This window comes from Pristiophorus japonicus, chromosome 5, assembly GCF_044704955.1.
Source record: "Pristiophorus japonicus isolate sPriJap1 chromosome 5, sPriJap1.hap1, whole genome shotgun sequence".
Taxonomy (NCBI): domain Eukaryota; kingdom Metazoa; phylum Chordata; class Chondrichthyes; family Pristiophoridae; genus Pristiophorus; species Pristiophorus japonicus.
In genome coordinates this window covers 46,137,964-46,282,142 of record NC_091981.1, presented here as the reverse complement: position 1 = coordinate 46,282,142, position 144,179 = coordinate 46,137,964, and the positions used below count along the sequence as shown (strand labels likewise).

At 46.8% G+C, this 144,179-nt stretch overlaps 2 long non-coding RNA genes across 4 annotated transcripts; one reads left to right on the top strand and one right to left on the bottom strand.

The window, feature by feature from the left end:
* Window positions 1-34,254: 34,254 nt before the first annotated feature.
* LOC139264316 (uncharacterized) lies at window positions 34,255-56,973 on the bottom strand. 3 transcript variants are annotated; one of them, XR_011593313.1, is made up of 4 exons: window positions 56,702-56,973; window positions 45,938-46,006; window positions 41,830-41,984; window positions 34,255-34,661 (listed from the first exon to the last, which is right to left on the bottom strand). It is a non-coding gene; the product is annotated as an uncharacterized lncRNA (long non-coding RNA). The 3 variants fall into 3 exon arrangements; XR_011593314.1 differs by having other exon boundaries at window positions 34,255-34,658; XR_011593315.1 differs by lacking the exon at window positions 41,830-41,984.
* On the top strand, window positions 56,890-101,147 carry LOC139264317 (uncharacterized). Its single transcript, XR_011593316.1, has 2 exons — window positions 56,890-57,154; window positions 100,286-101,147. It is a non-coding gene; the product is annotated as an uncharacterized lncRNA (long non-coding RNA).
* The last annotated feature ends 43,032 nt before the right edge of the window (window positions 101,148-144,179 follow it).

The window sequence follows — 144,179 nt, the reverse complement described above, 5'->3', positions numbered from 1 at the left end:
GCTCGTGGTCACACAATATTCTCCCTCGTCGCGAGGTGCAACAATGGTATGTCAATTCTCAGATCTTGACGGTACAGTTTACCGCCTGGGCGAACCCGCATTGATCTTTATTTCCCATACCGACCGGATGTGGACAGACAACCGTCGTACCACAAGTGTGACAACAACTTAAATTCACTCCTACTGCCTCGTTGCTCACGTTTGTAGCATACTGGTGAGATTGGAAGTGCCATATCAGGAATGCGTCCCGTACCACTCCCATGTTTTCTATGGCCCACAGAGGGGCTGGCTTCTGCCCGCCGAACTGGGGTACTACTAGTACTATCCCCAGTACTCCCGCTTGCGGATGATTGAATGCCACTTTTATATTATATACCTTGGTCGTGGCCCGCAAGGTGCAAGCTTCCATTTGGTTCTTGCTGTCTTCCCGATTCCCCCTGTCCGTGAGGTTTCGATTTGATATTCAATTTGGTACTTCCCTGTGGTTAATCTGCCTCAGGTTATTCCTGATATCCTCTACTAACCACATCGCGTACATGTTACATGTTGGAGTGCGGCCTTGTCGAACTGAGGCATTTTGTAATTGGTCAGTTACTTGATTTATGGCCCGGGCGTGTGCCTCTAAAACTGTCACCTGGTCTCCTAATAATCTCCCTATCTCTTCCCCTGTCTGAGCTGCACTCTGTTGTATCTCACTACTCTGTGTCCATAAGCCTCACAACCTGTCATCTAGATTATATTGGACCTCGGCAACATCAAAAGAATTAACAGTAGAGACCCCAGTGTTGTATCCTATTAGGGCATCGTTTATAATCCCCCTCCTAACCCTTGATTTCCCCTTGTTTCTTCCTTGCTTCTAATAGAACTCGCTTCTTCATAGCCTTATACATATTTCATATGTGGTCTGGGCACCAACCAAGTAATTCTAGCTTGGTCAGGTTTATTACTGCCTGCACTATTCGGTATGGTACATTAGAATACAGCTGTTTTCCCGTATTTCCCCCATGGCCCAATAAAAGTCAGGGTAACTGAAGTGCAATCCACATATATCTGCTCCCCCTTGGTTACACTCAAATACTCTTGTTTACACGGCGCATGTTTAGTCACGCAGTATATCAGTATCGGGTAACCGTCTGAGTCTATATTGGTACGTTTAACTTCTGCCTCTCCGTGGAGCATCGCGTGGGTTATGGCGAGTGTTAATATTTTTAAGGCGATCATCCTGTGGATATCAAAACACAGGTGAATCTGTTGATATTATTTAACGGTTAATTGCTGGGGTTACTGTTGCGTTGTTCACCAGGCCGCCATTGCACCATGGATCTTTCTGAAACAAAATCGTTAAGCAAGCTGCTGTTTGCCTTCCTGCTGGTTGAAACAGAAGGTGAGTCATAAGGTTTAACCTGAGACCAATGTTTCCATCGCTCTTTTCCCTGCATTTCTACACATACGCATGTATCACTAGTCATTATTACCTCGTATGGTCCCTGCCATCTAGGCGCTAACCCCGCACGGGCGGGTAGGATTTTTACCATTACCTGACTTTCTACCTCTCGTACCTCGATGTCTGGCTTTCTAGGTCCCGTATTATCTGCTGGTCTCTTACTTCCTTCCTAATTATTTATCGAGCCGAAACATTAACTCTGCTTTCTCTCCACAGATGCTGTCTGATCCGCTGAGATTTCCAACCTGTTCTGTTTTTATAATTGTTTACACAGTTCCGTAGCCCAGCCCTTCGCTGTTTCTGTTATTGCCTTAGCCACTGCCGTATTAAATGTTTAGTTCGTTCTTTCCACTATCTCAGAGCTCTGTGGGTGAAATGGGATGTGAAACTTCTGTTTTACTCCCAATAGGGCGCAAGCTTGTTTCAGGGTCATTGTCCATAGATGACTCAATTTACTCTGACCTTTCATATACCCCTTTCACTACACATCCCATATTTTGTACGGTCTCATTTTACTTGTTCTGATATGACTGCCTTAATCCATTCTAATGTGGCATCATGATAATTTAGATACTTTATTATTCTCTCAACATTTAAATATTTTTACACTCACCCTGCATTAAATATTATTCCCTTTTCTTCCTTACCCTTATTCTTGATGCCACACCATTCCCTTTGCCTGACTGGACTGTCGTTGGGACTCCAGCCTTTCTTTTTCATTTTCTCGATCAGTTTCTTATTCTTCTCCGCTATAAATTTAGTTATAGACCCATCTGGTCCCCAATCTTGCCCTCCTGTGGCCATGTCCTATTTCTCTGGCCTGTCTTTACAGTAATTTGGACCTTGCTGTTCCTTCCTCAGTCTATCGAGTCTAAAGCACCTCTCCCACCTTTCGCCAGTCCAAGGCTTGCTGTAGCACAACGAGCTCCACTGCGTACGCAGAATACCCTGGTCCTAATCTTCCAGTTCTTATTTTAACCCCCTTTTTATCAGCTAGGGCCCAACTAGCTTTGAATTCGCATCCCAGCCACCTTCTGGATCCATCTACAAACAAGGCTCTCATGTCTTCTCCCTCCAGCTCCACTTCCTGTTCCAATTGATTTATTCGTGCCTCCTTTAAATCCTGTATCTGTGTTTCTAACAGTGTCTGCGCCTTACTGGCTTCAGTGGTTTGTTTAGTGGCTTCTCCCAGACACTTGGCAGTGTATTCATAACACTGACACAAGATTATTTTGACGGCATCACCCTTGATGCTACCTTTCTTTAGCTGATCCCAAAAAGCTCTATGTTGGGAGGTGTCCAGTCCGAATCCCACCCCAACGTCTTCATTTTAGTCTCGGTCTTCTCATACTCTTTTCTTAGGGTCCTAATTAGACATTCGTCTCCCTTACCTTTACCCTTTTCTGCCATTTTGCCCTGCCGGTTTAACTCTACCGTGCCTGGTGCCTTTTTGCACCCAAGTAAGTGTGTCCACTTACTGCCTGAGTGACTGCCTTCCCCAAACGCTCTTATCCTATAATTTCCGTAGTGCGTCTGAACCACTCAGCTAGGCTCTAGTAAGTATTCAAAAATGACTACTTATCCCCAATGATCTGTCTGCTCAGGTCATCAGCTTGGAAATCCTGCTGACTACGCCATCTATTGAGGTAACACTTCAGAGACCGGACCTTGTCCGGGTGAAATGTGTCCGCGCTGTCTCAGTTGCTTTTCAACCGAGACCATCTCTGGTTCTTCTAATGAGCTGAGTTGGGTAGGTCTTAATTCAACATCAGGTCTTTATTTCTTGAGCATATGCACGGAGAGCCTCTCTCTCTCGAGCGCTCGAGGTGGAGTACTCTGCAGAATACAGAAATGGTTACATTCTGATATCTTTCTTAGTCCCTGTCCATGTGCTCCCGGGGGTGGCCCCCAGGGCGTGGTTCACATTCTTTCTCCTTGATTATACGATAGTTGCGTATCTATCGATTGTTGAAGGTGCTTGGCTTGCTTTTAATCCATTTATTACGTCTAGCTTATTTATCTTGTTTGCCCACCTGACTCCACATTCAGAAACAGCGACAATGGCAGTTTGTTAATTAGATCAATATCCTGTCTGCGTTCTGCAACTAGATCAGTATTACCCTGTCAACTTTCTTGATTGAATTTCCCTGATGCAGCAGTGCACGGCAAACTGTGAGATGTTGCTTATATGTCCAGCAATAGCCTGGAAGGAGCCAGATGCATAAAAGTTAAGAGCCATGGGGCTAGATTTTCCATTATTTTTGCATGCATAATGCCCACTTAACATCCATTTTAACGTTGAAATGATGTGTGATGCCCAGATAGCGCCCATTTAGTCACAAAGTAGAAACTGACGCTCATTTCTCGGTCACTTATCGGCGAGCGTTACTTTCCACATGTGCGTAACGCCGAGAAAAGATACGACCGCCTGTCCACTTTTTTTGGGCGGAATCATCAGAATGGGCGATCCCAACATCCATCATATCACCCAGTGTTACTTTCGGCACATAATTAACGGCAAGATTTAATAATATCGCCCGGCCACTGTTTTTTGCCATAAAGATCAAATTTGCCAAAACTAACGCCCAGGAGATCGCCCATCCTTACTTTCGGCACCACGCACACATCTTACCTACAATATCGCTCGCAGAAAAAAACGCGGGGAAAAAGTGGAACTAACCGGAACTACTCACAGCGGTATGGACGCCATGTTCTAAATCACATGTAGCATAATTTAAAAGGCTGCTCTGCTTCAACCTCGGGGGAGTTCAGATGTACTCTGGAGGTCTTTGGAGGTGATGTGAACATCTGAACAAACATCTTATCATACTGTGGCCGATTAGAATTGAATAGGTGTCTTAGTGGGGAGATTCATTCTTTGTGACCAATCGGTGGAAAACAAATAGCTATTGGAATGGGGCCTGTTCTTTCCTACCCTCTCTTGATGACCACTTACATGCTGCTGACTCAAGATGGCAGAAGGTACGCTCGACAGCATCATGTGCACAATGTAAGATGTGACAGACTGATGAGGAGGACCAGACGTTACAACCCCCCGCAAGTATAGGGAGAAGCAGTCTTACCTCAACTTGTCCGACACTACCTGCCTTTGGAGGCTGCGCTTCCACAAAGAGGTTATCACTGAGGTATGCCAGCTCATCAGGTGAGATCTGCAGCCTGCCAGCACCATCAGGACTGCACTGTCCGTCGAGGTCAAAGTGACCGCAACACTGTTGTTCTACGTGTCAGGTTCTTTTCAGGCCTCAGCTGGCGACATTCGCGGCGTGTCTTAGCGTGCCACACATTGCTGCATTAGACAGGTCACTGAAGCCCTGTACGCATGCAGGAGGGACTTGATCAGCTTCTCTATGACCAGGGAGGCTGGTCAGACTGAGAGGGCTTTAGGATTCTACCGAATTGCTAACTTCCCCAAGCAATAGACTGTACTAGAAACATAGAAACATAGAAAATAGGTGCAGGAGTAAGCCATCCGGCCCTTCGAGCCTGCACCACTATTCAATATGATCATGGCTGATCATGCACTTCAGTACCCCATTCCTGCTTTCTCTCCATACCCCTTGATCCCTTTAGCCGTAAGGGCCACATCTAACTCCTTTTTGAATATATCTAACGAACTGGCCTCAACAACTTTCTGTGGTAGAGAATTCCATATGCTCACAACTCTCTGAGTGAAGAAGTTTCTCCTCATCTCGGTCCTAAATGTTTACCCCTTATCCTTAGACTGTGACCCCTGGTTCTGGACTTCCCCAACATCGGGAACATTCTTCCTGCATCTAACCTGTCCAATCCCGTCAGAATTTTATATGTTTCTGTGAGATCCCCTCTCATTCTTCTAAATTCCATTGAATATAACCCTAGTCGATCCAGTCTTTCTTCATATGTCAGTCTTGTCATCCTGGGAATCAGTCTGGTGAACCTTCGCTGCACTCACTCAATAGCAAGAATGTCCTTCCTCAGATTAGGAGACCAAAACTGTACACAATATTCAAGGTGTGGCCTCACCAAGACCTTGTACAACTGTAGTAAGACCTCCCTGCTCCTATTCTCAAATACTCTCGCTATGAAGGCCAACATGCCATTTGCCTTCTTCACCGCCTGCTGTACCTATATATCAACTTTCAATGACTGATGTACCATGACACCAGGGTCTCGTTGCACCTCCCCTTTTACTAATCTGTCACCATTCAGATAATATTCTGCCTTCCTGTTTTTGCTACCAAAGTGGATAACCTCACATTTATCTACATTATACTGCATCTGCCATGCATTTGCCCACTCACCTAACCTGTCCAAGTCACTCTGCAGCCTCTTAGCATCCTCCTCACAGCTCACATTGCCACCCAGCTTAGTGTCATCTGCAAACTTGGAGATATTACGTTCAATTCCTTCGTCTAAATCATTAATGTATATTGTAAATAGCTGGGGTCCCAGCACTGAACTTTGCGGTACCCCACTAGTCACTGCCTGCCATTCTGAAAAGGACCCATTTAATCCTACTCTTTGCTTCCTGTCTGCCAATCAGTTCTCTATCCGCATCAGTACATTACCCCCAATACCAAGTGGTTTAATTTTGTACCCAATCTCTTGTGTGGGACCTTGTCAAAGCCTTTTGAAAGTCTAAATACACCACATCCACTGGCTGCCCCTTGTCCACTCTACTAGTTACATCCTTAAAAAATTCCCTTTCATAAATCCATGCTGTCTTGGACCGATCCTGTCACTGCTTTCCAAATGCACTGCTATTACATCTTTAATAATTGATTCAAACATTTTCACCACCATCGATGTCAGGCTGACCGGTCTATAATTCCTTGTTTTCTCTCTCCCTCCATTTTTAAAAAGTGGTGTTACATTCGCTACCCTCCAGTCCATAGGAACTGATCCAGAGTCTGTAGAATATTGGAAAATGCCCACCAATGCAGCCACTATTTCTAGGGCCACTTCCTTAATTACTCTGCGATGCAGACTGACAGGCTATGGGGGATTTATTTGCCTTCGATCCCATCAATTTTCCTAACACGATTTGCTGACTAATAAGGATTTCCTTTAGTTCCTCCTTCTCGCTAGACCCTCGGTCCCCTAGTATTTCCGGAAGGTTATTTGTGTCTTCCTTAGGGAAGACAGAACCAAAGTATTTGTTCAATTGGTCTGCCATTTCTTTATTCACCATTATAAATTCGCTTGATTCTGACTGTAAGGGACCTACATTTGTCTTCACTAATCTTTTTCTCTTCACATATCTGTAGAAGCTTTTGCAGTTAGTTTTTATGTTCCCTGCAAGCTTACTCTCATATTCTATTTTCCCCCTCCTAATTAAACCCTTTGTCCTCCTCTGTGGGCACCTTTTCAGCATGCAGAGGTTTTCAGGAACCGCAAGGGATTCCACTCCCTGAACTCGTTGAAGACCACCAGCAAATTATTATGGCAGTGAATGCTAAATTTCCGGTGGGCATCCATGATGCTCACATCCTACGTGAGAGCACTGTATCTGACTTGTTTAACAATCAGCCACAAGGTCAATGCTGGATGCTTGGTGACAAAGGATATGGCCTTGCCACCTGGCTGATGACTCCCCTGCGTGACACCCACACCGAAGCCTAGAGGCAATACAACAAGAGTCACAGAATAACTTGCAATATCGTGGAAAAAACCACTGGAGTGCTTAAGCAGCGCTTTCGATGCCTGGACCACTCAGGAGGCGAGCTCCAATACCGCCCTGAGCAGGTAGCTCAATTCATAGTGGTATGCTGCATGCTGCACAACTTGGCTAACAGGAGGGGACAAGAATTGCCAGACGGGTGTGACGGTCCACCTCAGGAGAGAGAGGAAGAGGCGGATGAGGAGATGGACGCTGACCTCGGGCCACACAATCAGGCTGACTCTGAAGCCATGCCCCTGCCCCCCTGTAAACCACAGGAAAGAGCCTGTGGTGGCATCATAGCTGCAAGACTCTTACGTCAGCAGCTCATAAATGAGTGCTTTGCCTGAAAGAACGTTGGTGGTATTTACAAAGCTGATACACTGCTGGGTGTGCAGGTCATACATCAATGGTGTGTATTACCTTGGTGACAGTTAAAGTTTAAGTTGATTGAAGTTAAGTGTAATTATACCCTTTGATATTAAGGAATCATCAGTGTGTAACCTTGCAGCTATCTGAGCCAATGCGCCACAAGGTTATGTTAAATAAAAAACATTTAAACCCACCATTTGTCTGAAATCATAAGTATATCTGTAAAAACCAACTCTCCCCCCCCCCCCCCCACCCCCGCCCACCTCCCCTGCTTTTCATCGCCACCTCTACCCGTTCCTCTTCCCCTCCTTACTCCAAGCCGCCTGGCTGAGGATTTCCTCAGGCGCTGCTTCATTGGCGGGGGCAGATGATGGCCGAACTGTTGCTTGGACGGATATGGGAGAGGACGGTCCCGAGGTGGGAACGTGCTCTGAGCCAGAAGTAAGATGTTGCTTCTGGCTCTCATGTGTCATTGGCAATGGGTGTGCGGCACCTTGGGGTGCAGTGCCGTGCTCTGGGACCACTGGGAGGTCTCTGCCACCATTGTTCCTGGCTACCAGGTGCAGGGCCTCCTCCATCCCTTCCATGTTATATATTATTTGTTGGACAAAAACTCGGTGCTAACTATGTTCTTGGTGCTTAGTAGGCTTTATGCTGCTGGTATATCTCCCTCGTGCCTCCCACAACAACCAAACAAGCACACACCACACCCACACACACTTTCAGTTCCTCTCTGCTCCCTCTTTCTCTGTCTCCTCTTCTGCACATGTAATGATGACCCCTGACCTCCTGAATTTGTGGGAACGAGCGTTACCATGCTGTTGCTAAGGACGGCGACACTTTACGGTGGAAGGTCAGAGAGATTTAACGCTAACGCCCATTTCATATCGCTCGTGGTAGTGCCCAATTTTTAAAATGGAGACTAGGGGCTTTGAAAATTGGTGATGAATCGGCAATCTGAAAACCCATTTTTACCGCCCATGCCGGAAATACCGCCCATTTTTTGGCGATCTGCCCAAAAATGTAAAATCTAGCCCATGGTCTCTTTGACAGCCACGGGCGCTACTGCCCTTGCTATGCCACAGTCACCTCCACAGCCACAGGCAATGCGGTCCTTGCACCGCTTTGTGATTGGAGTTGTGGCTACAGCAGATTTCAATTACAGCCTCTTTAGTGAAGCGAAGATATCTTAAGTATTGGTGCTCACTGAAATTCAGGTAAGAAAATTGCTGCCTAACGATCCCAGCAGATTTGTCCTCCTACTGGGAGCCCTTTCCCCCTTTCTCCTCCTCTCTCTTCTAGCAGCTTGTCCTGCTCTGTGTGGCCTCTCTTCATTCTCCCAGTCGTGTTCAATTCCCAGCGGAAGCTTTTCTAGTTCACCCATGCCTGGAAATAACTGGTTTCAGCACAAGCCTTTAAATCACCTAAAAAGTACTTCAGCATCAGCCAGACCACTTACTGTAAACTACTGCAACTTTAGCCAAGTGTAGGACAGCTCCAAAAATGCACAGAATTGCAGCAGCCACCAGAAGAAATAATCCAACAACTAATCTGTAAATAGTTCATGATCCCTTTAAGTAGTGCTGGTGGGGTCGTTCATGCTGTTTAACGTCGTGTTTAGGTATGTGAGGTGAAGAGAGACGTAGGCTGGAGCCTTTTCAAATATTGCGTCTGGCTCTTTTCCCGTTGTGTATGTGCATCGTGGACGCCATTTTTTAACTTTAGGGCTCCTTGTAGCGCCGCGTATACTTGGTTGATTTAAAATGTTGGCATTTTTACAAGTAATAAAATCAGCAATGAAATTCATAAAAAGAAGTAAAGGTGACACAAAAATAATGGGTCAATGGGTAAAGAAACATTTTCAGTGTTTCAGAAAAAGTTCCGTTCAATCAGTAACAAACCTACTTTGGATGACCTGCTAAACACATGTAATGCAAGAAGAAGTAAAGCCCATTCAACTTGCTTAGCTTGTGTTTTGCATAAGATGTACCAGATCATTGATATCTCCACCCAACATGGTGGATATTGTATACGATATGAATACTTTGCATGTCTACGTGAAATGTACATATTTCTATATGGAAAAAACAAATTTGCTCACATAAAAGGAACAATGCTGTTAATGATATTAGGGAAATTAACCATTTTAATCAAATTGATCTTGAAGTAAAGAAAACAAATAATTCAAACTTTGCTACAATCGCTCTTAACTCTCTATAAAGTCCCAGTCAGTCCAACTCTTGAATATTGTTTCCATATCTGGTGCAATACTTTTACATTCCTCTCATGCTCAGACAGGATATTAGAAAAAAATTATCAAATGATTTTTCACTCACCCCCAGTCTCCAAATGATCTCTCCATTCTGATCATTCTTGTCCCTTTATTGTATCAATTGTTCTTCTAAAGCTTCTTCCCTTATTTCTCCTAAGTTCCATATACACCAACCTATTTCTAGCATCCTCACTGTGTTGACATCAAGTCGCATTCCACCACCCTAGAATCGAACTCAACCTTCCCTAGGACCTCAAAGACCTGAAACCCCTTGCGTTTCTCAGACATCCCTTTTTTCTACAATCTGTTAAAACACGACTGTCGTGTCACCTAATCAGTACTTTCTGAATTCATCCCGTTCCTCTCCTTTTCAACCTTGATGTTGTTCTACACTTGCCCTTCACGTAGGGGGTTTCTCACCTTAAAAAACTTGTCCATCTATCTCAATCCTGTTATAATACCTCATGCGGAAACAATATTTCAGTGACCGAGCAGTCAATCTATGGTACAGGCTCCCTGGAGAGTATTGCTTTGGGAGGAACAAGTGACTTTGAACCTATAGTTTCCAAAGCTCTCCACCAGTGGAGTTTTCCTTGTGTCATATTTGGGTCTGTTGTAGACCAATTGATAAAGATTGATTGCTACGATCAGTCAACAACTCCATTATCTTTGTATCATGCGACTGACTACCAGGATAGTAGAAGGCAAACTAGATGGACCGTGGTCTTTAGTCGTTTAGCAATTCCTATGTTCCTATCTCAAAGTCAAAATGATACTGCACATGCAAAGTCCCCTGTGTGCCTTCATTTTAATGCCTGATTGCCATTTTAAAAATAGTAACTTACTGGAGCTGTTTTCTCCAATTTAGAAATGCCTGAGGTTTCTACATAATTTAGTAGGAAATTTACTGGTAATACAGAAAATTATAAACATTAAAAAAAAATTATCCACTGTGAATTATTTATGATGCAGGTGGAAATGATGAGTGTTTCCATTCTCATTGTTATGGCAACCTGGCATGTGTAAACAGTATGACTATGATACCCTTTGAGATAAGGTGTTCTTAGACTAACACTATATTTGGATTAAGTTCAGTGAAAGGATATTGCTCTCATTTTAAAAAGTCACATACATTATGCAGTTTACACCTACAGAGCAGTAATCTGTGACCTTTATCCATGAGCAAAAATAATTATTTGTTGTGATGCTGGAAATGAGATTTCATGCTGTTTGACTTTTTGTTGCTCCCTTTTAAGAAGCAGTGCCATTGTTTCATGTAATAGGGAGAGCAATAGCTGCAACTCAGTTAAGATGCAGTTCCGTAGTCATCACTCACCACCCGGTACCTCATTCAAGTGACTACTCCTCATGTTTTTTAAATTGTGGATGTGGGTGTCGCTGGCAAGGCCAGCATTTATTGCCTGTCCTTAAATGCCCTTGAGAAGGTAGTGGTGAGCCGCCTTCTTGAATCGCTGCAGTTCTTGTGGTCTTGGGGAACGTGTTCCAGGATTTTGACCCAGCGACGATGAAGGAACGACGATATACTTCAAAGTCAGGATGGTGTGTGACTTGGAGGGGAACTTATGCCTGCTGCCCTTGTCCTAGATGGTAGAGGTCGTGGATTTGGGAGCTGCTGCCGAAGAAGGCGTGGCGAGTTGCTGCAATACATCTTGTAGGTGGTACACACTGCAGCCACGGTACGCTGGTGGTGGAAGGAGTGAATGTTTAATGTGGGGGATGGGGTGCCAATTAAGCGGGCTGCTTTATCCTGGATGGTGTCGAGCTTCTTCAGTGTTGTTGGAGCTGCACTCTTCCAGGCAAGTGGAGAGTATTCCATCACACTCCTTGAAGATGGTGGTAGGGCTTTGGGGAGTCAGGAGGTGAGGCACTCACCGCAGAATACCCAGCCTCTGACCTGCTCTTGTAGTCTCAGTGTTTATGTGGCTGGCCCAGTTAAGTTTCTGGTCAATGGTAACCCCCAGGATGTTGATGGTGGGGGATTCAGCAATGGTAATGCCACTGAATTTCAAGGGGTGGTGGTTAGACTGTTGCTTGTTGGAGATAGTTATTGCCTGACACTTTTGTGGCGTGAATGTTACTTGCCACTAATCAGCCCCAGCTTGAATATCATCCAGGGCTTGCTGCATGCGGGCATGGACTGCTTCAGTTTTGAGGAGTTGCGAATGCAACTGAACACTGTGCAATCATCAGTGAACATTCCCACTTCTAACCTTATGATGGAGGGAAGGTCATTGATGAAGCAGTTGAAGACACTGCCCTGAGGATCTCGTGCAGCGATGCCCTAGGGCTGGGCTGATTGACCTTTAACCATCACAACCACCTTCCTTTGTGCCAGGTATGCCTCCAGTCAGTGGAAAGTTTTCCCCGATTCCCATTGACTTCAGTTTTACTTGGGCTCCTTGATGCCACACTCGGTCAAATGCTGCCTTGATGTCAAAGGCAGTCACTCTTACCTCACCTCTGGAATTTAGCGAGGTAAGTTTCTTTTTAAAGTTTTAAATTTTCCTTGTGGGCCAGGCTCCACAGGCAAACCCTGGGCCTCCTCTACCATGGGTTCCTCGCCCCCTACCCCACAATCCCTTGATGGATATTCCCTTGTGTTGGGGATTGTTCCCATGAGCCCCTGGCAGCAGCATCCTGCCACCCAAATTCCTGCTCCCACCCGCTGGCTGGGCAGTCACTTCTTTCAGGTTCGTGTGGGAGTCAGATCTTTCATATGTAAAAAAGGCTTGGGAGCTAAAATCTCCCTGTATGTGAGCTTGTCACTCGCCTTGGCATCCCTCCATGCATTGATCTCACCCCTCGAAGCTTCAGTGTTGGATGGTTGTGGTTTTGCGAAGCAAATTTTGATCATTATTAGTGACAGATAACTACAGGCAGTGATAAGTATGACAGGCTCCACCTGTACTGCCAAATAATGGGTAGTTTTGTGCGGTACTCCCACAGCCAGTGGGAACTTAGGCTGACATTGAGAAAAATTATTTCACTCTTAAAGTGCTTTTATATTAAGGAGCTGGTCTAATGGCAGAAGTGTAGTTCTCTGAATTAGACAAATAAACTTCCCAACCTGCCTTGAACTGGCAGTAAGTGGAGACCTAGGGGGCGATTTTCGGCAGCGTGTTCAAGCGCAAAAGATCCTCTGAGGTGGCCAAGATGGGGTCTTGAGCTGAAACGCCGATTTAGCTCCTGTTTAGCGCAAGACGCCATCATGGTAAAGGTGTTGACACGTGTGCTTGGAACAACCGCCTAGAGGATCGTTAACGGAATGATTGCTACTTAAATTGCCTGCCAGTGTTCATTAAGGAGACTGCACAGCATTTTGTGACTAGCGCTTGACCTAACGCCCTCTCCTAACAGCGAACAGCTATTGGGGAGTAAAAAAAGCATTGATGTGGATTTCAAGCACTACTTAAAGGGATACTCACCAGTTAAAGGGATGCTCACTTTTGTAAACGGCTGTCTTGCTCTTTTCGCTTCGTTGCTTTAAATGTTGAATTACACACACACTCAGCTGTAATAAAGGCAGGATCGGGTCTTTTATTTAAACGTTCATACTAAACAAACCAAGTATGAAAGTTACTGAGATACTTCACAAAGGCAGCTTGCTTCGATTTCCGTGGCTGCTTGTGACACAGCTTCCGAGATCCCAGTGTGTGTTGTCTAATGTCAAACTCTCATCTTTATACTGAAAAAGCCTTTGAACTCTTATTTCTTTGCATAGTACATTTAGACAATTTACATGCAGACAATGTAGAATAGTCCTGAAATCACGGCGAACTGCTTTCTGAATTATTATTCTGAACTGCAAACTGAGTTACCAGATCATTTCCTCGCATAGTAACAAATGTCACATTCAAATAATTAATATACAGATGATGTGGATTACTGTACATAAACCAGGTGGTCGGCATGCATAAATAGTATCGATGATACATACAAATAATTAACATACAGATGTCATCAAATCTTACCATCGTTTAGTCATGAATTATTATTATTCCCACTGTAGCAAGATACTCAAATACTTAACATCGTTTAGTTCCAAGGTACTCAAATAATTACATGTTATGAATTACTATTATACTTAACATCGTTTAGTTCCAAGATACGCAAACATTTAACATCCATACAATGACCAGTTACTCATTTCAATGGCTGAAAGGCACCACATTGTCTAGCAGTCTCTTTCGATCCAAACTTCCAATCTTCCTGTTTTTTAATCCTAACTTCAATCTTTCAACACTTTTGATCTCCAGACCGTGCGCTGATGCAAAGAGTTCAGAAATGCAGGCTTGCTCTCCCACAATCACCATTTCATGTTCACTTGCTGGAGCTGTGAAGAGGACCTCTGAAACACATCGGGAGAGTTTGTCAAGACTTCACCAATACTTCAGCAACATTTATTCTGCAAATTCTCTGAGGACTTCACCTAAAAAGAGTAAATGCTGTACTACTGGACTTTATTGGACACCTTTTAGGAGCCACTAGGGAAAAGGGAATGTATGGCCATTAGCATCTTGCTTGGGGTCTCCCTTGGTCCAGAGGAGGAATGGGAGGAGGACATGAAGCCAGGCAGAGCAGCACCAGTTGTAGCAGGAGGGAGGGATAGGACAAGGAGGGCGAGGTGGTTTCCTTCATCCACTGCGGGTACAGGACATCCCTCCTCCTTTGGACCTCCTCAACCAGGACCTCCAGTGCCACGTCCAAGAACCTGTGCGTCCGCTCCCTCGATCCCTAAGCCGTCCTGCAACATGTCACTGTGTGCTAGCTAGCGCACTCCACTCCTTCAGTGGAAGTGGGTGAAAGGAGCCCACATATGCTGCTTTACAAAAATTGCTTCTAATCAGCGCATGAGTGCTAAACCTGCAGCTGTCTGATTTAGCACCTTCCGGGCAAATTCAAATGATGTTAATCAATAATTAGGACTAAAATTGCGTGCTGAAACCAGACTTTTAAACAGGCGTGTCTTATTAGCAGAGCACCGATTTATCGCCTGTCTTTGGCCAAAATAATCCCTCTACTATTTTGTGGATCTAGAGAACTGCCACTGGAATTGCCAGCTCCGCTTCTGTCCAATGCCTGATGCAGAACTGTGCCAGGAGGAAATGTAATGGGGGGAGGGGAGTTGTTCCAGGACGTGAGTTATATTGGCAGTCTCCCAAAACTGCTGCATCAATGTAAAAAGAACCTTTATGGACACCAGGGGCGAAGAGCTGTTCATCCAATCAGTCTAAGCTGGATTCAAAGCCAGGTCCTACTGGACACTGCACTATCCAGCTCATCTGTTGCTGATTTAAGTGATTCAAATGCAAATTAAAATCAAGTAAATCAATCAGTTTAACAGTCTGCAGGCCAAAGGCTTTTGAAAATGAGTCTGGTGGTGTGCTAAAGGCAGGAAAATAGAAAGTGCAGGGGTGAAATTAAAAAGGAAATTAGGAAAGCAAAGAGAGGGCATGAAAAATATTGGCAAGTAAAATCAAGGGAAACCCAAACATGTTTTATAAATACATAAAGAGCAATAGAATAACTAAAAAAAGAGTAGGGCCTATTAGAGACCAAAAAGGTAACTTACGTGTGGAAGCAGAAGACGTGGGTTTGGCTCTTAATGAATACTTTGATGCTGTGAGATGGGCGATGTCACGGCTGTCATTCCAGCACAGGCGGAAGCGACCCAAGGTTTCAGTGCTGCAGTGGAAACGCAGACCGCTTTCCTGCAGTCTCAGCTTGCTGCCACCCAAGCTCAGACTGTTCTCATGCAGTCTCAGCTTGCTGCCACCCAAGCTCAGACTGTTCTCATGCAGTCTCAGCTTGCTGCCACCCAAGCTCAGACTGTTCTCATGCAGTCTCAGCTTGCTGCCACCCAAGCTCAGACTGTTGCCATTGTGGCTGGGTTTACCAGTGTCCAACGGGGATTGCAGGGGTGTTGCAGTAGCCCAGCAATCTGACATCCGACAGATTGCTAGGAATGCTGCAGTACCACCCCAGAGGAGTGGCAGTGAGTCTGTGGAGCAGGAACCTGCTGTCCTCTCTCTCTTGTTCCAGGGAGTGAAGGGTTATGGGGAGCAGGAAGGGAAGTGGAGCTGAGTCCATGATCAGATCAGCCATGATCTTATTAAATGGCGGAGCAGGCTCGAGGAGCCAAATGGTCTACTCCTGCTCCTATTTCTTATGTTCTTATGTTCAGCCGGGCGGCTGCGCTGCTGATGTGTGCACTCACTATCATTATGGAGATTATGCAGATCGTGACGTTAGTGAGTGTGCAATGCTCTCTTGATGCCCAATCTGCCATTTTGGAGTGCGCCACTCACCTTACCAGCTGGCCGAGTATTGACAAGCAGGGAGGAGGCTCCAGCAGTGGTATTTAAAGGGATCATCAGCAACAACTTGCAGCTGACATGTTTCTTCAGTTTGACTGACTCTGTGGAACTTTCTGCAATTCTAGCAGCTTTATAAACTTCTTTCAAGGTCCTAAGGTAACAGGGAGTTTTGGGACAAGTGAGGAACGCCATCATTCTTATTTAAAGGTTTCTGCTCACAACACTTACTCACAGTCATGGGGGCTTTACTGGCACTCCTCCTGGGCTTTGGGTATCTTCAGGAGAGGGAACGGAGGCAGCAAAGAAGAAGAGAGATTGCACTCAGAGGAAGGAGGAGCAGGGCCAGGAGGGCTCTCAACAGGAGGCCTTACCCACCTAGGGTCTTCCGAGCTGCACTTAAGCCAGGAGCCTTGTATTAGGAAGCTTTGCTTCACCAAGGTGAGTCATAGAACTCTGCCATTTCCTGCAACCAGATCTGCAGCCTCAGAGCAGGGCAACCACAGCTCTGCCAGTAGCCCTCAAGTTCACCGTGGCCCTCAATTTCTCGCCAGCGGATCCTTTCAGTCTCTGAGAGAAGAAAACATAGTCCCTTCTCCTTTGCGACCTCCCGGATGCAGCAATGAACAGCGAACTTGGCTATGTCTCCTGCTGCAGACTGAAAGGATCTGCTGGCGAAGAAATTGAGGGCCACATCTCCATCATACCATCCCCCTGTCATGGAATATCACAGCATCTTCTTGGGTACAGCTGAAATGAAAGCCACCACTAAACAAAGATTCCAAACAAAATTAATACATTTATCAATAATAAATTCACAAATACTATGGGCCCGAATTTGATGAAGGCCTCCGTCCGCCTAAGTACCTCCCAAAGGACTGCCGATGGCCACCGAGGTACCTGACGGTACTTTGAGCGGGGTTTTCATCGGAAAGGTCCCTGGAAGGTCACCGGGCGGCAAATGAGAGACTTACACCGTCAATCTGGGCGGCAGCCGGCAGGAACTCTCATTCTCGGCGGCAAAGGTGCTTGCTGCCCAAGTGGGACCTTCAGGGGACCCCATCCCTGTAAAGAAAAAAATTACAAAAAGTGTACTAACCTTTTTTCACCACCTTCCTACCTACCGTCGGGGACAGACCAACCTCCAGCCAGCGGTCCACCCCCGTTCTGCCGCCGACTCCCGCCCGCATCAATATCGCGGCTCGGCGGGGGGAGGTCAGTTGCGCAACTCGGCCGTCCACTGACATCGGCGGGCGGTTTCCGGCGGTTCTCTCCTCCCGCCCGCTGCAGGCCATGTCGAAAGTGGCACTGGGCAGATGTTGCAGAGGAATGTCGGTGGCAGTAGGCGGTAAGTTCTTCAATTTCAGGCCCAATTATCAATTTATCACCCTTGTGCAATCCCTCAATGCCTATTGTTCAGGTGCCCTTTGCTGCTCTTTTGCTCCTACGAGGTGTTCCCCCAATGGCTGCAGCATGACTAGTGGAAAACTGCTAAATTTCCGTGGGGGAGACTACAGATGACCTTGCAGGATGACCTCTCGCTCTTAACTTAGAAGGCCTGACTGGAGACGGCACCATCTTGGCATGGGTGGCAGAATACTGGGCTGGCTGGCTGACAGGCAGCAGCAAGGGCAATGGCAGAGTGGCAGTGGTCCAGAACATAAGAACATAAGTTAGAGCACATGGGATTGGGGGTAGTGTACTGACATGGATTGAGAACTGGTTGTCAGACAGGAAGCAAAGAGTAGGAGTAAATGGGTACTTTTCAGAATGGCAGGCAGTGACTAGTGGGGTACCGCAAGGTTCTGTGCTGGGGCCCCAGCTGTTTACACTGTACATTAATGATTTAGATGAGGGGATTAAATGTAGTATCTCCAAATTTGCGGATGACACTAAGTTGGGTGGCAGTGTGAGCTGCGAGGAGGATGCTGTGAGGCTGCAGAGCGACTTGGATAGGTTAGGTGAGTGGGCAAATGCATGGCAGATGAAGTATAATGTGGATAAATGTGAGGTTATCCACTTTGGTGGTAAAAACAGAGAGACAGACTATTATCTGAATGGTGACAGATTAGGAAAAGGGGAGGTGCAAAGAGACCTGGGTGTCATGGTACATCAGTCATTGAAGGTTGGCATGCAGGTGCAGCAGGCGGTTAAGAAAGCAAATGGCATGTTGGCCTTCATAGCAAGGGGATTTGAGTACAGGGGCAGGGAGGTGTTACTACAATTGTACAGGGCCTTGGTGAGGCCACACCTGGAGTATTGTGCACAGTTTTGGTCTCCTAACCTGAGGAAGGACATTCTTGCTATTGAGGGAGTGCAGCGAAGGTTCACCAGACTGATTCCCGGGATGGCGGGACTGACCTATCAAGAAAGACTGGATCAACTGGGCTTGTATTCACTGGAGTTCAGAAGAATGAGAGGGGACCTCATAGAAACATATAAAATTCTGACGGGGTTAGACAGGTTAGATGCAGGAAGAATGTTCCCAATGTTGGGGAAGTCCAGAACCAGGGGTCACAGTCTAAGGATAAGGGGTAAGCCATTTAGGACCGAGATGCGGAGGAACTTCTTCACCCAGAGAGTGGTGAACCTGTGGAATTCTCTACCACAGAAAGTTGTTGAGGCCAGTTCACTAAATATATTCAAAAAGGAGTTAGATGAGGTCCTTACTGCTAGGGGGATCAAGGGGTATGGCGAGAAAGCAGGAATGGGGTACTGAAGTTGAATGTTCAGCCATGAACTCATTGAATGGCGGTGCAGGCTAGAAGGGCCGAATGGCCTACTCCTGCACCTATTTTCTATGTTTCTATAAGAAATAGGAGCAGGAGTAGACCATTTGGCCCCTCGAGCCTGCTCCGCCATTTAATAAGATCATGGCTGATCTGGTCTTGGGCTCAGCTCCACTTCCCTACCCGCTCCCCATAACCCTTCACTCCCTGGAACAAGAGAGAGAGAGGACAGCAGGTTCCTGCTCCACAGACTCTCTGCCACTCCTCCGGGGTGGTGCCGCAGCATTCCCATCAATCTGTCGGATGTCAGATTGCTGGGCTGTTGCAATACCCTGCAATCCCCGTTCGACACTGGTAAACTCAGCCACAATGGCAACAATCTGAGCTTGCGTGGCAGCAAGCTGAGACTGCAGAAAAGCGGTCTGCGGTTCCACTGCAGCACTGAAACCTTGGGTAGCTTCTGCCTGTGTTGCAATGGCAGCCGTGACATCGCCCATCTCACACAGCATCATGTCTGGGTCGACACGGTCTCTTCTGGAGTTTTCCATTATTTCCAGCCTGGAAATCCTGGGCTCCAAGCTCTGCGCAAAGATCCGACCATGCTCCTTGACATTGCCAAGAGGCGATCTGGCAGGCTTGCCACTGCACCTAATGATTCATGTGTATGCCCATCACCCTTCCTCTGTCAGTGTGTGCAAGGTGTGAGATGTGGGTGTGAGTGTTGCAGCAGCTGTAAAGTTGTGAGGGCAAAGTGAAGCCATGATTGTGAGGTTATGAGTAGTAATCGGTAGAAATTGTTGGGGTGATGTGTGTGTGGTGCATTGAGCAGTTTGTGAGGCTTGTGTGCAGATGGTGGGATATGGCATTTGCTGAACCCTTCACTCACCTTGACCCTCTGTGTGAGGTCATTAAACTTCTTGCAGAATTGGATCCATGACTTTGGGACCAGGCTATTGGCCAACAGGTAAGCAGATATCTCCTGCCAGAGCCTTCTATATGTATGGGCCGATGTCTTCCAACCAGTTTGCGGGAAGAGGACAGCCCGCCTCCTCTCCATGGCCACCATCAGTGCCTCCAGAGCCTCATCTGAGAAGCGTGTAGCTCTCTCCATCTGCTGCCGCTCAGCCATCCCTTGCTACATCAGTTCTGCTTCCAAGTGGCGCTCCAAATGGAATGACAATGAGGTGTTGATGCATCAAAGAACCTCCCCTTTAAGTAGTGGAGAAAGCCTAGGCCAAACATGACTTGCAATTAAACTGCACCTGATATTGGCCCACCTGTTGCGCGATAAGCCAATGAGCAGCGGTTTTGGCGCTGAGATCAGCACTATAATCATGTAAATGAGCACTCAGCATGAATTTTGTGTGCTACCTGGACCCCTTTGGCCAGATGCAGCTAAAGAACGCTGGGCCATGACACTACCTTTTCCGGGCCATATCCAATTTCTCGGCTGTTATGTATGTAAACTTGTAAATACCATGTCTAACCACCAGAGGGCTTATCCCTTGGAGTCCCAAGGGATCCCACAATCCCTTGGGAGCACCTGTATATAAGGAGGTCTCACAGGCTAGAGAGGCACTCTGAGATCTGTAATAAAGGATTATGGTCACACCTTACTTTGAGCTTGCAGTATCTGGTCTGACTCTTTATTCAAGACTTAACAACTGGTGACATGATACAAATGACGAACCCCACTGCAATAATGCAGAGAAACGTGGGCATCCTGGAGAAATTTTCGGAGGGAGATGATTGGGAAACCTTTGTGGAGTGACTCGATCAATACTTTGTGGCCAATGAGCTGGAAGGAGAAGCAAACGCTGCCAAACGAAGGGCGATCCTCCTCACTGTTTGCAGGGCACCAACATATGGCCTCATGAAAAATCTGCTCACTCCAGCGAAACCCACAGACAAGTCGTACGATGAGTTGTGCACACTGGTCCGGGAGCATCTAAACCCAAAGGAAAGCATTCTGATGGCGAGGTATCGGTTCTACACGTACAAGAGGTCTGAAGGCCAGGAAGTGGCGAGCTACGTCGCCGAGCTAAGGCGCCTTGTAGGACATTGCGAATTTGAAGGACACTTGGAGCACATCCTCAGGGACTTCTTTTTACTTGGCATTGGCCACGAAGTAATACTTCACAAACTTTTGACTGTAGAGACCCCAAACTTGAGTAAAGCCATAGCGATAGCCCAGGCGTTTATCGCCACCAGTGACAATACCAAACAAATTTCTCAGCACACGAGTGCTGCTGCGAGTACTGTGAACAAAGTAACGTTGTTTTCGAATCGAAATGTACAGGGCAGGACTTACACGCCTGCAGCTGCACGTTCGCAGATGACTCAGAGTCCACCATCAAGGATGGTGAATACAAGGCCATTAACACCTTGTTGGTGCTGCGGTGGTGATCATCGTTTCCATTCATGCCGCTTCAAAGGATACGTTTGCAAGGGCTGTGGAACAATGGGACACCTCTAATGTATGTGCTGGCGAGCTGCAAGCCCTGCTAATCCTGCAAACCACCATGTTGCAGAGGAGGACAGATCCACGGTGGATCACAACGAACCAGAGCCTCAGACCGAGGAGGCAGAGGTATTTGGGGTGCACACATTTACCACAACGTGTCCCCCGATAATGCTGAAGGTTGAATTAAATGGACTCCTGGTGTCCATGGAGCTGGACACGGGCTCAAGCCAGTCCATAATATAAAAAACTTGATAAATTGTGGTGCAGCAAGGCCTCAAGGCCAGTCCTGACTCCCATTCGTACTAAACTGAGAACGTACACAAAGGAACTGATTCCCGTAATCGGCAGTGCTACCGTAAAGGTCTCCTACGATGGAGCGGTGCACGAGTTACCACTCTGGCTGGTACCGGGCTCTGGCCCCATGCTGTTCAGCAGGAGCTGGCTGGGAAAGATACGCTGGAACTGGGACGACGTCCGAGCACTTTTGTCCGTCGACAACAACTCATGTGCCCAGGTCCTAAGCAAGTTCCCCTCACTGTTTGAACCAGGCATCGGGAAGTTCCAAGGAGCAAAAGTTCCAAGGGGCACGACTCATCCATCACAAGGCGAGAACGGTACCTTACACGATGAGAGAGAGGGTGAAGATCAAACTGGACAGGCTGCAATGAGAAAGCATCATTTTGCCGATCGAATTCAATGAGTGGGCCAGTCCGATTGTTCCAGTCCGCAAGGGAGGCGACACCGTCAGAATCTGTGGTGATTATAAAGTAGCTATCAATCGTTTCTCATTGCAGGATCAATACCCACTACCGAAGGCAGACGACCTATTTGCGACACTGGCGGGAGAGAAAACATTCACGAAGCTGGACTTGACCTCGACCTACATGACGCAGGAGCTGGAGGAATCATCGAAAGGCCTCAACTGCATCAACATGCACAAAGGTCTCTTCATTTACAACAGATGCGCGTTTGGGATTTGATTGGCTGTGGCGATATTCCAGAGGAACATGGAAAGCTTGCTGAAGTCAGTCCCGTGCACCGTGGTCTTCCAGGACGGCATTTGGTTACAGGTCGGGACACCGGCGAGCACCTGCAGAACCTGGTGGAGGTTCTTAGTCGGCTTAATCGTGTGGGGCTTAGGCTAAAACGCTCGAAGTGCGTTTTCCTGGTGCCTGAAGTGGAGTTCCTGGGGAGAAGAATCTCGGTGGACGGCATCAGGCCCACCGATTCGAAGACGGAGGCAATCAAGAACGCACCGAGACCACAGAACGTGACGGAGCTGCGGTCGTTTCTAGGACTCCTGATCTATTTTGGTAACTTCTTACCGGGTCTTAGCACATTGTTAGAACCCCTACACTCTTTACTGCATAAAGGAGATGAATGGGTATGGGGTAAAAGCCAAGAAAATGCCTTTGAGAAAGCTAGGAAGCTGTTATGTTCAAACAAATTGCTTGTGTTGTACGATCCATGTAAACGTTTGGTACTATCATGTGATGTGTCGTTGTACGGGGTCGGGTGTGTATTGCAACAAGCTAATGAATTTGGGAAATTGCAACCGGTTGCTTTTGCATCCAGAAGTCTGTCTAAGGCTGAGAGGGTCTATAGTATGATTGAAAAAGAAGTGTTAGTGTTAGATCTCTTAATTTCCAATGAAATATGAATTCCGGTTGTAGTTTTAATGTAACTTTATTCTGGCAGTAGCAACAAGCTTCTGGCTTTAAACCAGGCTTTGTCCTTCTGAGACCACATGGCCAAAATGGCTGTACTTATATCTGGTTCAATTTACAGAAAAGAACTCGTATTCTTTGACCTTATTGGCTCAATTGATAGTGTGTTAACCTTTAATTGGCTCGCTACCCAAAGGTCCTAAAATGTCAAGTTGATTGATGACTTAATGCAATGTGGTCTGTGTTTTTTCAAAACTGCAGCCGGGCTGCAGAGCTTGAATTCTCTATCAATCCCCCCTTGGATTCTTTCACAAACTGAATCATAGAAACATAGAAACATAGAAAATAGGTGCAGGAGCAAGCTATTCAGCCCTTCTAGCCTGCACCGCCATTCAATGAGTTCATGGCTGAACATGAAACTTCAGTACCTCCTTCCTGCTTTCTCGCCATAACCCTTGATCCCCCGAGTAGTAAGGACTTCATCTAACTCCCTTTTGAATATATTTAGTGAATTGGCCTCAACTACTTTCTGTGGTAGAGAATTCCACAGGTTCACCACTCTCTGGGTGAAGAAGTTTCTCCTCATCTCGGTCCTAAATGGCTTACCCCTTATCCTCTGACTGTGACCCCTGGTTCTGGACTTCCCCAACATTGGGAACATTCTTCCTGCATCTAACCTGTCTAAACCCGTCAGAATTTTAAACGTTTCTATGAGGTCCCCTCTCATTCTTCTGAACTCCAGTGAATACAAGCCCAGTTGATCCAGTCTTTCTTGATAGGTCAGTCCCGCCATCCCGGGAATCAGTCTGGTGAATCTTCGCTGCACTCCCTCAATAGTAAGAATGTCCTTCCTCAAGTTAGGAGACCAAAACTGTACACAATACTCCAGGTGTGGCCTCACCAAGGCCCTGTACAACTGTAGTAACACCTCCCTGCCCCTGTACTCAAATCCCCTCGCTATGAAGGCCAACATGCCATTTGCTTTCTTAACCGCCTGCTGTACCTGCATGCTAACCTTCAATGACTGATGTACCATGACACCCAGGTCTCGTTGCACCTTCCCTTTTCCTAATCTGTCACCATTCAGATAATAGTCTGTCTCTCTGTTTTTACCACCAAAGTGGATAACCTCACATTTATCCACATTATACTTCATCTGCCATGCATTTGCCCACTCACCTAACCTATCCAAGTCACTCTGCAGCCTAATAGCATCCTCCTCGCAGCTCACACTGCCACCCAACTTAGTGTCATCCGCAAATTTGGAGATACTGCATTTAATCCCCTCGTCTAAATCATTAATGTACAATGTAAACAGCTGGGGCCCCAGCACAGAACCCTGCGGCACCCCACTAGTCACTGCCTGCCATTCTGAAAAGTACCCGTTTACTCCTACTCTTTGCTTCCTGTCTGACAACCAGTTCTCAATCCACGTCAGCACACTACCCCCAATCCCATGTGCTTGAACTTTGCACATTAATCTCTTGTGTGGGACCTTGTCGAAAGCCTTCTGAAAGTCCAAATATACCACATCAACTGGTTCTCGTTTGTCCACTTTACTGGAAACATCCTCAAAAAATTCCAGAAGATTTGTCAAGCATGATCTCCCTTTCACAAATCCATGCTGACTTGGACCTATCATGTCACCATTTTCCAGATGCACTGTTATGACATCCTTAATAATTGATTCCATCATTTTACCCACTACTGAGGTCAGGCTGACCGGTCTATAATTCCCTGTTTTCTCTCTCCCTCCTTTTTTAAAAAGTGGGGTTACATTGGCTACCCTCCGCTCCATAGGAACTGATCCAGAGTCAATGGAATGTTGGAAAATGACTGTCAATGCATCCGCTATTTCCAAGGCCACCTCCTTAAGTACTCTGGGATGCAGTCCATCAGGCCCTGGGGATTTATCGGCCTTCAATCCCATCAATTTCCCCAACACAATTTCCCGACTAATAAAACATCAGGTATCACTGGTTAAACATTCTACAAAATAATTTCATGCATGTTAGTAGAGTTTCCTTCTAAAATTTGTTGATGTGTTTTGCCACATGTCCGGACTAGTAGCTTCCACACAAATTTACACCAACCCGAATTCCATCGTGGCCACAATGGAAGTCTGGTTTTAGTAGGTTAATTAACCTTATTCCAATTTAATCCAAATCAATATCTTAATTCAACTAGTAAACAACCTTCCCTTAAGCATAACATACCCTTGTGCCATGTACAGACGGTCTGCTGGGACCTGCAAGGTGTCTCACATGTGGGACAGCAGCTACAGCCGCCTGGTTGCAACAACATTTAATCAACATAAACAAACAATATAAAAGTAAAACAATTACAACAAATAGAATTAAACCTTCCACCAATGAAGTTCCTATTGAACCTAGCCATTCAGTGGCTCCACTCCGCAAAGTGAATGATGGGGGTTGCTTAAGTTTTTCTACCCCCTTTTGGATATGCTCCGCTAAGTGGGTAATTTCTTCGGAGCTATCTGGGATATATGTGCAACACTCAGTTCCGAGTAGGGCGCAAGTACCTCCCTTTTCAGCCAGGATGTAATCAAGGGCCAGTCTATTCTGTAGGGCTACTGTGCGGATTGCTACCATTTCTGCATTGATTTTAACTAGGGCCTCTGAGGTAACATTGGCTACCCGTTCCACAACGGATGCCATGTTAATGGATTCCCTTGCCAGTTTGGCGGTCCCATACCCAGGGATCAGAATGGCAAAGAACCGCTCTGTTTCTGTGATAGCTCTCTTAGAACGGTGTAAATGTTCCGACATTGACTTTATATGATACATATAAGGCACAATGTAGGCTAAATAGCAGGATCCCGTCCAATTCTGGGGCAGCCAAGGGTAGGCCTTGTGGCCATACACCCAATAGGTGCCATTATAGGCAATGAAGGTTAGCTGTTTCTTTGTCAGCAACATTCCGGGGCCTGTCCAGGCTTTCCCATCTGTTTTATTCAGAATCCCCGTTACGTTAAGAATTCCCACATCGGCCCAGTTTGGACGGTTCCATGGCTTGATTACATTATAATTCCGGGAGCAGTTACTATACCACAAATTTTGGCCTCCTTTGACGTTTCTAATCAGACAGACCGATTCCCCCTTCCTATTCCCGTTGTATTAGTGACAACAAAAAATGGGGGCCGTTTGGAATTATTGTACCACGGTTGGTATCCCCCTTCAAAGGTAGTCAGATTGTAACCTGCTGACTTCCATTTACGTGCCCAGTTTTCCGTATCCTGAAACGCATTGCCTGTTTTGTTTTGATTAATTATCCACTCAGCCATTTCCGAGATATTCAAAGGAACTGGCCTCAAGGGAATCCCTCCCTTTGAGTGAATAGGAATATGCGCACATACCCAACAACTAGAAATGTTATCTTGTTTGGCATAAATGTATGACATATATAAAAAGGTATTTACATGTAATTCCCTTGCTACCCTACTATTTCCCTTTGGTGCAGAGGGTCGGCTAGTAAGAAGTAGGCAAATGCCTAGAATACCTACAATCAGTAATACAGTAAATTTATACATTTTGGCAAAAAGTAATTGTCCTTATTATATTTCAGCTTCAGTTACGGGTGCTTGTTTAACGTGTGAAGTGTGGATCCAGGCTTTCTTTCCTTGGACTTTAACAGCTACCCGGGTGGTCAATAACACTTGATAAGGTCCCTCCCACTTGGCACCCAAAGGTTCTTTATGCAACTTTTTCACAAACACCCAGACTCCCGGGATGATGTTGTGTCCTCCTTCGGGTGGATTACCCCAAGCTGCCGATACCTGTCGGGAAACAGAACTAATAGCGTTGGTTAGGTTCTGACAATATGATAACAAAGTGTCACTCATTAAGTGAACATCAGCTTTCCGTAAATCAATAGTTCCTGGCAGCGACATGGGTCTTACTGTTATAATTTCAAATGGGCTTAGACCTGTAGTTCTGTTCAGGGTTGCCCTAATACTACATGGCACTATTGGTAGTGCCTGGGGCCAGGGTGTTCCTTCTTGGTGATATTTGGCAAGCTGTTGTTTCAGAGTTCGATTCATTCGCTCGACTTGTCCTGATGATTGTGGATGATAAGGAGAGTGTAAATCCCACGAAATGTTCAGTAACCTACAGACTTCTTGGCAGACAGCACCTGTGAAGTGTGCTCCCTGATCTGAGTCAATGCTACTCGGGACTCCCATTGGGGAATGTAATCCTTACACAAGACCTTACAGTGTGATTGGCTGTGGTTCTTTTAGTTGGGACAGCTTCTACCCATCTAGAGAATCTGTCGACCATGACAAGAATGTTAGTGTATCCTTGGCATGAAGGAAGAGATATATAATCAACCTGCAGATGCTGGAATGGTCCGACATGGGCAGGGGGCCTCAGTTGGGGCATTACCGTGATGGGTTCAGAATTATTTTTCTGGCAGACCACACAGCGGTCTGCTACCAGCTGGGCATGTTTTTTAAATCCTCGACCCCACCAGCTTTTCTGGAACCGTGCCATCATCTGTTGTGAGGCCAAGTGTCCCCACGAGTGGATCTGTTGGGCTAAAAAAGGCATAAGCACTTGTGGCGCGACTGGCTTGTCGGTAACTCTTTGTCTCCAGACACCATCTTCACATAGCTTAATTCCTGCCTCAATCCATGTTCATTTTTCCTCTCGGGAGCACTCGCCTTGCATTGTTTGAAGGTCTCGTGTCAGAGTCCTGAGTACTTTCAATCTGCACATCTGTGTTGGTTCTTCTGGGGGAGTGCCGTGTGAGGCGGCATCTTTAGCTGCCTAGTCGGCTAGGGCATTTCCCTGTGTTTCTGTGGTATTTTCCTTGGTATGGGCCTTACACTTCAGGATGGACACTTCCTGAGGTAATTGTATGGCCTCGAGTAAGTCTCGGACTTCTTTTCCATTTCGGATAGGTGTATCAGCAGCAGTGAGGAATCCCCTTTTCCGCCATAACAGACCAAAGTCGTGAGCGACTCCAAAAGCATAACGCGAATCTGTGTAGACATTAGCTGTCTGTCCTTCTGCTATTCGACATGCTTTTGACAGGGCCTGTAACTCGTTCTGTTGTGCTGACGTTCCTGAGGGTAAACATCCTTTTGCCACTACCTCATAAGGTTGTAACTGCCCATCCTGCTTTTCTGGTACCATTGTCAACAAAGAAAGAACCATCTGTAAACAGGATGAGGTCTGGGTTGTGCAGAGGCTCCTCTGCTGCTAAGGCTGCTTCTTCTGTTCCTTTTAAAATCTCCACGCAGTCATGCTCTTCACATTCTCCCCCCTCTTGCTCCCTCGATTCTGACATCGGGAGCATAGTTGCGGGATTAACCGGGCTGGCCCGGACGATATGGAGATTAGGAGCTTCCAAAACTGCTGTCCAGCGGGTCCATCGAGCTGCCGTCACCTGAGACATTCTATTCATAGACAGCAAAGCATGTATGGTGTGGGGACACTTGACAATCAGCTTTTGGTCGAGGACTAGACCCGCAGTAATCATTACCGCTCGACATGTAGCTTCCATGGCCCTTAGGCAACTTCCCCATCCGAGGGCTACCGCATCCAGTTTTGCCGAATAATAGCCAATAGGTCTTTGCCGATCCCCATGTTCTTGTGTCAGTATAGCTGTCATGTATCCTTCTTTCTCATGGACAAACAGGGTAAATGGCTTACCACTGTCGGGGATTCCAAGAGCCAGTGCCGAACACAAAGCCTTTTTCAAACTCAGGAAGGCCTCTTGCTGTTCCTTAGTGAGGGTGATGGTTTCTTTAGAGGCACATTTCCCCTTTAAGATATCATTCAATGGCTGAGCAAGCTGTGTGAAGGAGTCAATCCAATTTCTGTTAAAGTTACACAATCCCAAAAAAGACTTAGTTCCTGAATAGTGGTGGGTTTTTTTAGCAGTTCTATCCTGGGTAAGTTCTCTCTTTCCTTGTGAAATCTTTTGTCCCAGGTATACAACCTCTTCTTGGGATATTTGTGCTTTGTCGATGCTGGCTTTATGTCCTTTCAGCCAAAGGTGGTCCAGCAAAGCTCGTAAATCTTGTTCGTGCTGTTCTTCCGTGTTTGAAGCTAGCAGGATGTCGTCTACATATTGGATGACTGTGGATGACAGGGGAGGTAATTCTCGCAAATGGCTTTGTAAAGCCATGTGGAATACCGTAGGGCTGTTGTGGAAACCCTGCGGTAACCGGGTCCAAGTATACTGTTGTCCTTGGACCGTGAAAGCAAACCACTGTCGAACCTCCGGTGCCAGAGGCACCGACCAAAATCCGTTGGCCATATCTATAACCGAGAAATATTTATGTTCCGGTTTGAGGGCATTAAAAATGGTGGAGGGATCTGCACCAAAGGAGCTTTTTGATCAATACACTGGTTAGCTTTCCTATAATCAACAGTCAAACGCCAAGTCTCATTAGATTTCTGTACCGGCCACACGGGGCTATTGGAGGAGCTATGCGTTTTAATAAGCACCTCTTGTTTCTCCAATTGCTGAATAACCGGTAAGATTTCTGCGATGGCAGTTGGACTGATGGGATACTGTTTAGTGCATGGAGGCTTGGTCCCGGTAAATGACGCAGGCTCCATCTGGAGTAGGCCACAATCGTTCTTATCTTTAGCCCATATCGGGTGTTCCTTCAATTCTTCTTTCTTCAAAGTTCTAATTGACCATGTCACCCGACCATCCTCAAAATGCAACGATGAATCTATTTGGATTAGAACGTCCATTCTCAAAAGGGGTTGATCTACTGGGCCTATCCAGACTGGCGTGGTTAGTTCATGTGGATCCAGCCCTATAAGTACCGGTGTTGTCCTTTTAATTTCCATTTTATGGCCCCAAACTCCATAGGCTGTACGTGCCCTACCATCCAATGGCAAAAAGTCTCCATATTTTAGGGGTAATTCCGCCCCTGTGTCTAAAAGACAGTCCACATCCTTATCGCCCACCCTCACAGTTATATATAGCCCATCTCCCCTTTGTTGTATTAGTGCGAGGAGGTGGACCAGGGTGGGCTCTAATCATTTTTTGCTATCCCAAGTAACTCCTTCTGTTGTTGTATTGTCAGTCGCTTAAATGCTTCTCTGAGGTCGTTATCTTGTGACAAGCCTGGCTTGTTGGCTGAATTGTATCCCCAGCCACGACCTTGCTGTTTTGCCCTGCACGTCTTGGTCCAGTGACCTTCTTTCCCACAATAATGACATTTTCCGGGTAATTTTCCAAATGACCGTTTATCGGAATCCTGGGATTTCCATCCCATAGCCTGTACAGCTCGGACTTTAGCTCCCATATCCCAATCTAACTGGTTACATCGATCCACCAATTCTGCAAAGGTAGTTCCTCTACCTTCCCAGTCTGGTAACACTACCTTCAGCATTTTGGACAGTTCTGGCTTTAGACCTGCCACGAAAGCTGCTTTCAGGGGTCCAAACACTTGTTCATCCATTTCCTCATCCGTATTATTCATGCCCGAATGTTCTAGCCACGTGCATCTAAACCGCTCGTCATACTCCAGGACCTCCTCTGTTCCTTTCTGTTGGCAGGCTGCAATTTTTCCCCAGTCTGTCTTAGCTGGACTGAAGGCTTGCAGCCAGTGTTTAATCACCTCCCACCCTGCGTCTAATTCTTGCTCATCCTGCCCCAAAGCTTCTTCTACCTTGTCATGCAATTTTCTTCCCTGTGTTTTTGGCACCATTATGGTCAAAATTTGCACTCCGTCCCAGGGATGAAGTTGATATATATTTCTTAAGCGGTCCAATTGGTCCTACATTTTCACTCCTCCTTTCTTTGGTTTGGGCAATTTCTTGGACCATTTATCAATTTTCTCTGGGTCTGCCGGATCATGAACTCAGTATTCTGCATACACCCTTTTCCTCGTTTTTTTGGTTCTGCCCTCATCCGCAGTCTCCTCTGATTTGACTACAACTCGTATTTTTTTAAACGGGGCAAAGCGCACTCCTAATTCGTCATCCTTCGACCCTGTATCTTCAGAGGATTCAGAATCCGTATCTATTCCTTGGTCGTGTCTTCGGGTTTGCGCTTTTAATTTATCCAAACATGGGTACCCTGGGAATTGACCGATACATTTTCCTTTTCCGATTACTGTCTCTTGACCAAATGATTTTTTCCATTCTTTAATTTCACCTTTAAGATCTTTAACTTCCATTTCCGACTTTTCGAGTTCAAATCTTTTCTGTCACAGCTGTGCACAAACAGCTTGCAATTGGTCCTTTGTACTGGTCAGTTCTCGATCATGTTGGGAACGCATTATAATTTCATTCCGCTTTCGGATCTGTCCCATAACGGCTAGGGACCAACTAGTTCGCTCTTTATTTATCATACGGGTTGTTTTTCCCCAGACCCTTTTAATCTCATCCAAGGACCATTGTCCTTTGGAGGTTCCATACTTTTGTTCGATCTTAATACAGGTTTTAGATAAGTCGAATTGTTGCTCTATGTATTCTTTCAACTGTTGGAGGATTTCATCTATCGAAACCTCAGGTGGTGCCCGCCTGCCTTTAACAGTTGTAGGCAATTCTTTGCTCTTAGCTCCTGCTGCCATAATACTGATTTCTTTACTGGGGTCTCGAGTCGTAGGCTTTCCAGCCGATCAGTGGGTCGGTGATTAATTAACTAACACACCGCCGAAGTTAGACGTCTATGGGACCTCGAGCCGACTACCAACCGGAGGGTTCGCAAACCGGAGGCTTTCGGAATCGCGTAGAAGGAGAGGCGAATTTAGACTTTTGACCGAGGACTTTTATAAAGAGGAGTCCTTACCTCAGTATGTAGGTCCGATGTCCAAAATTCAGTTTCTTTCCTCAGCAATCGTGTTCGTGACGCCAAAATTGTTAGATCTCTTAATTTCCAATGAAATACGAACTCCGGTTGTAGTTTTAATGTAACTTTATTCTGGCAGCAGCAACAAGCTTCTGGCTTTAAGCCAGGCCTTTGTCCTTCTGAGACCACATGGCCAAAATGGCTGTTTTATACCTGGTTCAATTTACAGAAAAGAACTCACCTTCTTTGATCTTATTGGCTCAATTGATAGTGTGTTAACCTTTAATTGGCTCGCTACCCAAAGGTCCTAAAATGTCAAGTTGATTGATGACTTAATGCAATGTGGTCTGTGTTTTTTCAAAACTGCAGCCGGGCTGCAGAGCTTGAATTCTCTATCAGTTAGCGTGTGTTTACGGGGTAAAGAAAATGCATCAATATCTGTTCGGACTCAAATTTGAATTGGAAACCGAGCATAAGCTACCTATATCCCTCTTTTCTGAAAGTAAGAGGATAAATACTAATGCATCGGCCCGCATCCAGAGATGGGCGCTCAAGTTGTCCGCATTCAACTACGCCATCCGCCACAGGCCAGGCACAGAAAATTGTGCTGATGCTCTCAGCAGGCTGCCATTGCCCACCGCAGGGGTGGAGATGACACAGCCCGCAGATTTAGTTATGGTAATGGAAGCATTTGAGAGTGAGCAATCACCTGTTACCGCCCGACAGATTAGAACCTGGACAAGCCAGGACCCCTTACTGTCCTTAGTAAAAAACTGTGTGCTCCACAGGAGTTGGTCTAGTGTCCCGTTCGAGAGGCAGGAGGAAATAAAGCCGTACTAGCGGCGCAAAGATGAAATATCTATACAGGCAGACTGCCTCCTATGGGGAAATCGGGTAATCGTGCCAAAAAAGGGCAGGGACACTTTCATCAGTGATCACCACAGCACCCACCCGGGCATTGTAATGATGAAAGCGATAGCCAGATCTCACATGTGGTGGCCCGGTATTGATGCAGACTTAGAATCCTGCGTGCACAAATGTAATACATGTTCACAGTTAAGCAATGCACCCAGGGAGGCGCCACTAAGTTTATAGCCCTCCAAACCGTGGTCCAGGGTCCATGTTGACTATGCAGGCCCATTCTTGGGAAAAAGTTTCTTAGTGGTTGTAGATGCGTACTCCAAATGGATTGAATGTATGATAATGTCGGCAAGCATGTCCGCTGCCACCATTGAAAGCCTACGGGCCATGTTTGTCATGCACAGCCTGCCTGATGTCCTTGTAAGTGACAATGGGCCGTGCTTCACCAGTGCCCAGTTCAAGGAGTTCATGACCCGCAATGGGATCAAACATGTCACATCTGCCCCGTTTAAACCTGCGTCCAACGGTCAGGCAGAACGAGCAGTTCAAACAATAAAACAGAGCTTGAAAAGGGTAACTGAAGGCTCACTGCAGACTCGCTTATCCCGAGTCCTGCTTAGTTACCGCACAAGACCCCACTCGCTCACTGGGGTCCCTCCCGCTGAACTGCTCATGAAAAGGGCACTTATGACAAGGCTCTCGTTAGTACACCCTGATCTACACGAACAGGTAGAGAGCAGGCGGCTTCAACAGAATACATATCATGATCACACAAATGTGTCACGCAAAATTGAGATAAATGATCCTGTATTTGTGTTGAACTATGGACAAGGTCCCAAGTGGCTTCCTGGCACTGTTTTGGCCAAAGAGGGGAGTAGGGTGTTTGTGGTCAAACACTCAAATGGACTCACCTGCAGGAAACAATTGGACCAAACCAAACTCAGATTTACGGACTATCCAGAACAACCCACAATTTGACTCCGCCTTTATCGACCCTCCAACACACAAACAAGTGGCAACCGACCCAGCGGGTGACCACGAAGCAGAACCCATCACCCACAGCAGCCCAGCAGGACTCACCACCCCCAGCAGCCCAGCAAAGCCAGCTGCGCAGCAGCCCAGCAAGGGCCCAACAAACAACTCACCAAAACCAGCATTTGCACCGAGACAATCAACCAGGGAAAGGAAGGCCCCAGACTGACTCACATTGTAAATAGTTACACTATTGACTTTGTGGGGGGTGAGAGTGTTGTTATGTATGTAAACCTGTAAATACCATGTCTAACTACCAGAGGGCTTATCCCCTGGAGTCCCAAGGGATCCCACAATTCCTTGGGAGCACCTGTATATAAGGAGGCCTCACAGGCTGGAGAGGCACTCTGAGATCTGTAATAAAGGACTACAGTAACACCTTACTTTGAACTTGCAGTATCTGGTCTGACTCTTTATTCAAGACTTAACATCGGCCATGGAGTCTGAAGAGGGAGCTGGATAATACTGGATGGTAAACCATCAAATATAATCTACAAGTGAGGTGGAAATGAATAATTCACAGGCTCTGGAGGTGTGAGCGACTCCTACTGATGAGTCAGGTAGGTTCCCTAATCAATAGCTTCCTCCTGAGCACTTTGTACCACAAGTTGGTACGAATATAATCAAATCGCATGTACTGTACTTGTATTCATATTTATTGACTTTACTCTGGACTGTTATACAGACAGAGAGCATGCTAAAAATCTGTCATGCCTTTACATCAAGTAGCCTGTACATTTCTGCAGATAATGTTGTCAACCATCTTGAAAATCCTGCTGGTGGGAATTAACCCTGGAGTTGTTGTGATGCTGTAAAACAACTAATATTACTGTAAGTCACACATCAGGAATAGCTAGCTTCCCCACAGGCTTACTGGGTTAATGCCCAGCACCATGTGATACCAAGCAAGATACCAGGTTTGATGTCCAGTCTGTGAGGTTAGTTCATCTCAGCTGAGGCAGAAGTTGGAGCCTTAAAGTAGGCCTGTGTCCCTGGGTGCAACTCAGACAGGATTCCCACTTCCAATCACTATCCAGTGACTCTGCTGGAGAGAAAAGAGCACGTGTATGGGTGCTGGGTGAGCACAGGGCAAAATAAACAGAAGAAACAAGAAGTATTATCCTCACCCTCAATGGGTTAAGGAGGCGAAATCGGTCTTTGGCAATAGCACAAATCACACTCACAGCAAATCAGCAGCCTGTTTTACACGCTATCCGATTTCTTTATTGAAGTCAGTGAAAAAACAAATTGGGCGAGGTGTAAAACAGGCCACTGATTTGCTATCGCCCCATCTGTGCTACCGCCAATATCATCCTCCACAGATTCACACTGTGACAAATTATTAAAAGGGAGTCTTTTTAGCTCATGAATCAAGACCATTTTGCAGATTGGGTGGAAATGAATCCCACTTCCTACATCTAAATCAGTTATGCAAAAGAGGGACCGTTGAATAATAATGCTGTGTTGAGCAGTTTGCAGCTTCTGGTGACAGGAATGAATACTAAACATATCTAACTAAACATACCTGGGGACCTGTGCAGTTGAAGAAACAGTTAACACAGGCAGAGGTGGGACCGAGCAGTCTTTAGACACTTCCAAAGACCAGCAATTCAAATGGAAATTCTCTCCCATCTTGCCACCTTTAGTACCCTGACTTCCTGTGGATGTAGGAGGGAATTAATGCTCCGGATAATCTGGAGTTAGGAATAGGGTAGCCAACCCTCCAGGATTGTTCTGAAGTCTCCAAGAATGAAATATTTATGTCCTGGCACTGCAGCGAGCAGAAAAATCATAGGGGTATTATAGAAAAATGATTTTTCTTCCATTTTCTTTGATACTCTCATATATGTTATGAAAATATTGTAAATGGGGAAAAAGGGCAGTTTGGTTCTGTAGGGTGGTTGGAGGTGGGAGGTCATGTGAAGAAACCTCCAAGAATACATCTGACCAGAGTTGGTGACCCAAATTGGGAGAAATAAGGGATGCTTTACAAACAGGTTAGATAGCGCCCTGCAGATACACAAGCCATCTATAAACAGTTGGCTGAACAAATTGGCTTGCTGATCAGCTTGCTGATGCCACTCAATTATCCCAGGCTACAGTTTCCCACCCACTTTGGAGATTGCTTGATGGACCTGATGTGTCAAATGCCTCAGCTGTAGGGATCTTGTGACAGCTTTGAATGTAAGTGTAGCTTGTGGATTAAGGAGAGGAGGGGCATAGAAACATAGAAACATAGAAAATAGGTGCAGGAGTAGGCCATTCAGCCCTTCTAGCCTGCATCGCCATTCAATGAGTTCATGGCTGAACATGCAACTTCAGTACGCCATTCCTGCTTTCTCTCCATACCCCTTGATCCCCCTAGTAGTAAGGACTACATCTAACTCCTTTTTGAATATATTTAGTGAATTGGCCTCAACAACTTTCTGTGGTAGAGAATTCCACAGGTTCACCACTCTCTGGGTGAAGAAGTTTCTCCTCATCTCGGTCCTAAATGGCTTACCCCTTATCCTTAGACTGTGACCCCTGGTTCTGGACTTCCCCAACATTGGGAACATTCTTCCTGCATCTAACCTGTCTAAACCCGTCAGAATTTTAAACGTTTCTATGAGATCCCCTCTCATTCTTCTGAACTCCAGTGAATACAAGCCCAGTTGATCCAGTCTTTCTTGATATGTCAGTCCCGCCATCCTGGGAATCAGTCTTGTGAACCTTCGCTGCACTCCCTCAATAGCAAGAATGTCCTTCCTCAAGTTAGGAGACCAAAACTGTACACAATACTCCAGGTGTGGCCTCACCGAGGCCCTGTACAACTGCAGTAACACCTCCCTGCCCCTGTACTCAAATCCCCTCGCTATGAAGGCCAACATGCCATTTGCTTTCTTAACCGCCTGTTGTACCTGCATGCCAATCTTCAATGACTGATGTACCATGACACCCAGGTCTCGTTGCACCTCCCCTTTTCCTAATCTGTCACCATTCAGATAATAGTCTGTCTCTCTGTTTTTACCACCAAAGTGGATAACCTCACATTTATCCACATTATACTTCATCTGCCATGCATTTGCCCACTCACCGAACAACCTATCCAAGTCACTCTGCAGCCTCATAGTATCCTCCTCGCGTCTCACACTGCCACCCAACTTAGTGTCATCCGCAAATTTGGAGATACTACATTTAATCCCCTCGTCTAAATCATTAATGTACAATGTAAACAGCTGGGGCCCCAGCACAGAACCTTGCGATACACCACTAGTCACTGCCTGCCATTCTGAAAAGTACCCATTTACTCCTACTCTTTGCTTCCTGTCTGCCAACCAGTTCTCAATCCACGTCAGCATGCTACCCCCAATCCCATGTACTTTAACTTTGCACATTAATCTCTTGTGTGGGACCTGGTCGAAAGCCTTCTGAAAGTCCAAATACACCACATCAACTGGTTCTCCCTTGTCCACTCTACTGGAAATATCCTCAAAAATTTCCAGAAGATTTGTCAAGCATGATTTCCCTTTCACAAATCCATGCTGACTTGGACCTATCCAAATGCACTGCTATGACATCCTTAATAATTGATTCTATCAATTTACCCACTACTGATGTCAGGCTGACCGGTCTATAATTCCCTGTTTTCTCTCCCTCCTTTTTTAAAAAGTGGGGTTACATTGGCTACCCTCCACTCCATAGGAACTGATCCAGAGTCTATGGAATGTTGGAAAATGACTGTCAATGCATCTGCTATTTCCAAGGCCACCTCCTTAAGTACTCTGGGATGCAGACCATCAGGCCCTGGGGATTTATCGGCCTTCAATCCCATCAATTTCCCCAACACAATTTCACGACTAATAAGGATTTCCCTCAGTTCCTCCTTCTTACGAGACCCTCTGACCCCTTTTATATCCGGAAGGTTGTTTGTGTCCTCCTTAGTAAATACCGAACCAAAGTACTTGTTCAATTGGTCTGCCATTTCTTTGTTCCCAGTTATGACTTCCCCTGATTCTGACTGCAGGGGACCTACGTTTGTCTTTACTAACCTTTTTCTCTTTATATATCTATATAAGCTTTTGCAGTCCATTTTAATGTTCCCTGCAAGCTTCCTCTCGTACTCTATTTTCCCTGCCCTAATCAAACCCTTTGTCCTCCTTTGCTGAGTTCTAAATTTCTCCCAGTCCCCGGGTTCGCTGATATTTCTGGCCAATTTGTATGCCACTTCCTTGGCTTTAATACTATCCCTGATTTCCCTTGACAGCCACGGTTGAGCCACCTTCCCTTTTTTATTTTTACGGCAGACAGGAATGTACAATTGTTGTATTTCATCCATGTCTGCCATTGCCCATCCACAGTCAACCCCTTCAGTATCATTTGCCAATCTATCCTAGCCAATTCATGCCTCATACCTTCAAAGTTACCCTCTTTAAATTCTGGACCATGGTCTCTGAATTAACTGTTTCATTCTCCATCCTAATGTAGAATTCCACCATATTATGGTCACTCTTCCCCAAGGGGCCTCGCACAACAAGATTGCTAATTAATCCTCTTTCATTACACAACACCCAGTCTAAGATGGCCTCCCCCCTAGTTGGTTCCTCGACATATTAATCTAGAAAACCATCCCTTATGCACTCCAGGAAATCCTCCTCCACCGTATTGCTTCCACTTTGGTTAGCCCAATCTATATGCATATTAAAGTCACCCATGATAATTGCTACACCTTTATTGCATGCACCCCTAATTTCCTGTTTGATGCCCTCCCCAACATTACTACTACTGTTTGGAGGTCTGTACACAACTCCCACTAGCGATTTCTGCCCCTTGGTATTCCGTAGCTCCACCCATACCGATTCCACATTATCCAAGCTAATGTCTTTCCTTACAATTGCATTAATTTCCTCTTTAACCAGCAACGCCACCCCACCTCCTTTTCCTTTGTGTCTATCCTTCCTAAATGTTGAATACCCTTGGATCTTGAGTTCCCAGCCTTGGCCACCCTGGAGCCATGTCTCCGTGATGCCAACCACATCGTATCCGTTAACTGCTATCTGCACAGTTAATTCATCCACCTTATTCCGAATACTCCTCGCATTGAGGCACAGAGCCTTCAGGCTTGCCTTTTTAACCCACTTGGACCCTTTAGAATTTTGCTGCAAAGTGGCCCTTTTTGTTTTTTGCCTTGGGTTTCTCTGCCCTCCACTTTTACTCATCTCCTTTCTGTCTTTTGCTTCTGTCTCCATTTTGTTTCTCTCTGTCTCCCTGCATTGGTTCCCATCCCCCTGCCATATTAGTTTAACTCCTCCCCAACAGCACTAGCAAACACTCCTCCTAGGACATTGGTTCCAGTCCTGCCCAGGTGCAGACCGTCTGGTTTGTACTGGTCCCACCTCCCCCAGAACCGGTTCCAATCCCCCAGGAATTTGAATCCCTCCCTTCTGCACCACTCCTCAAGCCACGTATTCATCTGAGCTATCCTGTAATTCCTACTCTGTCTAGCACATGGCACTGGTAGCAATCCATAGATTACTACTTTTGAGGTCCTACTTATTAATTTAGCTCCTAGCTCCTTAAATTCGTGTCGTAGGACCTCATCCTTATGTGTCTTCATGATGGTGATACATCTACCTAATTCCTGCTAGGCTAGTGGGAAGGGTTAGATAGCCTTGCTCAGCCCATGAAAATCTAGTTGACTAGGTGGTCTGATGGTGGTGATATGTCTGTTTGATCTGCAGTCTACAACTTTTAATGTAACAGAATCTTACCTCAGTCCTTGCAAAACAATTCTATAAGATTACAGAATGGTTCCACCTGGATGGGGTCATGATTTTCCTGTCCAATTTTCTCCTCTCTTCCCTTGAAATTGCTGACCTTCATTTAAGTTCAGGACCACGGGTGCCAGCAGGTCTCCAGTACAACCCATGTGATCATTTTTCACACGTGAGACTGGAGGGAGAGTCAGCAGGTCACTCTACCCTGGTGCCGATCCTGTCCTCTAAATCTGTCCTCTGGTCCTGTCCTCCAAGGCCCACAGATTGATAATGTTCATTGATAAAATGCAACAACAACTTGCAATTATATAAAGTCACAACATGCTTCACCGGAGCAGTATCAGACAAAAACCCTGTCTGGTATCAGCTAACTCAACACAAAGTGGGGATTGAATCTGGGACCTTTGTTCTGTGTGACTTACTACCGCATCTCACTGTCCAATAAAGCATTGAGGGAACTGGGCTGTGGTTATAGAACTGTTTCGATGACATGTGGACTGTGACCAGTCTGATTTTCTCTCACTTAAGATACTGGGACTATTTCCAGTGGAGCAGAGAAGGCTAACAGGGGATTTAATAGAGGGTTTTAAAATTATGAATGGTTTTGACAGATAAATAAGGAACGATTATTTCCTTTAGTTTAGGAGTCAGTAATGGGGGGTTATCAATTTGAAATTAACATTAAGAATGTGAGGAGTGAGGGTAGGAGAAATTTACGTAGGGAGTGTTAGAGCATGGAGTGCTTTGCTGCAGAGACTGGTTGAGATATCTTTTAAGAGAAAAATAGATAAACATTCGAAATGAAGGAAGATACAGAGTCATGGGGAGATAACAAGCTAATTGATTAGTTTTGGATTGTTCCAGCAAAGAGCCAGCATATCCATAATCGTCAAAGTTTCCTCTTACTGAGCCGTAAACTTCTATGGTTTTATGATAATAACATTACATTTCAGACTTTGCCTTTGGAGAATCTGAAATTTGGAATCAGAATCCAAATTAGCCCAAATAGTCAGCTATGGAAAGTAATTTAAATTACCATAAAAAGGGACCTCCAATCACAAAATAAGATTTGGTACCAATGTGTGATCTACAATAGCAGCAATAACTTGAACTTAAGTTTATATAGTGCCATTAGCATAGAAAACTGCCCGAGGTGTTTCACAGATAGAAATTGGGATTGAATTCTGGGCTAGGAGGGGAGAGATTACGAAATAGAGCAGAAAGCATGGCTGAAATATTGGGTTTTGAGAAGATTTTTAAATATGAAAAGAGGTGGAGACGCAATGAGGTCTAGGGAAAGACTTCCGAAGAAGAGGACAGTTATGACTCCAGGCTCTCCCATCAATGGTGTGGTGAAACAAGGGGAAGATAAATACTCGGCTAGAATTAGAGGAAGAGAGTATTCTGGAGGGCTTATAGAGCTGGAAGAGGTTGATGCAAGGCCCTGGAGGGATTTACAGACAAGAATAGCAATAGATTGGAGGATGGTGGTGATGGGTGAATGAGACAGGATAGGGCAGGACACATGTGGCAGAATTTTGGATAAGTTGGAGTTAATGAAAGGAGAAGAGTAGAAGACCAGCAAGAAGGGCAATGTGGTGGGAATACCATTACCTTCATGTTCCCCTCCAACTTGGCTATCTATTGCCATTCCTTCATCTTCGCTGAATCAATATGCTAGAATCCCCACTAAACATCATTCCGGGAGTGGTTCAAGGAGAAGGCCCGCCACCATCTTCTGAGGGCAGTTAGGGATGGGCAATAAATGCCGCCTTGCCAGTGTTGTCCACATACCAAGAAGAAATATAGAAAAAAAGGGGCTACTGAGGTGGGGATGGAAGCGCGCAATGTTGCAGGTGTAGAAGTAAGTGATTTTGGTGATGAGTAAATGTCTGTTTTAAAGCTCAGCTCTGTATCAAAAATTACACCGATTATGGCTGGCCTGGTTGAGTTGAGAGAATGACTGGGGAGGGGGATGAAATCAATGTCAAGGGAGCAGAGTCTGTGGGGGAGGCCCAAAGACAATGGCTTCAGTCTTCCTGATGTTATGCTGGAGGAAGTTGTAGCTCATCCAGGATTTGAAATCTGATATATAGTCTGACAGCATAGAGGTGGTCGCAAGAAGTGATGAAGAGTTAAAGTTGGGTGTCGTTAGCGTATGTGCTTGCAGATGATGTTGCCAAAGACCAGCATGTAGATTAAGAAACATGTCTCAGTTTTGACACAACTGTTTGCAATTTCTGTCGCATTGTGGTGTCTACATCACTAAAGCATAACTGAATGACTTAATATGCATACTTAAGTGTCCATAGGTTTGCCGGAAATATGGCCCCTATGTCATAGAATTACACCAACGACCCAGATCCCGTGTTGCAATTAGCCTCTGATTTCATCGAGCGGTTGGAAGATGCTTTAAAAGTGACAGCAATGCAATTGCACTGCCAGTAGATGGCGCACCTGTTTTAGATAGCTACCAACGATGTTTCGGTGCAATATTTTCAAAGTCAGGCAATTTGCTTCCATGGGAGGAAGGCAGTTATCTCACCAAGACTTTCAGATGACTTTTGCTTTCATAGATTATAATCATTAGTGCTGTTCGTTTTACTTGAGATCTTTGTAAAAAAACAAATTTGATGTGTTATGCATAGGTTCAAAATGTAATTATCACTTTAGACAAGGGATAGAGTATCAAAATATTTTTATTTCAACTGTGGCACTTTCATTAAGACATTTTACAACTATATATAACTAACAACTAAATAACATAAAAATGTGGTCTACTGCTATATAATTATAAATAACTAAACATTACACCGCTACATAACTAAACAGCTATTGAACTGTTATCTAAACTATTATACAACTGAACTATAAAACTGTAAATCTTTAAACAATTATATAAACAAGTATGTAACTATAAATTCCAGTATTATATAACTAAACAACTAGATTATTGTAAACAATTATTAAAACTGTTGTCACAGAATTCAATTGCATAAACCATAATTCATCTATAATATATTAAAAATCGTAAATCTGCATGCACTTTCCCTCTACAAAGCCTTACTTCCTATTGTCAATGTTTCCATTATAAACTCCTATGTCTACATTTATAATGGGCACTGACTATAGAAACTTGCCATGCTGTAATTACACCCACCTACCCATGGTGAAATTCTCTGCTTTCCAATTTGTTATTTAACTATAAATTATAATATAAAATCAAAGTATTATACAAAATTAGGATGGAATGTACAATTTTAAAAAGGGGACTGGATTATTGGGACTGCATGCCCCAGTCCAATTAGCCCTGGGCTCTAAACTGACTCCACCTGAAGACTACACTGGGTCTTGATTGCTTGTGTGCAACACCTCAGCCAATTGACTGACTTATTTTAAATGGGTTGTTACTAAGATTGCAAATTGTGATTTCAACCCGAATGTCAATTAACGGTTTTCGGGTATTAGATTGCCTTGAAAATTAAATCAGTATTGTCAGGCAGCAAGTTATGAAGTAGGGCTTTGTAAGATATGGCTTAGAACACTGATACATGCTCCAGGCCAGCTGTGTGACAAACACAAGGTTCGGGGATCATGGGCTCAATTTTCTCCAAAGCATTTTTTTGGCATACCTGAAGAGTTACCCGATTTTTGGGGCCCAAGTACAACAAAAAAAAAGTTGTAAGTTTCCCCATTGGATCTCTTCATTTTGGCATAGCCTAACCCGACCTTTAGTTTTGGGGGTGGAGCCTTGATTTGCACCAAAAAGATCAGGCTGCCATGGTAATCAGGGACACAATGCGAGCTGAGGCTGCAAAGTGAAGCATACAGCCACCTCCCAACACATTAACAGAATTGTAAAACACATAGCACCACCTTACCTCCAACCCCGCCCGAAGGCTGTCCGGTCTTCTCGGTCGTTGGTTCGGGTCTCTGTCTCTCTCTCTCATCTCTCTCTCTCTCTCTTTCTCTCTCTTGTGGACCGAGAATGGGACTAGCCTGTGAGTGTGAACCGGGGACTGAGAATGGGATCGGACTGTGTGTGAACTGGGAACTGAGAATGGGACCGGACTGTGTGAACCGGGGACCGAGAATGGGATCAGACTGTGTGTGTGAACCGGGGACCGAGAATAGGACCGGACTGTGTGTGTGAACAGGGGACCGAGAATGGGACCGGACTGTGTGTGAACCGGGGACTGAGAATGGGACCGGACTGTGTGTGAACTGGGGACCGAGAATGGGATCAGACTGTGTGTGTGAACCGGGGACCGAGAATAGGACCGGACTGTGTGTGTGAACCGGGGACCGAGAATGGGACTGGACTGTGTGTGTGAACCGGGGACCGAGAATGGGACTGGACTGTGTGTGAACTGGGGACTGATAATGGGATCGGACTGTGTGTGTGAACTGGGGACCGAGAATGGGATCAGACTGTGTGTGTGAACCGGGGACCGAGAATAGGACCGGACTGTGTGTGTGAACCGGGGACCGAGAATGGGACTGGACTGTGTGTGAACAGGGGACTGAGAATGGGATCAGACTGTGTGTGTGAACCGGGGACCGAGAATGGGATCAGACTGTGTGTGTGAACCGGGGACCGAGAATAGGACCGGACTGTGTGTGTGAACCGGGGACCGAGAATGGGACTGGACTGTGTGTGAACTGGGGACTGATAATGGGATCGGACTGTGTGTGTGAACCGGGGACCGAGAATGGGATCAGACTGTGTGTGTGAACCGGGGACCGAGAATAGGACCGGACTGTGTGTGTGAACCGGGGACCGAGAATGGGACTGGACTGTGTGTGAACTGGGGACTGATAATGGGATCGGACTGTGTGTGTGAACCGGGGACTGATAATGGGATCGGACTGTGTGTATGAACCGGGGACCGAGAATGGGATCGGATTGTGTGTGAGAACAGGGGACCGAACTGTGTGTGAACTGGGGACTGATAATGGGACCAGACTGTGTGTGTGAACCGGGGACCGAGAATGGGATCGGACTGTGTTTGTGAACCGGGGACTGAGAATGGGACCGGACTGTGTGTGTGAACCGGGGACTGAGAATGGGACCGGACTGTGTGTGTGAACCGGGGACTGAGAATGGGACCGGACTGTGTGTGTGAACCGGGGACTGAGAATGGGACCGGACTGTGTGTGTGAACCGGGGACTGAGAATGGGACCGGACTGTGTGTGTGAACCGGGGACTGAGAATGGGATCGGACTGTGTGTGTGAACTGGGGACTGAGAATAGGATCGGACTGTGTGTGAGAACCGGGGACTGAGAATGGGATCGGACTGTGTGTGTGAACCGGGTAACTGAGAATGGGACCGGACTGTGTGTGAGAACAGAGGACCGAGAATGGGATCGGACTGTGTGTGTGAACAGGCGACCGAGAATGGGATCGGACTGTGTGTGTGAACCGAGGACTGATAATAGGACCGGACTGTGTGTAAACTGGGGACTGAGAATGGGATCGGACTGTGTGTGAACCGGGGACTGAGAATGGGATCGGACTGTGTGTGAACCGGGGACCGAGAATGGGATCGGACTGTGTGTGAACCGGGGACCGAGAATGGGATCGGACTGTCTGTGAACCGGGGACCGAGAATGGGATCGGACTGTGTGTGAACCGAGGACTGATAATAGGACCGGACTGTGTGTGAACTGGGGACTGATAATGGGATCGGACTGTGTGTGAACCGGGGACTGAGAATGGGATCGGACTGTGTGTGAACCGGGGACTGAGAATGGGATTGGACTGTGTGTGTGAACCGGGGACTGAGAATGGGATCGGACTGTGTGTGAACCGGGGACCGAGAATGGGATCGGACAGCCTTCGGGCGGCTTTGGAGGTAAGTTGCTGCTATGTGCTTTTCAATTCTTTCAGTGTGTTTGAGCATCTGCTGTGCCACTTTCCTTACTTGCGCTGATTTCCTTAACTCTAGGGAAGGTTTTTCAGGACAGGCCACATACGCTGGAGTAACTCTCAGCTGGCCAAATTTCCCTAAATGGCCAGAAGTGGCGTAGGTGGCTGGTTACGCCCCCTTTAGTTGAAAAAAAAACTGACTTAAAAAATTTGTAACTTTCTGAGTTATGCTGGTGCAAATTGATTGGGGAAACTGGGGATTTTTAAGTTATGCCAAAAAAAGCAGCCTGCTCCAAAAACAATGGCGCAAATACTGGGGAAAATTGAGCCCCATGAGTGGTGGGAATTGGTCGATAATGTGGGATTGCACCTGTGGTACTGAAAAATCTCCATGTGCTTTGTAATAGTGCAAGCGATTGCATTAATTGCTTACATTATCTTGGTATGTTGGCTTAAACGTGTGATGCAGTGATTGTCACGGCAAATGTATAACTATCAATTAACATAATTGATTAAATAATGAGGGATCAGAAATTGTTCTTCTCACTCAAGGTGGGGAGTTTGTAAGGATTTAGAAATTGACATCTTTTGCTGCCTACTTTACCATCATGCCACATGTAGTCAAATAGACCTAGTATAAACCTAAAAACAATTTCTTATGCATTAAGACAGAACAGAGACTATTGGAACTTACATACTGGTCCGAAGTTAATCACATCAGGTGGCCATCGTCAGATAAGGAAGTGCTAGTATCTGTGATTACCTGAAACAATGGGAAAAGCAGACCTTGTAAACAGATGGCCCCTGAACATGTTAAACATTTGGGCTGTGAGTGAGACATCTCATGTTCTTCTGATATGCTAAAATGAAAGAAAACATTAACTTGATCAAACAGCCAAGTCAGTGGCTACACTTCAAAAAGTGCTTCATTGGCTGTGAAGCGTTTTGAGACGTCTGGTGGTCATGAAAAGTGCTATATAAATACAAGTCTTTCTTTTTCTTTTTTTTATGGGTCTGGTGACTGAAAGAGTTTTAAGAACACAGATGAAGTAGCTACTAGTTGTGGAGGTCGAGGTGCAAGAAGTGGGCAGCTCGGTTGCGTGCTCTCCAGGAAGAACAGGGTAATACCATTTTACTTCTCTGTAAATTACTGCTTAAATACTGAAATGCATTAATACTCGCTCGTGTTTGAAATAAAGACCGTTGTACCCAATTTGGTGTTGCCACGAATCTATTACAGCTTACCATTGTATATGCAACATATTCACTTCTTGCCTCACCATTTTAGTGCGTGAGTGTTGTAATTTACATTTACACAGATATTTCCAGGCCATATATATCTAAGCCAGACACCTAATTGTTTACTGACATTATGACAATAGCTCATTCAGGTTCACCTGTAGAAAATTTTTTCAACAATGATGACCTTTGGGAAAGCGAGTATCGTCTTAAGCACAGATTTAAGACCAAATCAACAATTTATCATTTTAGGTTGTCTTTAAGCAGCCATCATAAACAAGATAAGGGCTGAAGTTCCAGGTTTTTTTCTATTCATTCCTGGGATGTGGGCGTCGCTGGCAAGGCCGGCATTTATTGCCCATCCCTAATTTCCCTTGAGAAGGTGGTGGTGAGCCGCCTTCTTGAACTGCTGCAGTCCGTGTGGTGAAGGTATTCCCACAGTGCTCTTAGGGAGGGCGTTCCAGGATTTTGACCCAATGACGATGAAGGAACGGCGATATATCTCCAAGTCAGGATGGTGTGTGATTTGGAGGGGAATTAGAAGTGATGGTGTTCCCATTTGCTTGCTGCCCTGGGAAGAGAGCAACTTGGACGAACCACTCTTGGCGGTGGCGGGGGATGGTGGGGTGGGGTGGGGGTGAGGGCAGTGGAGGCAAGACTTTGAGACTGAACCTGAATCCACCTGGTATTCACCCCATTTAGTTTGCATCAGGAATTCTGAGTCCCTCCCCATCCCATCCCACACACATCTGCAGCCAGCTTTGGGGCATTCCTGTGCAACCCTAAAAATTGCCTTTTAGCAGGCTCTCCTTAGATTCTGTGGAAGCCATGCCTGCTGAGAGCAAAGGTTTTACTGGGCACAGGTGGAAGATGGAATTTAATACAGAGAAGAGTGAGGTGATGCATTTTGACAGAAGAGATAGGGAGAGGCAATATCGACTTAATGGCACAGTTCTAAAGAGTGTGCAGGGACAGAGGGACCTGGGGAGTTCATGCGCATAGATCCTTGATGGTGACAGGACATATTGAGAGAGTAGTTAGCAAAGTATAACAGATACTGGGCTTCATAAATAGAGGTATCGAGTTCAAAAGCAGGGACGTTATATTGAACCTTTTATAAAGCTTTGGTTAGGTCACAACTAGAGTATTGCATCCAGTTCTGGTCACCACACTTTAGGAAGGATGTGAAGGTCCTTGAGAGGGTGCAGAGGAGATTTACCAGAATGGTTCCAGGGATGAAGGATTTTAGCTACAAGGTTAGGTTGGAGAAGCTGGGGTCGTTTGCCTTGAAGCAAAGGAGCTTGACGGGAGATTTGAGAGAGGTATACAAGATTATGACAGGTTTGGATAAGGTAGGCAGAGCAAGGCTGTTCCCATTAGCTGATGGTACAAGGACTAGGGGACACAGATTTAAGGTTTTGGGCAAGAGATACTGGGAGGATGTGAGGAAGAACTTTTTTTACAGTGATTGGTAATGACCTGGAACTTGCTGCCAATGAGGGTGGTGAAAGCGGAGATGATCAATGATTTCAAAAGGTAATTGGAAGGACACTTGAGGAAAATTGACTTGCAGGGCTACGGGGATAGAGAGGGGGAATGGGACTGACTGGATTGCTCTACAGAGAGTCGACATGGACTCAATGGGCCAAATGGCCTCCTTCGGTGCCGTAATGACATTATGACTCTATGAATGGTTGAGCAGATCGATAGCTGCAATGGTAACGTGGCGAATGGTAGGCCAAAGTCTAGGCAATAGGAGTTTGAAAGTGCAGTTATAAGTGCCTTGGGGTTTTTTTTTTCCAGGGGCGAACTCAGAAGAAAGTGGGGTTGGAAGGGGGTTGGGGATACAAATGGTGAGAGATACAATGAAGAGATCAGGGATAACCTTGTCTGTGATAAAGATCATGGAAATAGAGAGGCCATGTGAGATGGCAAGGTCATGGGATTGGCAATGAATATGGGTAAGCGAGTTTATACAGAGGAGACGTAAAGGCAGTAGAGCATTGAATTCAGGGGAAAGAGGGCATGGGGCAGCTGAGATGGAGATTGAAATCACCGTCATTCAGTGCAGAGGCTGAGAGAGAAAAAGAGTGAGGATATCTCAGCGAGAAACATGAGGTGGTGCTTTGGTGTGTGGTAGGGAACGAGGATTTTAAAGGAGAGGTGAGAAGGTTGGGACAAGGTGAGATGCTCAAAGGAAGAGAAGTTGCCAGAGGAGTAAGGAGAGAGACCAAGATGTGATTCGGTGATAATGACCTTGCTGTCACTGCAATGGTTTGGGCTGTGCTTGTGGTGGAAAGTTTAGCCAAGCTAAAAGTTAAAGCCCTTGGGGCCCCCCCCCACTAACATGGTGCTGTTCCGATTTTTCTGCACCTCTTATGGGACAGACGCCACTGTTGCACCTCTGCAGGGTGCAATCCACCTGGCTTAAATATTAAAATTACCCCATCCCCAGCATCCTGGAGGCAGCCAGAAGTCCCACTTCGCCACACTTCTGGCGGTTAAATGGGATCCCACCAATTTTGGATACATATTACTTCAGTGAGAAGGTGTGGGTTTAAGTCCCACTCCAGAGACCTGAGCACAAAATCCAGGCGACACTTCAGATGTAAAAGAGCCCATGGCACTATTCAAAAGAGAGCAGAGGAGTTCTCCCTGATCTCCTGGCCAATATTTGTTTCTCCTCCATCATCACTAATAAAGAGATGATCTGCTCAATATCACATTACTGAATGTGGGACCTTGCTGTGTGCCAAATGGCTGCTGCGTTTAATACATTACAACACCGACTACACTTCAAAAGTACATAATTGGCTGTAAAGTGCTTTGAGAGGTCATGAGGTAGAGAAAGACGCTATCTAAATACTAGATCTTTCTTTTAGTATTTAATGTGTTATGGAGAAGGGCCTGCCTGAGATAACATGGCTTCTTTCACTACATGTGCTGACGAATCTGCTGTCTGTTTCCTTCATTTTCTGATTTTGTGCTAGATTTGCTTTTTATTAGCATTTGGTGTAGCTTTTTTCTACATTTATTGAAGTAAGGGATTTATGTTCACTCAGCATCAGCATCAAGTTCGCCCTGCGTCAATAGAGAATGGATTAACTGCAGGCACTCTTTAGTCTTCTCAGATATCGTACACTATTATTCCCTCTTTATTTTCCCTGTGTTTTCCATCCTGAATTCAAACACAAGGGGCTAGATTTTCCACGTTTTTTGCATACTTAATGCCGACTTAACATCCATTTTTACCGCTGAAATGATGTATAATGCCCATATATCGCCCATTTAGCCACAAAATGGAAACTGACGGGCATTTTTCGGAAACTTATCGCCAAGTGTTACTTTCCCCATGTGCGTAGCGCCAGAAAAAAATAATACCGTCCACCCAATTTTTGGGGGCGGAATCATCAGAACGGGCAAAATCATTGACCATAATATCGCCCAGCGTTAGTTTCTGCACAGAATTAACGCCGAGATTCAATAATACCGACTGCCCACTTTTTTTGTCGTAAAGATCACATTTGCCGAAACTAACAGCCATGAGATCGCCCAGCGTCACTTTCACCACCTCGCACACATATCGCCCACAATATCGCTCGCCCCAAAAAACCGCCCGGAAAAAGTGGAACCAACTGGAACTAATCACAGCGTTATGGCCGCCATGTTCTACATCACATGTCGCATCCTTTAAAAGGCTGCTGTGCTTCAACTTCGGGGGAGGTCGGATGTACTCTGGAGGTCTTTGGAGGTGATGTGAACATCTGTACAAACATCTTGACCATACTGTGACCGACTGGAATTTAATAGTTGTCTTCGTCGGTACGTTCATTCTTTGTGACCAATCGGTGGAAAACAATTGCAATGAGGCCTGTCTTTTCTCACCCTCTCTTGATGACCAATTACATGCTGTAGACTCGAGATGGCCGAAGGTACGCTCCACAGCATTATGTACCCAATGTAAGACGTGCCAGATTGATGAGGAGGACCAGACGTTACACAACCCGAAAGTACAGGGATAAGTGGTCTTACCTCGACTTGCCCGACACCACCTGCCTTCGGAGACTGCGCTTCCACAAAAGGTTATCACCAAGGCATGCCAGCTAATAGGGGGAGATCTGCAGCCTGCCAGCACCATCAGTACTGCACTGTCCATCGAGGTCAAAGTCACCGCGGCACTGTCGTTCTACGCCTCGGGTTCTTTTCAGGCCTCAACTTGCGACATTTGCGGACTTTCTCAGCATGCCACACATTGCTGCATTAGACAGATCACTGAAGCCCTGTACGCACGCAGGAGGGACTTGATCAGCTTCCCTATGACCAGGGAGGCACAGAGTGAGAGGGCTCTAGGATTCTCCAGAATTGAAAACTTCCCCAAGGTGCAGGGAGCAATAGATTGTAAGCACATCGCGATGCGGGCACCTTTTCAGGATGCAGAGGTTTTCAGGAACTGCAAGGGATTCCACTCCCTGAAACTCTTTTTGAGTTTATCTGTAAAACAAAAAACATTAAACCGTGCCACCCGCCCTGGATGACACAGCAGACATTTACAAGGCCTTTTTTTTCCTTTTTTGTGTTTTTCTTTTTTTGGGGTTTTTTTTTTGGGCGCTAAAATCACATTTTTCCAAGTGCCCCCTATAAAAGGGGAGGGGGACACTAAAAGCACCGGCAATTAAAACAAATTAAACTTTAAAACGTAAAATCAAATTAAAATTTGGTTGCCGGGCGTGATGATGCACTCCAGTCCCTCCGGTGCCCACCTCTCTCGCGGAAGGCCGCGAGCGTACCGGTGGACACCGCGTGCTCCATCTCCAAGGACACCCTGGACCGGATGTAAGAGCGGAAGAGAGGCAGGCAGTCAGGTTGAACGACCCCCTTGACCGCCCGCTGCCTGGACCGGCTGATGGCACCCTTGGCCGTGCCCAGGAGCAGTCCTACGAGGAGGCCCTCGGACCTACCCGCTCCCCTCCGCACAGGGTGCCCAAAGATCAGGAGAGTGGGACTGAAGTGCAGCCAGAATTTCAGGAGCAGCCCCTTCAAATAGTGGAACAGGGGCTGCAACCTCGTGCACTCAATAAAAACACGGAACACGGACTCCTCCAGACCGCAGAAATTGCAGGCGGCCTGGGAGTCCGTGAACCGGCTTAAAAATTTATTGCATGGCACTGCTCCGTGCACCACCCTCCAGGCCAAGTCCCCGATGAATAGTGGGAGGATCCCTGCGTAGAGTGCCCTCCATCGGGGACCCCCGCCTCCTCCGGACGGCAAGATGGTACGCCATGGCGTGTCCGGACGGCAGGCGAGGATGGCAAAGTTGAGAGTGTGCAGGAGCAGCCCGTACAGGAAACCCCTCCGCGCGGAACTGAAAGGCACGGAGGGGATTTCCCCGAGGCGGCTCAAGTTGTGAGGCGCCGGCCCCCGAGGGAGGTTCCGGGGTTTGGCGCCGATGAGGAATTCCGTCCGGACAGCGGTCAGTTCGGACGGGATCTCCCCACGTGCCTGAGCCTCCTCGATGCACCTAACGGAGTCAGGGCCCAAAGCTGTTTTTAGCGACTCGATGGCTTCGGACGCGCGGCGGACGTCGGCTGAATTTAGGCGCCGCGCCAGCGTGTCTGGCGCCATCCAGCCCGCTCCTCCGCCATCGAGCAGGTCCCTGACCCTGGTCACCTCACCAGCCACAGCCCTCTCTTCCGACCGCCACATAAAACCTCGGTCGTGGAGGTACGGATTCCCGAGCAGCGGCTCCTGCAGGACGGCCGCCACTCCAGCCGGCGGAGAGCTGCGCTTAGTGGAGACTTTGTTCCAGACCCTGATGAGTTCCTTGTAAAAGACAGGCAGCTCCCGGAGGGCGGTCCTGACACCCCCCAAGTTTCCACTCCCTGAATGTCCAACTCGTTGTCGACCACCTGCAAATTATAATGGCAGTGAATGCTAAATTTCTGGGCAGCATCCATGATACTCACATCCTGAGTGTGTGAGTGAGGCTGCGTGTGTATGAGGGGTGTGTGAAAGCGATTGCGAAGTTGTATGTGAGAGTGAGAGTGAGGGTGTGTGAGAGTGAGTGAGAGGGAGGGTGTGTGAGAGTGAGTATGAGGTGTGTGTGAAAGTGAGAGTTAAGGTGTGTGTGAGTGTGGATGTGTGTGAATGTGAGAGTAAGATTGTGTGTTAGTGTGAGGCTGTGTGTGAGAGTGAATGTGAGGGTGCGTGTGAGTGTGTGTGTGCGTGTGTGTGAAGGTGATGGTGTATGTGAGAGTGAAGGTGTGTGAGTGAGGGTGTGTGAGTGAGGGTGAGGGTGTCTGTGAGAGTTAGACTGAGGGTGAGAGTGTGAGGATGTGTGTGAGGGTGGGTGTGTGTGAGAGTGAGGGTGGGTGTGTGTGAGAGTGAGGGTGTGTGAGTGTGAGGGTGCGTTTGAATGTGAGTGTGAGGGTGTGTTTGAATGTGAGTGTGAGGGTGTGTGTGAATGTGAGTGTGAGGGTGTGTGTGAATGTGAGTGTGAGGGTGTGTGTGAATGTGAGGGTGTGTGTGAATGTGAGGGTGTGTGTGAATGTGAGAGTGAGGGAGTGCGCGAGAGAGTGAGGGAGTGCGCCTGAGTGTGTGTGCGAGTATGAGTGAGGGTGTGTGAGAGTGTGAGCATGAGTGGATGTGTGTGAGTGAGGGTGAGGATGTGTGAGAGTGAGTGTGTGTGTGAGAGTGAAAGGAAGGGTGTGTGTGAGTATGAGGATTTGTGTGTGAGTAAGAGGGAGGGTGTGCAAGAGTGAGGGTATGTGTGAGAGTGAAGGTGAGGGTGTGTGAGAGAATGAGGGTAAGTGAGAGTATGAGAGCGAGGGTGTTTGTGAGGGTGTGTGTGAGAGTGAGGGTGTGTGAGAGTGAGGGTGTGTGAGAGTGAGGGTGTGTGAGAGAAGGTGAGTGTGTGAGTGAGGGTGAGGCTTTATGTGAGGGTGTGTGAGAGAGTGAGGGTGTTTGAGTATGAGAGCGAGGGTGTGTGTGAGTGTGAGGGTGTATGTATGAGACTGAGGGTGTGTGTGAGTGTGAGTGTGCTGGTGTGTGTGGGAGTGATTTTGTGAGTGTGAGGGTGTATTTGAATGTGAGTGTGAGGGTGTTTGAGAGTGAGAGTGATGTGTGGGTGTGTGTGTGAGGGTGTGTGTGTGTGAGTTTGTGAGTGAAGGTGTGCGTGTGTGTGAGGGTGTGTGTGAGAGTCAGTGTGAGGATGTGTGTAAGAGTAAGTGTGCGGGTGTGTATGAGAGTGATTTTGTGTGTGAGGGTGTGCTTGAATGTGAGTGAGAGTGTGTGTGACTGTGAGAGTGTGAGTGAGGGTGTGTGTGAGAGTGAGGGTGTGTGTGAGAATGAGGGTGTGTGTATGAGTGTGAGAGTGAGGGTGTGTGAGTGTGTGCCTCGTCACACAGCAGTGGAACCTGCAATGTTTGAAGATCGACTGATAGTTACAACAACAGGACATCTATTTATTTACAATTTATTAATTTACAAATTTACAAGTCATGTGATGCTAAGATGAGGCAGTGGAGGTTGATTAGGGCCTGTGTGTTTAGGCTTCATTCTGACGGCAACAGCAGCAGTTCCTTAGGGAGCCGTTCATTCAGGTGAGCCTCTGGGCGGATCTTGCTGTGTTGTGTGAGTCCAGAATGGCGATACTATGCAGAACCAAAGATTTCACCTCAGTAAGGAACTGACTGCAATTGAAGCCTCAGCCCCCAAGTTCACTGCCTCGTCTTTTAATGGTGATGTGGATGAGAACAGCGGTTGCACTGGAACAGCTGGGGTGTTGGTCAGATAGATCTTCGAAGACCATGAAAAGTAAGTTGCCCAGCTGATCATGGGGCAAACATTTGGAAATGACCTCTGTGATTTTAATGCTTGATTGAAAGAGGACTGAAATGTCAGGGTTAACTGACTGTTCTCTGAATCTTTTCAGTTCCTCTAACTGCCCTGTTTGCCGGTCCAGATTGGTGCCTTCACACGACAAATGAATGGCCAGGGTTGTGTACAAAGTGTCCAGGGTCATCTGTCGAACAGGAAGCGATGAGTCTGCACAATGCAGCATCTGTCGTCCAATCAGAATCTCCGTGTTATTTCCAGGCACTGCGGGCTCAATTTTGGCCACACGAGATTTCTGGCGAACTTACCATAGGTGCGGCAGTTTTACACGCGTGGAAGTGCGCCAAAAATCTTCGGGGCGATTTTGGCCGCTGTCCCGGGTCTTCTAGCTTCTGGTGTGGCGTGGCGACTGGGTCTGTGGGCGGAGCCAGCGTCCTGCGCTGGAAACAGTGCCGGTACGCTGGACATGCGCAGTAGGATCGGGATTGCCGTGATATCGCGCATGCGCAGTAGAATCGGGTCAGTGGGTGAGTGAGAGAGCTGCAGTTTCAACTGACCGCGCATGCGCAGTAGAATCGGGCTGCCGCTAGAGGAGGAGTTAGGAAAATCAATAAGCACAACAACAATCGCTGCCCACCACCGCCCCCCCCAGACAGAATCAAAAAGCAACATTGCAGCTTATTGTTTATCAGATCCAGCAGATCTTCTGTTTTGTATTAGAGAATTGAGTCGCCTTCCCTTCAGCCTCCTGATAGTTTTTTGCGTTTCTGCCGAGCCCAGCCCAGCCCAGCCTCGCCTCCCCTCCCCCGTCACCCTCCCCTCCTTTCCTTCAGCCTCCCGATGCGTCTATGGTGGCCTCCCCTTTCCCAGGCTGAATGTCCTCCCATACAGGCCGGCCCGCTGCCTTCCCCGGCCGAGTTCAATTCGAGGTAGGATTTACTACAATTATTTATTTATTATTCAATTGTTTACCTGAGTTCTTTATTTTTATTGAGCTTTTTCACCTTTTATTGCAATGTTTGGTGCTTGGTCGCGACTGCCATCGGCTCCCGCACCTAACCCTGACCGAAGGGCATTGTTGGTGCGTGCTCCAGTCGGGAAAGTAAGACTCTTTACTTATTATTTCTTGATTTATTTTATATTTGTATTATTTATTAATTGTTATGGTTTATATGGCTCTTTATTGGTTAAAGTGATGTGTTTAATGCTTTAATCCTTTGTGTTTAATGCTTCCCACCACTGTCTCTGGCTACCTGCGCTGAACTCTTAACTCTGGGTAAGGTTTTTCAGAACGTACAAAAGTGGATACTTACTCTGGCCTAAGTTAGTTTGGAGTAAGTTTTAACTGTCTCAACTTGCATAAATGGCCAAAACAGGGGTAAGTGGTTGGTAATGCCCCCTTTTGAAAACAAAAACCTGAACTAAAAAAAACCTATAACTCACTTACACTGGAGCAACTTAGATGTGGAGAATTGCGATTTTTAAGTTACTCCAAAAATATCTAGTTGCTCCAAAAAAACCAGAGCAACTCCTGCGGAAACTTGGGACCGTACATCACTAACATTGAGCTTCCTCCAGTAAAGTTTCAGGAGCTCTAGGAGCCAAAAATTGCCTCCTTTTTTGAGAGCTGTTCCCGCCTAAGCACCTACTGCTCAGTTGGGGCGGAGGTGACGACTTTTGAGAAATTGACCTTTTTATTTTTGTGGTGGTGCACACTACCGCTTTGCCCGTGTTCCCACCCCATCAGGCATACGCCAACTGGCAGCGACCCCCTGTCCGTCCCATGTGGGAAATTGCCCCGTGGGACCAGATCGGCCGCCGGTCGGTGCCCCCGACAGCTTTCCCCAGCGGGAAGCTGCTAGTGGCTGGGCACCACGTCCGCCCTTAACGGGGAGGGCGCACTGCTGCAACCGACATTTTATTTTAATAGTCGACTGACTCCGAAGTCGGCCTGACAATGGCGGACACAGGTTCACCGGGCCGTCAACAGGCAGCCCCTCTTGGGTACCGGGCCACTGGCCCGGCCGAAACCCTCCCTGGTGGCCCACTGGGCCCAACCAAACTTTGTGCAGAGCTCGCAGTGGCCCGCCCCTTTAACTGAAGGGGAGGGACGTTGTGACGCGTCAGTGTGACACGGCATGTCCGCGTTGCGCTGATGTCATAAGCGTCACCGTGCTGACCGTTCGCCTTCCGCCCTGCTCCCGAATGACTTCCGCCCCTCAGCCGCCCCAAGCACCACCCGGAGAAAAAACTTTTAAGACCTCAATTTCGCTCGACTTTCCACCCCATGGATTGGGGGCGGAGGAAAATCATTAACTCTTCCCTCGAAGGCCATTTCCATGGCTCGCTCTCATTCATAGGTTCCGATTTTTTTATCTGTTTTTACCGCTGGGTGCGATGAGGCGGGCTTCCGATCGATTGTCTCCACTTTGCCGTTTTTTTCGCCGGTCATAACGGAGGCGGAAGGGCGGCGGTAAATGCTGGTGAAGGGCGGAAGTTGGAGTGGGACCGAGTCTCTGCCGCTGTCCTTCAGCGGCGGAGCGGTGGTGACATCATTGCGCGCGTGCGTCACCACGTCTCTCCCCTCATTGAAAGGGGAGAGAAGCAGCGGGGCACCCAAGAGTTGGTGCCAGGCTGCCTGTTGGCGGCCCGACTGAACCCGGGGCAATAATTGTCCGGCCGATCAGGAAGATGGCCGGCAAAAAAAAAATGGCGGCCGCGGCAGTGCGCCCTGCCCTTGAAGGACCGCCGGGCTGCCGTGCCACGCACACACAAAACAAGGTGCTCCGACAGAGAAAGCTGTCGGGGGCACCGCGCGGCGGATTGTTGATTTTTGGAGGTAAATTTCGGGCGGATTGTGATGTAGGTGTGGGAGATCGGCTGTGCGTGCTTTGATGACGCACTTGCGGCAGTCGGCAGAAGCAGGGCGGAAGTGGGGACAGACCGAAAAATCCCCGAGGTGAATTTGGATTGTGGCGGTCAATCAACTGCAGCCCGGCGGCCAGTCGATGCCGCCGCAAAATGGCGGGATTGGGCCTTATCCAGACCCTGAATTTCGGCCCTGCTGTCTTTTGTTGCACTGATCCAGGCTTCTGCATGATTGAAAATGGCGTCAAGTCCTTCAGGGTACAGGTCCTGAAGTAATATTTGCTCCAGAAGATTTTGCAGTGAATCTGTGGTTTGGGTATAAAGCATGACCGTCTCCTGTATTTTATCATTTGTGTCCTCGTCATTGTCCAGTTCTGGAGGTACCAAGCTGACAGTACTGGTCAGGCAGCTTTGAATCAATTGACAGGTGTCACCTTGGTCTGATTCACACTGTAGTTGCACGAGATGCATACAGGGGTTCATGGCTAACTGCCGAACAGGGCTCTGCAGCAGCTCTGGTGGCTCGGCCTCGATAAGATCCTGAATGTATGTAAACAACACCCCGTTTCTGATAAAGCTGATGGGAAGTCTGCAGCGATTTTAAATATAGGGATCTGTGTATTTAACTCACGGTCTGTATTGGGCTGAGCTTTCGGATGAGATCCCTGGATTCAGCTTTATCCCCTGTCCACTTGTAATTAAATGACTAACAGCTGGCAGAATGTGGCTCTCGATTCTGAACAACAGTCCATCAGCCGGTCCAGGCAGTGGGCGGTCGAGGGGGTCGTTCAGCCTGACTGCCTGTCTCTCTTCCATGCCTACATCCGGGCCAGGGTGTCCTTAGAGATGGAGCACGCGGTGTCCACCGGTACGCTCGCGGCCTTCCGCGAGAGGTGGGCGCCGGAGGGACTGGAGTGCATCATCACCCCCGGCAACAACATTTTAATTTGATTTTATATGTTTTAAAGTTTCATTTGTTTAATTGCTGGATTTTTAGTGCCCCCCTCCCCTTTTATAGGGGGCACTTGTAAACGTTATGATTTTATTGCCCCAAAAAAATCACAAAAAAACCCCAAAAAAAGTAATAAAAAAAACAAACAAACAAAAAAAACAGGCATTTGAAAAGTGGCTGGAGTGTTCCCCAGATTAGGGGGCACTTGACTTAATGTTTATTTTGTCTCCCCGCCCCCCCCCCCCCCCCACCCCACAAAAGAGCTGTAGAGCTGTTGGGGGCAGTTAAGTGTCTGGAGTGTCCCCCAGATTGGGGGGCACTCGATCTAACGTTTATTTTTGTTCCCCAAAAAGAGTTGTGAACAACAGTTCCTCAGGTGCATAGACTGCCATGTTCCCATAGCACAGAACCAGTGTGCTCTTGACTTTCTCCAATTCCTCATCGGCCTGGACACTAAGGGCTAGAAATTCGGTATCGTCCATTTTGAGGCGTTAATCCTGTCAGGGCGGTAACAATAGCGCCCTTAAAAGTTTGCACCGTCTACCATGAAATTAGGTTTCAGCGCCCCAAGAGGGAAAGGGAGCGCTAAATCAGTCATTGCGCAATTCTCTCAAGGGCAGTGCAATCAAAAGTCTCAGCGGTAAATTTCCAGAGGTGCAAAGGCCGCTATACATCCCGTGGACAACCAAATCTTCAAGGCGTGGTAAGATAAGTATGCGCATGCGCAGTTCCAACTTCTCAGTCTGCTCAGAACTGGAAAATGGAGGAGGAAAGAAGTCGCCATCGTGCACACCGCTTCTCAGCCACGGCTGTGGACACATTGGTGGAAGCAGTGGAGAGGCGCTGGAATGGGCTCCAACCCTCCACTGGAAGGAGGCCCGCTCCTCGAATATTCAGGAGGCTATGGAGGGAGGTGGCCCAGCACGTCTCCGCCAGAAATACGATGGCCAGAACTGCGACCCAATGTCGCATGAAGTTCAACGACCGCACTAGGGTCGTGAGGGTGAGTACCCTTTCTATTAATGTTGCAATGCCATAATGTGAACCTGACTGTCTCATACAATGTCAACTCTTTGCAGTACTTGCTCCTTATGTGTACCAGGCCATGGTCTTCGTTGGTGAAGCCACCATAAACATTCAGGTGCAGTTCAGCAACCTCCTTCTTCCCTACTCAGCTTGCTCCCTCCTCGCACTACCGTTTCATTCTTGTTATGCCGTTGCAGCACTTGAGCCTCATCTTTTATCTTAGGTGGTTGTCACCCAATCCCACCAGTCACATAGCCATTCTGCGCAGCCATGCAGATTCAAATATAGATCTGCACACTTCCATACAGTAGCAGCTACTCAACTATGGAAAGCACATGTGGCACACAATGAGTTGCTCACTCACTCACACCTTCTTTGGTTTGCTATTGTAGTCGAAACTGGCGCAGAACAGGTGCGAATAGATGCGCACCGGAGGAGGGGAACCTGACCTGCAGGATTCAGCGAGTGTCCGCCCTCATGGGCACACCAATTACATAAGAACATAAGAACATAAGAATTAGGAACAGGAGTAGGCCAGCTAGCCCCTCGAGCCTGCTCCGCCATTCAACAAGATCATGGCTGATCTGGCCGTGGACTCAGCTCCACTTACTCGCCCGCTCCCCATAACCCTTAATTCCCTTATTGGTTAAAAATCTATCTATCTGTGATTTGAATACATTCAATGAGCTAGCCTCAACTGCTTCCTTGGGCAGAGAATTCCACAGATTCACAACCCTCTGGGAGAAGAAATTCCTTCTCAACTCGGTTTTAAATTGGCTTCCCCGTATTTTGAGGCTGTGCCCCCTAGTTCTAGTCTCCCCGACCAGTGGAAACAATCTCTCTGCCTCTATCCTGTCTATCCCTTTCATTATTTTAAATGTTTCTATAAGATCACCCCTCATCCTTCTGAACTCCAACGAGTAAAGACCCAGTCTACTCAATCTATCATCATAAGGTATCCCCCTCATCTCCGGAATCAGCCTAGTGAATCGTCTCTGTACCCCTTCCAAAGCTAGTATATCCTTCCTTAAGTAAGGTGACCAAAACTGCACGCAGTACTCCAGGTGCGGCCTCACCAATACCCTGTGGAGAACTGGCTCCAATTGGCTGAGAAACCCACGAACCCCTGGATAAGGTCGCGACCGATTGCAACCATCTCCCTGCACAGGGAAAGTAAGCTCTCTGTCTGGTCCTCCGTGGCAGGCGAGTGCATATCACACTGACTGGACCGCCATGGGGGCGGCGTCTGCAATGTCATGCGCCTTGGCGTCACCGCTTGGTCCCGGTGCCTCATCTATCTCAAAAGAGATGGCCGCAGGTTGTTCCCCCCCCGCACAAAAAAATCTCCTGTTCTTCCTCCTCCTCCTCCTCCTCCTCCTCCTCCTCCTCCTCCTCCTCCTCCTCCTGCTCATGCACAGCCGCAGCAGGAGTCTGCACTGGCTCCTCCTCTGGCTCTTCCTCCTGGGAGTTTCCTGATTGGTCAGTGGACGTGTCCGTTGACTCCATCGATACTTGTTGACCTTTGAAAGACAAATGGAAGTTATAAACAACGTTTAACAATGCAAATCAATTCATCTCAATTTTTCAAGAACTCAAAACATTACCATTAGCCCATATGCACAAGCGGTCACCAGGCCTAACATGACCTTGTTTGAAGATCAATAGTACATCTCAATAGTATAACTCAATTATATATCAAATTAAATATCATTGCATAGGATTACCCGCGTAACAAATATTTACTATTGATTCACACATTGCACAGTTCTCATTACTCACGTGACTCTAGGGTGGGCTCGACCACACCACGGGTTGTGACCGAATGGCTTTCTGGTCACACCAAGGCCACTGCAAGCTCCTCGTAGGTGGTGAGCGACTGCAGCATGGTACAGCCCCCGCCCGTCCTGCGTTGCTCCCGCTGGTTGATGGATATCTTCTTCTGTAATCGATAAGGTAACATTGCACGGCATAAGCAGATGGATTTGGCAATAAACATTTAGGACTGACAGATTTATAAGTTCAATTTCAAGTTTGCACCACATTGCATAGGGATAAGATATTTCATACCGTAACATTCAAATTTATGTTGCGGTGCATAAATGTAATCATAATTTAATCCTAATTTAGTTACTTAGTCATTCTTAAAGATTACGAGATAACATTGCAGATTCTAATTAGATTTCCCATACAACATTAAATAATAAATATGGAAGATTTCAAATTTAAATTTCAACTTACTTTTGCAGCCGCCAGTAGACTGTTCCATCTTTTGCTGCACTGGTCCGGTGTCTGGGCTTCATTAGATGCCGACGTGACCACGTTGGCAATCTGTGCCCAAATCCTCTGATATGCACAGGGTGGAGGTTTCCCTTGCCCACCCCGTGTCGGATCCTCCCACCTCGCGCTGACACTGTTCACTAGGGCCTCATTGGCCTCCTCACTGAAGGGCTTGGCCCTTCATTTTCCTGCAGCTCCCTCCATTCTTTAAATTTATCTGATTTTAGAGTTGCTCAAAATATCTGCTTCCTTTCTCCTCTCTCTCTCTCTCTCTCTCTCTCTCTCCCAGACCCACACAGAGCTTCTGAGCATGTGTGAAGACCCTTGACCTCTCAAAACGTGGGAAGGAGCATCAACCTGAAAAAAAAAATCAACCTGCACATGCGCAATAATGCATTGCGAGGAAAATTTTTTTTTTCATTCACTTCCGTTTTCTTTGGGCGATCGTGAGATTGCCGAGAAATCACATCGCCCATTTGACATCACTGGGCTATGGCCGAGTGGAAAATCGCAAAAAAATAAGTCCCGTATCGCTGGAACAAGGCCCATTTTTTTCAGCCTTATCCACCAAGTGGAAAGTCTAGCCTATAATATTTTGAATTAGCTAATCAATGTCTAAGGCTTTTGGAATGAAACCTGTGGGACAACAAATCAAACATCCTTGGGAAATGCTGAGGTTGGATGTATGAATAGACCTGTGGACATGTAAGTTGGATGACTCCTAAAGTCGAATGGCCACCAGAAAGGGAACAGATTAGCTGGGTGAAAGTTAGTTGAATGTTGCCAGTGCTAATTGCAAGGCCAACAACAGCAGAGGGATGGCATGTTCAGCCAAGTCTAGTAAAGTTCATGTGAAAGCTAAGAAACAAAAGGGAGTTGCAACAGAGCTGCCAGGAGGCAGGTTAGGCAATTTAAATCTTATAATGAGGCTTAAAGCCTCTACTTTAACCAGCTTTGCAGTTTTTTCTGCAGGCGGCTGAGGATCCTGGGACCTGTAATTCCCAGTGGCGGCAACTAGGCGGCATCAGCCTGGGAAGCAATCCTTGCGTTAAGGGAGGAGCAGGAGTGCATCCTCACGGTTGCCCAAGATCCCCACCAGCAGCTTGCACCAGCGGGGTCAGGCATCGGACCCCCCTGAATCGGTCCTCCCTCCTCCAGGCCTGGAACCCACCCCGGATCACGACTCAGCCCAGTGGTTGGGGATCAGACCCCTTCCGGGGCTTGGGACCACTCCCCCCTACAAGCGCCCTGGGCCCAGCAGTTACCTTGTCCCGTGGCCTCTTGGTCTGCGATCCCAGCACGACTCGAAGCCGACCTGTCAATCAGGAGACATCCGGGCGAGGAACCCATCCTTCACGTCACACGCCGCTTTGGAGTTACGTGCTGGGAAACCTGAACTTCCGGGTTTCCTGGCATCTCCCGGGTCCCCCTGCAACGTGTGAGTGGATCCAGCCCTCTGAATTATTGGTATGGTTTTCTTGCTGTTAGCAGAAAGTATTTTTCCAAGCATTTGAAATATGCATTAAAGTAATGATTACTAAATGAACTATTTCAGAATATTTGCTGTTCATAATTCTGACTACATTTATTATGGTATACCTCTGCGAAACAAGCTCACAGTTTGTTAATAGTTGCCAAACATAATGTTAGGGCAATTGCAGAAATGAAAAATACTGAATCACCCTGTATTAACGAAGTGATTGATTTACATAATCAGAGAGAAATTGGGCTCCTTTGCGCCTCCCGTTAGCGCCTCTGGCGGGGTGGGGGGCGAGAATGGGGCACGAATGGGTTTGTGACTGGGCGCGGCGAGTTCAGCGACTCCCGCTAAATTCAGCGGGAGGTTTGCGGCGGCGCTGCATCATTGCGCCCCGATCTCCTTTGCCTGGCGATCGTGACGTCATCACCGTGCGCATCACCCCAGTAGCGTCCCAGACCCAAACTTGCATTCTGCCCCCTGCAGCATTGCCAGTCAAAAATAACGACAGCTGCAGGACGTGTCCATCAGAAGGCCGGGCGCTTTGGGGCCAATGCTTAAAGGCGAGGTGGCCGAGGTATGTAAATAAAAAATTCAAATCTCGGTTTCCAAATGTTTCCCTTATTTCCTGCCCGCGATCGATCAGCTCGGCATTCTGCTGCAGTGCATCGGGCTGATCAACGGCAGCCAAGATCCGGCTCGAAGAGAATGTAAGTCTTCTTTCGCATAGCCTGCAGCGACAGCCCTGTATACATCCCTCCGGTCTGAAAAACAACCATTCACCATTAGTGTTTGCTTTCTGTACATTAGCCAATTTAGCATTCATGCTACCACTGTACCTTTAATCCCACAGGCTTTAATTTTGCTAACAAGTCTATTATGTGGTACTTCATCAAATGTGGTACTTCATCAAATACATGCTGAAAGTCCATATATACAATAGGGCTGAATTTGCAGTTGGAGGCTTCTGACGTGGACCTGCATAGAGGCCCACGTATCCCAGGGGTTCAGGCCATTTGCAAGTGTCTCTGGGGTCACATGGGCTGGCCTAACCAATCAAAGAAAGAAATTCCCATAAGCATGAATGGCTATCACTTAAAAAATACATTTAACCTAATAAATAACTTTTTTTAATTACATGTTTTAAATTAATTAAAATACAATGTAATTAAGCAGTTAAAACAACAATGTAATTTTTTGAAAAATAAATGTAAATGTTTGAACGGGGCTAATGTTTAAATAAACGGGGGAAAAAACAGACCTGCTTTTACCAGCATAAGAGTTTCAAAAAACAAAAAAATATTTTTTTTCGTTTATTTAAACATTAGCCCCTTTCAAACATTTACATTTATTTTTCAAAAAATTACCCAGCGAATGCCCGTGAAATTATTACGCCTGCTTTTACCAGGCACAATCATTTCAAGGGCATTCGTTGGGCATATAGCCCAACTCTCTGCCCATGGAAGCCCTTTTTGGGGGTGCAGAGGATCTGTCAAAAGAATTCTTGCCAAATCGCAAGTTCCGAGTTTTAGCGCATGTGCAGCACATGCCTAAACCCGGAACTTGGCCCCAACAGGCGCGTGCACACCTCATACACACCCGTAGGGGCCACAAATGATGGCCCAATATCAATCGCACTACCATCATCTACTCTTTCCATTACTTCATTAATGACCTCAATCAAATTAGTCAAACATGATTTTCCTTTAACAAATCTGTACTGACTTTCATTTATTAGCCCATACTTTTCCAAGTGACAATTAATTTTGTCGACAATTATTGTCTCGAAAAGTTTCCCCACCATTTTATTAGACTGACTGGCCTATAATTGCTGGGTTTATCACTCTCCCCTTTTTTCAACAGGAGTGTAACATTTGTAATCCTCCAGTACTCTGGCACCACTCTCATATCTAAGGAGCATTGGAGGTTTGTGGCCATAACCTCCGCAATTTCCATCCTTCCCTCAGCAACCTAGGATGCATTCTATCTGGACCAGATGATTCTTTGACTTTGAGTGCTGGCAACCTTTTAAGTACCTACTCTTTTTCTATTTCTGTCCTGTCAAATATCATATTTAGGAAGTGCTGTCGAAGAAGCTTTGGCAAGTTGCGGCAGTGTATCTCATGGATTATGCACATTGCAGCCACGGTGCACCAGTGGTGGAGGGAGTGAATAAGTGCCGCTTAATAGCACTGTCTTCGACATCTTCCATCACTTTACTGATGATTGAGAGTAGGCTGATGGGGCGGTAATTGACCGGATTGGATTTGTCCTGCTTTTTGTGGACAGGACATACCAGGGCTATCTTCCACATGGTCAGGTAAATGCCAGTGTTTTATCTGTACTGGAACAGCTGGGCTAGAGGCGCAGTTAGTTCTGGAGCACAAGTCTTCAGCACAACAGGCGGGATGTTGTCAGGGCCCATAGTCTTTGCTGTATCCAGTCCGCTCAGCCGTTTCTTGATATCATGTGGAGTGAATCGAATTGGCTAAAAACTAGCATCTGTGATGGTGGGGACCTCAGGAAGAGGCCTATATGGATTATCCACTCGGCACTTCTGGCTGAAGATGGTTGCAAATGCTTCAGCCTTGTCTTTTGCACTCACGTGCTGGACTCCGTCATCATTGAGGATGGGGATGTTCATGGTGCCTCCTCCTCCCGTTAGTTGTTTAATTGTCCACCACTATTCATGACAGGATCTGGTAGGATTGCAGAGCTTTGATCTGATCCATTGCTTGTGGGATCGCTTAACTCTGTCAATAGCATGTTGCTTCCGCTGTTTAGCATGCATGTAGTCCTGTGCTGCAGCTTCCCTAAGTCGGTACCTCATTTTTAGGTACGTCTGGTGCTGCTCCTGACATGCTCTTCTCCACTCCTCATTTAACCAGGGTTGGTGCTCTGGCTTGATGGTAATGGGAGAGTGAGGGATATGCCAGGCTATGAGCTTACAGATTGTGGTGGAATACAATTCTGCTGCTGCTGACGGCCCACAGAGCCTCACAGATGCCCAGCTTTGAACTGCTAGATCTGTTCTGAATATATCCCATTTAGCATGGTGGTAGTGCCACACAACACGATGGAGGGTGTCCTTGGTGTGATAATGAGACTTCGTCTGCACAATGATTGTATGGTGGTCACTACTACCAATGCTGTCATGGACAGATGCATCTGCAAGAGATTGGTAAGGACGAGGTCAAGTAGGTTTTTCCCTCGTATTGGTTCTCTCACCACCTGCCGCAGGCCCAGTCTGACAGCTATGTCCTTCACGGCTCAGCTAGCTTGGTGCTACCGAGCCACTCTTGGTGCTTGACATTGAAGTCCCCCACCCATAGTACATTCTGTGCCCTTGCTACTCTCAGTGCTTCTTCCTAGTGGTGTTTAACATGGAGGAGTCCTGATTCATCAGCTGAAGGAGGGTGATAGGTGGTAATAAGCAGGAGGTTTTCTTGCCCATGTTTGACCCGATGCCATGCTACTACATGGGGTCCGGAGTCAATGTTAAGGACTCCCAGGACCTCACCCTCCTGATTGTATATCACTGTGCCGTCCCTTCTGGTGGGTCTGTCCTGCCGGTGGGCAGGACATTCCCAGGGATGGTGATGGAGGAGTCTGGGACATTGACTGAAAGGTCCTGTCCTGTCAGAATCTTGTATGTTTCTTTGAGAGGAGATCTCATGGAAACATACAAGATTCTGACAGAATGGGACAGGTTAGATGCAGGTAGATTGTTCCCGATGTTAGGGAAGTCCAAAACCAGGGTACACAGTCTTAGGCTAAGGGGTAGACCATTTAGGGCTGAGATGAGGAGGAACTTCTTCACCCAGAGAGTTGTTAACCTGTGGAATTCCCTGCCGCAGAGAGTTGTTGATGCCAGTTCATTGGATATATTCAAGAGGGAGTTAGATATGGCCCTAGTGGCTAAGGGGATCAAGGGGTATGGAGAGAAAGCAGGAAAGGGGTACTGAGTGAATGATCAGCCATGATCTTATCGAATGGTGGTGCAGGCTCGAAGGGCCGAATGGCCTACTCCTGCACCTATTTTTTCTATGTCAGGCTGTTGCTTGGCTAGTCTGTGGGACAGCTCTCCCAATCTTGACATGAGTCCCCAAATGTAATGAGGAGCACTTTGCAGGGTCGACTGGGTAGGAGTGCCTTTGCCGTGTCCAAATCCGAAGCTTAGTTCACTGCTGGGTGTCTGTCCAGTTTTATTCTTATTATTGTTTTTCATAGTGGTTTGTTACAACTGAGTGGCTTGCTGGGCTCTTTCAGAGGGCAGTTAAGAATCAACCACATTGCTGTGGGTCCGGAGTCACATATAGGCCAGATCAGGTAAGGACGGCAGATTTCCTTCCCTAAAGGGACATTAGTGAACCAGATGAGTTTTTATGACAATCCGGTAGTTTTATGGTCACCCTTACTGATACTAGATTTCTTTAATTAACTGAACTTAAATTCCCCAGCTGCTGTGGTGGAATCTGATCTTATTGCTACAGACATTGCGAGACATTAGGGAGGGAGAAAGTTACTTGGACCTTTTGCTCCAGGTGGCAGCCACAGCATCTAGATTAAATACTTTAGAATTGACACATGATCAGGGACAGGAGGGCATGACTGCGAGTGAAGTAGATAAGGGGATCCAGGAGGTAGCATTGCAGGAGCCTCAGTCCCTGCACTTGTCCAATAGATTTGAGGTTCTTGCAACCCTTGTGGACAAGTGTGCAGTCTGTGGGGTGGATGAGCAGACTAACCAAGGCACCGTGGTGCAGAAAGCCATTCAGGTGGGGGGAGTAAAGAGGCAGGTGGTTGTAGCAGGGGACAGTATAGTTAGGGGGATAGATAGGGTTCTCTGCAGCCAAGAGCGTGCATCCCGAAGGTTGCGTTGCCAGGGTAAAGGACATCTCCTCCGGACTTGAGAAGAGCTTGGAGTGGGAGGGGGAGGATCCAGATGTCGTGGTACACCTAGGTACCAATGACATAGGTAGGACTAAGAAAGAGGTTCTGCTGAGAGAGCTTGAACAGCTAGGGACTAAATTGAAAAGCAGAACCACAAAGGTAATAATCTCTGCATTATTACCTGAGCCACGAGCAAATTGGCATAGGGTCAATAGATTCAGGGAGATGGATGCGTGGCTCAGAGGTTGGTGTGGGAGAAGTGGGGTTCGATTCGTGGGGCACTGGCACCAATAGTCAGGAAAGAGAGAGCTGTTCTGTGGGGACGGACTACACCTGAACTATGCTGGAACTAGAGTTCTAGCGAACCGACTAACTAGAGAGGTAGACAAGGTTTTAAACTAAATAATGGGCGGGGTGGGGGGGGGGGGCGCGGAGTGGGGGGAGGACGGTTACAGTGGAGAGCAATCTAGAATGCTAAAGAGAAAAGAAAAGGAAGCAATGCAGGAAAGTGATTGTGGTAAGGATAACCAGATTATGTCAGAAAGGGACAGAGCATACAAACAAAAGAGTGCACTAACAAATAGGGTCCAGGTAAGAAAAAATAGCGATAAGACAAATAGGGCTATAGTACAAAATAATGTTAAGATGTCTAATAATGTTAAAAAGACAAATTTAAAAGCATTGTGTCTAAATGCACGAAGCATCTGTAATAAGGTAGACGAATTAACAGCGCAAATAGATGTAAACCGATACGATATAGTTGCAATTACGGAGACAGGGTTGGGAACTGAATATCCAAGGATATTCGATATTTAGGAAGGACAGGCAAAAAGGAAGAGGGGGTGGTGCGGCGTTGTTGGTACAGGATGAAATCAGAGCAAGAGTAAGAAATTCAAGATGTAGAATCAGTCTGGGTGGAGCTAAGGAGCACCAAGGGGCAGAAAACATTGGTGGGAGTTGTCTTTAGGCCTCCAAACAGTAGTGGTAGTGTAGGGGACGGCAAACAGGAAATTAGAGATGCATGTAGCAAAAGTACTACAGTAATTGTTGGTGACTTTAATCTCCATATAGACTGGCCAAACCAAATTAGTAATAATACTGTGGCAGATGAATTCCTGGAGTGTGTACGAGATTTTTTTTTTAGTCCAGTATGTTGAGGAGCCTACTAGAGAACAGGCTATCCTAGATTGGGTACTGTGTAATGAGAAGGGGTTAATTAACAGTCTTGTTGTGCGGGATCCTTTAGGGAAGAGTGACCAGAACATGATTGAATTCTTTATTAAGATGGAAAGTGAAGTAGTCCAATCCGAAACTAGGGTCCTAAATCTAAACAAAGGAAACTACGAAGATATGAGGAATGAATTGGTTATGATAGATTGGGAAAATTCGTTAAAAGGCAAGACGGTGGATAGGCAATGGCTAATATTTAAGCAACGAATGTATGAATTGCAACAGTTATACATTCCTTTCTGGCATAAAAACACAAAAGGCAAAGTGGCCCAACCATGGCTAACAAAAGAAATTAAGGATAGTATTAGATCCAAAGAGGAGTTATATAAAGTTGCCAGAAAAAGTGGCAAGAGGATTGGGAGCAGTTTAGAATTCAGCAAAAAAGGACCAAGAGATTGATTAAGAGGGGAAAAATAAAGAATGAGGGTAAACTTGCAAGGAACATAAAAACCAACTGCAAAAGTTTCTACAAGTACGTAAAAAGAAAAAGATTAGTGAAGACAAATGTAGGTCCTTTTCAGACGGAAACGGGAGAATTTGTAATGGGGAACAAGGAAATGGCAGAACAATTAAATAAATACTTTGGTTCTGTCTTCATGGAAGAGGGCACAAATAATGTCCCAGAAATGCTAGGGAACCAAGGGTCTAGTGAGCAAGAGGAGTTAAAGGAAATGATTATTAGTAAGAAAATAGTGCTGGAGAAACTAATGGGACTGAAGGCAGATAAATCCCCAGGGCCTGATGATCTGCATCCCAGAGTACTAAAAGAGGTAGTCATGGAAATAGTAGATGCATTGGTTGTCAGCTTCCAAAATTCTATAGATTATGAAACAGTTCCTGCAGATTGGAGGGTGGCAAATGTAACCCCACTATTTAAAAAAGGAGGGAGAGAAAACAGGGAACTATAGACCAGTTAGCTTGACATCAGTAGTAGGGAAAATGCTGGAGTCTATAAAGGATGTGAAACCGCATACTTAGATAATATCAACGGGATTAAACAAAGTCAACATGGATTTATGAAAGGAAAATCATGTTTGACAAACCTACTGGAGTTTTTTGAGGATGTAACTGAGAATAGATAAGGGAGAACCAGTGGATGTAGTGTATTTGGATTTTCAGAACGCCTTTGATAAAGTCCCACATAAGAGGTTAGTGTGCAAAATTAAAGCACATAGGATTGGGGGTAATGTATTGGCATGGATTGAAAATTGGTTAACTGACAGGAAGGAAACAGAGAGTAGGAATAAACAGATCTTTTTCAGGATGGTGGATGAAGGAACCAGATGTAATATTTCCAAGTTTGCTGACGACACAAAATTAGGTGGGACTGTGAGTTGTGAGGAGGATGCAAAGATGCTGCAAGGCGATTTAGATAAGTTGAGTGAGTGGGCAAACACATGGCAGATGCAGTATAATGTGGATAAATGTGAAGTTATCCACTTTAGTAGGAAAAACATAATGGAAAGTATTATTTAAATGGTGATGGCTTGGGAAGTGTCAATTTACAGAGGGACCTAGGTGTCCTTGTACACCAGTCATTGAAAGCAAACATACAGGTGCAGCAAGCAGTTAGAAAGGCAAATGGTATGTTGGCCTTCATTGCAAGGATTTGAGTACAGGTGCAAGGATGTCTTACTACAGTTATGCAGGGCCTTGGTGAGACCGCACCTGGAGTATTGTGTGCAGTTTTGGTCTCCTTACCTAAGAAAGGATATACTTGCCATAGAGGGAATGCAGCGAAGGTTCACCAGACTGATTCCTGGGATGGCAGGACTGTCGTATGATGAGAGATTGGGTCGACGAGGCCTGTATTCACTAGAGTTTAGAAGAATGAGAGGGGATTTCATTGAAACGTATAAAATGATGACTGGGTTGGATAGACTGGATGCGGGAGGCTGTTTCCACTGGCTGGGAAGTCTAGAACAAGGGGTCACAGTCTCAGGATACGGGATAGGAAATGAAGGACCGAGATAAGGAGACATTTTTTCACTCGGAGGGTGTGAATCTGTGGAATTCCCTACCACAGAAGGCTGTGGAGGCCAAGTCACTGAATATATTTAAGAGGGAGATAGATAGATTTCTAGAATCAAAAGGCATCAAGGGGTATGGGGAAAAAGCGGGACTATGGTGTTGAGATAGAGGATCAGCCATGATCGTGTTGCATGGCGGTGCAGACTCGAAAGGCCGAATAGCCTACTACTGCTCCTATTTTCTATCTTTCTATGTTTCTCTGTCTCTGGATTATTAGGCCAGGCCTCTGGATTACTAGTCCAGTCATATAACCACTATGCTACCGTTCCCGGTAATGACTTCTCCCAGGGAATCTGGCACACATCTGCATGGACATCTTTTTGTGGTTGCACACCAGCTGCACATTGATGGAATGAAATCCCTTGCGGTTGATCTGGTGGTCCTCGGTCTGCCTTGTGATTGCAATCGATGGCACCCTGTACCTGTGGGAAGTCAGCCAGAGAGGCGAATGCGAGCGCCCGCTCATTCTGGCTATTGGCATCGCAGGAGAAGTTGACATAAGTCGATGCTCAGTCAAGCAACTCATCCGTAACCTGACAGGTACATTTATGGGCAACTGATTTAGCGATCCTCAGGATGTCTCTGGTGCCGCTCTGGAAGGAGCAAGAGGCAATAAAATTGAGGGCAGTGGTGGCTTTGACAGGGATGGGCAATATGTGGCCACCAGGTCCAGCATGGAGCAGCTCTTCTTGAAGGAAGCTGCAGATATCTGCAAACACCTGCCGTGCTCGATCTGAGCCTGCGGAAACACCACTTTTCAGATAGGTAAAGGAAGCTGAGCCTCTATCGGTGGACCCTCTCATGTGGGTAGTGCCTCCTCAGCCCCTCTGTTCTCCCCTCTGCTGTTCTTCACTCTGTTCTCCCCTCTGCTGTTCTTCACTCTGTTCTCCCCTCTGCTGTTCTTCACTCTGTTCTCCTCTCTGTTTTTCTGAATCTCTCTATTGTGCATGTTTCACTTGTGCATCTCTCTCTTGTGCACCACAGCACGACGTCGCTACTGTGGATGTTGATTGTCTTCCTCATCCGATTTTTTCTCTCAAACTTCCATGGCGACCTCACCCACCCCCTTCCTGCTGCTGTCCATTTGAAGCCTTCAAACTTCTCAAAAACCTCTATGCTAAGAACTACCCTCAAAGCATTTGCCAGAGGGAATGGACAAAGTCTTTGTAAGCACTGAGCCTTTATTTAGATCGGGCAATCTGAACTTTAACCCCATGAAGTGCACCTCAATCTTGCCTCCTTTTCACTGGCGAGTTTCTTGAATCCTGGGAAAGCCATGCTGGAGTCGTTAAATTGAACTGCTTGTTCAATTCAATTCAAAATTGCCTCATTGTCATGTGCTAATAATGTTAACAGCTGAGCTAATTACCAACCCGCCTGTCCTAATTATCGGCTGCTTCTGGAGAGCAGGTTACTCACACGCAGCCAAACGCGTCTCCATTAAAACTGGAGGTGGGCGCATTGGAACTCGATAGTGGTCACGCTTCAATTTTCTACAATATTTACTTCCCACCGAGCCCAACCCACTCGTTCATGAGGGTTAAAATTCCCTCTTAAAATATGGGAAAAGCAGAAAGGGACATCCTGTTGAGCAGGGTGAAGAGAAGGGTAGGGAAGCTGATATGGGAGGCATTGAGACTGCTGGAGTGTGAGAGATGGATTGCGTTGGAGATGGCAGAAAGAATGACCCTATCGATCAGAAGTGGAGAGAGGTTAGATTATTTCTTCTGGCTGATGGTGCAATTCTACATGTTATGGGAGCTTTTCCATAATTGTCTAAAGATTCAATAGTCTATAAGGAGTGGTTTGGCAGGTGCTCAAGTACTTTTTTACTCAAGTACTCTGATGAGGCACTCATCCGGAATGGGGTTCTACTGCCTTCCTCCTTCATTCCTCCTCTTTCTCATCCTCTGCTTCCTCTTCCTTCTCCTCCTCCTGAGGTGGTTCAAGAACCAGTGGTGGCAAGGACTGCGCCCTCATGATGGCCAAGTTGTGGAACATGCAGCATACCACCACGAAATGGGACACCCACTCTGGCTAGTACTGGAGGGCTCTTCCCGAGCAGTCAAGGCAGCGGAACCATTCTGCTTGATGACGTTCCTCGTGACAGCATGGCTGTCATTATATGACTGCTGGCCATGAGGGGTGGGGTTGCGGAGGGGAGACATGAGCCAGGTGGAGAGCGGATGGCAATTGTCTCCGAGCAGCCAACCTTGGGTTTGATGTGGTGGTTCAAAGATTGCTGGCACACTGGACTGGCGCAGGATAAGACAGCATGACTGCTGCAAGGCTGCTGAGCATTCACCATGATGCTGCACTGGGTGTGGTCACACACCAACTGCACAGTAAGTGAATGGTAATCTTTGCAGTTACGGAACATCTCAAGATTGATATGCGGTACCCGCAAAGTTACATGTGTGCAGTTGATGGTGCCCTGCACCATGGGAAGCCCGATATCCTGGCAAAGCCACATGTGCACTCGTCCTGCTTCTCTCTCTTCAAAGGGAAGACAATGAAGTCCTTTCTCCTGGAGTACAGAGCCTCTGTGACCTGGATACAGCGATGGATAACGAACTGTGAGATGTTAGCTATGTCAGCTGCTCCAGACAAAAATTGAGGGCCATGGTGACCCTGGGAGAGCTGCCGTCACCCTGCTCTGAGGCTGCAGGTCTGGTTTCAGGAGGTGGCAGTGTTCTGTGACCACCCTCTTGGTGAAGCAGAACCTCCTAATACACTGCTCCTGGCTTAGGTGCTGTTAAGAGAAGTGCTCTCGGAATATCCTAGGTGGGTAAGACTTCCTGCCGAGAGTCCTCATGCCCCTCCTCTTCCTCGCTCTGCGAGCATCTTGCTGTCACACACGAGCACCAGGGGGACTGCAATTAGAACCCCCATGACTGGGAGCAACTGGTGTGAGCAGAAGCTTTTAAATGAAAAGCAAGGTGTTCTCCACTTGCAGTACCACTCCCTGTCACCTCAGCAACTTTAAGCAACTCTAGAAAGCTCCCAACTGTTGCACAAACTTAGACAGAGCCCGTAGAAATGCAAAAGAAAGTCAGCTGCGACTTGTTGATTATCTCTTTAAATAGCACAATTGGGGGTCCTTCCTTCTGCTAACGCATGTTCAGCTGATCGTGGTTAGGAGAGAGCCTTAAATGGAGCAGCGACATCCAAAATGGCAGATCGTGTGTCAAATCAGCGTTGCAGACTCATTGATGTCACCATCTGCCTCATCTATGTATCCACAGGGTGCAGACTACAGTAGCGCTGCTGACCTGCCCAAAATGGCGGTCGCCGGGACCCCCCCCCCCGGAAACATGCGGAAGTGAGGCGGCCACCATTTTATCTTCCAAATCGGCCTTAACAGCTAGCGCTAAAGGCTTAAATTTCGAGGCCCAATTGTTTTTAAGCTTTTAACATTTTTTTAAAAACTGTTTTCCAACCCCAGGAGTTTACTGCACAACCAAGTTAATTAAACAAGCAGAATCTCCTCCAATGTTCCAAAATTAGAATTCAAACCATTAAACATTTAAGAAACTCAAAACTGCCAATTTTGAAATGTGGAAATCTCACATCCGGAATTAGAAACCTTCACACAATTTAAAATAATGACCAGAATTTCACTGTGACCACAATGAAAGTTGGGTTTTTACAATTTAATAGGTTCATTAACCTCAATGGTTCCAATTTAATTCAGACAAATATTCTATTAACTAAACACTACAGAACAGATAAATTAATCAAAATAGCACGTGCTTCCAAAAATGGAATACATTACATGATCTTTTCTTTCTTTAGGTGTCTTTCCAAATGATTATAATATAATTGAAGAAAAAGTTAACTTTCAGAAGTTTAACATATCCTTTGTAACATTCTTACACAAAAGGGAAAAGAGGGCGGAGCCACAGCCTGGAGCGGTAACAGAGCCGAAATTCACCGTCCTCGAAGGGATGGCTACCGCCGAGTTGGGGCGGCCGATTGATAAAAAAATCGATCGGCCGCCGCGATGAGATTATTTTCCCTCCCCGAACCATATTCAGCTTTGGGGGCTGGAGTGGGGGGGGGGATGCGTTTGAGCGGTGCCCACTTCCACTGGAAATGGCGGGGTGAGGCCGAAGTAAAGGAGAGTTTCCCGCGATGAGGTAAGCAGCGGGCGGGCCACTGGAAAACAGCCACCACAGTGATTTTCAGCTTCAAAAAGGAAGGACTTCTTCAGGCAGTGCCCCATGAGGTATTCGTGATGCTCGAACACGACACCACTGGAGTGTTGCCGCGATCAGTGGCCTTTGGTAGGGAAATAGATGTATTAATTTTTAGGGATTTTATTTCAGATTCCATCATCTGCAGTATTTAGCTTTTCATATAGTGGTATTAATTAATAGTGTTTTTATGTCATATTCCATCCGCAGTATTTAGCTTTTCATATGGTTTTATTAATTGTTTTGGCTCCATTAAACCTACTGAGTGCTGCTCAGAGGTTTGCACATACTTTTGTACAACTTTCAGGTCTGACTCTTTAGTGGAGGCCTTTGAACTGCAGAGACCTGCTTGGCAGGGTTCACCTTGAGGATGGGAGGAGTCTTGGGAGGGCGACACCTGGTACACCTGCTCAGAAGCAGGGCAGCATGCAGGAGAAGGCGTTGCCATCAGCACCATGCAGAGAGGCAGCGGGTAAGGGAGGCAGCAGCCTGATTTGTCCATTCTGTGCCGGACCAGTGTGCCCGCCATCTTGACTGGCCCAAATCAGGATTGTGGTTGGCTGCTTGGGGACAAGGGATATCCCCTGTCCAGTTGGCTGCTCACTCCACTGCGGAAGCCAAGGACAGCGCCAGAGCATGTGTGCAATGATACTCATTGTGCCACCAGGTGCATCATCGAGCAGTGCATAGGCATCCTTAAGCAGAGGTTCTGGTGCCTGGACCGCTCTGGTGTCCATAATCGTCGTGGTCTGCTGCATGCTGCACAACCTGGCCATCATGAGGGGTCAGCCGCTGGAGGAGGAGACGCAGAAGAAGGAGGAGGAGGAAGAGGTGCAGAAAGAGGAGGAGGAGGATCCCCGTCGCCCGAGAGCTGGAGGCATAGACTCTTCACCACCCTGGAAGGGCCGGGTGCAGACTGGCCAGCACCCTCCTGGGAGGATGCGTCCTCACATATATGGAGGTGCCTGACACCTCCCCTGCAATCTCCCTCCATGCATTATGTATTGCCTGTTTGCTAGGTCTCCCCACGTCAGGAAACAGTATTCTTCTTCTGTCCTCCACACCGTCCATCAGTGTCTCCAACTCCATATCAGTGAACCTGTTGGCTCTCCTTGCACCTCTTACACCAGCCATCCTTCCAAACTCTTTCCAAACTCCTCCCCCCTCAGGGCCTTACTGCAATTAGAAAACTTTACCTGCATGCTGAATTTCTCAGTGGTGACAATACTCAAATTAAGACAGCCATGCCGCTGAAGAGAGCACTTTGGAAGGGTTAATTTGCGCTGGAACCCATTTGTTCACTTTTGGAGCTGAATATGGGGTGGCCCAGCCACAAAAAAATTTTGGCGCTAATGGCCACATAAAGGTGGGGGGGAGCACCATCTTTCCAGCGGTACTGAATTTCGGGCCCAAAGACTTCTATCTGAATAGGTGCTACATAATGGGACATGTCACTGATTAGTGAGTGTACAGGTATCGCTGACTATTTCAGGAGAGAAATAAATCATTTTTTAAACACATAGGGTAGTAGAAATCTGGAACTGCCTCCCACAAAAGGCTGTGGATTTTAGGACAATTGGACATTTCAAGATTGATAGATTTTTGTTAGGTAAGGGTATGACCACTTGGTCATTTAAACTTCCATCTGAACTCCCCTTATCCTTTCTCCTCCGATTTTACTGCCCTCCCATTGACCTTTAAACAGTTCTACCCATCACGTTCACACCCTCTACTTTACCATCTCTCCTGGCCTCACTACTTGCATGGTCTCAATCACTGACAAGGCCATCTCTGACCATTCATTTTATCACCCGCAAATCCCTACTACCTTCGAACCCAATTTTCATCTGAGTCCACCCCTGCAAAAAACTCTCTCTTACAGGAAGATAGGAGCAATGGTGGGTAAATGGAGTTGAGGTACAGATCAACCATGATCTAATTGAATGGTGAAGCAAACCCAAGGGGCTGAATGGCCTCCCTCTGTTCCTAATGTTCCTATCTTCCTGTAAGAGAGAGTTTTTTGCAGGGGTGGACACAGATGAAAATTGTGTTCGAAGGTAGTAGGATGATAAAATGAATGGTCAGAGATGGCCTTGTCAGTGATTGAGACCATGCAAGCAGTGAGGCTAGGAGAGATGGCAAAGTAGAGGGTGTGAACGTGATGGGTAGAACTGTTTAAAGGTCAATGGGAGGACAGTAAAATCGGAGGAGAAAGGATAAGGGGAGTTCAGATGGAAGTTTAAATGACCAAGTGGTCACTAAGTGCAGAGGCTGAAGGAGGAAAGCAGGGAGGATATGTGGACGAGAAATCTGGGGTAGTAGGCAATAGACAACAAGGATTTTAAAGGAGAGAAGAGTGGAATGTTACCATAGGCCACTTCACCAAGAAGTTGGTCACAGAACTCTGTCACCTCCTGAAACTAGACCTGCAGTCTCAGAGCAGGGCGACGACAGCACTCCCAGTGGCCCTCAAGGTTACTGTGGTCGTCAGTTTTTTCACCACCGGATCCTTCCAGTTTGGAGCAGGAGACATAGCCGCAAAGGGCCGCTCTGATGTCGCAACTGGCCGCTCTGATGTCGCAACTGGCCGCTCTGATGTCGCAACGGCCCGCTCTGATGTCGCAACTGGCCGCTCTGATGTCGCAACTGGCCGCTCTGATGTCACAACGGGCCACTCTGATGTCACAACGGCCCGCTCTGATGTCACAACGGGCCACTCTGATGTCACAACAGGTCACTGATGTCACAACGGCCCGCTCTGATGTCACAACAGACCGCCCTGATGTAACAACAACTTCCTGATTACATCATTAAGCAACTTCAATCGCTGACACATGAACAATTTGGGGCAATTCTGCTAGAAATGTTTGTCCTACACTCCCATTTCTTCGTATTTTGTCACAAGTACTTTGAGTGTCAGTGGTGTGGTGAGTACTTTATTAGGAACAAACAGCTGCTCAATCCAATAGGGCTAGCAAGGTTTGCGAATGTTGTCTCGTTCACGTGGTCTGCATCTCAGGTCTGGGCCTTAATCCCCACCAACCATCTTAAACTGCCACAAAGAACTGGCAGGACTTATATATGGGCACATGACCCAGGGCCACATCACAATCAAGGGGTTATGTAACTTGGCCTCACAATGAAAACCATAACAACACAGAAACCCTGGGTTGGACAAAATGCAGCATTTCTGCATGGGATGGATGTTGTGACAGAGGTAAAGTGTCTCGGGCTGAAACCACAAATGGACAACCTGCTTAACAAGCTCCACCAGCAGATTTGTGTTTCACTGGAGTCTACTAATGATCTTGCTGTCAAGAACCAGACTGAGTTCCTCATTGTTTCACAGTTCTGACTCCAGCTTATGGAGACAAAGTGGTCAAATTTCTCCTATCTCAGTTAGAGAACACTGAACAACAAATGAGAGTAGGAGCACTCACTGTACTAAAGCACCTCATTATACAGATCTCAGCACACTTGGAGAGGAAGAAGGCTCAGATTGTGGCTGCAATAAAGCCAGTTCTTCGAGACAAGAGCAGCAATCAGGAGAAGAAGCTAATTGCCCAGGTAATGTGTGTCATGGCCCAGCAAGGTTATCTTGAGCCAGAGGGAGCAAAGGCAATGGTGCAATTCCTCATCCAACAGTGTGTTGCACCCGTTGATTCAGGGACCCTGGTACCATCCAATCATCAGCCAGACCCAGTAACAGATGAAGAATTAGTCCTACTGTGTGAAAGAGTGATGTGTTTGATCACAACTGCAGTGAAGATGGAGGATGTCCTTTGGCCAAACTTACTGGAGTTTGTCACTATGACTCAGTACACCAAGGCTTTAACAATAATCTGCAGTTGTTCAGCACATATTGGGAAAATGAAACTGCGAGCCGGTAGCGAAAGCTTTTCCCTTACTTACAATGAAGATGCCAATCTCCCTAAAGCTCAGGCACTGGTGACCCGGTTCCTCGCTGTGCCTTGTTGCCCATATCAAGATGGAGGCCGAGGAGCTGCAGCACTGAGTCTACTGAAAGTCCTGAGTCTCAATATCCACCCAGAATCAGTGAGGTGCTGGGAAGAGCGGCTTGGACCATTGGTTGACCAGTTATTGGACAATTCAGAGGAGTCTCTGTCCCAATTGGAATGAGAGAATAAATTACTGGTGATCTTGTGCCGAGCTTTAAATATGATTCATGATGAGGAATGGACATGTCAACTCACTGATTAAATATCAAAACAAATCAATACTAACCATCATTCCCCACAAGAGAAGGGCTTTCTATATAAATCGCCAGTGCTCCACCTGACCCATAATAAGAACGTAAAAGTGGAGTTTCATCAAATGCTACAGAGTGTGCCGCACAGAGAGTGCGGAGAGAGAGGGAACAGCCCTCACCATTGGTTTCTGTGCCATGGCCCATTTTGATGATAAGCTCAGTAGCCTGGAGGAGTTTGCTAACTCCAAGAGATTGTGGGTGAGAAATTCGGTTGTGTCATGCCTGTTAGCGCCCCGGAGAGGCAGTAATGCACCTTGAATGGTTTACCGTCTGGCGACGCAGGTTGTAGCGCCCCACCTGGAAATTTGGTTCAGGTTTACCGGCAGTGCAAATCGCTACCACCTCGCCATGTAACTTCAGTCAGATCATAACATCAGTGCGCGTGCAATGACCCGTTAGTGTCCAGCTCGCAAAATTAGGTGTCTCCGCCTTATTTAGCGTCTGCCGCTGAACATGCCGGAGAAACCAAGCAGTCCAACTTCTTTAGGTGATACCTTGAAGCTATTTGAAAGAAATAGCAATCGGATTAATCAGAGGTCAGAGCACGGTCGTAAACCTCCTACCTCGACATGTTGGAGGAGCAGTGTGTCAGAAGGCTGCGCTTCCGAAAGAAGATAGTCACAGAGATATGCCATCCTCTACAGGCAGACCTGCAACCTGACATCGGCAACAGGACTGCGCTGCTCGTCCCAGTGAAGGTCACTGTGGCGGTGAACTTCTATGCCTCAACTCCTTCCAGACTGCATCAGGGAACATATGCAGTGTCTCTCAATTCACTGCATCCGTGACCTGCCACACGCTCTGTACAGATGGAAAATGGACTTCATCAAGTTCCTAATGAGCAGAGATAAACAGGATGAGCGAACATGTGGCTTTGCCAGGATAGCGGGCTTCCCAATGGTTCAAGGAGCCATTGACTGCACACGTGTGGCCCTTGCGAACACCATTCCAGAATGCCGAGTTCTTCCGAAACAGAAAGGAATACTGTGATATCTTCTCTCATCATCATAGGCAGTCCCTCGAAATCGAGAAAGACTTGCTCCCACTCTAAAAGTGAGTTCTTAGGTGACTGAACAGTCCAATACGGGAATTTCAGTCTCTGTCACAGGTGGGACAGACAGTCGTTGAAGGAAAGAGTGGGTGGGGAGTCTGGTTTGTCGCACGCTCCTTCCGCTGCCTGCGCTTGCTTTCTGCATGCTCTCGGCGACGAGACTCGAGGTGCTCAGCGCCCTCCCGGATGCTCTTCCTCCACTTAGAGCAATCTTTGGCGAGGGACTCCCAGGTGTCGGTGGGAATGTTGCATTTTATCAAGGAGGCTTTGAGGATGTCCTTGAAATGTTTCCTCTGCCCACCTGGGGCTTGCTTGCCATGTAGGAATTACGAGTAGAGCGCTTGCTTTTGGAGTCTTGTGTCAGGCAGGCAAACAACGGAGCTGGTCGAGTGTGGTCAGTGCTTCGATGCTGGGGATGTTGGCCTGATCGAGGCCACTAACGTTGGTGCGTCTGGGATTTTCAGGATCTTGCGGAGATATCGTTGGTGGTATTTCTCCAGCGATTTCAGGTGTCTACTATATATGGTCCACGTCTCTGAGCCATACAGGAGGGCAGGTATCACTACAGCCCTGTAGGCCATAAGCTTGGTGCTAGATTTGAGGTCCTGATCTTCGAACCCTCTTTTCCTCAGGCAGCCGAAGGCTGCGCTGGTGCACTGGAGGCGGTGTTGGATCTCGTCATCGATGTCTGCCCTTGTTGATAATAGGCTCCCGACGTTTGGAAAGCGGTCCACGTTGTCCAGGGCCGCACCGTGGATTTGATGACTGGGGGGCAGTTCTGTGAGGTTGGTGGAGGATCTTTGTCTTACGGATGTTTAGTGTAAGGCCCATGCTTTCGTACATTTCGGTGAAGATGTTGACGATGACTTGAAGTTCAGCCTCTATGCATAGACGCAAACGTCGTCCGCGTACTGTAGTTCGACGACAGAGGATGGGACGGTCTTGGATCTGGCCTGGAGGCGACGAAGGTTGAACAGGTTCCTACTGGTTCTGTAGTTTAGTTCCACTCCAGCGGGGAGTTTGTTGAGGGTGAGATGAAGCATTGCAGCGAGGAAGATCGAGAAGAGGGTTGGTGCAATGACGCAGCCCTGTTTGACCACGGTCCAGACATGGATTGGGTCAGTGGTGGATCCGTTGGTCAGGATCACGACTTGCATGTCATCGTGGAGCAGGCGGAGCATGGTGACAAACTTTTGGGGATAGCCCAAATGGAGGAGGACGCTCCATAGTCCCTCGCGGTTAACAATGTCAAAGGTCTTTGTACGGTCATATAAGGCCATGTACAAGGGTTGGTGCTGTTCCCTGTATTTCTGTTGCACTGTAAAGATCATGTCCATTGTACCCCGTGGTGGATGGAATCCACACTGTGACTCCGGGAGGAGCTCCTCAGTCACAGAGAAAAGACGGTTGAGGAGGATTCTAGCGAAGACCTTCCCAGCGGCCGATAACAGGGAGATTCCTCTGAAGATGCCGCAGTTGGACTTGTCCCCTTTTTTAAAGATGGTCACGATTACTGCATCTCTGAGATCTCCCGGCATGCTCTCCTCCTTCCAGATGAGAGAGATGAGATCATGCATTCATGCCAATAGTGCCTCTCCGCCATATTTTAGTGCCTCAGTGGGGATTCCATCCACTCCCGATGCCTTGTTGTTCTTGAGCTGACGGATGGCCTTTTCTACCTCTTGCAGGGCTGGGGTTTTGCTGAGATGGTGGTGAGTAGCATGCTGTGGGATGGACACTCGTGTCAAAGGCAGAGTCTCGATTGAGGAGGTCTTCAAAGTGCTCCTTCCAGCGGGTCCTGACTGCCTTTGTGTCATAGATGAGTGTCACCCCATTCTTGGCCAGCAGTGGGCTTGGCCCGTAGGTGCACTTGACTGTGGTGAAGAATCCTCACACATCATGGCTGTGGGCCAGCTGCTGAATCTCCTGTGCTTTCTCCACCCACCATCTATTCTTTAGGTCGCTGGTTTTTTGTTGGACCATGGCCTTAAGCCGTTTGTAAAGCTGCTTTGCTGCTGCCGAGTTGGGTTGTTGTTTTAAATTCAGAATTGCCCTGCGCTTGTGATTTATTAGCTCTTGGATCTCCTGGTCATTCTCATCAAGCCAGTCCTGGTGTTTTCAGGTTGAGTGACCGAGCGTCTCTTCACAGGCACTGGTTATGGTAGCCTGGAGGGCAGACCAAGCGCAGTGGCCATTCTGTGTCTCGGGGTCATCAAGGGTCACCAGGTTAGCAGTGAGGCGCTGGCTGTATAGGACTCTCTTAGCTGGGTCTTTGAGTGCCCTGCCATTGATTTTTCTGTGGCACTGGTTCTGCTGCCGTTGCCACTTTGGGGCTATATTAATGTTGATGACAGAATGGATTAGGCGGTGGTCTATCCAGCAGTCGTCAGCTCCTGTCATGGCGCAGGTGATGGGCACATCCTTGCGATCCCTGGCTCGAATGATGACGTAGTCGAGCAGGTGTCAGTGTTTGAAGCGAGGGTGTTGCCACGATGCCTTGTCCCTCTGGCAGAACAAGATGTCACTGATGACAAGGTCATGTTCTAGGCATTTTGTCAGGAGCAGGGTACCGCTGGAGTTGGTTTTCCCTACCCTCTCTCTGCCGGTCACGCCTCCCCAGAGGTCTGTATCCTTTCCGACCCTGGCATTGAAGTCACTGAGGAGGATCAGTTTGTCGTCCGTAGGGACGCGGGACAAGAATTGTTCGATGCTGGAGTAAAATCCCTCCTTGGCCTCATCTGTTGCGTTGAGTGTTGGGGCGTACACACTGATAACTGTGGCGCACTGGTTCCAGGATAGGGTGAGTTGGAGAGTCATGAGACATTCGCTAATCCTGCAGGGGGAGTTTCTGAGGCGGTCGACCAGCTCGTTCTTGATGGCGAAACCGACTCCGTGGAGGCGGCATTCTTCCTCTGGTTTGCTTTTCCAGAGGAAGGTATAACCTCCATCTTGTTCCTTGAGCTGGCCTTCCCCTGCTCGCCGGGTCTCGCTTAGGGTGGTGATGTCGACATCGAAGTGTCTAAGTTCCCTGACAACTATGGTGGAGCGGCGTTCCGGTCTGTCACTGTTGGGGTTGTCCATGAGGGTCCTGACGTTCCAGGTCCCAAACTTCATTTTGAAGGGTGGAAGATGCCTGTGCGTGAGTTCTTTTAATGTTGGGTGGCCGTTGCACATCGGCTACCACACGGGCTTAGCAGAGCAAGGTCTTGGTCCAATGGCAAGGGGGTCCAAGACGACGGGAGAGCAGGCACTGCTATATAAGCCTAGTTGCCTACGGCGAGATGCGAGTCGTTAGCTCGGTGCTGAGCAGCGCCCTTTGATGAGGTTGTGAGAAAACTGAGGCCTGGCTGAGGGCAGGCATTGGGGTGGTCAGAGGTCAATCTTGTGGAAGGAGGAGAGGTTAAATAGGTCAGAGTGACTGCAGCCATTGTGCACACCACGTGCTGGACAGAGACTCCGCCGTTGAGTGGGGCCAGCAGCCGGGTGGAGGCCACAGCTTCGTTGGAGGAAGGGAGACCAGGACGTCACCGGTGGACGTTCAGGCCTGCCTCCCATCGGCGACGTCCAGGCCTTCATCCCTCCGGCGATGTTCGGGCCTTCACTCACTCACCACACAACCTTACCTTACCATTTGACTTAGGTACAGCAACAATGGGTGTGGCCCAATTACTTAGATCGATCTTAGAGATAATGTTCTCAGTTTCTAGTCTTTTGAGTTTTTACTCAACTTTCTCCTTGAGTGCGTATGGTACAGAACATGGCTTGCAGTAAACTGGTCGAGCATCCTTCTATACTCTGTCACTCGCCTTGAAGCCTTGGATCAGACTGCCTGTTTTGTAGAACACCTTCGGATACCTCTTGATGACCTCATCTTTCGATGCAAATCTTGTTTCAATATGAAAAATCTCATTCCAATCCAGCTTCAGTGATCCCAACCAATTTCAACCTATCAAGGTAGGCTTGTCTCCTGATGCTACTAATGGAGGCAAGCTCTGAAACTGATCTTTGTATTCAATGATATAGTGATACATCCTACCACAGGGATTTGCTCTCCTGAGTAGCCTCGCAGCTCTATCTTCGACTTCTCCAGTGGAAAATCACTCAACTTGTCAAGTTACAGCGATTCTGGTATTACGCTCACGGATGCGCTTGTGTCGATTTCCATGGTTATCTTGGTTCCTGCAACGTCTACTTGGATGATTGGTTGCGAATGGTTGTTAGGTACCCACATGCTTCTGATGACATGTATCTCCAGGACCTCCTCATCCTGTTGCTTCTCTTCAATGATATGTAGTCTCTGGTGATTTCTACTTATAGCCTTGACCATTGGTTTACTGTACAGTTTACTCAGTCATTGCCAGCAAGTGTGAATGTCACCGACCCTCACAGCTTGCCGTCCCCCGATGCAGGGCTCTTCGCCTTTTTTTTTCTTTTTTTGTTTCATCACTCACCGGCCAATGTCGTCAGATCGAGTTGGAGCTGAGTTGGAGAGGCCAGGAGCGAGTATGGGCCCAGGAGCGAGGTCAGGAGGAGTGAGGTCGAGTTAAGCAGCGAGGTCGGTGCCCAGCAGCAAGGTCGGGAACCACCAGCGAGGTTGAGACCCAGCTACATGGGCAGGGCCCAGGAGCGAGGTCATGGCCCAGGTGCAAGGCCGGGACCCAGCAGCGAGTTCGAGGCCCAGAAGTGGTGCAGTGTTGGCCAGCAGCAAGGTTGGGACCTAGGGAAGGAGCAGCACGGGCCAACAGCGAGGTCGGGAGGCCTACACTACGTTCTCTGAAACCCACTAAGAGAAGACCTGTGGGAAGGAGGAAGGGCGGCAACGGGGGTGGGGGGACATTAGGAATATATGTATGTGTGTGTGCTAGGCCCATGCAGCTGAGTCTGGTTTCCAATCATCTGGGATCCTCTTGCCATTGGACCAAGAGCTTGCTCTGTCAAGCCTGTGTGGTAGCTGCTGTGCAACGGCCACCCCACATTAAAATAATTCACGCACAGGCATCTTCCATCCTTTAAAATGAATTTTGGGACCTGGAACATCAGGACTCTCATGGACAACTCCAACAGCAACAGACCGGAATGCCGTACTGCTACTGTTGTCAGGGAACTCAGCCAATTCGACGTAGACATGGCTGCCCTAAGCAAGACTCGGTGGGCAGGGGAAGGCCAGCTCAAGGAATAAGGTGGTGGTCACACCTTCTTCTGGAACGGCAAACCAGAAGAAGAACGCCGCCTCCATGGGGTGGGCTTCACCATAAAAAATGAGCTAGTTGAGTGTCTTAGAGACTCACCTTGCGGGATTAACGAAGACTCACCCTAGCCCAGAACCAGTGCGCGACAGTCATCAGTGCGTACGCCCCAACACTGGAAGCTACAGATGAGACCAAAGAGGAAATCTACTCCGGCCTTCAACAATCCCTGCCCCGAGTCCCAACGGGAGACAAGCTGATCCTCCTTAGCGACTTTAACGCCAGAGTTGGAAAGGACACAGCCCTCTGGGGAGCTGTGATCGGCAGAGAGGGGGTAGGGAAAACCAACTCCAATGGTAGCCTCCCCATACTTAGAACATGGGCCCCGATATTGGTGGCCTTACCGCCCACTGCCGCCTGCTGCCGCCGACTGCCGTCGAGTTTTGCCTCTGGTTTCCTCTCTCTTCCAGTTTCCACTTGGGCTGGAGTGGGGGGGGGGGGGGGAGGTGAGTACCGCTGGGAACTGCCCGCTGACGTCCTCTAGCGGACAAGTAATGCAAGTGGCCTCTCGCTTGCTGAAATGCCAGATTGGTGCAGGCAGGAGTCGGTGGAAATCAGTGCCAACAGGAGGAAGGACCACAGCTGTTCTAACCTCGACAAAGGTACAAAGAAGGGAAAAAAAGGTTAGTGAAAATATTTAAAATGTTTTTTTTAATAGGGCCTTACCTGGATGGGATCCCCTGAATATGTTCTGTTGTGGGTTTTTTTGTTTCCTATGACTTTTATTTGCAGAACATCCACCTTCCCTGGGCCCGACTCCATCCTCAGCGGCACTTGGGCGGCAAGAGCCTCTGCCGCCGAGGTTGAGAGCTTCCACCCGCTGCCACCCAGATTGATGGCGTAAGCTGTTGTTTGGAAGCCGGGCAGTACTGCCACCTCGTTTAGAGGAATCTTCCAGGCAAAGTTCTGCCCGGTCTCTCGGAGGCCATCGGCGGTCCTTTGTGCAGCAATTGGATGGGCCTTGGCCTTCACCAATTTCGGCCCCATGGTCTGAGAGACAAGTACAAGGCCTCATGGCAACACCCTCGCTCCAAGCACTAGCATCTGCTAGACTATGTCATCGTCCGAGCGAGGGATCGCAAGGACGCCCGCATCACCCGCGCAATGACAGGAGCTGACGACTGCTGGACTGACCACCGCCTAATCCGCTGTTATTTCCATCAACGTAGCCCCAAAACAGCAACAGCAACAGAAATGCTGCTGCAGGAAAATCAACGCTGGAGTGCTCAAAGACCCTGCTAAGAAAGATCTATTCAGCCAGCATCTCACAACCAACCTGACGACTCCCAGTGAACCAGAGATGCAGAGTGTCCACAGTGAGTGGTCTGCCCTGAAGGCTTCCATAATTAGTACCTGTGAGAAGACATTTGGTCACTCCACCAGGAAACATCAAGACTGGTTCGACGAGAATGACCAGGAGTTCCAGGTTCTAATAAGCAGCAAACGCAAGGCATTCTTGAAATGGAAACAGCATCACAACTCGAGAGCAAGAAAGCTGCTCTATAGACGTCTGAAGGCCAGGTTCCAACATAAAACTCGGGACCTAAAGACAGATGGTGGATGAGAAATGTGCAGGAGATCCAGCAACTAGCCAACAACCACGATGTGCGTGGATTTGTTCTTCTTCTTAGGCAGTCCCTCGGAGTCCACACTAATGAGTTCTCAGGTGACTGATGAGTCCAATGCAGGACCTGCAGTCTCTGTCAGAGGTGGGGCAGACGGTAGTTGGAGGGGTGGTTTGAGGGATGGGCGGGTGGGGTGCTTGGGTTGTTGTATGATCCTTCCGCTGTTTACGCTTGGCTCCTGCGTGATCCCAGCGAAGAGACTCGAGGTGTTCGGCGCCTTCCCAGATGCTTCTTCTTCACTGAAGCATACGAGAGTATGGGCCTTACACGAAACATCCGTAAGATACAGGTCCTCTATCAACCTGCCCCCGCCACACAGTACTGCACCCCGATTATCAAAATCCATGGCGAGGCCTTGGACAACGTAAACCATATTCCATACCTCGGGAGCCTACTGCCAACTCGGCACCAAGCTCATAGTCTACAGTGCAGTAATAATTGCCGCCCTCTTATATGCTTCAGAGACATGGACGATACAAAGTAGGCACCTCAAAGCATTGGAGAGGTGGATTCTTTAACGCAGTCAAGACCATCTATGGCCCAAGCACCCACCGAACTGAGGGCCAAGAATGGAGAGGTATTCATTTAGGAAAGAGAGGCAGTCAGTGCCCACTGGAAGGAGCACTTTGAAGATCTCCTTAACCGAGACACTGTCTTCGACGTGAGTGTCCTCGACTCCATCCTGCAGCATACTACTCACTACCACCTCAACACAACCCAGTCCGGCACAAGGTTGAAAAAGCCATCCGACAAGTGAAGAACAACAAGGCCTCAGGAGCAGATGGAATCTCCGCCGAAGTATTAAAGCATGGCGGAGAAGTACTATTGGCGCGAATCCATGATCCCATCTCTCTTATTTGAAAGGAGGAGAGCATGCCAGGAGATCTGAGATGCTGTCATCGTGACAATCTTCAAGAAAGGTGACAAGTCTGATTGCGGTAACTGCAGAGGAGTATCCCTGCTGTCTGCCACAAGGAAAGTCATCACAAGAATCCTCATCAATTGTCTTCTCCCTGTGGCGGAAGAGCTCCTCCCAGAGTCGCAATGCGGATTCTGGCCACGAAGGGGCACAATGGACAAGATCTTCACCGCACGTCAAAGCCAAGAAAAGTGCAGGGAGCAGCATCAACCTCTGTACATGGTCTTCTTTGATCTCACAAAGGCCTTCGACACTGTCGACCATGAAGGATTATGGAGTGTCCTTCTCAAATTCAGCTGGCCACAAAGTTTGTCACCATTCTCCACCTGCTTCATGATGACATGCAAGCCGTGATCCTGACCAACGGATCCTCCACAGACTCAATACATGTGTGGACTAGGGTCAAGCAAGGCTGTCTCATCGCACCAAAGCTCTTCTCGGTCCTTGCTGTAATGCTCCATCTCACCCTCAATAAGCTTCCCGCTGGAGTGGAGCTAATCTACAGAACAAATGGGAAACTGTTCAACCTCCCTCCAGGTCAGATCCAAGGTCGTCCCATCCTCGATCATTGAATTACAGTATGCAGACGATGCTTGTGTTTGCACACACTCGGAGGTCGAACTCCAAACCATCGTTAACACCTTCACTGAAGCGCACGAGAGTGTGGGCCTTACACTAAACATCCGTAAAACAAAGGTTCTCTACCTACCTGCCTCTGCCACACAGGACATTTTGGAGGGGGAAGGTGAACAGCCAGTTGTCGTGGTGCATATAGGTACCAACGATATAGGTAAAAAACGGGATGAGGTCCTACAAGCTGAATTTAGGGAGCTGGGAGTTAAATTAAAAAGTAGGACCTCAAAGGTAGTAATCTCAGGATTGCTACCAGTGCCACGTGCTAGTCAGAGTAGGAATTGCAGGATAGCTAAGATGAATATGTGGCTTGAGGAATGGTGCAGGAGGGAGGGATTCAAATTCCTGGGACATTGGAACCAGTTCTGGAGGAGGTGGGACCTGTACAAACTGGACGGTCTGCACCTGGGCAGGATCAGAACCAATGTCCTAGGGGGAGTGTTTGCTAGTGCTGTTGGGGAGGGGTTAAACTAATATGGCAGGGGGATGGGAACCTATGCAGGGAGCAGAGGGAAGTAAAATAAAGGCAGAAGAAAAGATAGCAAGAAGAAAAGTAAAAGTGAGGGCAGAGAAACCCAAGGCAAAAATCAAAAAGGGCCACATTACAGCAAAATCTAAAGGGACAAAGTGTGTTAAAAAGACAAACCTGAAGGTTCTGTGCCTCAATACGAGGAGTATTCGTAATAAGGTGGACGAATTAACTGCGCAGGCAGCTATTAACGAATATGATATAATTGGGATTACGGAGACATGGCTCTAGGGTGACCAAGGCTGGGAACTCAACATCCAGGGGTATTCAACATTCAGGAAGGATAGACAGAAAGGAAAAGGAGGTGGGGTAGCGTTGCTGGTTAAAGATGAAATCAATGCAATAGTAAGGAAGGACATTAGCTTGGATGATGTGGAATCTGTATGGGTAGAGCTGTGGAATACCAAAGGGCAGAAAACGCTAGTGGGAGTTATGTACAGACCACCAAACAGTAATAGTGAGGTTGGGGACAGCATCAAACAAGAAATTAGGGATGCGTGCAATAAAGGTACAGCAGTTATCATGGGCGACTTTAATCTACATATAGAGTGGGCTAACCAAACTGGTGGCAGTGCGGTGGAGGAGGATTTCCTCGAGTGTATTAGGAATGGTTTTCTGGACCAATATGTCGAGGAACCAATGAGAGGGCTGGCCATCCTAGACTGGGTGATGTGTAATGAGAAAGGACTAATTAGCAATATTGTTGTGCGAGGTCCCTTGGGGAAGAGTGACCATAATATGGTAGAATTCTTCATTAAGATGGAGAGTGACACAGTTAATTCAGAGACTAGGGTCCTAAACTTAAGGAAAGGGAACTTCAATGGTATAAGACGTGAATTGGCTAGAATAGACTGGCGAATGATACTTAAAGGGTTGACGGTGGATAGGCAATGGCAAACATTTAAAGATCACATGGATGAACTTCAACAATTGTACATCCCTGTCTGGAGTTAAAATAAAATGGGGAAGATGGCTCAACCGTGGCTAACAAGGGAAATTATGGATAGTGTTAAATCCAAGGAAGAGGCATATAAATTGTCCAGAAAAAGCAGCAAACTTGAGGACTGGGAGAAATTTAGAATTCAGCAGAGGAGGACAAAGGGTTTAATTAGAAGGGGGAAAATAGAATATGAGGAAGCTTCCTGGGAACATAAAAATTGACTGCAAAAGTTTCTATCGATATGTAAAGAGAAAAAGATTAGTGAAGACAAACGTAGGTCCCTTGCAGTCAGAATCAGGTGAATTTATAATGGGGAACAAAGAAATGGCAGACCAGTTAAACAAATACTTTGGTTCTGTCTTTATGAAGGAAGACACAAATAACCTAGGGGACCGAGGGTCTAGCGAGAAGGAGGAACTCAAGGAAATCCTTATTAGTCAGGAAATTGTGTTAGGGAAATTGATAAGATTGAAGGCCGATAAATCCCCAGGGTCTGATAGTCTGCATCCCAGAGTACTTAAGGAAGTGGCCCTCGTAATAGTGAATGCATTGGTGATTATTTTCCAACAATCTATTTACTCTGGATCAGTTCCTATGGACTGGAGGGTAGTTAATGTAACACCACTTTTTAAAAAACGGGGGAGAGAGAAAACAGGGAATGAAAGACTGGTTAGCCTGACATTAGTAGTGGGGAAAATGTTGGAATCAATTATTAAAGATCAAATAGCAGCGCATTTGGAAAGCAGTGACAGGATAGGTCCAAGTCAACATGGATTTATGAAAGGGAACTCATGCTTGACAAATCTTCTAGAACTTTTTGAGGATGTAACTAGTAGAGTGGACAAGGGAGAACCAGTGGATGTGGTGTATTTGGACTTTCAAAAGGCTTTTGTCAAGGTCCCACACAAGAGATTGGTGTGCAAAATTAAAGCACATGCTATTGGGGATAATGTATTGACGTGGAAAGAGAACTGGTTGGCAGACAGGAAGTAGAGAGTCGGGATAAATGGGTCCTTTTCAGAATGGTAGGCAGTGACTAGTGGAGTGCCGCAGGGTTCAGTGCTGGGACCCCAGCAATTTACAATATACATCAATGATTTAGATGAAGGAATTGAGAGTAATATCTCCAAGTTTGCAGATGATACTAAGCTGGGTGGCGGTGTGAGCTGTGAGGAGGATGCTAAGAGGCTACAGGATGACTTGGACTGGTTAGGTGAGTGGGCAAATGCATGGCAGATGCAGTATAATGTGGATAAATGTGAAGTTATACACTTTGGTGGCAAAAATACGAAGGCAGAATATTATCTGAATGGCGGCAGATTAGGAAAAGGGGAGGTGCAACGAGACCTGGTTGTCATAGTACATCAGTCATTGAAGGTTGTCATGCAGGTGCAGTAAGTGGTGAAGAAGGCAAATGGCATGTTGGCCTTCATAGCTAGGGGATTTGAGTATAGGAGCAGGGAGGTCTTGCTGCAGCTGTACAGGGCCTTGGTGAGGCCTCATCTGGAATATTGTGTTCAGTTTTGGTCTCCTAATCTGAGGAAGGATGTTCTTGCTATTGAGGGAGTACAGCGAAGGTTCACCAGACTGATTCCCGGGATGGCAGGACTGACATATGAGGAGAGACTGGATCGAACTGGCCTGTATTCACTGGAGTTTAGAAGGATGAGAGGGGATCTCATAGGCACATATAAAATTCTGACGGGACTGGACAGGTTAGATGCAAGAAGAATTTCCTGATGTTGTGGGAGTCCAGAACCAGGGGTCACAGTCTAACAATAAGGGGTAAGCCATTTAGGACCGCGATGAGGAGAAACTTCTTCACTCAGAGAGTTGCTAACCTGTGGAATTCTCTTCCGCAGAGAGTTGTTGATGCCAGTTCGTTAGAAATATTCAAGAGGGAGTTGGAGATGGCGTTTACGGCTAAAGGGATCAACGGGTATGGAGAGAAAGCAGGAAAGGGGTACTGAGGTGAATGATCAGCCATGATCTTATTGAATGGTGGTGCAGGTTCGAAGGGCCGAATGGCCCACTCCTGAACCTGTTTTCTATGTTTCTACTGCCCCCCCAATTATCAAGATCCATGACGAGGTCTTGGACAACGTGGACCACTTTCCATTCCTTGGAAGCCAACAAGGGCAGATATCGATGACGAAGCCCAACATTGTCTTCGATTGTCTGAGGAAGAGAATGTTTGAAGAGCAGGATCTCAAATCCAGCACCAATCTCATGGTCTACAGAGCAGTAGTGATACCCACCCTCCTATATACTTCAGAGACATGGACTATGTACAGCAGGCATCTCAAAGCACTAGAGAAATACCACCAACGCTGCCTCCACAAGATTCTGCAAATCCAGTGGCAGTATAGGTGCACCAACGTCAGTATTCTCGCTCAGCCCAACATCCCCAGCATCTGCCTCACCTGTGACAGAGACAACAGATCCCACATTGGTGTCATCAGTCACATTAGAACCCATATTAGTGTGGTAACAAGACTCAGAGGGACTGCCTAAGAAGAAGAAGACTCTTCAGTTGCCATGCCTTCACAAGAAGAAACATTCTGCCTTCACATATGGACAGCTTTGAGTGATGTGTAGTCCCAGACACGACTTCAATGCGCTGTTACCTTGGCCAGTTGCTGTGAGGCCTTGGGACCCAACTGCCTTTTACTTTTAACCTGCAGGCGATTCCCCTCGGTTAGCTGACGACTGGAAATGGTACGAAATTCTCGGGAGTATTGGTCGGCCATATCCATTGACATAGCTGTCTGATAAGCTAAATCAAAAATCAAGTTACGGGTTGTCAACAACTTTCTTCCAATTGCTTCATTTTTCATCCCACAAACAAAGTGGTCATGCAATGTTTGGTCCTGAACATTTCTGAAATGACAGTGAATGGATAGATTTTTTTTAACACTACAGTGTACTCACTGATACTCTCATCAATGAGTTGATCTCATATTCCAAAACGATAACTTTCAGCAATTTCCAGGGGCTCCGGGCTTTCATGCTGTTCTAACTTGGTTAGAATCTCTGTAAGTGACGTGTCCTTCGGCTTGACGGGAACAAGCACATTTTTCAGGGTTTCGTACACCTCATGGCCTGCTTCAGTTATGGTTACGGTTTTTATCATCGGGGACTTTGACAATACTATTTGCGGTGAAAAACATTTCCAGCCGCTCCTGATATGCTCTGAAAGTCTCTCGGTCACAATGGAACTCACCCAAGCACCCTATTATTCCTATAGGCACAGTCATCTGGACCCTGACAGTTCAGCTAAGTGTGCTTGTAATTTACTTTGGAATTTTAGCTATTCTGCAAAACAAAGAAACTCTCAAAGTCTCTGTTGCTTGGTTGAATCATCCAACAACAAAAATTTCAGCTAGAGAATCCGATTATCCTATCCTACGTCACCAATGTGATATCTTCCCTACGACATCACAAACACACACATGCAAGACGGCTTAATTCCTTTTATTGTATATACAGCAGTAGTTGTATTACCACAGTAGTCCACTAGGTGGAGCAGTAGTCCACCAGGTGGAGCTCTCTATTACAGATACCACTCCCTGAATATGCAGTTGTTGTGCGACCACACGCAGCGCATCCTTGTAGTGAATGCTCGCTTCAGGAAGTCAATGTCTGCCGGTGCAAGGGCCACATGTCAGCGGCTTGTAATGCATCGGCTCTCTTGAACGGAAGTTGATGGGTGCAGCTGATATTGACTGTGCTATGTTTAAAAAATGTATAGAGACATTGAAGTTGAGAACGTGGGAATTGTATAGGGACAGTATAAGCTAACAAACAATTCATGGAGGAATAGCCATGACATCTCAGACTCGAGACTGCGAAATGTTACAACACTAACACATATTGAAACAAAACCCACAGCTTGCAGAAAAACCTCAAGGTCTTATTAAATCATGTTATTAACCTGAAACATTGACAGAAGGTCTTTGTTTAAAATCGGACCATGCTTGGGTCGTCTTATGAGTGGACGAAGGGAAGGAGGGATCAAAAGAGATGGGCTGAGCTGGGATGTCACTCTAGCCCTATCTTGTTATCTTTTGCCGAAAATGTATAACCATCGTGCCTTGACAATGTAACGTCACTTATCCGTAGGAAGTGTGTACGCTCTATCGAGAAAGTATATCTTCTGTCTGATAAGTCTTGCCAGCCGGTAAAATAAAGACTGCTTTGTTTAAAGCACAATAGGTATTCGACTCAGTAATTTTACTGAACCAGATTGAGAGAAAAGAATCTACATTTACATTTGGTGTCAGAAGTGGGATCTCAACGGACGACTGCCGAAAACTTGCGAATTAAGAGCCAGACTAGCCTTGGACGAGACGAGGGGAAAGTGGCCACTGGAGTGAGTATGATTTCAATACTGCTCCAGTTTCCCCTGGTTTCAAAAGTCTGAGGAAAGTTTAGCCAATCGCTGGTTCTCAGGTAGTGTCTGAACGAGATCCAGGACAATCTGGTGAATACCTTTCAAACTTAGAATAGGGATAGAGATAGGGAAATTGCGCGATGACACAAACCAAGCGGCGACTTGGAAAGATAGGTTATAGCTAGAGCTAGATAGGGATAGATGATCAATCATGGATCTAAAAATTAATAGGGAAGAAAAGAGACACTTGTGAACGTCTGTTTAAATGAGAAATGCTTCTGTGATTTTTACTGTAAAAAAAAAGCCGGGGAGTTGTGGTTTGTTTTATCTCCACCTACTTTTTCAAACAGACCATCCATGAAAGTTTTTTTTAACCCTTCGTAGTGTTGTCCTGTATGTGGGAAGTTTAAGAGTGTGAACCTTATTGAATTACGTATATTAGGATGATAAGTTACGGAGCCAGGAAATGCACAAAGGATAGGTTTGTTGATTAAAAAAAAAGAAAAAATTGTCGAAAGAAAACATTCAGAGAAGGCACAGCAAAACAACTGAGATGGAATCAAAAGGATTCAAAAAAAATATATATTAAATAACACGACCTTGAGGCTGGAACAATTGAGATAACAAAAAGCAGTCCACAGCCTACGTGCCAGACTTCTCTCTAGTTATGGAAAAGACAAAAAAAAAAGTAACGTACTAAATAGGTGCTAAAAAAAAATGTTCTGAGATTTTAAATTATGAGAAAAATTCCACTGCAGTCTAAAAAAAAATAAATCACTCCTGTCCAGTTGGCAGAAAAAACTCCATTAAATTAGGGCTTACATTGACTGATTGGATTTAAACTGCGCAGTGACGCGAAAGGATAGGGAAATTTGGAGACTAAAAGAAATTAAATAAGGCTCATAAGAAATCAAATTTAGAAAATTAGGCTCACAGGGAATTAAGTAAGGCTCACAGGGAATTAAATACAGGATAGGTGTTCAAGTCAGGTGGGACGTCGACCTTGTATATCACTTGGCCCGTCTAGGCACTGATTGAATTTAAATCACGCAGCACCTCGGAAGGTAGGGCCGACGCGAATGCGCAGCGGCGCGAACGCGCAGCGACGCGAAACGTGCAGCGGCGTGAGCGTGCGGCCGAGTGAAGTAGGGCTGACGCAGACGCGCAGCGTCGCGAGCGTGCGGCCGAGTGGAGGAGGGCTGACGCAGACGCACGGCAGCGTGAACGCGTGGTGACGCGAGACATGCAGCAGCGCGAGCGCGCGCCCGAGTGAACGTGGGCCGACGCGAACGCGCAGCGACGCGAACCGTGAAGTAATATCAAGTCAGTGCTAATTTTTGTAAGTCCGTTTATTGTAAGTTTGTTAAGTCTGTTCAAGTTTGAATCGCGCGGCGACGCGAGCCGCGGGGCGATGCAGCTTTGTGTTAGTTTAGTAAAGTCTGTTAAGTCTGTTTACTTCAAGTGTTTTGAATCGCGTGACGACGCGAGCCGCGGGGCGATGCGGCTTTGTGTTAGTTTTAGTAAAGTCTGTTTGTTTTAAGTTTGTTCAAATCGCACGACGACGTGAATGCATAACGACACGATAATATGAGGGACAGCGTGAAAATGGGTAATCAGTTGGATAAAACAACGGATGCGGATAGTCCGCTACAAAAGTTATGTGAGGAATTCCCTGAAAGAGCTGAAGACTTTAGAAAATTATCAGAAGCCCTGAACAAATTATTAGGAGATGACCAGTGGCCTCTAGGTGGCACTAGAAGCGTAGAGGTAGTAAAAAAAAAAGCACAGGGATTGTCAAAAAAAAAAATTTAAAGATGCATCACTTCTGTCAAGTTGGCAAATAAATGCTATTAAATTAGGACTTTCATTGACAGAGGGAACACATGTTAAAACTGTAGACGTCTTAAAAAAAGAATGTGCACACGAGAAACTTACTAAGAGATCCTCTGGGACCTCTGAGAAAGGTATTGACCGACTACGTAGTAAAATGGCTGGCTTTGTGTTAACCGAGGCTGATGATGAAATTGATGAGTGGACACTGACTCAGCGCCCAACGGCACCTCCCGCACCCCCTGGCCCCTCGCTCCAGTCCTCTTCCAAACACCCTCCACCTTACACTCCGGCGAGAGGAGTTAAAAATAACCCCATACCACCAAAGCAACAAACCCAAACTGACTCCTCATCCTCTGATTGCGATTCGGATCCCCAGTTCACAAGCAATATAGCCGAAAGGACCAGATCTCACACTGGAAAGGGCAGTTAGATATTATTGGCAGGAAAAGAAAGGGGAGGGGGGAGGTGCGCCCCCAACCCGGGTCAAGACTGAATACGTGACTAGAAAGGAAGAGCCATCTCGGGAGGAAGGATCAATAGAACCGCAGTGTTGCATACAGGATTGGATGGATAAGCAAGGATACGGTTATACTAAACAACCAAACGGCCCGAGCCCTGCTAATAAACCTCCCTATTGTCCCCGGCATGGTATGGGAAGAGGCCGGGACTGGGTAAGAGGAATTGACTGTTTTAATTGTGGGCAGGAAGGACATTGGAATAAAAATTGCCCCTACCGTCAACATGGAAAAGGAAGAGGAGGAAGAGGAGGGGGGCAAGGGGGGAGAGGAGGATCTTACACTAAATTCTCCCAGAACAATGCCTTTGGTCAATTGTCCCCCGATTGACTACGCAGCTTGATTGTGCAGGGATCCTCCCCGGAAGACGAACCAATGATATTGTTAAAAATTCTGAATGAGTGGAGACCCTTTTTGATAGATACGGGAGCCTTTATGTCTTCTGTACAATCAAAGCTTAAACTTCCTGCCTCTACTGAAACGCAGGAACTTTCAGGATTCCTGGGACAAATCTTGACATTCCCGGTGTCAGAACCAGTTAAAGTGGGTTACTAGGAAGAATCGGCAGAACATTGATTTGTCATCACTACCAATCTGGACTGTAACTTGATGGCTAGAGACCTCCTCTGCAAATTCCAGTTGCATTTGGAGTGTGGAGATGATGGGATTATTGTAAAACAGGGAACCCTTAAGCAGCAGTATTATACCACTAGAACCCCTCAGTGGTGGTCTCTGGACCTGCCGCAGGCACCCTATCACGTGACCCTAGCATACGATCCCAGTGGAAAGAATCAGGACCTGCAGAACTTTTATCAGGATCACGAAGGGGAAGTGAAGGAAATTCTATTAAGGGCTAGAGTGACTGGACCGGAAGGGAAGGCAGATTTTGTGGAAATGGACAGCCCCCAACGGTGGCACCACATATTACTCGTGAAATATTACCTCCCCACCACGCTAAAGATTTGGGAGTTATGGTGCGCCAGGCTATAGACGAGGATGACCCTACCAGCCGGGATGTGCAAATTCCACGGGGACCCTGAGAAGGTCTTAACGACTCTGCAGCATCATACTTGCTCTGACATACCTGACTATGTGGATCCTCATGTGTGGGCAGAGGACCCCTCCCAAGTGGGTTACCACAGGCAATACCGAGTATCCACCGAGCTTTGGAGGCTAGCCGAGTCGAACCAATTTGCCAGTTTCCAGTCCCAAGCACGGCTAAACAAATGCGACAGTGTTTGGGGATGATCAATTACTGCAGATCCTGGATACCTAATGTTGCCCTGATGACTAAGCACCTCACCCCGTATACAAATAGAAACCGTAGACGTCCAAGCCTTTAAGGAACTAAAGATAGCCCTGCTGCAAGCTCCGGCTTTGGGCCGGCCCCTCTATGACCGGCCCTTTCAACTGTATTGTACAATTCTGAAAGACTGTGCTACCGTTGTCTTAACACATCTCACTCCGTAGCTGCCCTCCTGGGCCAACTGCAGACTCAACACCTTACCATGGCCAGGCAAAGCAGATATGAGATCTACTTACTAAACAATCCTAAGCTGACCTTTCGGCACTGTACTGCAATTAATCCGGCCTGTTTTCTTACTGAGCCACCCCAAGATGAGGAAGAACCCAGTCATGATTGTTTATCTTTAATTTAAGAGGTCACATCAGTCAGGGAAGATTTTGTTGATGTACCAATTGAAGATCCAGACTGTATTATGTATGTTGACGGAATTAATCCAGAAGGTACACGAATCTCAGGATACGCCATAGTAAACCAGGAGAATCAGGTCTTGGAATCTGCCGCTTTTGAAACTGCCTATTCTGCTCAACAAGCTGAACTATTCGCCCTCACCCGAGCCTGTATCTTGGCCAAAGATCTCAAAGTCAATATCTATACCGACTCTAGGTATGCCTTTGGGGTGGCCCATGATTTCGGACAATTATGGAAAAATAGGGGATTCCTAACCTCACAGGGGAATGAGATATCCCATAAACAGCTAGTATCTGATTTGTTGCAAGCCCTCATGTTCCCCAAACGCATTGCCATTGTCAAATGTACCGCCCACACTACCGGAAATTCTCTGGTTGTTATAGGGAATCGTTGTGCTGACCAAGAGGCCAAACAGGCCTCTCGTGACCAACAGATGGTAGTGCCCAAAATTATGAGTCAGACTAAAAATCCTGCGAAGGATAAGTTAGCCTCGGAAAAACCAATGCCAACCATCCAAGATGTTATAAAAGCACAGGAGGATGCTCCTGAAAAAGATAAACTGTTGTGGAAATATTATGCATGTACTTATGACAATGTTTCTAAACTCTGGACCACTCCCGCGGAACAGACTTGTATGTCTGACGAGTTGGCTCTATGGGTTATTGAATGTATGCATTTTGCTACTCATTGTGGAGCAAGGACCACGAGTGACACACTTTTGGCTACTTGGTGGCACCCTAGACTCCAGGCGCTCGCCCAGAACATCAGTAGTCGTTGCCTGGTTTGCCAGCAACATAATCCAGGGAAGGGAGTCCCCTGTGATTGGGGTAAAACGCCCCTACCCGAAGGTCCCTTTGAGACATTTCAGTTGGACTACATTGAGTTGCAAAAAGTTCAGTGTTACAAATATGTGTTAGTAATAGTAGATGTGTTTAGCAGATGGATTGAAGCCTACCCTACCCTGGACAATAAGGCTCAAACTGTTGTTAAGGTGTTAATGAGGGAAATTGTTCCTAGATATGGTATCTCAGCTCGACTGATGACCACCTATGTTCTTTCTCTGACTCAGGCTCTGCGACTAGCTCACAACCAGGTTCAAGATGCTCACCTCGACCTCCCAGTTTTACCCGAATTGTCCCTCGTGGCACCAGGGAAGTATGGATTCGGAAGGGATTAGAGCCACAATGGGAGGGGCCTTTTCAGGTGTTACTCACTACCCCCACTGCAGCCAAGGTTGAGGGGAAAAGTGCCTGGGTTCATCTGCACCACTGCAAGCTCACCATCCTCTAACGAACCTATTTTACTGGTTATTCTAACTCCTGTTTCTGTTCCATACTTCCTCTTCTCCATAGCTGAACAAGGCCGTTGGCATCCTAATTGGAACGTGGACCAGTTTGAACTTTTACCCGTAGTGATAGACAGCCAGCTACACCGACGGTGACCTGAGAAGAGAGACGGGAAAACTGAACTCTTTTGATCAGCAAAATAATTGGACTATTTATCTGAATCCTGAGCCATAAGATGAAACTGTCTATATGCCACAGTCTGTACAATAGTGTTGATATATGACAGTTTCGGCGCATGGGAGGGGAGACAGAGACGAGAGCTACATGTCTTATGTTTATGCGCAAAATGGGAACTTTTCTGGATGTTGGGTGTGTTCACATTCCCTATACATTTTACTCCTAGAATGATCCTAAGTGTTATCATGGAATGATAAAAGGGGGGAATGTGAATGTTTAAAAATGTATAGAGACATTGAAGTTGAGAACGTGGGAATTGTATAGGGACAGTATAAGCTAACAAACAATTCATGGAGGAATAGCCATGACATCTCAGACTCGAGACTGCGAAATGTTACAACACTAACACATATTGAAACAAAACCCACAGCTTGCAGAAAAACCTCAAGGTCTTATTAAATCATGTTATTAACCTGAAACATTGACAGAAGGTCTTTGTTTAAAATCGGACCATGCTTGGGTCGTCTTATGAGTGGACGAAGGGAAGGAGGGATCAAAAGAGATGGGCTGAACTGGGATGTCACTCTAGCCCTATCTTGTTATCTTTTGCCGAAAATGTATAACCATCGTGCCTTGACAATGTAACGTCACTTATCCGTAGGAAGTGTGTACGCTCTATCGAGAAAGTATATCTTCTGTCTGATAAGTCTTGCCGGCCGGTAAAATAAAGACTGCTTTGTTCAAAGCACAAGAGGTATTCGACTCAGTAATTTTACTGAACCAGATTGAGAGAAAAGAATCTACATTTACACTATGTGCTATGATAATGGCATATCTCGGTGAAATTCCACGTTAATACACAAGACGGGAATGAAAACGGTCAAACTAACATTTTGTTAGCGGCATCAAGCGTGTCGTCTCAAACATCACACCAATAAACCCTCACCAGGAACGAATAACAAATATCACAAATGCCCCTTGAAACAGCATAATACACAATCAACTTCAGCAATATGTCTACAAACACCCCTGCCATTTGTAATTCCATAGCAGCTTCCATGTGCCATATTAGGCCCAGACCCATAGACCAATAGCATCATCATCATCATAGGCAGTCCCTCGGAATCGAGGAAGACTTGCTTCCAATCCTGAACTGAGTTCTTTGATGGCTGTACAGTCCAATACGAGAGCCAACTTCCCTGTCGCATGTGGGACAGATAGTCTTTGAGGGAAGGAGTGGGTGGGACTGGTTTGCCGCACGCTCCTTCCGCTGCCTGCGCTTGATTTCTGCATGCTCTCGGCGTTGAGACTCGAGGTGCTCAGCGCCCTCTCGGCTGCACTTCCTCCACTTGGGGCGGCCTTGGGCCAGGAACTCCCAGGTGTCAGTGGGGATGTTGCACTTTATCAGGGAGACTTTGAGGGTGTCCTTGTAGCGTTTCTGCTGCCCATCTTTAGCTCATTTGCCGTGAAGGAGCTCCGAGTAGAGTACTTGCTTTGGGAGTCTCATGTCTGGCATGCGGACTATGTGGCCTGCCCAGCGGAGCTGATCGAGTGTGGTCAGTTCTTCAATGCTGGGGATGTTAGCCTGAATGAGGACGCTGGTGTTGGTGCGTCTGTCCTCCCAGGGGATTTGTAGGATCTTGCGGATATTTCTCCAGCAGCTTAAGGTGTTTACTGTACATGGTCCATGTCTCTGAGCCATACTGAGGACTGAGATGAGGAGAAACTTCTTCACTCAGAGAGTTGTTAACCTGTGGAATTCTCTTCCGCAGAGAGTTGTTGATGCCAGTTCATTGGATATATTCAAGAGGGAGTTAGATATGGCACTTACGGCTAAAGGGATCAAGGGGTATGGAGAGAAAGCAGGAAAGGGGTACTGAGGTGAATGATCAGCCATGATCTTATTGAATGGTGGTGAGGCTTGAAGGGCTGAATGGCCTACTCCTGCACCTATTTTCTATGTTTCTATGTTTCTATACAGGAGGGCAGGTATTACTACAGCCCTGTAGACCATGAGCTTGGTGGCAGTTTTGAGGGCATGGTCTTCAAACACTCTTTTCCTCAGGTGGCCAAAGGCTGCACTGGCACACTGGAGGCGGTGTTGGATCTTGTCGTCGATGCCTGCTCTTGTTGATAGGAGGCTCCCAAGATATGGGAAGTGGTCCATGGTGTCCAGGGCCGCGCCGTGGATCTTGATGACTGGGGGGCAGTGCTGTGCGGTGAGGACAGGTTGGTCCTTTGTCTTACGGATGTTTAGCGTCAGGCCCATGCTTTCGTACGCCTCAGTAAATACGTTGACTATGTCCTGGAGTTCAGCCTCTGTATGTGCACAGTCGCAGGAGGTTGGGGTGGTCTTGGATCTGGCCTGGAGATGGCGCAGGTTGAACAGGTTCCCACTGGTTCTGTAGTTTAGTTCCACACCAGCGGGGTGTCTGACTGTGGCAACTACAGAGGAATCTCCCTGCTATCAGCCACTGTCATCGTTGCTAGTGTCCTCCTCAACCGTCTTCTTCCCGTGACCAAGGAGCTCCTCCCGGAGTCACAGTGCGGGTATCGTCTCCTATGGGGCACAACGGACATAATTTTTGCAGTGCGACAGCTACAGGAAAAATGCAGGGAACAGCGCCACCCCTTATACATGTCCTTCTTTGACCTTACAAAGGCCTTTGATACTGTCAACCGCGAGGGTCTATGGAGCGTCCTCCGCCGTTTCGGATGCCCCCAAAAGTTCGTCACCATCCTCCGCCTGCTCCACGACGACATGCAGGCCGTGATCCTTACCAACGGATCCTTCACAGACCCAATCCACGTCCGGACCGGGGTCAAACAGGGCTGCGTCATCGCCCCAACCCTCTTCTCAATCTTTCTCACCAAGAGCAGGCATCAAACAACAGCAACAAGATGTTTACAATATTTACAGGATGAGGACATCTGTCCATGGTGGGCAAATCCTTTTCTGAGACTTGCTCAGCAATTTGCCACCCCTTTCCTTAAACCCATCCCAAGCCTACTGATCTTTCTTAATGGGGTCGCAGTGCCTGCAGTGAGGCTGCTTGAGGGCTGCTGTATCTGTAAGGCAGTGAATGAAAAAAAAAGCTTCCCTAGCAATGCATTACTGCGCATGTGCAGGTTGATTTTTTTTTTCAGGTTGATGCCCCTTCCCGCGTTTTGAGAGGTCAAGGGTCTTCACACATGCTCAGAAGCTCTGTGTGGGTCTGGGAGAGAGAGAGAGAGAGAGAGAGAGAGAGGAGAAAGGAAGCAGATATTTTGAGCAACTCTAAAATCAGATAAATTTAAAGAATGGAGGGAGCTGCATTTCTGAAATGACAGTGAATGGATAGATTTTTTTTAACACTACAGTGTACTCACTGATACTCTCATCAATGAGTTGATCTCATATTCCAAAACGATAACTTTCAGCAATTTCCAGGGGCTCCGGGCTTTCATGCTGTTCTAACTTGGTTAGAATCTCTGTAAGTGACGTGTCCTTCGGCTTGATGGGAACAAGCACATTTTTCAGGGTTTCGTACACCTCATGGCCTGCTTCAGTTATGGTTACGGTTTTTATCATCGGGGACTTTGACAATACTATTTGCGGTGAAAAACATTTCCAGCCGCTCCTGATATGCTCTGAAAGTCTCTCGGTCACAATGGAACTCACCCAAGCACCCTATTATTCCTATAGGCACAGTCATCTGGACCCTGACAGTTCAGCTAAGTGTGCTTGTAATTTACTTTGGAATTTTAGCTATTCTGCAAAACAAAGAAACTCTCAAAGTCTCTGTTGCTTGGTTGAATCATCCAACAACAAAAATTTCAGCTAGAGAATCCGATTATCCTATCCTACGTCACCAATGTGATATCTTCCCTACGACATCACAAACACACACATGCAAGACGGCTTAATTCCTTTTATTGTATATACAGCAGTAGTTGTATTACCACAGTAGTCCACTAGGTGGAGCAGTAGTCCACCAGGTGGAGCTCTCTATTACAGATACCACTCCCTGAATATGCAGTTGTTGTGCGACCACACGCAGCGCATCCTTGTAGTGAATGCTCGCTTCAGGAAGTCAATGTCTGCCGGTGCAAGGGCCACATGTCAGCGGCTTGTAATGCATCGGCTCTCTTGAACGGAAGTTGATGGGTGCAGCTGATATTGACTGTGCTATGTTTAAAAAATGTATAGAGACATTGAAGTTGAGAACGTGGGAATTGTATAGGGACAGTATAAGCTAACAAACAATTCATGGAGGAATAGCCATGACATCTCAGACTCGAGACTGCGAAATGTTACAACACTAACACATATTGAAACAAAACCCACAGCTTGCAGAAAAACCTCAAGGTCTTATTAAATCATGTTATTAACCTGAAACATTGACAGAAGGTCTTTGTTTAAAATCGGACCATGCTTGGGTCGTCTTATGAGTGGACGAAGGGAAGGAGGGATCAAAAGAGATGGGCTGAGCTGGGATGTCACTCTAGCCCTATCTTGTTATCTTTTGCCGAAAATGTATAACCATCGTGCCTTGACAATGTAACGTCACTTATCCGTAGGAAGTGTGTACGCTCTATCGAGAAAGTATATCTTCTGTCTGATAAGTCTTGCCGGCCGGTAAAATAAAGACTGCTTTGTTTAAAGCACAATAGGTATTCGACTCAGTAATTTTACTGAACCAGATTGAGAGAAAAGAATCTACATTTACATTTGGTGTCAGAAGTGGGATCTCAACGGACGACTGCCGAAAACTTGCGAATTAAGAGCCAGACTAGCCTTGGACGAGACGAGGGGAAAGTGGCCACTGGAGTGAGTATGATTTCAATACTGCTCCAGTTTCCCCTGGTTTCAAAAGTCTGAGGAAAGTTTAGCCAATCGCTGGTTCTCAGGTAGTGTCTGAACGAGATCCAGGACAATCTGGTGAATACCTTTCAAACTTAGAATAGGGATAGAGATAGGGAAATTGCGCGATGACACAAACCAAGCGGCGACTTGGAAAGATAGGTTATAGCTAGAGCTAGATAGGGATAGATGATCAATCATGGATCTAAAAATTAATAGGGAAGAAAAGAGACACTTGTGAACGTCTGTTTAAATGAGAAATGCTTCTGTGATTTTTACTGTAAAAAAAAAGCCGGGGAGTTGTGGTTTGTTTTATCTCCACCTACTTTTTCAAACAGACCATCCATGAAAGTTTTTTTTAACCCTTCGTAGTGTTGTCCTGTATGTGGGAAGTTTAAGAGTGTGAACCTTATTGAATTACGTATATTAGGATGATAAGTTACGGAGCCAGGAAATGCACAAAGGATAGGTTTGTTGATTAAAAAAAAAGAAAAAATTGTCGAAAGAAAACATTCAGAGAAGGCACAGCAAAACAACTGAGATGGAATCAAAAGGATTCAAAAAAAATATATATTAAATAACACGACCTTGAGGCTGGAACAATTGAGATAACAAAAAGCAGTCCACAGCCTACGTGCCAGACTTCTCTCTAGTTATGGAAAAGACAAAAAAAAAAGTAACGTACTAAATAGGTGCTAAAAAAAAATGTTCTGAGATTTTAAATTATGAGAAAAATTCCACTGCAGTCTAAAAAAAAATAAATCACTCCTGTCCAGTTGGCAGAAAAAACTCCATTAAATTAGGGCTTACATTGACTGATTGGATTTAAACTGCGCAGTGACGCGAAAGGATAGGGAAATTTGGAGACTAAAAGAAATTAAATAAGGCTCATAAGAAATCAAATTTAGAAAATTAGGCTCACAGGGAATTAAGTAAGGCTCACAGGGAATTAAATACAGGATAGGTGTTCAAGTCAGGTGGGACGTCGACCTTGTATATCACTTGGCCCGTCTAGGCACTGATTGAATTTAAATCACGCAGCACCTCGGAAGGTAGGGCCGACGCGAATGCGCAGCGGCGCGAACGCGCAGCGACGCGAAACGTGCAGCGGCGTGAGCGTGCGGCCGAGTGAAGTAGGGCTGACGCAGACGCGCAGCGTCGCGAGCGTGCGGCCGAGTGGAGGAGGGCTGACGCAGACGCACGGCAGCGTGAACGCGTGGTGACGCGAGACATGCAGCAGCGCGAGCGCGCGCCCGAGTGAACGTGGGCCGACGCGAACGCGCAGCGACGCGAACCGTGAAGTAATATCAAGTCAGTGCTAATTTTTGTAAGTCCGTTTATTGTAAGTTTGTTAAGTCTGTTCAAGTTTGAATCGCGCGGCGACGCGAGCCGCGGGGCGATGCAGCTTTGTGTTAGTTTAGTAAAGTCTGTTAAGTCTGTTTACTTCAAGTGTTTTGAATCGCGTGACGACGCGAGCCGCGGGGCGATGCGGCTTTGTGTTAGTTTTAGTAAAGTCTGTTTGTTTTAAGTTTGTTCAAATCGCACGACGACGTGAATGCATAACGACACGATAATATGAGGGACAGCGTGAAAATGGGTAATCAGTTGGATAAAACAACGGATGCGGATAGTCCGCTACAAAAGTTATGTGAGGAATTCCCTGAAAGAGCTGAAGACTTTAGAAAATTATCAGAAGCCCTGAACAAATTATTAGGAGATGACCAGTGGCCTCTAGGTGGCACTAGAAGCGTAGAGGTAGTAAAAAAAAAAGCACAGGGATTGTCAAAAAAAAAAATTTAAAGATGCATCACTTCTGTCAAGTTGGCAAATAAATGCTATTAAATTAGGACTTTCATTGACAGAGGGAACACATGTTAAAACTGTAGACGTCTTAAAAAAAGAATGTGCACACGAGAAACTTACTAAGAGATCCTCTGGGACCTCTGAGAAAGGTATTGACCGACTACGTAGTAAAATGGCTGGCTTTGTGTTAACCGAGGCTGATGATGAAATTGATGAGTGGACACTGACTCAGCGCCCAACGGCACCTCCCGCACCCCCTGGCCCCTCGCTCCAGTCCTCTTCCAAACACCCTCCACCTTACACTCCGGCGAGAGGAGTTAAAAATAACCCCATACCACCAAAGCAACAAACCCAAACTGACTCCTCATCCTCTGATTGCGATTCGGATCCCCAGTTCACAAGCAATATAGCCGAAAGGACCAGATCTCACACTGGAAAGGGCAGTTAGATATTATTGGCAGGAAAAGAAAGGGGAGGGGGGAGGTGCGCCCCCAACCCGGGTCAAGACTGAATACGTGACTAGAAAGGAAGAGCCATCTCGGGAGGAAGGATCAATAGAACCGCAGTGTTGCATACAGGATTGGATGGATAAGCAAGGATACGGTTATACTAAACAACCAAACGGCCCGAGCCCTGCTAATAAACCTCCCTATTGTCCCCGGCATGGTATGGGAAGAGGCCGGGACTGGGTAAGAGGAATTGACTGTTTTAATTGTGGGCAGGAAGGACATTGGAATAAAAATTGCCCCTACCGTCAACATGGAAAAGGAAGAGGAGGAAGAGGAGGGGGGCAAGGGGGGAGAGGAGGATCTTACACTAAATTCTCCCAGAACAATGCCTTTGGTCAATTGTCCCCCGATTGACTACGCAGCTTGATTGTGCAGGGATCCTCCCCGGAAGACGAACCAATGATATTGTTAAAAATTCTGAATGAGTGGAGACCCTTTTTGATAGATACGGGAGCCTTTATGTCTTCTGTACAATCAAAGCTTAAACTTCCTGCCTCTACTGAAACGCAGGAACTTTCAGGATTCCTGGGACAAATCTTGACATTCCCGGTGTCAGAACCAGTTAAAGTGGGTTACTAGGAAGAATCGGCAGAACATTGATTTGTCATCACTACCAATCTGGACTGTAACTTGATGGCTAGAGACCTCCTCTGCAAATTCCAGTTGCATTTGGAGTGTGGAGATGATGGGATTATTGTAAAACAGGGAACCCTTAAGCAGCAGTATTATACCACTAGAACCCCTCAGTGGTGGTCTCTGGACCTGCCGCAGGCACCCTATCACGTGACCCTAGCATACGATCCCAGTGGAAAGAATCAGGACCTGCAGAACTTTTATCAGGATCACGAAGGGGAAGTGAAGGAAATTCTATTAAGGGCTAGAGTGACTGGACCGGAAGGGAAGGCAGATTTTGTGGAAATGGACAGCCCCCAACGGTGGCACCACATATTACTCGTGAAATATTACCTCCCCACCACGCTAAAGATTTGGGAGTTATGGTGCGCCAGGCTATAGACGAGGATGACCCTACCAGCCGGGATGTGCAAATTCCACGGGGACCCTGAGAAGGTCTTAACGACTCTGCAGCATCATACTTGCTCTGACATACCTGACTATGTGGATCCTCATGTGTGGGCAGAGGACCCCTCCCAAGTGGGTTACCACAGGCAATACCGAGTATCCACCGAGCTTTGGAGGCTAGCCGAGTCGAACCAATTTGCCAGTTTCCAGTCCCAAGCACGGCTAAACAAATGCGACAGTGTTTGGGGATGATCAATTACTGCAGATCCTGGATACCTAATGTTGCCCTGATGACTAAGCACCTCACCCCGTATACAAATAGAAACCGTAGACGTCCAAGCCTTTAAGGAACTAAAGATAGCCCTGCTGCAAGCTCCGGCTTTGGGCCGGCCCCTCTATGACCGGCCCTTTCAACTGTATTGTACAATTCTGAAAGACTGTGCTACCGTTGTCTTAACACATCTCACTCCGTAGCTGCCCTCCTGGGCCAACTGCAGACTCAACACCTTACCATGGCCAGGCAAAGCAGATATGAGATCTACTTACTAAACAATCCTAAGCTGACCTTTCGGCACTGTACTGCAATTAATCCGGCCTGTTTTCTTACTGAGCCACCCCAAGATGAGGAAGAACCCAGTCATGATTGTTTATCTTTAATTTAAGAGGTCACATCAGTCAGGGAAGATTTTGTTGATGTACCAATTGAAGATCCAGACTGTATTATGTATGTTGACGGAATTAATCCAGAAGGTACACGAATCTCAGGATACGCCATAGTAAACCAGGAGAATCAGGTCTTGGAATCTGCCGCTTTTGAAACTGCCTATTCTGCTCAACAAGCTGAACTATTCGCCCTCACCCGAGCCTGTATCTTGGCCAAAGATCTCAAAGTCAATATCTATACCGACTCTAGGTATGCCTTTGGGGTGGCCCATGATTTCGGACAATTATGGAAAAATAGGGGATTCCTAACCTCACAGGGGAATGAGATATCCCATAAACAGCTAGTATCTGATTTGTTGCAAGCCCTCATGTTCCCCAAACGCATTGCCATTGTCAAATGTACCGCCCACACTACCGGAAATTCTCTGGTTGTTATAGGGAATCGTTGTGCTGACCAAGAGGCCAAACAGGCCTCTCGTGACCAACAGATGGTAGTGCCCAAAATTATGAGTCAGACTAAAAATCCTGCGAAGGATAAGTTAGCCTCGGAAAAACCAATGCCAACCATCCAAGATGTTATAAAAGCACAGGAGGATGCTCCTGAAAAAGATAAACTGTTGTGGAAATATTATGCATGTACTTATGACAATGTTTCTAAACTCTGGACCACTCCCGCGGAACAGACTTGTATGTCTGACGAGTTGGCTCTATGGGTTATTGAATGTATGCATTTTGCTACTCATTGTGGAGCAAGGACCACGAGTGACACACTTTTGGCTACTTGGTGGCACCCTAGACTCCAGGCGCTCGCCCAGAACATCAGTAGTCGTTGCCTGGTTTGCCAGCAACATAATCCAGGGAAGGGAGTCCCCTGTGATTGGGGTAAAACGCCCCTACCCGAAGGTCCCTTTGAGACATTTCAGTTGGACTACATTGAGTTGCAAAAAGTTCAGTGTTACAAATATGTGTTAGTAATAGTAGATGTGTTTAGCAGATGGATTGAAGCCTACCCTACCCTGGACAATAAGGCTCAAACTGTTGTTAAGGTGTTAATGAGGGAAATTGTTCCTAGATATGGTATCTCAGCTCGACTGATGACCACCTATGTTCTTTCTCTGACTCAGGCTCTGCGACTAGCTCACAACCAGGTTCAAGATGCTCACCTCGACCTCCCAGTTTTACCCGAATTGTCCCTCGTGGCACCAGGGAAGTATGGATTCGGAAGGGATTAGAGCCACAATGGGAGGGGCCTTTTCAGGTGTTACTCACTACCCCCACTGCAGCCAAGGTTGAGGGGAAAAGTGCCTGGGTTCATCTGCACCACTGCAAGCTCACCATCCTCTAACGAACCTATTTTACTGGTTATTCTAACTCCTGTTTCTGTTCCATACTTCCTCTTCTCCATAGCTGAACAAGGCCGTTGGCATCCTAATTGGAACGTGGACCAGTTTGAACTTTTACCCGTAGTGATAGACAGCCAGCTACACCGACGGTGACCTGAGAAGAGAGACGGGAAAACTGAACTCTTTTGATCAGCAAAATAATTGGACTATTTATCTGAATCCTGAGCCATAAGATGAAACTGTCTATATGCCACAGTCTGTACAATAGTGTTGATATATGACAGTTTCGGCGCATGGGAGGGGAGACAGAGACGAGAGCTACATGTCTTATGTTTATGCGCAAAATGGGAACTTTTCTGGATGTTGGGTGTGTTCACATTCCCTATACATTTTACTCCTAGAATGATCCTAAGTGTTATCATGGAATGATAAAAGGGGGGAATGTGAATGTTTAAAAATGTATAGAGACATTGAAGTTGAGAACGTGGGAATTGTATAGGGACAGTATAAGCTAACAAACAATTCATGGAGGAATAGCCATGACATCTCAGACTCGAGACTGCGAAATGTTACAACACTAACACATATTGAAACAAAACCCACAGCTTGCAGAAAAACCTCAAGGTCTTATTAAATCATGTTATTAACCTGAAACATTGACAGAAGGTCTTTGTTTAAAATCGGACCATGCTTGGGTCGTCTTATGAGTGGACGAAGGGAAGGAGGGATCAAAAGAGATGGGCTGAACTGGGATGTCACTCTAGCCCTATCTTGTTATCTTTTGCCGAAAATGTATAACCATCGTGCCTTGACAATGTAACGTCACTTATCCGTAGGAAGTGTGTACGCTCTATCGAGAAAGTATATCTTCTGTCTGATAAGTCTTGCCGGCCGGTAAAATAAAGACTGCTTTGTTCAAAGCACAAGAGGTATTCGACTCAGTAATTTTACTGAACCAGATTGAGAGAAAAGAATCTACATTTACACTATGTGCTATGATAATGGCATATCTCGGTGAAATTCCACGTTAATACACAAGACGGGAATGAAAACGGTCAAACTAACATTTTGTTAGCGGCATCAAGCGTGTCGTCTCAAACATCACACCAATAAACCCTCACCAGGAACGAATAACAAATATCACAAATGCCCCTTGAAACAGCATAATACACAATCAACTTCAGCAATATGTCTACAAACACCCCTGCCATTTGTAATTCCATAGCAGCTTCCATGTGCCATATTAGGCCCAGACCCATAGACCAATAGCATCATCATCATCATAGGCAGTCCCTCGGAATCGAGGAAGACTTGCTTCCAATCCTGAACTGAGTTCTTTGATGGCTGTACAGTCCAATACGAGAGCCAACTTCCCTGTCGCATGTGGGACAGATAGTCTTTGAGGGAAGGAGTGGGTGGGACTGGTTTGCCGCACGCTCCTTCCGCTGCCTGCGCTTGATTTCTGCATGCTCTCGGCGTTGAGACTCGAGGTGCTCAGCGCCCTCTCGGCTGCACTTCCTCCACTTGGGGCGGCCTTGGGCCAGGAACTCCCAGGTGTCAGTGGGGATGTTGCACTTTATCAGGGAGACTTTGAGGGTGTCCTTGTAGCGTTTCCGCTGCCCATCTTTAGCTCATTTGCCGTGAAGGAGCTCCGAGTAGAGTACTTGCTTTGGGAGTCTCATGTCTGGCATGCGGACTATGTGGCCTGCCCAGCGGAGCTGATCGAGTGTGGTCAGTTCTTCAATGCTGGGGATGTTAGCCTGAATGAGGACGCTGGTGTTGGTGCGTCTGTCCTCCCAGGGGATTTGTAGGATCTTGCGGATATTTCTCCAGCAGCTTAAGGTGTTTACTGTACATGGTCCATGTCTCTGAGCCATACTGAGGACTGAGATGAGGAGAAACTTCTTCACTCAGAGAGTTGTTAACCTGTGGAATTCTCTTCCGCAGAGAGTTGTTGATGCCAGTTCATTGGATATATTCAAGAGGGAGTTAGATATGGCACTTACGGCTAAAGGGATCAAGGGGTATGGAGAGAAAGCAGGAAAGGGGTACTGAGGTGAATGATCAGCCATGATCTTATTGAATGGTGGTGAGGCTTGAAGGGCTGAATGGCCTACTCCTGCACCTATTTTCTATGTTTCTATGTTTCTATACAGGAGGGCAGGTATTACTACAGCCCTGTAGACCATGAGCTTGGTGGCAGTTTTGAGGGCATGGTCTTCAAACACTCTTTTCCTCAGGTGGCCAAAGGCTGCACTGGCACACTGGAGGCGGTGTTGGATCTTGTCGTCGATGCCTGCTCTTGTTGATAGGAGGCTCCCAAGATATGGGAAGTGGTCCATGGTGTCCAGGGCCGCGCCGTGGATCTTGATGACTGGGGGGCAGTGCTGTGCGGTGAGGACAGGTTGGTCCTTTGTCTTACGGATGTTTAGCGTCAGGCCCATGCTTTCGTACGCCTCAGTAAATACGTTGACTATGTCCTGGAGTTCAGCCTCTGTATGTGCACAGTCGCAGGAGGTTGGGGTGGTCTTGGATCTGGCCTGGAGATGGCGCAGGTTGAACAGGTTCCCACTGGTTCTGTAGTTTAGTTCCACACCAGCGGGGTGTCTGACTGTGGCAACTACAGAGGAATCTCCCTGCTATCAGCCACTGTCATCGTTGCTAGTGTCCTCCTCAACCGTCTTCTTCCCGTGACCAAGGAGCTCCTCCCGGAGTCACAGTGCGGGTATCGTCTCCTATGGGGCACAACGGACATAATTTTTGCAGTGCGACAGCTACAGGAAAAATGCAGGGAACAGCGCCACCCCTTATACATGTCCTTCTTTGACCTTACAAAGGCCTTTGATACTGTCAACCGCGAGGGTCTATGGAGCGTCCTCCGCCGTTTCGGATGCCCCCAAAAGTTCGTCACCATCCTCCGCCTGCTCCACGACGACATGCAGGCCGTGATCCTTACCAACGGATCCTTCACAGACCCAATCCACGTCCGGACCGGGGTCAAACAGGGCTGCGTCATCGCCCCAACCCTCTTCTCAATCTTTCTCACCAAGAGCAGGCATCAAACAACAGCAACAAGATGTTTACAATATTTACAGGATGAGGACATCTGTCCATGGTGGGCAAATCCTTTTCTGAGACTTGCTCAGCAATTTGCCACCCCTTTCCTTAAACCCATCCCAAGCCTACTGATCTTTCTTAATGGGGTCGCAGTGCCTGCAGTGAGGCTGCTTGAGGGCTGCTGTATCTGTAAGGCAGTGAATGAAAAAAAAAGCTTCCCTAGCAATGCATTACTGCGCATGTGCAGGTTGATTTTTTTTTTCAGGTTGATGCCCCTTCCCGCGTTTTGAGAGGTCAAGGGTCTTCACACATGCTCAGAAGCTCTGTGTGGGTCTGGGAGAGAGAGAGAGAGAGAGAGAGAGAGAGGAGAAAGGAAGCAGATATTTTGAGCAACTCTAAAATCAGATAAATTTAAAGAATGGAGGGAGCTGCAGGAAAATGAAGGGCCAAGCCCTTCAGTGAGGAGGCCAATGAGGCCCTAGTGAACAGTGTCAGTGCGAGGTGGGAGGATCTGACACGGGGTGGGCAAGGGAAACCTCCACCCTGTGCATATCAGAGGATTTGGGCACAGATTGCCGACGTGAAGCTGGACACCGGACCAGTGCCGCAAAAGATGGAACAGTCTACTGGCGGCTGCAAGAGTAAGTTGAAATTTAAATTTGAAATCTTCCATATTTATTATTTAATGTTGTATGGAAAATCTAATTAGAATCTGCAATGTTATCTCGTAATCTTTAAGAATGACTAAGTAACTAAATTAGGATTAAATTATGATTACATTTATGCACCGCAACATAAATTTGTGAGTTACAGTATGAAATATCTTATCCCTATGCAATGTGGTGCAAACTTGAAATTGAACTTATAAATCTGTCAGTCCTAAATGTTTATTGCCAAATCCATCTGCTTATGCCGTGCAATGTTACCTTATCGATTACAGAAGAAGATATCCATCAACCAGCGGGAGCAACGCAGGACGGGCGGGGGCTGTACCATGCTGCAGTCGCTCACCACCTACGAGGAGCTTGCAGTGGCCTTGGTGTGGCCAGAAAGCAGTTCGGTCACAACCCGTGGTGTGGTCGAGCCCACCCTAGAGTCACGTGAGTAATGAGAACTGTGCAATGTGTGAATCAATAGTAAATATTTGTTACGCGGGTAATCTTATGCAATGATACTTTAATTTGATATATAATTGAGTTATACTATTGAGATGTACTATTGATCTTCAAACAAGGTCATGTTAGGCCTGGTGACCGCTTGTGCATATGGGCTAATGGTAATGTTTTGAGTTCTTGAAAAATTGAGATGAATTGATTTGCATTGTTAAACGTTGTTTATAACTTCCATTTGTCTTTCAAAGGTCAACAAGTATCGATGGAGTCAACGGATACGTCCACTGACCAATCAGGAAACTCCCAGGAGGAAGAGCCAGAGGAAGAGCCAGTGCAGACTCCTGCTGCGGCTGTGCGTAAGGAGGAGGAGGAGGAGGAGGAGGAGGAGGAGGAAGAACAGGAGACTTTTTTTGCGGGGGGGTGAGGAACAACCTGCGGCCATCTCTTTTGAGATAGATGAGGCACCGGGACCAAGCGGTGACGCCAAGGCGCGTGACATTGCAGACGCCGCCCCCATGGCGATCCGGTCAGCGTGATATGCACTCGCCTGCCACGGAGGACCAGACAGAGAGCTTTACTTTCCCTGTGCAGGGAGACGGTCGTGATCGGTCGTGACCTTATCCAGGGGTTCGTGGGTTTCTCAGCCAATTGGAGCCAGTTCTCCACAACCTGGAGCGAGTTCTGCTCGCGTTTCTCCAGCTGATCTTCTGAGCAGTCACAGACTGCTCGGGAGACATTGGAGGTGATCAGGGAGCAGATAGCCGCAACAAATGCCCTACGGCATGCGTTGCTGGCTGGCCACGACGCTGCACCGCAAGGTGTCGTGTCCACTCGCAGCGAGACCCCAAGCACACAAGCGAGTACAGAGGACACAGTTCCTCCTGACTCGGAAGTAGAGTCTGAGGCTTCTGCTTCCACTCCGTTACCTCCACCACGGCAGGAAGTCTTGCCGTCCCACTCTGCACGACGTCTTGGTGTTGGTCTGCGCAGACCCAAATGGGCGGGTGGGGTGCGAACACGGGGTGGGACAGGATCTGGAGGGAAATGTGGCCTCAGGTAGGGAGGGGGGAGTGCTTCTCAATAGTTCACTTGTTTCTAAAATGGTCACTTGTTATTATCACTATTATTCTCTTGTTATTGTTACTAAATTGGGCACGTGTATTCAATACTTAAATGTTCACTTGTTATCATTACTTAACTGCTCACTTTCCATTCTTTCTGAAATGATCACTTGTTATCGTTACTGAAATGGCCACTTGTTCTTTAAAACTTAAATGTTCAATTTCTTCTTCTTCTAACGTTTTGGGGATTTTGAGGGAATGGTGGGTTGGTGCAGGGGGTGGGGGGTTGGAGGGAGAGGGTTGTTCATTAGTTCTTAAAAAAAATGTTGTTTCTTAATAAAACATTTTTTTTTCTACAACTTTGTACCTTCTCTCTTAGTTACATAAGTTTTACAATGTACAGTTTTTCATGCATATTTGTTTGTTCTGTTTCCACAAGGAAATGAAACTTTTGACTAACTGTAACTGTAATTGAACGTTTGAATATCAACAATAATAGTTCATGCGAAGCGTTCATTAATGAGCTGCTGACGCAAAAGCTTAGCGGCCGTGTAACTGGCTACTGGTCTTCGGGAAAGGTGAGGTGGTACCGGTGCTAGATCACCAGGCTGATTAAGCTCCCCTATGTCCTCGCCCGCGTCCTCTCCCGCCTGTTCCTCCTCTTCATCTTCGCTGGCTGCCTCTTCTGTCTCATCTCCTTCTGGAGATGGACCTGCAGCATGATCTGGCATTATTTGTTCTCTCTTTATAGCTAGGTTATGCAGCATGCAACACACCACATTAAACTCTGCTACCTGGTCAGGGTGGTACTGGAGGCTGCCTCCGGAATGATCCAGGCATCTGAAGTGCTGCTTTAGGACTCCAATTGTCTTTTCAACGATGTTGCAAGTCGCTATGTGACTTTCATTATACCGTTTCTGTGCTTCAGTGACAGGATTACGCAGAGGGGTCATGAGCCAACAGGCAAGGCTATAGCCTTTATCCCCCAGCATCCAACCGTGACCTTCTGGCTGATTGGCAAACAGGTCAGGGATAGCACTTTCACGTAAGATGTGAGCATCATGGATGCTGCCAGGAAATGTAGCATTTACTGTCAGAATTGTTTGATTGTGGTCGACAACAAGCTGCACATTTAGTGAGTGGAACCCCTTTCTGTTACGAAACACCTCCGCGTTCTTTAAGGATGCTTTCAGGGCAATGTGCGTGCGTGCTCCCTGCACCTTGGGGAAGTCTGCTATTCTCGAGAAACCCAAAGCCCCCTCAGTCTGTGCCTCCCTGGTCATTGGGAAGCTTATGAAGTCCATCCTGTGAGTGTAAAGGGCTTCAGTCACCTGTCGAATGCAGCAGTGTGTAGCGTGTTGAGAGATATGGCAGATGTCGCCAGCTGAAGCCTGAAAAGATCCCGATGCGTAAAAGGCTAGGACAGCAGTAACCTTCACCTCAACGGACAGTGCGGTTCTGATGGTGCTGGAAGGCTGCAGATCACCCTTGACGAGTTGACATATCTCATCGATGACCTCCTTCCGGAATCGCAGCCTCCTAAGACAAGCATTTTCAGACAAGTTCAGGTAGGATTGCTTTTCCAAGTACCTTCGTTGGCTATACGGTCTCCTCCTCTGTCTTCGTCTCCATCTACGCATATCTGTGCCACCTCTTCGATTGATCCTTTCAGTAATCAGTGTGTGAGCAGTTGCAACTAAAGGCAGGGCCCCATAATCACTATCAATAATTACTTTCACTAATTTTAATAATCTCTCTACTCTATACTCTCTAATCACTGTACTCTGAACTCTCTGTACTCTCTACGCTGTATACCAGTCAGTTTGATAGGCCCCAACAATATCATTAAATAACTTTACTATGTAAAAGCTATTTACTAAATAATTCCAATATTTGAGATCTATTTAGCATAAATAAGTTGATAATACCTATTTATATTCCCTGTCCCAAATTTCTGAGTACAATTTTCTTCAATTTTACTCTCTAAATGACTCACAACTAATTCTCCACCCTTCCTCCGAAGTTCAAAATGGCGTCCGTAGTGCCCATTTCCTTCTCTTAGGCCCTGAAAAAGCAACTATTTTTCAGCACTCTTTTGGGCCTTGCATCAGCCCAACGAATTGCATGCGAGGTGATGAAACTTGGGATGGGCCTTGTGTGGGCGATCATTTGGGCGATCATCTCGGCGATCAAAGTGGAAACTTGGGGGCCTATTTTTCCGGCGATATTTTGGGCCTAGTTTCCATTTTTTGCTCAAAATGGGCGATAGAGGTCCGTTTTGGGCGATAGATGGGCCATAGATGTGAAGTGGAAAGTCTAGCCCTATGATTTTAAACTACATTATTATGTTTCTAAATGAAATGCTAACTTTCAAAAAGATGTACAGCTACAATATAAAAAGACATAAGACAGGAGAAAACTCCATCAAATGTTGCTGAGAGCTTGATTAACCCTTTCCTTTCTGGTTTACTACATTCATCAAAAGTTATCATCTAGCATCCTTATTAGGAACTCGATCAGCTCCCTTTTGAAGATCTGCAAGGACCCCATATTTACTGCACGATTCGGTAAGCTGTTCCAGAGGTCGATTAGGTTCTGTGAAGCTTGAACAGCAATAATACGAAGATCAAGGTATATGAATAAATAATACAACTGGCATTAAACAAATCAATGTAAACAATTACAGTGATGTATCCGTTCTGTTGGTGTCATTTTCTAGCACTCTCATTAGCTGCTGTAAGCATGTGACAGGCTTAATTGTTGCATGTTTGATTGACTGGACTCTGGATCAATGCTGGTAAAGGCAGGTCATTTGGAGAGGCGATTCTGTGGGTTTCAGTTTATATAGTATGAAGCTATTGGTCTGTGATAGCCACGTGACTGTTTCCAGAGTAACTCTCTGCTGCTCATTGGTTTTGAGAGCTTTGAGTTATCTGTGGGAACAATGTGACTGAAAAAACACTCAAGTCTTTGGTTTGTGGTAGCCATGATTGGTCCGTGGGAAGCATGTGACCATAACCAAAAAAGACATCAAAATTACTATAAATCACTGATACAAAATCATTGATGCAAATCACTAATACAAAATTACTATAAATCACTAATACAAAATCACTAGAATTCACAAATACAGAATCACTGGAAAATACTAATATGGAATCACTGGAAAATACTAATACGGAATCACTAGAAAACAGTATGCAAGGGAATTCCGAGAAATGCATAAGTCAGAAAGAAGCTTTACTCTGGACCAGAGCAGATCAAAATAGCAATTTGCTGCCCTAATGTAAGCTGTTTATTATTGATAGAGTTTCCATTTACCTACTTTAATGCCATTCACTTTCTCACACGTGCACTAAACACATTCACATGGATCTCTGAAGTTGGTCAAAGTTGACAGGAGTTTTATTTCACACCTTAAGAACAGGGAGCAACAGAGCTTTTTTTTAAGGGCATTTGAATTCTTAATGAAGCAACACAAGTTGACAGAAAAGCTGTCCTGCTAGCCATTGGATTATGATGCAGAGTAACAAGTAATTCTAAAGGAAGAAAACTTTAAAAGAATTGATGAATTGCATGGATTGATATTAAATGATAATTTTCTGACGGCTGTACCAGATAGGTTTGCCAACCCTCTAGGATTGTCCTGGAATCTGCTGCGAGCAACCCAGGAGAATTGTTATTTCAGATTGACTGGTGCTGGAGATGGGGGGTGGGGTGGGGTGGGGGAGAAGGCTGTTCAGTCGGAGGTGGGAGGCCATCTGATGAAACCTCCAGGAATGCATGCAACCAGAGTTGGCAGCTCAAATTCTAGATGATTTATGGATGTGGCTGCTTGATCAGGACAAAGTCCCACCTCAGATGATCAAGTGAATTGAGTGTGTGTGGTCTCATCGGTACCATGGAGCCAGCAGGTTGGACAGGGTGGATGAGGTAGGGTGGGCTGGATGGGGTGGGTTGGTGGGGACCATAAACTTTGGATGTTTCAATGAACTGAGTGTGATTCTGGTGCATTCAGTGTCAAAGCTGCAATAAGGTGGGACATCAAGCAGATGCCTATTGGTCCGAGGTGGAGTCTGGCATGCATACAGTTTGGGGACAACCACATGCCAACGTGAGATCTAAACATGACAGAAACTCTGCAGTGTTAGTGACCCAGTGCTGTGCTTTCACTCAGATGTCACGAATGATCAGTGAACAATTCGTTTTGCGCGAACGCGGGCTGAGTCTTAATTTAGTGTACTCATGCCTAGTAAAGAGCAATCAGTATTGTTATGTATGTAAACCTTACTAGTGTGTAAGACTTGCCACCAGGGGGCGCACCTGTTGGAGATCCAAGGGTCACCTGCACACCCCGGGTAAGCAGGTATAAAAGGCAGTCTACCATGCTGCTTCCTCACTCTGGAGTTACATTAAAGAGACCAAGGTCACAACAGTTTGACCTTACAGTATACAGTCTTGTGGAGTTATTCTGAACATAACAATTGGCGACGAGTAACAGATCACAAACTTTCATGCGGTTATGGCTGCCATTGGTATTCTTGAGAGATTTGTTGAGGGTGATGATTGGGAAGCCTTCATTGAGTGTCTTGACCAGTGACTCAGAGTCCGCTGTGGAGCGTGAATGCGAATCCATTAACACCATGTTGGCGCTGCGGGGGTAATCATCAGGCCCATCAATGTCGATTCAAGCACTATGTGTGCAAGGGCTGTGGAACAATGGGGCACCTCCAGCAAATGTGCAAACGTACTGCGACTCACCACATGGCAGAGTCGGCAGAAGATGACTGATTTGACGCGGATCATGCTGAACGAGAAACAGAGGCAACTCAACCCATGGCTGAAGAGGAAGTGTATGGGGTACTCACCTTCACCACCAAAAGCTCTCTGATAATGTTGAAAGTCAAATTAAACGGCATTCCAGTTTCCATGGAATTGGACACGGGAGCGAGTCAGTCAATTATGAGCCAGAAAGATTTTGAGAAACTGTGGGGCAACAAGACACAAAGGCCAAAACTAAGCCCGATTCACACAAAGCTGCGCACTTATACCAAAGAGCTCATACCAGTCATTGGCAGTGCAGCAGTGAAGGTATTGTACGATGGAACTGTGCATGATTTATCACTATGGATTATACCAGGCGATGGCCCAACGCTGTTCGGCAGAAGCTGGCTAGGAAAGATCCGATGGAACTTTGACGACATCAAAACACTGTCTTCGGTGGATGGCACCTCGTGCGCCCAAGTGTTAAACAAATTCCCATCGTTATTTGAACCAGGCATCGGCAACTTCACAGGCGCCAAAGTGCAGATCCATCTAGTCCCTGATGCACGGCCCGTTCATCACAAGGCTCGAGCGGTTCCATATATGATGCGAGATAAAGTCAAGATCGAGCTGGACAGACTCCAACGGGGCGGAATCATATCGCCAGTTGAGTTCAACAAGTGGGCCAGACCAATTGTTCCGGTGTTGAAAAGCGATGGGACGGTCAGAATCTGCGGCGGCTACAAGGTAACAATCAACAGAGTCTCGTTACAGAACCACCCACTATCCATAGCGGATGACCTATTCGCAACGCTAGCAGGGGGGAAGTCATTCACCAAGCTGGATCTAACCTCTGCTTACATGACACAGGAGCTGGCTGAATCTTCGAAAAAATTGACGTGCATCAACATGCACAAAGGACTATTCATATACCACAGATGCCCTTTTGGGATTCGCTCGGCTGCGGTCACCTTCCAGAGGAACATGGAGAGTCTGCTGAAATCTGTTGTGTATGCATGCCTGTTTACTGTGTGATGTCTGTATGCCACATTGAATGTACCCTTATACTGTACATACCTTACCGGTACACCAGAGGGTGCTGCTGCTGGAGACCTAGGGGTTGCCTGCACACGGCAGGTAACTCAGTATAAAAGGGAACTCACAGCTTGTTGTCGTCACTCAGGAGCTGCAAATAGAGGACTACAGGTCTATACAGTTTAAGTATCATACCCTGCCTTGTGGAGTCATTACTAAAGGTGTCTACACACACCACAAAAGCGGTTCTACGCACCGTGGTGTTTCAAGTTGACATCCTGATCACTGGTCGCAACACCACAGAACACTTGCACAACCTGGGAGAGGTTCTAAAGCGACTGGACAGAGTGGGATTGTATTGTATAGGGTTAATCACATAGGGTTAATTACGATATTTTGACATTTACAGTGTGTTTCTGCTACATGCCTCATGGAATGTTGTTGATGCAGAGAGAGAGAGAGAGAGAGAGAGACCTTGAGGTGCACACCAGCTTGTTTATGGGACGGTTGGCGCCTCGAGATCACATGCTTTGTGGAAGAACAGCTGGGGCCTTACAGATTAGGAGTTGGCCATAAGCTACATGCACCCATGTTTGTTCAATAGTATAAAGGAACGGAACTGTCCAGTAGCTCTTTGAACTTCACTTTGGATCGTGATTCGCGAGCGGTGCCGGGACCCCCAAGGCTCCTGACCAGCCGTCGTTGCGGAGTTCCTGACGGGCTGTAGGCCGTGAGCTTTGTTGCATCTTATCATACTTCTCTTTTCTTCGTAAACTGTATTCTGTTTTTTTTCTCTCAGTAAAGGTGTTTTATCTTTACTTCATTTGATTATCGATCCAAAACATTTTGGCTCACGAACAGGATCTGGTAAAATGTTTGAGGAAAGACAAGAAGCAGCCTCCTCCTGCGGGAGAGAGGTATAGAATACCAGGGTGGAGCACGAGAGATGAGGGTTTTGGCTCTCTTGCCAATGTGCTAGCCCGGTTTGGGCCCCTGCAACACTGGGATACGCAATTATTGGAACAGAGCAAAGATAGACCCGTACCCCACGCGGTACTGTCTCTCCTGGAGGAAGTGGGCTTCCCACAGGAGAAAAGTAGTCCCCCACAAATGGGATGGATTTTGTTGACAGCATTAAGGGCGATGTGCAAACAACTTAAGGAAAGTGAGGCAGAAAACCTACAGTTAAAAACAGCTGTTAAGTTTTTGGAAAGCCAAAACTCGACTCTGACTGAAGCGGTCCGCACTGCACAAGAACGGGCGGATAAAGTCAATGAACAATCAGAAACTTTAATATGCCGTCTGGCGACAGTACAACATTTTTTAAAAGCCAGACGACGGAAATGACAGATAGATCGGTCAAAGGTACGTGCATTGGTAGCTGGACCCACTTGGGATCCGGCTCGTTGGGATGGAGACATCTGGTGCTCCTCTGACTCAGAATATGAGTGGACAGATGGAGAGGTGGGGGAACGGGAGGAAACTAAAAACCCTCCCCCATACGCTCCAAGCACGAAAGCTAGACCCCTTATGACAAATAAGATGAAACAGCAAGATGGGGATCAGCCGGTAACCACTAGAGGGGTGCGTGACTTCACCACTAGTGAGTTACAAGAAATAGGGTCTCGATTTCGCCAAAAACCCGGGGAATGATTGTCAGAATGGCTAACTCGGATTTGGGACCAGGGAGCATCAGGCGTAATACTTAACCCCGAAGAGTTAACAAAAATGGGGACTATGACTACAGACCACCATATCAAAGCAGTGCTATGGAATGTCCAGGGCACAGGTTCGCTATGGGCCATGGTTACTATAGGGGTCCGGCAAAAATATCCCTCTGCCATTGATTGGGAAGGGGAGGCAAAACCTTGGAATACTATGGCGGAGGGTGCGATACAGTTGCACAACATGGCAACACAGGGAGGAATATATCACCAACAATATGGGGGGCCAGATCAGGAGCTCTTTATAGCAGGAATGCGGAGCAGGCTGATGAAGAGTGGCCCTCCTATTATGAGGGGTGCGCTACTCACATTATTGGGACAAGCCCAAGGGCAGAGGGTGGGGCATGCATGCCTAGTGTTAGGACAGTTAGAGGATGTAGAAGATAGTGTGCGAGAGTTGAGAATGGCTAATGTAGAGGGGGATCGGGACCAGCGACAAGGTTCGACCTCTGGGAAAGGTACAGGGTCAGGAAAGACGAAAAAAAGAATTATGCGGAGGGACATGTTCGCAGCTTTACTTAAGGCAGGGGTCCCCAAGGAAAAAATTGATGGAATCCCAACAGGAGCGATGTATTCTATGTGGAAGCAACACTGCATCCCGGGAACAGGGAAGGGTGAAAGGAGGGAGGTAAGGGAGACTAAGTCGGATAGCGATAAGTCTGCGGATGCGGAGAAACCACCTCCCGCTAGCCTATACCCCAATGTAGAAGAGCTGTGGAAGGCTAGTAATCCCCTAGACTAGGGGTATGGCCGGGATCCAGGAGTACTCCCCATTAGAACCACATCAACCCAAGCTCCCGGGGATCTGAGGCCACACATTCCGATTACGATACATTGGCGGAGGGGGAACCTACAAAGAGATGTTGCTTTACTAGACACAGGAGCAGAAGTTACTATTATCCATGGAAATCCTAGGAAACACACAGGGACCCGTATGATGATTAATGGGTTCGGAGGGGCAGAAACGCCCGCTGTCCGAACAACTATCAGAATGGCGTTGGGAAATAGGCCTCCGCGCTGGGTAATGGTCTTAATATCGGCAGTAAAGGAACATATTATTGGGATGGACCTTTTAAAGGGAACCACACACAACACCTTGTTCGGGCGATTCTCATTCGGGATGCGGGCGATCACTGTGATTACAGGGGAAGCAAAGTGGGAACCAGTGGTAATACCACGGCCATCGCGTATAGTGACTATGAAACAGTATCGAATACCTGGGGGACACAAAGAAATAGGGGAAACCGTACAAGGGCTCTTGGAGGTGGGTATCATTAGACATGCGGTGTCCCCCTACAATAGCCCTGTTTGGCCTGTGCAGAAACCTGACAAAAGTTGGAGAATGACTGTGGACTACCGACAACTGAACAAATTTGCCCCTCCCCTGGCAGACACTGTCCCAGATGTAGTAACTATAACAGAGCGGCTGTCTGAGGAAGGTGCGGAGTGGTATGCGGTAATCGACCTGGCCAATGCCTTTTTCTCCATTCCAATAGTGGAAGAATCCCAGGACCAGTTTGCATTCACTTGGGAAGGGAGGCAATACATGTTTAAACACCTACCTAGGTTATCTACATAGCCCTACCCTATGCCATGGATTGGTGGCCCGGGACCTGGACATGTGCACGTTGGCTCCTAGTGTCTCACTGGCACACTACATCGATGATGTACTAATAAGGGGCCCCACTGAGGCAATGGTGTCAGAAGCCCTAGCTACTTTAGTCCAACACATGCGAGACAGGGGCTGGGAGATAAATCTGAAGAAGGTGCAGGGCCCTAGCCAGACTGTCCAGTTTCTGGGGATCCAATGGTCTCAGGGTGAGCGCATCATACCCGAGCCTGTGAAGAATAAAATTCAAGAAATGGCCACCCCCACTAATAAAACTGAGACACAACGGTTTGTGGGACTACTGAGTTACTGGAGGAGACAAATACCTCACCTCACGATGTTATTAAAACCGCTGTATGCCGTAACACGAAAAAAGGCCCACTTCGAGTGGGGAAAGGAACAGCAGGTGGCTTTTGATGCAGCCAAAGAAGCCGTAGCTCAAGCTTTACCCCTAGCCCCGCGAGTGCCCGGGCAGCCTTTTGAGCTACAGGTATCCGTTACCAATGATACTGCAGTATGGAGTTTGTGGCAGGTTCAACATGGCACTCGTATACCGTTAGGGTTCTGGTCTAGAAAATTGACAGATGCTGCTACTCGTTACACTCCATTTGAGAAACAATTATTAGCATGTTATTGGGCCCTAACAGAAACAGAAGGACAAACAGGGGATGACAAAGTCAGTTTAAGACCAGACCTACCCATATTATCCTGGGTTCTCTCAGAAAATGAGACACACAAGGTCGGGCGAGCGCAGCAAAGCTCCATAGTGCGCTGGAAATGGTATATCGCAGACAGAGCAAGTAAAGGAAAAGAAGGAATCACCCGACTACATGAGCATGTGGCTGAATACCCACAAACAGCTGAGAGTGAACTTACGCAGTCGTCTGTCAGTTTAACCAAAGAGTCACCGATCTCCTGGGGCGTGTCTTTTGAACAGTTAATACCTGAAGAACGTAGCCATGCCTGGTTCACAGATGGCTCAGCGGTCTGGCGAAATGACCTTCGGCGATGGCGAGCCGCTAACTTCAAACCAAAAACCCAGACAATTGTGCATGATGAGGGCGTGGGAGGCTCCAGCCAGCTTGTAGAACTAGCAGCTGTAGTCCTTGCGTTAGAAGAGGAACAGCAACAAGTACACATATATACTGACTCATGGGCAGTAGTCAATGGCATGGTGAGCTGGATGCGAAACTGGCATGAACATAACTGGCAAATACTGGGAAAGACTTGTGGGGAAAGCACCTATGGTAATAAATATGGTCCAAAGCCCAGAAGATGAAAATAACTGTATATCATGTGGACGCTCACATGAAAAACACTTCAAAGACCTCTGATTATAATAACACCGTTGATAATATAGCCCGGGCATGGGCTGTCAAAGAGGCAGAAGAGGAAGAATATGGCATACGCAAGTGGGCCTACCACAAATCTGGATATTTGGGCATTCAGGGTACGATACAATGGGCACGAAATAGGGGGTTACATTTGACTACGGATGGTGTTAAACAGATCATAAACACCTATGAAATTTGTCAAAAGGTGAAGCATTTTCCCCGACAATGACAACCCGGTGCCCATATTAAGAGAGGGACTCAACCAGCACAAGTATAGCAAGTTGATTATGTAGGACCTTTGCCATTGCACCAACGGTTCCAATATTTGCTCACTGCTGTTGATACCTATTCTGGACTTTTGATAGCTTATCCAGTGACTACAGCGAATCAACACAGTACGATTAAAGGACTGGAGAATTTAATCACATACTATGGTGAGCCAGCAGAAGTACAGTCCGATAAGACACTTCACAAGTCAAACAGTGCAACAGTGGGCGGTAGACAACTGGATCTGTTGAATGTTTCACATACCTTACTATCTGCAAGCTGCAGGGTTAAGAGAACACATGAATGGATTACTTAAGCAACAGATTAAAATATTAACTCCCACTAACACATTGCAAGGGTGGTTAAAGGTCTTACCACAAGCAATGCGCAATCTGAATCACTGACCATTGTGGGGGGGAACTCCCATAAGCCACATGTTAGGCAAAGTTAGTGTCCCTACTATTGAAAAAGGAAATCAGACTCAGGATACAGTTTGTAAAGGAGGAAAAGTGTGGGTGCAGTACCCCCAGAAACCCTTACAAGCAAGGGAAATCTTAGCGAAAGGAGAAGGAAACACTTATTGGGTGCTCCTCACTGGTTAAGATATTCCTCTCTGTGTTGACAAGGGTAAATTGACTAACCGGGGCTGAATTAATATACTTATGCTTCCTCCCACAGGGATTCTGCCCCAAATGGCGACTTACCAACTCGTGCTGGCCAGTCTCTGTGTCTCGTTATCTGTGACTGTGCTACTTCCATCCTCAAACACAGCATGGGATGGCCGTATAGGGTGGCAGTTAGTTAACACTGATCGTACGAAAGACAATTTTACCTGTCCTTCCGGGCAAGCCTGCACTATAGGACACTGGAGCGTCACTTGTGACGCATGCAGGTACTGGGGAGGCCCAGGACAGGTGCTATTAATAGTAAGCATGGGGGCCAACATCACGCTATAAATCAAGTGGCAAAAAGATATGACAACGATATGCAATGTGCACTCCAATGTGTCGTTATTGCACAACGTCATGTGGTTAAGGAGTTGGGCCCGCAGCATTACGTCAAGCAATGACACTATGTCAGACGAAATTAAGTTAAATGCGTCTCTATGGTATGGATGTACAAATGCCTCTGTAATCACTGGTAGGGGGATTTTGGGCCACTTTTGGTCAATGCGTGTAGTTAAGCATTCTAAGAGCCCCATGGATCATTGGCAATGACTACACTCTACATGTACACCTGTGCTTACATCCCCACCCATATTAAATCTCACACTACAAGTCCGGTATGCAGACAAGTCGTCTGACACTTGTAATATAACAACAATTAAAGCAAATTTGAAAACATCAGTGAGACAAAGGCGTGATATATTAGCCAAATATTAGGAGGTGTAGGAACAGGAATAGGAGCATTAAACTCTATGGATATCGAGACCTTACAAAACAAAATACAAAAGGTAGGGAGGCTCACTGGAGATGCAATTCGATTGCGAAATGCATGGGACAGAGGTCTCACAGAACAGATGTTTTCTAGTTGGCTGTCGGACGTAATGCGGTGAAAACACATAGATAAAACTACTCAAGAGATAGGGAGTGTCACCGGGCGACAACAAGAATTAGGTCATCACACACAATGCATGTTTGAAGAAGTAACCCGGCAACTATTAAGGGCTGAGGTAGAACGTATTGCCATGTCAGGGCATGCAGATAGTTGGAGCAAAATATTCCACTTGGGCAACAGAAATCTAGGGGTAAAACCTGATATGCAACATACACATTGTGATGACCAGGGGTGTAACGTTACCATGAGAATAGTCAATATCACAAAAACCAACATTTGGTGCCAGTTTATAGTGCTTCCCCACCTGTATGGCCAAACTCTGTGGGTACCCGAGTTCAAGGGTGGATGGATTGATGCTAGCAATAGAACTCACCAACCTCAAGATTGTCAAATATGGCCTTTCGGTATGGCGTGTCCTTTGCACCCTACTCATGCTCCCTACAGCATACAGCAGGAACATGTATTTGGACACTTGTACTATACAATGATACAATTTTACATGAAATCGGACAGAATCATGTTTGTATTACTCGTGTCTATCCCATTTATCTTGACGGCGCCCGTAAAGATCCTACTCTAAATGCTTGTTTTAAAGATGTGTATACCATATATGACCTTCATTCTAAAAGGTCATATCGATTGGGACGATGGAAAAATGTTGTGCGCCATCGCACCGTCCTAGGCATTACTAACCTTCCTCCCACTGTATACCTAACTCGTTTAGCTCAATTTCTAAAAGATAACCAAAAGGTCACTGATGAATTGAGCAAACGAGGATGTACTCTTCATACTCTGCAAGTTGCTATGAGTTACAGTGAAGGCGCCTTGGTCAGAGTTGCGACAACAGTCACTGACCTTACGGTACACCATTGGTGGGACATCTTTTACGGATGGTCCCCAAAAACATCCGCCGCTTTGAAGCTGTTAATACATCCTATCATTGTTTTACTCGTCGTGTTATTACTGATATTACTGCTTGTATGTATTCTTTGGTGTAGATTGCGGGCGTTACTTGCGCATACTCAACATGTAACTGATGCATTACACCTTCAACTCGATTATATTACTTAGAATGTCTAAATATCAAGGGTGGATTGTATTGTATAGGACTAATCACATAGGGTTAATTACAATATTTCGACATTTACAGTGTGTTTCTGCTACATGCCTCGTGGAATGTTGTTGATGCAGAGAGAGAGAGAGAGAGAGACCTTCTTGTTTATGGGATGGTCGGCGCCTCGAGATCTCATGCTTTTTGGAAGAACAGATGGGGCCTTACAGATTAGGAGTTGGCTATAAGCCACATGCACCCATGTTTGTTCAATAGTATAAAGGAACGGAACTGTCCAGTAGCTCTTTGAACTTCACCTTGGACCGTAATTCGCGAGCGGTGCCGGGACCCCCAAGGCTACTGACCAACCGTCGTTGCGGAGTTCCCGACGGGCTGAAGGCTGTGAGCTTTGTTGCATCTTATCATACTTCTCTTTTCTTCGTAAACTGTATTATGTTTCTTTTCTCTCAGTAAACGGTGTTTTATCTTTACTTCATTTGTCTTGTCTCTTATTTAACATTCATCCAGATCCCGAACCTGGTCTATTATTATCGATCCAAAACAGGGACTCAGGCTGAAACGCTCCAAGTATGTTTTCCTGGCACCAGAGGTCGAATTTCTGGGGAGAAAGATTGTGGCGGACGGCATCAGACCCACGGACTCCAAGACGGAGACCATCAAGAATTCACCCAGACCACAGAATGTGACGGAGCTGCGTTCGTTCCTGGAACTCCTCAACTATTTTGGTAATTTTCTACCAGGGTTGAGCACTTTGCTGGAATCTTTGCATTTATTGCTATGCAAAGGTGACGACTGGGTTTGGGGTAAATCTCAAGAGACAGCCTTTAATAAGGCCAGAAACCTGCTATGCTCTAACAAGTTACTTGTATTGTATGACCCATATAAACGTTTAGTACTAGCTTGTGATGCATCTTCGTACGGAGTCCGTTGTGTGTTACAGCAAGCCAATGTGTCAGGCAAACTGCAACCGGTTGCATATGCGTCCAGAAGTTTATCTAAGGCTGAAAGAGCCTACAGTATGGTTGAGAAAGAAGTATTAGCATGTACATACGGGGTTAAGAAAATGCACCAATGCCTATTTGGACTCCCGTTCGAGCTCGAAACCGACCATAAACTGCTCATTTCGCTATTCTCAGAAAGCAAAGGTATTAACACCAATGCTTCGTCCCGCATCCAAAGATGGGCACTAACATTATCTGCGGATGATCATGTAATCCGCCACAGACCAGGCACTGAGAACTGTGCGGATGCCCTCAGTTGGCCACCATTGCCCACCACCAGGGTGGAAATGGTGCAAACTGCAGACTTGCTTCTTGTAATGGATGTTTTTGTGAGCGAGGGGTCACCCGTCACGACGTGCCAGATCAGGACCTGGACCAGCCATGACCCTGTGCTATCACTAGTAAAAAGCTGCGTCCTTAATGGGAGCTGGTCGGCTATTCTCGGGGAAAAATGCAAGACGAAATTAAGCAGTTTTACCGACGCAAGGATGAAATGCCCATCCAATCGGATTGTCTGCTATGGGGGAATCGCAAAAAAAGGCAGGGAAATGTTTATAAGCGACCTACACAGTACCCACCCAGGCAGGTCGCACATTTGGTGGCCCGGCATTGACTTGGAATTGGAGTCATGCGTACACCAATGTCACACTTGCTCACAGTTGAGCAATGCACCAAGGGAGGCCCCACTGAGTCTGTGGTCATGGCCCTCCAAACCATGGTCCAATGTCCACGTAGATTTCGCTGGCCCATTTCTAGGAAAGATGTTCCTAGTAGCAGTGGATGCTTACTCTAAATGGATTGAATGTATAATAATGTCATCATTTATGTCCACTGCCACCATTGAAAGCCTCCGGGCCATGTTCGCTACCCATGGTTTGCCCGATGTCCTTGTTAGTGACAATGGACCATGTTTCACCAGCTCAGAATTCAATGAGTTCATGACCCGCAATGGCATCAAGCATGTCAGGTCTGCCCTGTTTAAGCCCGCAACCAATGGTCAAGCAGAACAGGCAGTCCAAACTATCAAGCAGAGCTTGAAACGCGTGACGGACGGTTCCCTGCAGACCCAGTTATTTCGGCTTCTGTTCAGCTACCGGATGTGACCCCTCTCACTTATTGGTGTTCCCCCTGCAGAATTGTTAATGAAGAGAGCAGGCTCTCCTTAGTACACCCGGATATCAATGATCATGTAAAAACCCGGCGTCACCGGCATAACGTGTACCATGATCGCGCGACTGTATCGCGTGACATTGAGGTTAATGACCCGGTGTTTGTTCTTAATTACGGTCATGGTCCCAACTGGGTTGCTGGCACTGTTTTAGCCAAGGAGGGGTATAGAATGTTTGTTGTCAAACTTTTGAATGGACAAACGTGCAGAAAGCACTTGGATCAGACCAAACTGTGGTTCACTGACAACCAAGAACAGTTTGAAGAGGACATTACCATCATTGATCCACCAACACACACCCAACCAGCAATCGTCCTCACTGTAAACTATGACGATGAACCCACCGTGCCTTACAGTCCGATCAGACCAGGCCCGCTGCAGTGCAGCAATGATCCGACCAACTCACCCATGCCAGGACTTCAACTCAGGTGGTCAACCCAGGAATGTAGAGCCCCGGATTGCCTCAACTTGTAAATAACTTGTATCTAAGACTTTGGGGGGAAGTGATGTTATGTATGTAAACCTTACTAGTGTGTAAGACTTGCCACCAAGGGGCGCACCTGTTGGAGACCCAAGGGTCACCTGCACACCCCAGGCATGCAGGTATAAAAGGCAGTCTACCATACTGATTCCTCACTCTGGAGTTACATTAAAGAGACCAAGGTCACAACAGTTTGAGCTTACAGTATACAGTCTTGTGGAGTTATTCTGAACATAACAAGTATCTAGAGGGAAGGAGCACCCACATTCATGGCATTTTGGGCCATTAACATTCGTAATGCTAGATTGTGGATTTTGCACAGGTGTATGAGAGGTAGGAGTTGTAGTAATGATGCTGAATGGTGGATTATTAAGGAAGGATTTAAATCTTAATCTAGAGCTAGGAACCGTACCTCCTTGGCCCTTCTGTCAGACTCCTGCATCTTACAAGTCTAGCTATGTTTGAGAAGGCAAGGAATTGAACCTTCTGGTGTCCATTTAATGGGCGGAAAACAGGTGTAAAGCGGTCCAATTTAGGGGGACAACCTCCCATGCCCAAATGGTGTTGGAAACACATCTAATGCCATATTGGTTCAGGCAGTGTTGCGGCATCCCTGGTGGCCATTTAAAATAGGCATTGGGTGCCTTGAATATGCTATTAAGCGGCCTAACACCTATTTTAGTCCCCAGATTGGAAACTAGTTTACCCTGAACACCGCAGGTGCCAGGCCTTAGTTCAGGATTACTAGGTCTACCTGTGGCACAATCTACAGTCCTTAAAGGGACTGCTTGAAGCCTCCACCAAAAATGTAAGCTTTTAAAAGAAAAACTCCCCTTAATTTGGACCAGGAATGCTCCGCTCGGCTCCACATTAAACTGTGGGCTGCTGCTGGCCACCGCTCATGCCTCTCTTGCTTGTGTCCTACCCAATCCCAGAGTTACCTTATGTCCTCAGCCTGTGGCCAGGTGGCCCCTATATAGCTACTCACTCCACACCACCCACACTGTGCGATCGGTGAGGGGGCTCTGAGGCCGTGACTGGTATCCATAGCTAATCAGTACTATACTAATGAGGCTAGTGGACCACATTGTCATGGTCCTGCTGGGGGCCTCAGTTGCTTCATCAGCACAGGCATCTGTAGCGGGCACTAGTGTCATTAAGCTGAAGCAAGACCTTCCCTAACCTTTTCATTGATGAGGGGGACTGTCCATCTGGGGCAAAGGAACCTGCTGTCGTAACTCTGAACGCAGTAGAGGCATACAAAGACATAGCAGTATTAAATTGGATAACCCCCGAAAATGGGTGTCAGGATTGTAGTACAAGATCAATCTGCGGCCGTTTATTGCGTTGCAGGCAACGTGTTAAATTCGTGCTGCCACCTGTTTTAAATGATTGCTGCATGCAGTCAGCACAGCTCGCGCTGTTCATTGGCTGCACGTGTCAGCAGGGGGTCCAATATCACGAGTGGTTGGTTAAAGGGGAGGTGCATTGTGGCTGCAAGTGGTTGGAGGTTTTTGAAAGTGAATCTGTGCTGTGATACTTTGAGGAATGGCTAACCATGTGAGACAGCGAGCACCAAGGTTTTCTGACGATGCACTGGAGGTCTTGGTGCAAGATGTGGAGAGAAGGAGGATGGTCCTGCAGGATGGCGGGGGGGGGGGGGGGTTGGTGCTGGTGGTGCATGAGGCCCTCCGGATATATGCTCAGGAGGCAGTGTGTACAAGCAGCAGAGGAGGTCAATGCTAGAAGTGTTGCTCCAAGAACGTGGTGCAATGCAAGAAGAAGCTTAACGATCTGACATGAGTTGTCAAGGTGAGTGAATTCATCTTCAAGCGGCATAACCTACCAACTGCACTACTAGCCTCATCCTCCTCCAATGAACATTCACTACCCCTATCACCCAACTACCTACAATCTCTATCAATCAATACACAGCTCTAAAATGAATATGCTTCATTTACTTCACCCTGACACACTTAGCACTATTGCAAGTCTTGCACCCACAACTCACAGCTCACATACACTGGCAGCTATTCAACCATGAGAGCCACATCACCCAAACCTATTGCAGGACAGTCACTGACACATGTCCCTATTTCTTGCAGTGGAAAGTGACACGTTACAACAGGCAGAAGGGAAGAACAGGAGGAGGACAAACGTGCTTGTATGTTTTAACCCCCCATGGAGGAGAGAGGGCTGGCTATCATGGGAAGGGGCATCACTGAGGTTGTGGCCACTGGTGGGGATGAAGCGATTGATGATGAGGGTATGTGCATACCTAATCCTTGTTCTCTCATCCCACTTCACCCTCATCCCACAATCTTTTCTGACTCACAAACTGCAGGTTGTGGAAGCACGCATTTCTTACTTTCTACTCTCCCCTCACCACGACACAACCTTCTATCCGAACCTCTAAATCACAGAGTCACACTGCGCATGTTATAGATGCTAGAATAGAGGAGGGAATTGCATGTGGTGAGACATTCGGCACAAGTGCCCAGGAGCCAGTGCAGGTGCCTGCTCGCTGGAGGGCGAAATTCCACAGGAATTCTCCTGCAGAGGTGTCAAATGAAGACTTCTATGGGCCATGCTACAGAAGAAAACTGATGGGCATACATAACCAAATGCTTGGTGCACTGGAAAGCCTGCCAGAAAGCCTGCACTCAATGTCAGGAGCATGGAGGAATCCAGCCCCAACTTGGCACAGGATTTGCACAGACCTTGGAGCCCATCCATTCCATCATGGAGCAGGTGGTCACCTCCATCAGCACAGATATGGAAGCCACCATGATGCAGCGTCGGATGGCTGAGATCACAACTTCCATCACAGGTTGAAGTGCTGCAGTGGAAGCTCAAACTGTTGTCATCATGGCTTTGGGCACCACTGTTCATAGGGGCTTCTAGGGCCTCACAGCAGCCCATCAATCTGTTCTGTAGGATTGCTGAGGTGCCATCCCGGGAGAGTGAAAGTGGCTCCGTGGAGCATGAACCTGCTGTCCTCTCTCAGGATTGCAGCATTCCTGCTCCCACCCCTGCCACTCTGCCAGTGCCCTCGCTGTTGTAATTTGTGCAAATCATCATGCTTGTCTCCAGCAAGGAGAAACGAGATTAAACTGTTTATCTGTGCCTAGAGAGTCTCAGTGGCCTCCTTTATGCAGCAGTGGACTGCAGATTGCGAGATGTTGCTTATATCTCCAGCAGCAGCCTGGAAGGAGCCAAATGCATAAAATGTTAAGAGCCATGGCTTCCTTGAATACCACAGGCAGTACTGCTGTTGCTATGCTTTGAGGTTGCAGTTGTGGCTGCAGCAGTTGGCAAATTACAGTCACAACCTCTTTTGTGAAGCAAAGACGTCTCATGCAGTCCCTAAACATTCTCTGATATGCCCTTCAACTGCGATCCCTTCTCCCCCTCCTCTTCCTTCCTCTTCTAGCAACTTGTGCTGCTCTGCATGGTCTCTCTTCATTCTCCCAGAGGATACACTACCGGGCCACCCATGTCTGGAAGCAACTTGCTTCTGCACAATTTTTTAAATTCATAAAAATGTACTTGAGCAGCAGCTGGACCATTCCCGGCAGACTATGCAAACTTTAGCCAAGTATAGGACAGCTCCAAAAACACATACAATTGCACCAGCGGCCAGAAGAAATAATCCAGCAACTAACCTGTAAATAGTTCATGCTCCCTCTAAATAACGTTGGTGTGGGGATGGGAGATGGTCCATCATTCCGTTTAATGTCATGATAGAAACATAGAAACATAGAAAATAGGTGCAGGAGTAGGCCATTCGGCCCTTCTAGCCTGCACCGACATTCAATGAGTTCATGGCTGAACATTCAACTTCAGTACCCCATTCCTGCTTTCTCGCCATACCCCTTGATCCCCCTAGTAGTAAGGACCTCATCTAACTCCTTTTTGAATATATTTAGTGAATTGGCCTCAACAACTTTCTGTGGTAGAGATTTCCACAGGTTCACCACTCTCTGGGTGAAGAAGTTCCTCCGCATCTCGGTCCTAAATGGCTTACCCCTTATCCTTAGACTGTGACCTCTGGTTCTGGACTTCCCCAACATTGGGAACATTCTTCCTGCATCTAACCTGTCTAACCCCGTCAGAATTTTAAATGTTTCTATGAGGTCCCCTCTCATTCTTCTGAACTCCAGTGAATACAAGCCCAGTTGATCCAGTCTTTCTTGATAGGTCAGTCCCGCCATCCCGGGAATCAGTCTGGTGAACCTTCGCTGCACTCCCTCAATAGCAAGAATGTCCTTCCTCAGGTTAGGAGACCAAAACTGTACACAATACTCCAGGTGTGGCCTCACCAATGCCCTGTACAACTGTAGCAACACCTCCCTGCCCCTGTACTCAAATCCCCTCGCTATGAAGGCCAACATGCCATTTGCTTTCTTAACCGCCTGCTGTACCTGCATGCTAACCTTCAATGACTGATGTACCATGACACCCAGGTCTCTTTGCACCTCCCCTTTTCCTAATCTGTCACCATTCAGATAATAGTCTGTCTCTCTGTTTTTACCACCAAAGTGGATAACCTCACATTTATCCACATTATACTTCATCTGCCATGCATTTGCCCACTCACCTAACCTATCTAAGTCACTCTGCAGCCTCACAGCATCCTCCTCGCAGCTCACACTGCCACCCAACTTAGTGTCATCCGCAAATTTGGAGATACTACATTTAATCCCCTCATCTAAATCATTAATGTACAGTGTAAACAGCTGGGGCCCCAGCACAGAACCTTGCGGTACCCCACTAGTCACTGCCTGCCATTCTGAAAAGTACCCATTTACTCCTACTCTTTGCTTCCTGTATGACAACCAGTTCTCAATCCATGTCAGTACACTATCCCCAATCCCATGTGCTCTAACTTTGCACATCAATCTCTTGTGTGGGACCTTGTCGAACGCCTTCTGAAAGTCCAAATATACCACATCAACTGGTTCTCCCTTATCCACTCTACTGGAAACATCCTCAAAAAATTCCAGAAGATTTGTCAAGCATGATTTCCCTTACACAAATCCATGCTGACTTGGACCTATCATGTCACCTCTTTCCAAATGCACTGCTATGACATCCTTAATAATTGATTCCATCATTTTACCCACTACCGATGTCAGGCTGACCGGTCTATAATTCCCTGTTTTCTCTCTCCCTCCTTTTTTAAAAAGTGGGTTTACATTGGCTACCCTCCACTCCATAGGAACTGATCCAGAGTCAATGGAATGTTGGAAAATGACTGTCAACGCATCCACTATTTCCAAGGCCACTTCCTTAAGTACTCTGGGATGCAGTCCATCAGGCCCTGGGGATTTATCGGCCTTCAATCCCATCAATTTCCCCAACACAATTTCCCGGCTAATAAGGATTTCCCTCAGTTCCTCCTCCTTACTAGACCCCCCGACCCCTTTTATAACCGGAAGGTTGTTCGTGTCCTCCTTCGCGAATACCGAACCAAAGTACTTGTTCAATTGGTCCGCCATTTCTTTGTTCCCCGTTATGACTTCCCCTGATTCTGACTGCAGGGGACCTACGTTTGTCTTTACTAACCTTTTTCTCTTTACATATCTATAGAAACTTTTGCAATCCGTCTTAATGTTCCCTGCAAGCTTCTTCTCATACTCCATTTTCCCTGCCCCAATCAAACCCTTTGTCCTCCTCTGCTGAGTTCTAAATTTCTCCCAGTCCCCAGGTTCGCTGCTATTTCTGGCCAATTTGTATGCCACTTCCTTGGCTTTAATACTATCCCTGATTTCCCTTGATAGCCACGGTTGAGCCACCTTCCCTTTTTTATTTTTATGCCAGACAGGAATGTACAATTGTTGTAGTCCATCCATGCGGTCTCTAAATGTCTGCCATTGCCCATCCACAGTCAACCCTTTAAGTATCATTTGCCAATCCATCCCAGCCAATTCACGCCTCATACCTTCAAAGTTAGCCTTCTTTAAGTTCTGGACCATGGTCTCTGAATTAACTGTTTCATTCTCCATCCCAATGCAGAATTCCACCATATTATGGTCACTCTTCCCCAAGGGGCCTCGCACAACGAGATTGTTAATTAATCCTCTCTCATTACATAACACCCAGTCTAAGATGGCCTCCCCCCTAGTTGGTTCCTCGACATATTGGTCTAAAAAACCATCCCTTATGCACTCCAGAAAATCCTCCTCCACCGTATTGCTTCCAGTTTGGTTAGCCCAATCTATGTGCATATTAAAGTCACCCATTATAACTGCTGCACCTTTATTGCACGCACCCCTAATTTCATGTTTGATGCCCTCCCCAACATCACTACTACTGTTTGGAGGTCTGTACACAACTCCCACTAACGCTTTTTGCCCTTTGGTGTTCTGCAGCTCTACCCATATAGATTCCACATCATCCAAGCTAATGTCCTTCCTAACTATTGCCTTAATCTCCTCCTTAACCAGCAATGCTACCCCACCTCCTTTTCCTTTTATTCTATCCTTCCTGAATGTTGAATACCCCTGGATGTTGAGTTCCCAGCCCTGATCATCCTGGAGCCACGTCTCCGTAATCCCAATCACATCATATTTGTTAACATCTATTTGCACAGTTAATTCATCCACCTTATTGCGGATACTCCTTGCATTAAGACACAAAGCCTTTAGGCTTGTTTTTTTAACACCCTCTGTCCTTTTAGAATTTTGCTGTACAATGGCCCTTTTTGTTCTTTGCCTTGGGTTTCTCTGCCCTCCACTTTTCCTCATCTCCTTTCTGTCTTTTGTTTTTGCCTCCTTTTTGTTTCCCTCTATCTCCCTGCATTGGTTCCCATCCCCCTGCCATATTAGTTTAACTCCTCCCCAACAGCACTAGCAAACACTCCCCCGAGGACATTGGTTCCGATTCTGCCCAGGTGCAGACCGTCCGGATTGTACTGGTCCCACCTCCCCCAGAACCGGTTCCAATGCCCCAGGAATTTGAATCCCTCCCTGCTGCACCATTGCTCAAGCCACGTATTCATCTGAGCTATCCTGCGATTCCTACTCTGACTAGCACATGGCACTGGTAGCAATCCCGAGATTACTACTTTTGAGGTCCTACTTTTTAATTTAGCTCCTAGCTCCTTAAATTCATTTCGTAGGAACTCATCCCTTTTTTTACCTATGTCATTGGTACCAGCTGTGTGAGGTTAAGACTGGCTGGAGGTTGGCTGGAGTGTGGAGTCAGAAAATGGTAGCGCTGGCGTCAAATCAGCATTGCACACTGATTGGTGTCATGATCTGCCTGCTCTGCGTATTGCCGGCGGTTATTAGGTATAGGCACACAAACACATTTACCAAGATGGTGGCCTGAGCACGTGAGCACTTAGACCCCATTTTCGAGTGTTAGGTGGCTGCATAACACCTGAAAAATGGGCACTACACAGCCCAATCTGGTTTCCCCTCCCCCCGAATCTCCCAAATCCAGTGATTCAGCTATCCACAGGAGGCTGGCAAATATGAGTTCACAAGATTATTGTGGATGGGAAAGGCCATTTGGCCCATCTCGTTAATCCATTCAGAAAGACCCCCATTGCAGTATCCAATTGGTTCTTAAATGATTCCAGAGTTTACGCCTCCATTTATCTACCCAGAAGTCCATTTCATGTGTTGATCATTTTTCACGTGAAAATCTTCCTGATTTGTGTTGGCCATGGCTCAGCGGGTAACACTCTCGCATCTGAGTCAGAGGAGTGGGAAGAGAAGCCATTGCAGGTGATTTTCTGGTTACGATTAGATAGATAAGAATGGAACCAGGCGAGTGCAGTTGCACCCAGCTTGACGACGGTGGAGAAGCATTAGAGGAAGAAAAATGGGTAACTGTGTCAAAGGCTGCACACAGATCGAGACAGACAAGGAGGGATAGTTTACAACAGTATCTTCACTTCAAAATTATTTTATTAGCTGTAAAGCTTTTTGGGTTGTCCTGAGGCCGTGAAAGGTGCTATATAAATGCAAGCCTTTTTTTTTCTATCAATTATAACAGTTCTAAATTAGCCTTTTATTAATTTGAACCTGTGTTCTCTTGTCCCACACAAAGTTTTTCCGATTTACTTCTGTATCATTTACTATTTTATAAACCTCTATTAGATTAACTCTCAAATCCTTTCTTTCCAGATTGAAGAACCTCAGGTGGATAAATTTGCATTGTTTGTACAAATGACTTTTTTTGGGGGGGGGAGGGGGTTGCTATTGGCACCTGCAAAATTGCGCAGGAGTTGGTGGAGGCACAAAACCGGTGGCGCTCTGTAAGCCCCGAGCCGCTGATGATTACGTCATCGCCATGCGCAGCGACCCGTTTTCACCCCGCAGCGGAAATTGGGCAGTGCCCTGTGAGGCCACAACGGGCGATTTCAGCGGTAGTCTCACGGGTTGCGAACTGGGCCACATCCTGCTCGCAGGGCGAAAATTAAAGGGGAGGTGTGCAGCGCCATTTTTTTTTCATGGCCGGCCTTCCGTTGTTTATTTCGCAGGGTCTGTGCCATGTTGGTGCCGCCCGGCACTCCGCTCCTGTGCCGGGCTGCTGCCATAACACACCACATTCCTGGTGGTGAAGCGCAGGCCCCTCACCCCACTGTAGAGCTCGCAGCGTGCCCTCCACTTTAACGGAAGGAAAGGGCCCTGTGATCCCGGCCAGTACTATGCGGTGCTCCACGCAGTGCTGGAAAACTCCTGCGCTTAGCCTGCCGGCCACACCCCCGAGAGGAAGTGAAGTGTCCGACATTGTGCTCCACTTCCTCTCGGGGACGGTACCCGCAGTTTCACGGCCGGGGCAGGACTTCTGTGCCGGGCGCAGGAAGTCCCGCCTCGCCTCGGTTACCGCCCCCAAATGGGGCAATACCGAATTTCGACCCCTTGCAGTCAGCCAATCAATGGCCCTATTCCCAGTCTCAAAAGTTCTCAAACACAGCTGTCAATTGCAGCGACTACTTCCTGGCTGGGCCTGATTGGCATGTCTGAATAAAATACCCTAGTGCAATGGACGGTGATACCCATATCAATATTAAATGGCGAGTCAGTCATTGACAAATGAAAGGAAGTTTGTGATCGAAAGTGAAGGCTGCAGCCAATGAAACAATAAATGCTTCAGATTTCCCATTAGGCTTTCCTTAGCAACTTGCACCTTGTGAAGCCCACTGCAGTAGCTTGTCTGGTCTCTGAATTCCTGGCTTTTCCTTGGAGAAATATCTTGTGTGACTGTGGGCTTTTTAACACTTCACATACTGTCTCTGGCAATAGAGCATACAAATTAAAATTCAACACAGAAAATAACCTATTTTGTGTCAGAATCCTTCAATTAATATTTTCCTTTGCAGCTATATTCGGGAACAATTGTGACCTCCTTATGGATCAATGAGGCAGGGCAGTGGGAAGGCTGACATTAGATAGAACATTATTAATTATTTATTCATATAGCTTTCACTACATGAGAGATTGATAGTATTGTCGAGCAGCTAGACAACATTGTAAGAAATGCAACTGGGGAGAAAATATAGGTCAGTAATGAAATGATTAATTACAAGCTGGAGTAGTTCTTTAGAGGAGAAGAATATTTTTTGAGAGATCCATAGATGTGTGCTGAGTGGCTGAATAACTGAAGACATTTGGGTAAAATAATAGATTGATGCTAAAAGTAGCACAGTGAAGAGTGTGCAGATGCAGTAGACTGTCTGAGGGAGCACACATACATGGAGGTCAGCTGGAAAGATCTCACAGGGCTCCAGCATATTTTAAAGGGGTTTATTCTCACCTGCAAAATAAGGGAAAGGGTTTAGAACTGCCCAATCCCTAAAAAATGCTCACAGGTTCCTAGATTACGTGCTTGTGTGATGCTGGGTGAAGTGAGGCAAAAGGCAGCCTCCCAAGAAAGCAGTGGACCAATAAACCTAGCAGACACAGTATCCTGGACTAGCTGCTGTATTCTGCATGATTCTGAGCTTGAAATCAGGTGGATGATGGAAAGCATGGTGCTGGTCTCTATATTACAAAAAGGATATAGAGGCACTGGTGAAGTTGCATAAAGGATTTACAAGGATGATACCAGAACTGAGAGGTTATAACCAATGTTCCCTTTAATTTTTTTTTGGTGCATGGTCCCTTTAAATTTGCTGCACAGCCGTTCGGCCGTCCATACATGTGAGGCATCTTTTCCAGCAGCAGAAGCTGATTGGTGTGTGGCTGCGCTACTGCGCACCTTAGCGAAACGTTGGTTAGAACTATCAGGAATGATTGAACAGGCTGTAGCACTTTTCTCTAGAAAAGAGAAGAACATAAGAACATAAGAAATAGGAGCAGGAGTATGCCATACGACCCCTCGAGCCTGCTCCGCCATTTAATACGATCATGGCTGATCTGATCATGGACTCAGCTCCACTTCCCTGCCCGCTCCCCAAAACCCCTTAATCCCTTATCAGTTAAGAAACTATCTATCTCTGTCTTACATTTATTCAATGTCCCAGCTTCCACAGCTCTCTGAGGCAGCGAATTCCACAGATTTACAACCCTCAGAGGGAGAAATTCCTCCTCATCTCAGTTTTAAATGGGCGGCCCCTTATTCTAAGATTACGCCCCCTAGTTTTAGGTTCCCCTAACAGTGGAGACATCCTCTCTGCATCCACCTTGTCAAGCCCCCTCATAATCTTATACGTTTCGATAAGATCACCTCTCATTCTTCTGAATTCCAATGAATTCGGGCCAAACCTACTCAACCTTTCCTCATAAGTCATCCCCCTCATCTCCAAGATCAACCTAGTGAACCTTCTCTGAACTGCCTCCAAAGCAAGTATATCCTTTCGGAAAAATGGAAACCAAAACTGCACGCAGTATTCCAGGTGTGGCCTCACCAATACCCTGTATAACTGTAGCAAGACTTTCCTGCTTTTATACTCCATCCCCTTTGCAATAAAGGCCAAGATTCCATTGGCCTTCCTGATCACTTGCTGTACATGCATACTAACCTTTTGTGTTTCATGCACAAGTGCCCCCAGGTCCCGCTGTACTGCAGCACTTTGCAATCTTTCTCCATTTAAATAATGGCCCAGAAATCCCACTTTCTCTGCGGGCGTTCGACTAGATTTTAGAGAAAAAATACCTGAAGCTGCTGCGCCCGATCGAGATCCCAGTCCGCAGGCCTCCTCTTCCTCCGCGTCGCAGCGCATGCTCGTAGGGACATCCGTAAGCTGGAGCTGCAGTCACATGGCTCTGGGCAGCCAATCAAGGTACAGTATTTTCTCATTCATAATAATGGGAACTCCGAAGTTGGAGTACCCATTATTATGAATGAGAAAGCCCCCCCAAACACCCAAAACACTAATAAAAAATAGAAAATATACACTAGATATTTAAGATTCATTTAAATTAAAGTTATTAAAAAAAAATATTTTCCCGATTTTTAAAAAAGTTTTTAAAATTATGCCTTAAAATAAACTTACCATAGTGGGGAGGGTTTTTAGCAATGAAATATATTTTCATAACTATATTTTAATATGTTTTTATGTGTTTTAAAATACTTGCACCTGTAAAAGTAGGCTATGCGCCTGCTTTTATTAGGCGCAAGATTTTTGAGGACATTTGCTGGGCAAGATATGCGTAAATATCGCAATCTTGCCCTTGCAAATGTTCTCGCTCCCGAGATGTCTACGATCTCTTGCTTGACAGATCGGAAAAGCCGGTTTTCAGCGCATGTGCATTGCGTGCTGAAAACCAGCTTTTCTGATGCCTTCCAGGGTCTGTAGAACCCGGGACGTCGGAATTTCTACTCCAATAACTTGCTGTTTGATTTTTTTCTGTCTGAAAGGTGACCTAATAGAGGTCTTTAATATAATGAAATAGTTTGATAAGGCAGACGTAGAGAAGATGTTTCTGCTTATGGGGGCGACCTAGTGGCCATAAATATAAGATAGTCACTAATAAATCCAATACAGAATTCAGGAGAAACTTCTTTACCCAGAGCGTGGTTACAATGTGGAACTCACTACCACAAGGTGTAGTTGAGGTGAATAATTTAGATACATTTAAGGAGACGCTAGATAGACAAATGAGGGAGAACGAAAGAGAAGGTTATGTGGGTTTGGATGACAAAAGGGTGGGAGGAGGCTCATGTGGAACATAAACACCATTATAAATAGACCTGTTGGGCAGGATGGCCTCTTTCTGTGCTGTAAATAGTAAATACTATGTACACTTCAGTGTGGCTGTTAATACAAAATACACAGCAAACAGTAAAATTGAGTATCTTGCATATTGAATCAATTCCCTGAAAGAAATTCAAGCTGTAACACAACCTTCAAGTTCTTATATTTAGAAAGAGTTTGAATTTCAGTCATGCAGTTAATGTTAC